General features: G+C 45.2%; 5 protein-coding genes, 1 non-coding gene and 1 pseudogene across 18 annotated transcripts in view; 2 read left to right on the top strand and 5 right to left on the bottom strand.

Moving 5' to 3' along the window:
* The first annotated feature begins 1330 nt into the window (after positions 1-1330).
* On the top strand, positions 1331-1435 carry LOC137757579 (U6 spliceosomal RNA). Its single transcript, XR_011072418.1, has one exon. It is a non-coding gene; the product is annotated as a U6 spliceosomal RNA (small nuclear RNA).
* Positions 1436-1568: 133 nt separating this feature from the next.
* Positions 1569-34514, bottom strand: ITGB1BP2 (integrin subunit beta 1 binding protein 2). 5 transcript variants are annotated; one of them, XM_068534016.1, is made up of 11 exons: positions 33856-34514; positions 33551-33600; positions 33405-33461; positions 33182-33327; positions 32202-32296; positions 32037-32095; positions 31824-31894; positions 31605-31704; positions 31221-31334; positions 30910-30972; positions 1569-1818 (listed from the first exon to the last, which is right to left on the bottom strand). In XM_068534016.1, exons 1-11 carry the CDS (start codon positions 33917-33919, stop codon positions 1717-1719), a joined length of 921 nt encoding a protein of 306 aa, XP_068390117.1. In that variant the 5' UTR covers positions 33920-34514; the 3' UTR covers positions 1569-1716. The 5 variants fall into 5 exon arrangements, with proteins under 5 accessions (XP_068390117.1, XP_068390118.1, XP_068390115.1 ...); XM_068534014.1 differs by lacking the exon at positions 1569-1818 and adding an exon at positions 30044-30549; XM_068534017.1 differs by lacking the exon at positions 30910-30972.
* Positions 34515-34558: 44 nt separating this feature from the next.
* On the bottom strand, positions 34559-48199 carry NONO (non-POU domain containing octamer binding). Of its 2 annotated transcripts, XM_068532740.1 has the most exons (12): positions 48075-48172; positions 47334-47390; positions 42484-42643; positions 41155-41348; positions 39608-39909; positions 38624-38719; positions 38233-38429; positions 37803-37887; positions 37271-37373; positions 36649-36688; positions 36313-36422; positions 34559-35580 (listed from the first exon to the last, which is right to left on the bottom strand). In XM_068532740.1, exons 3-12 carry the CDS (start codon positions 42632-42634, stop codon positions 35446-35448), a joined length of 1413 nt encoding a protein of 470 aa, XP_068388841.1. In that variant the 5' UTR covers positions 42635-42643; positions 47334-47390; positions 48075-48172; the 3' UTR covers positions 34559-35445. The 2 variants fall into 2 exon arrangements, with proteins under 2 accessions (XP_068388841.1, XP_068388840.1); XM_068532739.1 differs by lacking the exon at positions 47334-47390 and having other exon boundaries at positions 48075-48199.
* A 6739-nt stretch (positions 48200-54938) lies between these two features.
* Positions 54939-70386, top strand: ZMYM3 (zinc finger MYM-type containing 3). 6 transcript variants are annotated; one of them, XM_068533384.1, is made up of 25 exons: positions 54939-54999; positions 56805-57490; positions 58475-58518; positions 58844-58916; positions 59351-59645; positions 59879-60056; positions 60410-60628; positions 60921-61071; positions 61327-61442; positions 61610-61696; positions 61824-61974; positions 62227-62399; positions 62606-62771; positions 63450-63547; positions 63630-63792; positions 64071-64183; positions 64324-64498; positions 64683-64829; positions 65275-65378; positions 65708-65876; positions 66176-66327; positions 66922-67036; positions 67624-67878; positions 68663-68780; positions 68904-70386. In XM_068533384.1, exons 2-25 carry the CDS (start codon positions 56824-56826, stop codon positions 69094-69096), a joined length of 4122 nt encoding a protein of 1373 aa, XP_068389485.1. In that variant the 5' UTR covers positions 54939-54999; positions 56805-56823; the 3' UTR covers positions 69097-70386. The 6 variants fall into 6 exon arrangements, with proteins under 6 accessions (XP_068389485.1, XP_068389486.1, XP_068389488.1 ...); XM_068533385.1 differs by lacking the exon at positions 54939-54999 and adding an exon at positions 55363-55418; XM_068533387.1 differs by lacking the exon at positions 54939-54999 and adding an exon at positions 55556-55598.
* An 875-nt stretch (positions 70387-71261) lies between these two features.
* LOC137757179 (large ribosomal subunit protein eL33 pseudogene) lies at positions 71262-71595 on the bottom strand (annotated as a pseudogene).
* A 6869-nt stretch (positions 71596-78464) lies between these two features.
* GJB1 (gap junction protein beta 1) lies at positions 78465-85045 on the bottom strand. The gene is made up of 2 exons (XM_068533897.1): positions 84968-85045; positions 78465-79965 (listed from the first exon to the last, which is right to left on the bottom strand). Exon 2 carries the CDS (start codon positions 79947-79949, stop codon positions 79095-79097), a length of 855 nt encoding a protein of 284 aa, XP_068389998.1. The 5' UTR covers positions 79950-79965; positions 84968-85045; the 3' UTR covers positions 78465-79094.
* Positions 85046-121864: 36819 nt separating this feature from the next.
* NLGN3 (neuroligin 3) overlaps positions 121865-121896 on the bottom strand; it is an 18072-nt gene continuing 18040 nt past the window's right edge. For all 3 annotated transcript variants that reach the window (XM_068533116.1, XM_068533117.1, XM_068533118.1), the window contains one exon: positions 121865-121896. This exon is cut by the window's right edge and continues 812 nt beyond it. In XM_068533116.1, coding sequence (XP_068389217.1) covers positions 121865-121896 — 32 coding nt within the window.

Raw genomic sequence — 121896 nt, 5'->3', positions numbered from 1 at the left:
AATGGATAAATAAAATTTGGTATATACATGCAATGGAATATTATTCAGCCATAAAAAGGAATAACATTCTGATATATGCTACAATAAATATGAATCTTGAAAACATTATGCTAAATGAAATGAGACAGAAAAGTTCAAATACTGTACAATTACACTCATATAAGGTAGGTACAATAGGCAAATTCATAAAGACAAAAAGGGGGCTTCCCTGGTGGCGCAGTGGTTAGGAATCCGCCTGCCAATGCAGGGGACATGGGTTCAAGCCCTGGTCCGGGAAGATCCCACATGCCGTGGAACAACTAAGCCCATGCACCACAACTACTGAGCCTGCACTCTAGAGCCTGCAAGCCACAACTACTGAACCCACATGCCACAACTACTGAAGCCTGCGTGCCTAGAGCCTGTGCTCCACAACAAGAGAAGCCACCGCAACGAGAAGCCCGCGCACTGCAACCCAGAGTAGCCCCCGCTCGCCGCAACTAGAGAAAGCCCGCGTGCAGCAACGAAGACCCAATGCAGCCAAAAATAAAGATAAATAAATTTATATTTAAAAAAAGACAAAAAGTAGAATAGAGTTTACCAGGGCTGTTGGGAAGGGACAATGGAGAATTACTGTTTAATAGGTACAGAATTTCTCTTTGGGATGATGAAAAATTTCTAGAAATAAATAGTGGTGAAGATTATACAACATTGTGAATGTACTTAATGCCAATGAATTGTACACTTTAAAACGGTAAATTTTGTGTTATATATATTTTGCCATAAAAAATGCAAAAAGAAAATCAAAGGCCAAAGGAGAAATTCAGAAAATATATTTCAACCCACATAACAAAGGCCTGATTTACCTAGGACACAAACAGCTTTTACAAAGCAATAAAAAAGAGAAATAGAAATAGAAAACTAGGCAAAGGACATGAACAATACACACACACACACACACACACACACACACACACACACACACACGGAAAGAAATATATGTGACTTCTAAGTATATTAGAAAGCTTAGGGAATTCCCTGGTGGTCCAGCGGTTAGGACTCTGCACTTCCACTGCAGGGGGCACGTGTTTGATCCCTGGTTGGGGAAGTAAGATCCGCATGCCACACGGCGCAGCCAAAACAAAAATAAACAAACCAAAAAAAGCTTAACCCTACTCATGATAAAAAGATTGTGTTAAGATACCACTCTTTTCCTATAAAGATGGCAATATCAGAAAGTTTGATAATATATTGTTTTGGCGAGGCTGCAGAGAAATACTCTCATATTTTGTTGTTGGATTGTAAATTGGTATATTTTTTGTAAGGCAACTTATCAAAAAAATTTTAAAGTGTGCTCACTTTGGCAGCACACATACTAAAATTGGAACGATACAAAAGATTAGCATGGCCCCTGCGCAAGGATGATACGCAAATTCGTGAAGCGTTCCATATTTTTGAATGTATGTATAACTGAATCACTTTGCTGTACACCTGAAACTAACACAACATTGTAAATCAATTATACTCCAATAAAAATTTTTTAAAAAAGAAAAGAAATTTTAAGTACATATGTCTTTTTATTGGTAAGTAACAGAAAACCCAACTCCAATAGGCTTAAACAATAAAGAGGATTTATCAGTTCAAATAACTGCAAATTCCAGGGGATAAGTGAGCTTTGAAATTGGTTTGATTTTGTGGATCAACAATATCACCAAGGACCTAATTTCCTTCCATCTGTCAGTTCAGTCGTCCAAAGTGTGAGCTCCACTGTAAATCTGACTCCCTTCTTGGTAGCAAAAGGGCTGCAGCACTTGAAGTCTTCATATCAGCTACACCATACTGTCCAAAAGAAGAGACAAAGCTGGCTTTTGTTCTCTCTCAGAAGAGCAAAGAAAAACAAAAACAAAAAAAACCCTTCTTCCCCCAAATACTTCAAAAAATATCCTCTAACATTTCACTGACTTGCATCATTGGCCCATTCCTGAAATTTCCCCTTGACAGGACAATAGTATACATTGATTGGCTAAGGCCTGGGTTGCTTGAACCAATAACTGAGGCATGGGGGATGGACTTACCCTGATTGAGTTACATGTGTGGTGTACCCCCTCCAGAAGCTGGGAGTGAGATCAATTCTACCCCCTTCAAACTTTATGACTGCTAAACAATGGGGAAGATATGGAATGGATGTTGGGCAGAGAATAACATCAACCACTATATACTTTGATACAGCAACCATACTTCTAGGAATTTATCCTAAAAATATGCTGACCCATGTGTACAAATAAGTATGTTCAGGGAGATCGTTTATAATAACAGGATATTGGAAACAACCAAAATGCCTGGCACTGGTTAAATGAATTATAATGTAGCCATACAAAAGAATAAGGCAGATGTAAATGTATTGATATGACACAATCTCAAAAATACATTAAGCGAAAAAAGCAGAGTGAATAGCCTGCTACCATTTGTGACAAAAAGAGAGACGAAATGGATATATGGATATGATATATTTTAAGTGAAAAAAGTATGATAAACTCCCATTTTCATCAATAACCAGACAGATAGATATCCAAACACATGTGCACACACACATATATACCCATTTATACTTGTATATCCATGGTTTGCATAGAATATATCTGGAGGATAAACAAGAAACTGACAGTGGGGTTCTCTGGAAAGGGAACCAAGGGAACTAAGGAATAGGGGTAATATATAACTTTAATTGTATATCCTTTTATATTGCTTGAGTTGTTTTTTACCATGTGCATGTATTTTTAGTTAAAAAACAAAAATATTTATTAGTTATAGGTTTCTATTTTTTACCTGTCAGATTATCAAAGATAAAAATATTTTTTAGGGCTTCCCTGGTGGCGCAGTGGTTGAGAATCTGCCTGCCAATGCAGGGGACACGGGTTCGAGCCCTGGTCTGGGAGGATCCCACATGCCGCGGAGCAGCTGGGCCCGTGAGCCACAATTACTGAGCCTGCGCGTCTGGAGCCTGTGCTCCGCAACAAGAGAGGCCGCGACAGTGAGAGGCCCGTGCACCGCGATGAAGAGTGGCCCCCACTTGCCACAACTAGAGAAAGCCCTCGCACAGAAATGAAGACCCAACACAGCCATAAAAATAAATAAATATATATATATATACATTTTTTAAAATAGTTTTATTGGTCAAGATGGCATAGTAGGAAGACTCTGAGCTCACTTCCTCTCACAGCCACACCAAAATTACAACTATTTACAGAGCAGCTATTGATGAGAAAGACCAGAATCTAGCAGAAAAGATCTTCTACAACTAAAGACATAAAAAAGGAACCACAGTGAGATGAGTAGGAGGGGCAGACTCACAGTATAGTCAAGACCCACACCCCAGGGTGGGCAACCCACAGATGGGAGAATAATTACAATTGCAGAGGTTCTCCCCATGGAGAAAGCGGTCTGAGCCCCACATCAGGCTCCCCAGCCCAAATGTCCAGCATCAGGAAGATGATCCCCCAGAAAGTTTGGCTTTGAAGGCCAGTGGGGCTTACTTTCAGGGGAGCCAGAAGGCTGTGGGAGACAGAGATTCCATTCTTAAAGGGTGCACACAAAATCTCACACACTCCAGGACCCAGGGCTGCAGCAGTAATTTGAAAGGAGCCTGGGTCAGACCCACCTGCTGATCTTGGAGAGTCTCCCAGAGAGGCAGGAGGCAACTGGAGGTCACCCTGGGGACACAGACACTGGTGCTGGCAAGCGCCATTTTGGAATACTCCCTCTAGTTTATTAGCCTGGGGACCCAGCCCCGCCCCTGCCCATCAGCCTATAGGCACCCATACTGGGATGCTTCAGGCCAAGCAACTAGCCAGGCAGTGACAGCCCCACCCACCATCAGGCAAGCTGCCTTAAGACCCCCTGAGCCCACAGCTTCCCCTGGACACAGCCCTATCAACAGAGGGCCCAGGACCCAGCCCCATACACCAGAGCACAGGCACTAGACCCAGGACCCCCAGGGGCCTGCAGCTAGAGACCCCAGGACCCAGCTCTGCCTACCAGTGGGCAGGCACCAGCCTTAGGACACCCTGGGACCTGCACCCACCCACCAGTGGGCAGACACCTGCCCAAGGACAACTGCAGCCCCACAGCCTGCACTGGCAGGACTCAGACCACCCACCAGCAGGCTGGCACTAGCCCTGGGACCCACTGGGCCACGCCCTCACCCACCAGCAGGCCAACACCAGCTCTGAGACATCTTGAGGCCCTCAGCCAGCTGCTCTAGGATCCATCCTCAATCACCAGTGGGCTGACACAAGCTTCAGGACACCCCAGACCCTGCAGCCATGTCAAGAACTGGCCTCACCTACTAGTGGTCAGACTCCAGCTCTGGGACCCCTGGGCCCTTCAGCCAGAGACCCCAGGACCTGGTTCTACCCACCAGTGGGCTGGCACTAGCCCCAGGACCCAGCTTCACCCACTGGTGAGTGGGCACCAGTGGCGAGATCTCCTGGACTCAAACCCCACCAACCAATGGGTGGACACCAGCCCCAGGATCACAAAAGCCTGCCTTGTCAGTACCCAGCTGAAACACCAGCAGGCAGAGAGCAGCCCTGGGAACCCCACAGACCATGACCCTTCCCACCAGCAGACCAACTCCAGCTCTGGGACACCTTGGGCTCCTCAGCCAGTGGCCCTGAAATCCATGCCAGTGGGCTGACACCAGCTTCAGGACACACAGGACCCTGAAGCCGGAGACACCAAGACCTGGCTCCACATACCAGTGAGCTGGCACTAGCCCTGGGACCCCCTGGGCCCTAGCCACACCTACTAGCAGGCCAACACCAGCTCTAAGATGCCTTGGACTCCTCAGCCAGCCACCCCAGGATCTAGCCCTATTCACCAATGGGCCAGTACCAGCATTGGGACACCTGGGAACCTGCAGCCAGCAATGTCAGGAACCAGCCCCACTCACCAGGAGGCCAACATTAGATCCAGGAACTCCAGCCCCACAACCACCCACCCTAGAACAAGGTTCTGCCCACCAGTGAGAAAGCACTAGCCTGGGACCCCCCCAGGGTCCCTCAGCCAGGATCTCATGACCCGGCCCTGCCAACCAGCAGCTGGTAGCCTCCATGCAACGCAGGGCCTGACAACCAACCAAACCAGGGGTGAGCCATGCCTATGAGACCACCCACAGTAGTCAGCCCACCATAACAGAAGGACCCACCCAGCCAACATAGGGGGCACCCCTAGAGCATATAGCTCTGGTGATAACAGGGAGGTGTGCTGCTGGGACACATAGGATGTCTCCTACAAAAGGCCACTTCTCCAAGGTTAGGAAACATAACCAACCTACCAGATACATAGACGTAAAAACAGCAAGTTAGGCAGAATGAGGTGACAGAGGAACATGTTCCAGATGAAGGAACAATATAAAACCCCAGAAGAAAAACTAAGTGAAATGGAGATAGATAGGCAATCTATCCAATAAAGAGTTCAAGGTATTGATCGTAAAGATGATCAAATAACTCAGGATAAGAATAGATGAAGAGAGTGAGAAGTTAGAGGTTTTTAACAAAGAGTTAGAAAATATAAAGAAGAACCAAACAGATGAAGAATACAAGTGAGATGAAAAATACACTAAAAGGAATTAACAGTAGACGAAATGATACAGATGAATGGATCAGCAAGCTGGAAGATAGAGTAGGGGAAATCACTGAAGTGGAACAGAAAAAAGAATAAAAAGAAATGAGGACAGTTTAAGAGATCTCTGAAACAACATCAAGCATACTAACATTCACATTACAGGGGTCCCAGGAGGAGAAGAGAGAGAGAAAGGAACAGAGAACATATCTAGAAGACGTAATAGCTGAAAACTTCCCTATCCAGGGAAAGGAAACAGATATCCAGGTCCAGGAAGCACAGGGTCCTAAACAGGATCAACCCAAAGAGGACCACACCAAGACACATTGTAATTAAGATGGCAAAAATTAAAGATAAAGATAGAATATTAAAGACAGCAAGGGAAAAGTAACAAACACCATACAAAGGAATTTCCATAAATCTATCAGCTAACTTTTCAGCAGAGACCTTTCAGGCGAGAAGGGAGTGGCACAATACATTTAAAGTGAAGAAAAGGAAAAACCTACAACCAAGAATACTCTACCCAGCAAGGCTTTCATTCAGATTTGATGGAGAGAGCAAAAGTTTTACAGATAGGCAAAAGCTAACTGAATTCAGCACTACCAAGCCAGCTTTACAAGAAATGTTAAAGGGACTTCTCTAAGTGAAAAAGAAAAGGCCACAGCTAGAAACATGAAAATTACTAAAGGGAAAAACTCACTGATAAAGACAAATATAGTAAAGGTAGTAAATCATCCATGTACAAAGCTGTAGGAAAGATTTAAAATAAAAGTACTAAAATAATCTATATCCACAGTAAGTCATTAAAGACTACACAAGACAAAAAGATGTAAAATACGGCATCAAAAAAGTAATAATAGGGAGAAGGGAGTAAAAATGCAGGGCTGTTAAAATGCATTTGAAATTAAGAGATAAGCAGCTTAAAGTAATCACATATATGTGTATGTACATTGAGATATATATATATATATATATATATATAAATATATATATCTGATGGTAACCACAAACTAAAAATCTGTAATAGAGACACACACAAAAAGAGAAAGGAATCATCCAAACTAACACTAAAGATAGTCACCAAATTACAAGGGAAGAGAACCAAAGAAGAAGAAAGGATTAAAAAAAATTACAAAAACAACGCCCAAATAATTAGCAAAATGGAAATAGGTACATACCTATCAATAATTACTTTAAATGGAAATGGACTAAATGTTCCAATCAAAAGACATAGAGAGGGACTTCCCTGGTGGCGCAGTGGTTAAGAATCCGCCTGCCAATGCAGGGGACACAGGTTCGAGCCCTAGTCCGGGAAGATCCCACATGCCACGGAGCAACTAAGCCCGTGCGCCACAACTACTGAGCTTGCGCTCTAGAGCCCTCGAGCCACAACTACTGAAGCCCGCGCGCCTAGAGCCCGTACTCCGCAACAAGAGAAGCCACCGCAACGAAAAGCCCACGTGCCACAACGAAGACCCAACGCAGCCAAAAATAAATAAATAAAATAAATAAATTTATATAAAAAAAAAAGACATAGAGTGGGGACTTCCCTGGTGGTCCAGTGGTTAAGACTCCGCACACTCCCAATGCAAGGGGCTGGGTTTGATCCCTGGTCAGGGAACTAGATCCCGCGTGCCACAACTAAGACCCAGCACAGCCAAATAAATAAATAAATAAATATTTTTTAAAAATGACATAGTGTGGCTGAATGGATACAAAGACAAGACCCATATATACACTGCCTATAAGAGACACACTTCAGATCTAAAGACACACACAGACTGAAAGTGAGGGGATGGAAAAAGCTATTCATGCAAATGGAAATCAAAAGAAAGCTGGGGTAGCAATACTTATATCAGACAAAATTGACTTTAAAACAAAGACTGTACAAGAGACAAAGAAGGATGTTACATCATGATTAAGGGATCATTCTAAGAAGATACAACAATTGTAAATATATATGCACCGAACATAGGAGAACCTAAATACATAAAGCAAATATTAACAGACATAAAGGGAGAGATTGACAGCAACACAGTACTAGGTGATTTTAACACCCCACTTACATCAATGGACAGATCATCTAGACAGAAAATCTGTAAGGAAATTCTGGCCTTAAATGAAACATTAGTCTAAATGGACTTAATAGATGTATATAGTACATTCCATCCAAAAACAGCAGAATATACATTCTTTTCTAGTGCACATGGAACGTTCCCCAGAAGAGATCATATGCTAGGCTGCAAAACAAGTTTCAATACATTTAAGAAAACTGAAATCATATCAAGTGTCTTTTCCAACCACAACACTATGAGTCTAGAAATAACTACAAGAAAAAAAATTGCAAAAAAACACAAACACATGGAAACTAAACAATATGCTACTAAGCAAACCAATGGATCACTGAAAAAAATCAAGGAAGAAATTTTAGAAATATCAATACCTGGAGACAAATGAAAATGAAAACACAATGATCCAAAATCTATGGGACACAGCAAAAGTAGTTCTAAGAGGGAAGTTTATAGCGATACAAGCTTACCTCAGGAAATGAGAAAAATCTCAAATAAGCAACCAAATCTTACACCTAAATGAACTAGAAAAATAAGAACAAACAAAACCCAAATTTAGTAGAAGGAAAGAAATCATAAAGATCAGAGAGAAAGAAATGAAATAGTGACTTAAAAAAACAATGGAAAAGATCAATGAAACTAAGAGTTAGTTCTTTGAATAAAAACAAAAATAAACAAATGGGACCTAATGAAACTTAAAAGCTTTTGCACAGCAAAGGAAACTATAAACAAGACAAAAAGACAACCCTCAGAATGGGAGAAAATATTTGCAAATGAATCAACGGACAAAGGATTAATCTCCAAAATATATAAACAGCTCATGCAGCTCAATATTAAAAAAACAAAAAACCCAATCAAAAAATGGGCAGAAGACCTAAATAGACATCTCTTCAAAGAAGACACACAGATGGCCAAGAGGCACATGAAAAGATGCTCAACATCGCTAATTATTAGAGAAATGCAAATCAAAAATACAATGAGGGACTTCCCTGGTGGCGCAGTGGTTAAGACTCCATGCTCACAATGCAGGGGGCCTGGCTTCGATCCCTGGTCAGGGAACTAGATCCCACATGCATGCTGCAACTAAGAGTTTGCATGCCACAACTAAAGGAGCACACGTGCCGCAACTAAGGAGCTGGTGCACCAAATAATAAATAAATAAATAAAAAACGACAATGAGGTATCACCTCACACCAGTTAGAATGGGCATCATCAGAAAATCTACAAACAACAGATGCTGGAGAGGGTGTGGAGAAAAGGGAACCCTCTTGCACTGTTGGTGGGAATGTAAATTGATACAGCCACTATGGAAAACAGTATGGAGGTTCCTTAAAAAACTAAAAATAGAATTACCATATGACCCAGCAATCCCACTCCTGGGCATATACCCAGAGAAAACCATAATTCAAAAAGACACATGCACCCCAATGTTCATTGCAGCACTATTTACAATAGCCAGGTCATGGAAGCAACCTAAATGCCCGTCAACGGACAAATGGATAAAGAAGATGTGGTACATATATACAATGGAATATTACTCAGCCATAAAAAGGAACGGAATTGGGTAATTTGTAGAGATGTGGATGGACCTAGAGACTGTCATACAGAGTGAAGTAAGTCAGAAAGAGAAAAACAAATATCATATATTAATGCATATACATGGAACCTAGAAAAATGGTACAGATGAACCGGTTTGCAAGGCAGAAATAGAGACACAGATGTAGAGAACAAACGTATGGACACAAAGAGAGGAAAGTGGGGGTGGGGTGGGATGAATTGGGAGATTGGGACTGACATATATACACTAATATGTATAAAATAGATAACTAATAAGAACCTGCTGTATAAAAAAATAAATAAAATTAAATTTTAAAAAAAATTTTAATTAAAAAAATAAAATTGTACCCTACAAACTTGCCATAAAAGAAAGAGTTAGTTCTTTGAAAAGATAAATGAAATTGATAAACCTTTAGCCAGACTCATCAGGAAAAAAAAGGGTCCTGGGCTTCCCTGGTGGTGCAGTGGTTAAGAATCTGCCTGCCAATGCAAGGGACACCGGTTCGAGCCCTGGCCCGGGAAGATCCCATATGCCGCGGAGCAGCTAAGCCTGTGCACCACAACTACTGAGCCTGTGCTCAAGAGCCCACAAGCCACAATGACTGAGCCCACGTGCCACAACTACTGAAGCCTACGTGCCTAGAGCCCGTTCTCCGCAACAAGAGAAGCCACTGCAATGGGAAGCCCGCGCACCACGACAAAGAGTAGCCCCTGCTCACTGCAAGTAGAGAAAGCCTGCGCACAGCAACGACGACCCAACATAGCCAAAAAAAAAAAACCAAATAAATAAATTTTAAAAAAAGGGGGTCCTAATCAATAAAATCAGAAATGAAAAAGGAGAAGGTACAACCAGCACCACAGGAACAAAAAGGATCATAAGAGATTACTACAAACAACTATATGCCAATAAAATGGACAACCTAGAAGAAATGGACACATTCCTAGAAATGTACACTCTCCCAAGACTGAACCAGGAAGAAATGGAAAATATGAACAGACCAATTGCCAGTAATGAAACTGAATCAGTAATAATAATAAAAAATCTCCCCAAAAACAAAAGTCCAGGACCAGATGGCTTCACAGGTGAATTCTACCAAATATCTAAAGAAGAGTTAATACCTATCCTTCTCAAACTATTCCAAGAAATTACAGTGGAAGGAACACTTCTGAATTCATTCTATGAGGCCAGCATCACGCTGATACAAAAACTAGACAAGGATATCACAAAAAAGAATTATAGGCCACTATCATTGATGAACTTGGATGTAAATATCCTCAACAAAATAGTAGCCAACCAAATCCAACAATACATTAGAGGATCATACATCATGATCAAGTGGGATTTATCCCAGGTGTGTGAGGATGGTTCAATATCCACAAATCAATCGGTGTGATACACCACATTAACAAACTGAAGAATAAAAATCTTATGATCATCTCAAAAGACGCAGAAAAAGCTTTTGATAAAATTCCACATCCACTTATGATAAAAATAAACTCTCCACAAAAAGTGGGTATATAAAAAAAAAGGGGAATTCCATGGCGATCCAGTGGTCAGGACTCTGCACTTTCACTGCCGAGGGCCCAGGTTCAATCCCTGGTTGGGGAACTAAGATCCCACAAGCCATGCAGCACAGCCAAAAAAAAAAAAAAAGTAGGTATAGAGGGAACATACCTCAACATAATAAAGGCCATAAGCCCACAGCTAACATCATACTGAATGGTGAAATGCAGAAAGCATTTCCTCTAAAGTCAGGAACAAGACAAGGATTCCCACTCTTGCCACTTTTATCAGCACAGTATTGGAAGTCCTATCCACAGCAATCAGACAAGAAAAAGAAATAAAAGGCATCCAAATCGGAAAGGAAGGAAAATTGTCATCTTTTACAGATCGCATGATACTATACATAGTAAGTCCTAAAGACACCACCAGAAAACTACTAGAGCTCATAAATGAATTTGGTAAAGTTGTAGGATACCAAATTAATACACAGAAATCTGTTGCATTTCTATACACTAACAACAAATTATCAGAAAGAGAAATTAAGGAAACAATACCATTTACAATTGCATCAAAAAGAAGAAAATACCTAGGAATAAATCTAACTAAGGAGGTAAAAGACCTGCACTCAGAAAACTATAAGACACTGATGAAATAAATTGAAGATGACATAAACAGATGGAAAGACATACTGTGTCAATGGATTGGAAGAATTAATAGTTAAAATGACCATACTACCCAAGATTGTGTACAGATTCAGTGCAACCCCTAACAAAATACCCATGGCATTTATCACAGAACTAGAACACATAATTTTAAAATTTGTATGGAAAAACAAAACATCCCAAATAGCCAAAACAACTTTGAGAAAGAAGAACAGAACTGGAAGAATCATGCTCCCTGACTTCAGACTATACTACAAAGCTATAATAAACAAAACAGCATGGTAATGGCATGAAAACAGACAAATAAATCAATGGAACAGAATAGAGAGCCCATAAGTAAACCCACGCACCTATGGTCAATTAATCTATGACAAAGGAGGCAAGAATATACAATGGAGAAAACACAGTCTCTTCAATAAGTGGTGCTGGGAAAATTGGACAGCTACACATAAAAGAATGAAAGTAGAACATTCTCTAATACCATATACAAAAATAAACTCAAAATGGATTAAAGACTTAAATGTAAGACCAGAAACCATAAAACTCCTGGAAGAGAGCATAGGCAGAACTCTCTCTGACATAAATTGTAGCAATATTTCTTTGGATCTGTCAACTAAGGCAAAGGAAACAAAAGCAAAAATAAACAAATGGGACCTCATTAGACTTAAAAGCTTTTGCACAACAAAGAAACCATCGAGAAAACAAAAAGGTAGCCAACTGAATGGGAAAAAATATTTGCAAATGATATGACTGATTAGGCGTTAATATCCCAAATATATAAATACCTCATACAGCTCAATACCAAAAAACAAACAACGTGATTAAAAAGTGGGCAGAAGACCTGAACAGATATTTTTCCAAAGAAGACATACAGAGGGTCAACAGATACTCAACACTGCTCATCATCAAAGAAATGCAAAATCAAAACCACAATGAGATATCACCTGTCAGAATGGCTATCATCACAGAGACAACAAATAACAAGTGTCGGTGAGGATATGGAGAAAAGAGATCCCTAGTACGCTGTTGGTGGGAATGTAAATTGGTGCAGCCACTGTGGAAAACAGTATGGAGATTCCTCAAAAAACTGAAAATAGAACTACCATACAATCCAGCAATTCCACCCCTGGGCATATATCCAAAGAATACGAAAACACTAATTTGAAAAGATACATGCACCCCAATGTTCATAGCAACATTATTTACAATAGCCATAACATAGAAGCAAGCTACATGTCCATCAACAAATGAATGGATAAGGAAGATGTGTTAAACAATGAAATTTTGCCACTTGCAACAACATGGATGGACCTGGCGGGTATTATGCCCAGTGAAATAAGTCAGACAGAGAAAGGTAAATACTGTATGTTATCACTTATATGTGGAATCTAAAACATCAAATAAATGAATGAATATGAGAAAACAGAAACAGACTCACAGATACAGAGACCAAACTAGTGGTTACCAGTGGGAAGAGGGAGGAGAAAGGGCAAAATAGGGGTAGGGGATTAAGAGGCACAAATTAATAAGTATAAAATAAATAAGCTACAGGGATATACTGTACAGCACAGGGAATATATCCAATATTTTATAATTTAAATGTGACAATCTATAAAAATTTTGAATCACTATTATATACCTGAAACTAATATAATATTATAAATCGACTATACCTCAATAAAAAAAAATTGTTACTAGTTGGCAAGGATGTTGGGAAACAGACCCTTAAATATACTGTTGGTGGATTTGTAAATTAGTACATCCTCTTTGGAAGGCAATTTGGCAAAATCTATTAAAATTAATAACGCACATAATATTTCACTTAGCACTTACACATCTAGGATTTTATCCTACTGATATGCATAATGGCAAAGATGCATGAATAAACACATGCAGTGTAGTAGTATTTATAGTAACAAAAGACTGAAAACCATTTATATATCCATCAATAGAGGATTTGTTAACTACATTATGATATATCCATAAAATGGAAGTTAATTTTAAGAAAGCAGACTTCTACACAGCAATGAAAAAGAACAAACTATATATATATATATATATATATATATATATTTTTTTTTTTTTTTTTTTTTTTGGCCACGCTGCGTGGCTTGCAGGGATCTGAGTTCCCTGACCAGGAATTGAACCCAGGCCCCCAGCAGTGAAAGCCTGGAATCCTAACCACTGGGCCGCCAGGGAATTCCTAAGAACAAACTACTGATATATTCAAAATAGATGAAGCTCACAGACGATGCTGAATGAAAGAAGTCAGATGCAAAAGAGTACACACTCTGTATGACTCCACTTATATGAAATTCAAATATAAGCAAAACTAATCTATGACTATAGAAGCCAGAAAGTGGTTAATCTTGGGACTGAATAATGACTGAGAGAGGTCACAAGGAGCTAGCCTCTGTAGTGCTGGAAATGTTCTGTATTTTGACTTGGGGGAGGTTTCATAGATGTATACATACACAAAAACATATACTTCAGATTTGTACATTTTTCTATATGCAAGTTATACTTCAATCAATAAAAAGAAAGAAATGAGGGGACTTCCCTGGCAGTCTAGTGGTTAAGACTTCACCTTCCAATACAGGGGGTGTGGGTTCAGCCCCTGATCGGGGAGCTAAGATCCCACATGCCTCGTGGCCGAAAAACTAAAACAGAAGCAATATTGTAACAAATTCAATAAAGACTTTAAAAATGGTCCACATCAAAAAAAAATCTTTAAAAAAAATAAAAATAGAAAGAAAGAAATGAGGTAAATTATATACTGATATGGAATGAATTTCAAGACATATTTTAAGTGTGTATGGAGATATATATCTCTGTCCATATACACATAATATGGTGCACGGGCAGTAAAGCAGAGGAAACAATGAATAACTACAACTCTACTGGGTAATTGCTAGAGCAGACTTTTGCTCTGAAGTCATCTGATCCCTCGTGGCCTACGGCCTTAGTTTTAAAAGCCCCATACTGGGCACTTCCCTGGTGGCGCAGTGGTTAAGAATCTGCCTGCCAATGCAGGGGACATGGGTTTGAGCCCTGGTCCGGGAAGATCCCACATGCCGCAGAGCAATTAAGCCCGTGCGCCACAACTACTGAGTGTATGCTCTACAGCCTGCGTGCCACAACTACCGAAGCCCGCGTGCCTAGAGCCTGTGCTCTGCAACAAGAGAAGCCACCGCAATGAGAAGCCTGCACACCGCAACAGAGTAGCCCCCACTCGCCGCAACTAGAGAAAGCCCGTGCGCAGCAACAAAGACACAAAGCAGCCAAAAATAAATAAATAAGTAAAAATGTAAATAAATAAATAAATAAATAAATAAATAAAAGCCCCATACTTACAGGTGATGTCTAATTGGAGTTCAGGCAAAGAATAGAGAAAACAGTGGAGCAGCAGTATTTGAAAAGAAATAACTGAGAATTGATGAAAAATGCCAATCTTAAAACTCAGGAATCCCAAACAGGAAAAAGAAACAAAGAAAGAAATCCCCACCCAGACACATTTTAATGAGACTTAAGAACATCAAAGAAATCTTAAAAGCAACAAGAGACTTTTAGAAGTATACTACTTATAGAAGTATACAATACTACCTATGACATATTCTTGCCCCTCAATAGAGGAAAAAATAGAACCTAAATCTAAATCTAATCAAGCCTCTAGTTCTAATCAATATTCAGGAAATATAAGGAACAGGGAAACATTACCACAGGGATGCAATTACTAAAATCCATTTTATGCAAAATGCTATAGGACAAACCACCCAGTTTCTTGAACTAATAAATCCCATGGGAGAAAAAAAAAACGGGGGGAGAAGGAAGGGGCACCTATAGATTAAGAGATTTGAGAAACATATCAACCAATTGCAGTGTATAGCCTGTATTTGGATCCTGATTCAAACAAACTAAAACTAAACACACAAACATTTATGAGACAATCAGGAAAATTTGAACAATGACTGTACATTTGATGTCATTAAAGAATTGTTCATTTTTTAGAGGTGGTGGTTTTGTTATAATGTTTAAGAAAAGTCCTTATATTTTAGAGATACATATCAAAATATTTATGGATGAGATGAAATAATATGATGTGTGATATTTGCTTCAGAATAATCTTGTGTGGGTGGAGGAGCAGGGGTTAGTGAAATATAGATGAAACGAGATTGGCCATGAGTTAATAATTACTGAAGCTAGGTGACAGGTACATGGGAATTCAGTATACTATTTTCTTTACTTTTGTATGTTTGAAATTTTCTATAATGAAAGTAGGGAAAAAGAGCCAAAAAGAAAAGACAGATTGATTACCTGCAAAGAAATGACTGACAGCTGATTTATCAACAAAAAAAACTGGGGTTTAGAATAGTGTCTATAGTATGCCACTATTTGTGTAAAAAATAACATATTCACATATATGCTTATATTTGCATCAATTTATCTCTGGTAGTTCACCTAAAAATTGTTAATAGGAATTGCTTCTCTGTAAGGGAACTGGAAAACTAGGGAATACAAATGGGCAACTCTTCACATACCATTTTGTACCATTTGAATTTTTTACCTTATGCTTGTAGTACCTTAAAAATATTTTCTGGGAGGGAGACGCAAGAGGGAAGAGATATGGGAACATATGTATATGTATAACTGATTCACTTTGTTATAAAGCAGAAACTAACACACCATTGTAAAGCAATTATACTCCAATAAAGATGTTAAAAAAATATTTTCTCAGTAGGCTAGGGACAGGAGAATTTTATAACTTGATAAAGAATATAGAAAACAACTGCAATCATCATACTTAATAGTGAAATACTAGTGGCATTCACCTTAAAGTCAGAACAAAACCAAGAATATTCACCTGTTTTCACAACTATTACTGAACGTTGCTCTGCAGGTTCTAGTCAAAGCATTAAGACAAGAGAAGATAAAAGTTATAAATGTTGTAAAGGGGACTTCCCTGGTGGCGCAGTGGTTAAGAATCCGCCTGCCTACTGAATAATATTCCACTGTCTAGATATATCACAGTTTATCCATTCACCTACTGATGGACATCATAGTTGCTTCCAAGCTTTGTCAATTATGAATAAAGTTGCTATAAACATTCGTATGGAGGTTTTTGTGTCACTGTAAGTTTTCAATTCATTTGGGTAAATACCAAAGGGTATGACTGCTGGATTGTACGGTAAGAATACGTTTAATGTTGTAAGAAAACCACCAAACTGTCTTTCAAACTGGCTGTATTATTTTGTATTCCCACCAGCAATAAATGAGAGTTCCTGTTTCTCTTTAAAAAAAAAGAAAAGAAAAGAATCCGCCTGCCAGTGCAGGGGACATGGGTTTGATCCCTGGTCTGGGAAGATCCCACATGCTGTGGAGCAACTAAGCCTGTGTGCCACAACTACTGAGCCTGCACTCTAGAGCCCACAAGCCATAACTACTGAGCTCACGTGCCACAACTACTGAAGCCCACGCGCCTAGAGCCTGTGCTCTGCAACAAGAGAAGCCACCGCAGTGAGAAGCCCACGCACCGCAGCAAAGAGTAGTCCCTGCTCGCCACAACTAAAGAAAGCCTGCGCACAGCAACAAAGACCCAAACGCAGCCAAAAATAAATAAATAAATAAATAAACAAATAAATAAATTTAAAAAATGTTGTAAAGGAAGCATCATAAAATGTCCTTGTTTATATATGATATATCGATAATCTAAGAGAATGAACTGATATACCATTAAAATTAAACAGAAATAGAGTTTAAGTTTTAAATCAATAACTTTTCTCTATAAAAACAATATCCAATTAGAAAATATAATGGGGGGAAAAAGATCCCATTCACAGCAGTAAAAAAAAAAAATGATAGGAATCAACCTAACAAGAAACGTACAAAATAATGACATGAATAAAATTATAAGATATTACCGAAGGCTATAAGTATGAATATTTGACAAATGGATAGATGTACAATATTCCTGAATGAGAAGTTTCATAATTTAAAATTGTTTTCAAAGAAGTATAAATTCCTATAACAATCTCTTTGGGATTTGAGAGGATAGGGTGGGAGTACTGAACAAGTTGGTTCTGAAGTTCATCTGGAAGAACACATAAAAAGAGCCAAGAAACTTTTAAAAGATAGAAATGAGGGAAGACTTACCTACTAGATATCAAATTATTATATAAAGCTGTGATATGCTTCAAGAATAGACAAATATATCAATGGAACTGAATAGAGAGGCGGTTACGTGTGAGAATTTAGTATATAACAAATATAGCATTTCAAATCCCTTCTGAGGCACCACTAAAAGTGTACCAAAATAATATATAAAGTATGTACAAACCCAAAAGGACAAAAAGTTCTTGGGGTTTTCTAGATGCAAGAGAAATGGTAGCTGAAATAGGAGCTGGGAAGAAATTTTGGTCTAGTACAGAGGATACAGATAAGAAGGGGCTATTTTACCAGTAAAACTATGGAAAGATACAAGACACCAGGTACAGCAGAGGATGGACATGACATATGGGGCTGAAAACAGAGTTTAATTGAAATTCTGTACATTAATACAGTAAACCCCCCCTTATTTGCAGGGATACTTTCCAAGACCCCCAGTTGATGCCTGAAACCACGGATTGTACCAAAACCTATATATACTATGTTTTTCCCCCTATACATACCTATGATAAAGTTTAATTTATAAATTAGGTACAGTAAGAGAATATCCGAATTGCCAGCATTTACTCTTGCACTTTGGGGCCATTATTAAGTAAAATAAGGGTTTCTTGAATACAAGCACTGCGATACTGAGACCTCTGATAACCTCCAGGAGGTTACTAAGTGACTGATAAGAGGGTAGTGTATATAGCATGGATATGCTGGACAAAGGGATGATTTACATCCTGGAGTGGGATGTCACAAGATTTCATCTTGCTATTCAGAACTGTGTTCAATTTAAAACTTATAACCCAATCAAAAAATGGGCAGAAGACCTAAACAGACATTTCTCCAAAGAAGACATACAGATGGCCAATAGGCACATGAAAAGATGCTCATCATCGCTAATTATTAGAGAAATGCAAATCAAAACTACAATGAGGTATCATCTCACACCAGTCAGAATGGCCATCATTAAAAGTTCTACAAACAATGAATGCTGGAGGGTGTGGAGAAAAGGGAACCCTCCTACACTGTTGGTGGGAATGTAAATTGGTACAGCCACTATGGAGAACAGTATGGAGGTTCCTTAAAAAACTAAAAATAGACCTACCATGTGGCCCTGCAATCCCACTCCTGGGCATATACCCAGACAAAACTATAATTTGAAAAGATACATGCACCCTTATGTTCATAGCAGCACTATTTATAATAGCCAAGGCATGGAAACGACCTAAATGTCCATCGACAGATGAATGGATAAAGAAGTAACATAGATGGACCTAGAGATTATCATACTAAGTGAAGTAAGTCAGAAAGAGAAAGACAAATACCATATGATATCACTTATATGTGGAATCTACAATACGACACAAATGAACCTATCTACAAAATAAAAACAGACTTACAGATATTGAGAACAGACTTGTGGTTGCCAAGGGGGAGGGGGTGGGGGAGGGAAGAACTGGGAGTTTGGGATTAGCAGATGCACACTATTATATAGAGGATGGATAAACAACAAGGTCCTACTGTATAGCACAGAGAGCTGTATTCAATATCCTGTGATGAACCATAATGGAAAAGAATATATATATATATGTATAACTGAGTCACTTTGCTATACAGCAGAAGTTAAACACAACATTGTAAATCAACTATACTTCAATAAATTTTTTTTAAAACTTATGAATTGCTTATTTCTGGAATTGTCCATTTAATATTTTCAGACAACATCTGACTGAGGGTAACTGAAATCGTGGAAAGTGAAACCATGGATAAGGGGGACTACTGTATTCAGTAAAAAATGCTTACCCTTTCCTGTAACCAGAGGAAGTGCAAAATGAAAATGAGATACCATTATTTGCATATCTGGTTGGTAAAAATATTTTTTAATGATAACATAAAGTATTGATGAGGGTATTGGGGAAAATGGTACCTCATACACTGTTGGGTGACCATATAAATTGAAACAGCCTTTGTGGAGGGAAATTGAGCAGTATCTATTAACACTTTAGATGTGTAAAGATGTATATACCTTCCTTCCAGCAATCCCACTTCTAGGAATCTATCCTCAAAAAATAGTAGCACAAATATTCAAAGATACATGTATAACGATTTTCATTGCTGCATAATTTGTAACAATAAAAAATTATAAACAACTTGTGTTCACCAATAGGGGAATAGTTAAATAAATCATGGCATATCCATACAATAAAGTACTATGCAACACAAAAAAGCATGTCAGATATCTATATATATTGACATGGAAATATCTTAAAGGACAATAAAGTGATATGCTTAATGATTAAGTAAGTTACAGAAAAATATTATAGAATGATTCCAAATTGGCCAAAAAGAAAAAAACAAATTTCTCCATATAAATGCAGGTATCTGCTCAGATTTTTACTATGTCTCTACATGTTGTATGCCAATATCTGTTTGTAAATGTATAGAAACTATTTGTAATGATACACACCAAACTGCTAACAGTGACTTCCCCTGAGAACAGTTTAAGGGTTCAAATATTGTATTTTCCATTTTTTTCACATCTGCGAGTTTTTTGTTTTTTTAAAGATGAAGGGAGCTCATACAAAGTAAGTTGAATGTTTAAGTGTCACATTGAGGCAGATGATACTCAAATCTATCTTCAGCGCTGACTTGTCTCATGAACTCTAATTTTGCATTTACAATTAACTGCCTGCTAGCATTTCCACTCTTATGCTTTGCCATCATTTCAAACTCATACCTAAAATAAAATTCATTATCGGATTATTCAAATAATATTAGTTCTAGTTCCCGGTTTTCCTGTTTCTGTTAAAAGTACTAGCCTTCTACCGTTACTTAAGTTTGAAGACTTGGAGTAATTATCTTATACCCTTCCCTCCCCTATCAGAAAAAAAAAATCAAGTCCAAGTTTTTTTTCTTCTTTTTAAATAATAACTTTTGTGGAAAAACAAAAGACCCCGAATAGCCAAAGCAATCCTGAGAAAGAAAAACGGAGTTGGAGGAATCAGGATCCCTGACTTCAAACTATACCACAAAGCTACAGTAATCAAGACAGTATGGTACTGGCACAAAAACAGAAATATAGACCAATGGTACAGGATAGAATGCCCAGAGATAAACCCATACACATATGGTCACCTAATTTACGACAAAGGAGGCAAAAACATACAATGGAGAAAAGACAGCTTCTTCAATAAGTGGTGCTGGGAAAACTGGACAGCTGCATGTAAAAGAATGAAATTAGAACACTGCCTAACACCATATACAAAAATAAACTCCAAATGGATTAAAGACCTAAATGTAAGACCAAACACTATAAAACTCTTAGAGGAAAACATAGGAAAAACACTCTTTGACATAAACCACAGCAAGACCTTTTTTGACCCACCTTCTAGAGTAATGGAAATAAAAACAAAAATAAACAAATGGGGGGACTTCCCTGGTGGCACAGTGGTTAAGAATCCACCGGCCAGTGCAGGGGACATGGGTTCGAGCACCGGTCTGGGAAGATCCCACATGCCACAGAGCAACTAAGCCCATGCACCACAACTACTGAGCCTGTGCTCTAGAGCCTGTGAGCCACAACTATGGAGCCTGCATGCCTAGAGTCCGTGCTCCGCAACAAGAGAAGCCACTGCAATAAGAAGCCTGCGCACCACAACAAAGAGTAGCCCCCGCTCGCCACAACTAGAGAAAGCCCGTGCGCAGCAACGAAGACCCAATGCAGCCAAAAATAAATACATAAAATAAATAAATTTATTTTAAAAACCCAAAAAACAAATGGGACTTAATTAAACTTAAAAGCTTATGCACAGCAAAGGAAACCATAAACAAGACAAAAAGACAACCCTCAGAATGGGAGAAAATATTCGCAAATGAAACAACAGACAAAGGATTAATCTCCAAAATATACAAACAGCTCATGGAGCTCAATATCAAAAAAACAAACAATCCAATTAAAAAATGGGCAGAAGACCTAAATAAACATTTCACCAAGGAAGACATACAGATGGCTAAGAGGCACATGAAAAGATGCTCAACATCACAAATTATTAGAGAAATGCAAATCAAAACGACAATGAGGTATCACCTCACGCCGGTCAGAATGGCCATTATCAAAAAATCTAGAAACAATAAATGCTGGAAAGGGTGTGGTGAAAAGGGAACCCTCCTGCACTGTTGGTGGGAATGCAAACTGATACAGCCACCCTGGAAAACAGTATGGAAGTTCCTTAAAAAAACTAAAAATAGAATAGAACTACCGTATGACCCAGCAATCCCACTCCTGGGCATATACCCTGAGAAAACCATAATTCCAAAAGAGACATGCACCACAATGTTCATTGCAGCACTATTTACAATAGCCAGGACATGGAACCAATCTAAATGTCCATCGACAGATGAATGGATAAAGAAGATGTGGCACATATATACAATGGAATATTACTCAGCCATAAAAAGAAATGAAACTGAGTTATTTGTAGTGAGGTGGATGGACCTAGAGTCTGTCATACAGAGTGAAGTTACTCAGAAAAACAAACACCAAGTGCTAATGCATATATATGGAATCTAAAAAAATGGCACTGATGAACCTAGGGGCAGGGCAGGACTAAAGATGTAGACATAGAGAATGGACTTGAGGACACGGGGTGGGAGGGGGAAGCTGGGGCGAAGTGAGAGTAGCATCGACATACATACACTACTGAATGTAAAATAGTTAGCTAGTGGGAAGCAGCAGCATAGCACAGGGAGATCAGCTCGGTGCTTTGCGATGACCCAGAAGGGTGGGATAGGGAGGATGGGAGGGAGGCTCAAGAGGGAGGGGATATGGGGAAATTTGTACGCATATGGCTGATTCACTTTAGTGGACAACAGAAACTAACACAGTATTGTGAAGCAATTATACTCCAATAAAGATCTATTAAAAAAATAATACCTTACGTGTCTTCTTCATGACTTTCTTTGCCACCCTAATTCAGGCCATTCATTAAACAAACATTTATTAAGCACATATTATATATGTGCTAGGCAGTTTTAGGTGCTGGGTATAGTGAAGAAAGACTTATATGCTAGTGAAAGAGAGAAATAATGTATAAGCAAAAAAATAATTATGCAATAATATTGTTAGCATTTATAATGCTTATCCTGTAGTAGGCACTGTGATAAGCTCTGAGATAGATACGTTATCTCATTTAATATTCCTAATGACCCTATGATATAGGCACTGTTATTAATCCCATTTTATAGTTGGGGAAACTGAGGTCCATAGCTCTTAAGTAGTTTAAGGTCACATAGCCAGTAAGTAGTCAAGACTTGAACCCAGGCAGCCTGATGTTATAGTTTGTCCTCTTAACTGTTATGCTATATTGCTTCTCATGTAAGGAAACCTCAGGTGATGATAAGGGATATGGGGAAAATAAAATAGGGTAATGTGATAGTAACTTGGAGAGTGGGTGCTAATTTAGAGAAGATGGTCAAGAAAGGCTTGACCTTTTTTTTTGGAAGAACTCAAGTTTCACCTGTGAAACTTCTCACTCAGCAGTTTGCCAATTGCATAGGCATCATGCAGTTACTATGTCTGTATTTCCTGCAAATTGGCAGCTGGATCCAAAGACTAGATCAAACTGAGGTCCCATCCCTTTCGTATGACTACAGGATAGACAATGTCTGATGTCTTTTTATAATCTTAGAAGCTGCTGATGCTCACTATCTCTATTTATCAAGGATTGCAAAATGGTGATATTCTAATTTCATTTCTTTTTATTAATTGGAATCGTTTTGGAAAACATGTCCTTTCATCTACTATTTTGTTACCCAGTTCATCTAGGAAAGGAAGGATAAATGCTTGATTCTCTCCCTTTATTGATTAAATTTTGAGATAATGAATTGTTCCTCTATCATGAGTGGTGATATTTGAGCTGAGACGTGAGTGACAAGAAAGAGCCAGCTATTCAAAGACCTGGAGGAAGACTATTCCAGGTAGGGGGAACAGATAGTACAGGGGCACTGAGGAAGGAGTGAGTTGAATAGGTTCGAGGAACACAGAAGACCAGCAATGGCCACATTACTTTCACTCCTACCTGTGTTATGGACTGAATGTTTGTGTCCCTCTAAAATTCATACATTGAAATCCTATCCCCCATTGTGATGGTATTAGGAGATGCGGCTTTGGGGAGGTAATTAGGATTAGATGAGGTCATGAATGGGATTAGTGCCTTTTTAAGAGTCATGAGAGAGCTTGCTTCGTGTCTTCGCTCTCCACCTGGTAGATGTCCCTCACCAGAACTTGACCATACTGGCACCCTAATCTCAGACTTCCAGCCTCCAGAACTGTGATGAATAAATTTATGTTGTTTATAAGCCACCAAGTCTATGGTACTTTGTTATAGCAGCCTGAACTAAGACATATCTCTTAAATCCATTATTCTCTCCTCCATTCTTACTACCACACCCACTTAGTCTGAGGTCTCATCTTTCTCCCCTGCACCACTGTGATTATCTTCAACTGGTTTCACTGCCTCCAAGTATCTATCTCTTCCACCCTAGTCAATTAACTTCTTACCTACCAAAAGCTTTCAATTCAGTGTATAATTCTTTTTGGTGAGGAACGCATCTATAATTTTATTAACGGATGTCACTGGCAAAATAACAGTGATTTAATGGAAGGAGGTGTTTGCTGGAAAGTATGCTGGACACCAAAGAGCACAGGCTCTGTACTCAAAGCTGGATTTGTGTCCCAGCTCTGACACTTGATAGCTATGTGACCTAGAGAAAATTATGTAACCTCCCTGAAGCTCAGTTTCCTCATCTATTAAAAAAATAATAATGCTTTTAATACATTGTTGTGAGAATTAAATGAGAATATAAAATCTCATTTGATATATATAGTATAGAGAGATAACAGAAAAAATGTGTATATATATATACATATTTTATTACAGTGCTTAGATCATAGTAAAGAGTAGTTTTTTTTTGTAATACTCCTCTCACCATGTGTCTTGCAGAACTTCCAGTTTTAGTGATGAATTCCACCTGTTTAAACTTCAGTCATTGCTAAGAGCTGTCTGACAAACATCTGAGAATATCCAAAACCTAAGGACCCAACGGGGATCTTAGAAGAGAAGCTTGATATCGCATCCCTGTAGCCTAGCAGAGTCCCTTCGACAAGCCTATCTGGGAACCAGCGAGGCCCTTAGTTGATCAGTGGTATCTCACACTGATATAACGCTTTCCCAACCACTTTTTGTCTCTGATCACCTCATCCCTAACCTAAGTGGGACCCCTGGGTACTTTACCTCTCACTTCATCCAGATCGGTAATTATCTCCCAGTTACACCAGATTTAGTGTTACTGACTCTGGGACCCCTGCCTCCACTGTCCTCTTTCTCCCTTTCTGCTCCCAAAGTCCCAGAACACTGCTAGAGGGAGAACCAAGCAGACCAATATGAATTCATGCTGTCCAATTTCAACTTGGCCCTTGCAGCTGCTCAGCAACCCTTTTATTTGTCTCATACATTCCCTGGCACTCTCCCCACAGAGGCTGTTCCAGACCTTCCTCTTCTCATATTCCAGCTCCTCCTGTTCCACTCCTTCAGACTAGTACACAAACTTTCATCAGATGTTTGACAATTCAGTAACATTTTTAAAAGCTTTTTAATGGAGAATTTAAAACATGTACAAAAGTAGACTGGCTAGTATAATGAATCCCCATTTACCAAACACTCAGCTTCAACTAGTATCAACTCTTGGGCACTCTTGTTTCACCTATTTCCTCCGTCCTGTAATATTTTGGAGCAGATCCCAGACATGACATCATTCCATACCTAAATATTTCAGTATGTATCTTTAAAAGTTAAGGATCCTTTTTAAAAAATCATAATGGTAGTATCATTAGCACACATAAAATAAACAAGCAATGTTTCCTTAATATCATCAAATGCCAAGTCAGCATTTACATTTCCAATAGTTTCATAAATGTCAAAAGAATTTTTTACAGCTTTTTTGGTTTCAATCAGTATCCATATAAAGTGCACACATTGTGATTGGTGGATATGTATTATATGTCACTTTTAAACTGAAGGTTCCCCTTCATCTCTTTTTTTCCTTGCAATTTTTTTGTTGAGGAAGTTGGACTGTTTTTCAGTAGTTTCACAGTCTGGGTTTTGCCAATTCCATCTCTGTTGTATAGATTAACATGTTTCCTTGACCTCCGTTTGTTGTATATATTGGTAAGATCAATAATGTCTGTACAATGCATATTCTATATTCACTGTCCTGCTTTCAATGGTGTGAGGAAATTGTCCACGTGACCAAAGAAATGGAAGGTGTCTGGCCTGGAGAGTTACTCAGGAAGGAGCTAGGACCTCTTTAGCAGGACTGAAACAGATGGCTCGATAAATAGTAACGGAGGTCCAGGCAAGATAGGATGGGTGAGGGGCCATGTAGTGTCAGATTTCTACTCTGCTGGTATGTAGAGCAGGACAGTCAGGGAAGCAGATCACGCTGAAGTCAGAACTAGAAAAGGAGAGGTAGCACTTGAGGCAGCAGGTGGGATTATTTCTCAGGGGATTACTCTACTTGCTATACCCTGTTTTCTAAATATATCTTACTCATTTCCACCTCTGTGCCTTTGCCCCGGATGTTTCCTCTGCTTGGAATATCATCTCCTGTCTCTCCACCTATCCAAATCCTACTTATCTTTAACGACCAGTGCAAGTTCCCTCCTTTCCGTATTTTTGCTTGTAGAGTCATAAAGTATCTCTGAAAGGATAAGTAAGAGATCAAGAACATTGATTGCTTTCCCGGGAAGGAAACTGGATGGCTAGAGGACAGGGCTGGAAGGGAGAACGATATTACTGATTTGCTGCAGGAGGGACAGTTAATCAGATGAAAGTGTCTAATATGAAATCTGTGTAAGTAGAAGCAGGGAGATTGGAATTTGTAGTTTGAGGAGAAAGAAGAAGTTCTGGAACAGCCTCTGTGGGGAGAGTGCCAGGGAATGTATGAGACAAATAAAAGGGTTGCTGAGCAGCTGCAAGGGCCAAGTTGAAATTGGACAGCATGAATTCACATTGGTCTGCTTGGTTCTCCCTCTAGCAGTGTTCTGGGACTTTGGGAGCAGAAAGGGAGAAAGAGGACAGTGGAGGCAGGGGTCCCAGAGTCAGTAACACTAAATCTGGTGTAACTGGGAGATAATTACCGATCTGGATGAAGTGAGAGGTAAAGTACCCAGGGGTCCCACTTAGGTTAGGGATGAGGTGATCAGAGACAAAAAGTGGTTGGGAAAGCGTTATATCAGTGTGAGATACCACTGATCAACTAAGGGCCTCGCTGGTTCCCAGATAGGCTTGTCGAAGGGACTCTGCTAGGCTACAGGGATGCGATATCAAGCTTCTCTTCTAAGATCCCCGTTGGGTCCTGAGGTTTTGGATATTCTCAGATGGCTCTAGAACAATGACTGAGGTTTTAATCAGTAGCCATGTGACCTCAGGCTAGCTCTGTCCTTCTCTGAGCTTTGGTTTCCTCATCTATAAAAATTGGGGATAATAATACCTACCTCACAGAGCAGATGTGAGGATTAAATAAAATAATGTGGGTAGAAGTGCCCCACACAGTGGCATTCTATACATGATACTTTACTCCCTCAGCAGGTGAATACAATCTTCCTTAATCCTAAAGCTGATGCAATGGTATGGTAAATATGTTATCACTTTATAGACTAGCAAAACCTGACTGTCAAGAAAAATTCTATTTTCAGGGAATTCCCTGGCAGTCCAATGGTTAGGACTCGGTGCTCTCTGCTGGGACCCGGCTTCGATCCCTAATCGGGGAATTAAGATCCCACAAGCCACGAGGCAGCTGAGGGAGTAAATCTGACTCAGGAGAGACTCAAAAAAGAGATATCACTCCTCTAATTAAGAATCTACGTGTAAGGGAATTCCCTGGTGGTCCAGTGATTAGAACTCGGCGCTTTCACTACCACGGGCCTGGGTTCAATCCCTGGTTGGGGATCTAAGATCCTGCAAGCCACGTGGCGCAGCCAAAAAGAAAAAATCTACGTTTAAAAAGAAAAGGCCAGGCTTCCCTGGTCGCACAGTGGTTAAGAATCCGCCTGCCAACGCAGGAGACACGGGTTCGAGCCCTGATCCGGGAAGATCCCACATGCCATGGAGCAACTAAGCCCGTGCGCCACAACTACTGAGCCTGTGCTCTAGAGCCTGCGAGCCACAACTACTGAGCCCGCACGCCTAGAGCCCGTGCTCCGCAACAAGAGAAGCCACCGCAGTGAGAAGCCTGCACCGCAACGAAGAGTAGCCGCCACTCGCCGCAACTAGAGAAAGCCCGTGCACAGCAATAAAGACCCAACGCAGCCAAAAATCAATTAAAAGAAAAAAAAAAGGTCTATAATGCCTTTTTAACTCTCTTTTAAATCATGTTCAAAATCCTTGATCTAGCATTTTAGGCTCTTGCCAATCTAGCGACACTTCACTTGACTTTTTTGTTCCCTCGCTTAAACATACCCTTCTGAGGGAATTCCCTGGTGGGCCAGTGGTTAGGGCTCCGTGCTTCCACTGCAGGGGGTATGGGTTCAATCCCTGGTCGGGGAACCAATACCCTCTGATATGTTAGCAGTGGTTACAAACAGCAAAAAGACTAAACTTGGAGAGAATCTGAAGAGGAGCATTTACTTCTTACTCCATATACTTCTGCATTGAGTCTTTTACAGTGACAATATGTATTGCTTTTGGAATTTATAATAAAACACAAAAAGTAAAATAGAACAACTTCCTACCCAAGCCTGGCTCTCCCTACTCTTCCATATCTATCCAAATTTCTCATTCTTCAAATTTCCATTCAAAATGTATTTCTTAACCCTCACATTTATGGTTAATTGGTTTTCAACTAGGGTGCTAGGACAATTCAGTGGGGACAGAATAGTCTCTTCCACAAATGGTGCTGGGACAACTGGATATCCATATGCAAAAATGTAAAGTTGGACCCCTACCTCGTACCACATACAAAAACTAACTCGATGGATCAAAGACCTAAATGTAAGAGCTAAAACTATAAAACTCTCAGAAAACATAGGAGTAAATTTTCATGACCTTGGATTAGGCAATGGTTTCTAGGATATGACATCAAAAGCATAAGCAACCAAAGGAAAAATGGATAAATTAGACTTCATAAAAATTAAAAACTTTTGTGTATCAAAGGACACCATCAAGGAAGTGTAAAGACAACACAGAGAATGGGAGAAAATATTTATAAATCATATATCTGACAAGAGACTTGTCTCCAGAATATATTTTTAAAATACAACTCAATAAAAAGACAAACAACCCTATTAACAAATGGGCAAAGGATTTGTATAGACATTTCTCCAAATAAGATACAGAAATGGCCAATAAGTACATGTAAAGATGCTCAGCATCATTAGCCATCAGGGAAAGTCAAAGTAAAACCACAATGAGATTCCACTTCACACCCACTAGGATGGCCATAATAAAAAAAGACAAGTAACAAGTGTTACTGAGGATGTGGAGAAATTGGAACCCTCATACACTGCTGGTGGGAATGTAAAATGGTGCAGCCTCTTTGGAAAACAGTCTGGCAGCTCCTCAAAAGGTTAAAAGTTACCATTTGACCCAGAAATTACATTCCAATTACACTTGGTATATATCCAAGAGAAATGAAAACACATGTCCACATAAAACTTGAACATGAATGCATGGGAGCATTATTATAGGAGCGTTATTCATAATAGCCAAAAAGTGGGAACAACCCAAATATACCTCAACTGATGAAGAGATAAACACAAGTGGTACATCTACACAGTGAAATATTATTTGGCCATTAAAAGGAATGAAGTACTGATACATGTTATAACATGGATGAACCTTGAAAACATTATCCTAAGTGAAAGAAGCCTGTCACAAACAACCACATATTGTATGATTCCATTCATATGAAATATCCAGCATAGGTAAATCCACAGAGGCAGAAAGTAGATAAGTGGTTGCCTAGGGCTATGAGTTTGGGGGGACACTGGGAGTGACTGCTAATGGGTACAGAGTTTATTTTTGGAGTGATGAAAACATTGTAAAATTGATTGTGGTTGTACAACTCTGAGTACACTAAAAAGAAAACCTGAATTTTACACTTTGAACAGGCAAATCGTATGGGATGTGTATTGTATCTAATTAAAGCTGTAAAAAATGTACTTCTTCCGTGGAGCTTTCCCTTTCTACTACAGTCCACATTAATCACTCCATTCTCTCAACTCCTACAGCTTTTCAAAACTGTACTGCACAATTTAGCACTCAGTTAAACTACCTGAAAATGTTTATTATTATCTCATGTAGAGCCTTGACTTGTCAGCCTGACTACAATTTTCCTGAGAGGAATGAATGAGTCTTCTGTTTCTCAGATACCTCTAAACCACCTAACATATAACTGGGCACATAGTAGGTACTCAGTAAATACTTGGTGGTTGTGAAGAATTGATTACATGTGCTTTTTTCACACATGTGTGTTGCACACACACGGAAGTTGGAGGGAATGAATACAATCTTAGATAGTGAGGTGAGAGAACGACACTATGTGAAACTGCAGAATACAAGATTTATTTAAGGGAAAAAAACAGAATGGTTGGGACACTTTTGTTCTCCACTCCTTCTGCCTCCTGCTGCTCAAGGACACCACATGGCCAACCATATCCTGGTCTCTGAGATCCTAAGGGAGTCACTGAGGTCCTATCTAGGCACTTGACTGCCTGGTGTCACTATTCCCCCATCACTTCCTCCTCTTCCTCCTCCTCTGTCCAGCTCAGGTCATCATCTGAATCCTCAGATTCTTCCTCATCCATCTCTAACCCAACCCCTGCCTTAGCCTTCTCAGCCAGTGCATCGGGGTGCTCCAGCTGGGCCCAGGATCCTGGGTCAGCCTTGACCAGGGAGATTTCAACCCGAGATGGCATCAAGGAGACAGAGCTCTGCTCCACGTTTATGACCTGAGGAGGAGGGAAAGACAGAGGAACACAGAAGAGAAAATGAGGAAATCAAAGGGATTGGGGTCAGGGTAGGATGGTGATGAATGACAGGGAGAAAAATAAAAAATGCAAGGTGGGGAAAAATATAGGGAAGGAATAAGTAAGGGAGAGAGAGAAAGAGGAAAGAAAGGGGAGTTGGGGGGGAGAGGGAGAAAAAGAGGGAGGAAGAGGGAGAGAGAGAGAATATCAAAGCAAATGAAGAGAAAACCTCCACTTTCCCACTACAACTCCTTCCCTCAAGACACCCTCTATTCATTCCAGTCTGGCCCTTCATTTTACCCCATCTGCCTCCCCCTCCTGTGCCCCCTTATCTTCACTTACCCCCCAGAGCTTCATCTGTGCTTGGAACACACGGTTACCATCAAAGACAATGTGGACATGAAGCTGAGAGAAAAGAATTACAGGGGTAGTAACAATCCCAGAAGCTCAGAACAAGTCATTAAGACAGAGAAGCAGGCCAGTGGTGTAATCCCTACATCCACGGGTCAGCCAGATAACCCTGACCTAACAGCTCTACCTTCCTCTCAGAGGACTATGGAGCCTACATGTTTACTGCCTACGACGACTCTGCCTGTAAGATTATAATATCACCCAATTCACTGGCTTCCCATCCAGCATCAGACGTTCCTCACCTCAGTTTGACTGGCCTTCACCCAGTTGAATGCAGGAAGTGGAATCTGACCGTATACAGTCACCACTACTAAGGAATCTGTCTGGTGCCAATCATGACGGCAAGACGCTGGCAGCTAAAAAGAAGATGTGAAAAGTGGGTGGTAAGAATGAACTCTTAACCCAAGGGGCGTTCTCATGGTATATGTGGAGGAGAGACAGAGAGTCTCAGAAAGATTACCACCACCTCATATTGCAAAACCACTGGGCTAGTAAAGGATAAGGAGCAGAATCTTATTTGGTCCATGCAAAAGGGAGAAGATACAGAGCTTGGCCATGAGGTACAGGGAGAAGAAATTATTTTGGAATTGGGTTCTAATCAAGAGTTCAGAAAAGTCGGGGCTTACCTGCTTCCCCCAGTCATGTCTACCAACTCTGCACCCTGGCTGTGCCAGGAATGCCCCAAAATCCAGGGTCTGGATACCACAACAACTCCAAGATTTCATCCTGAGGTAGGAATAGAATTCAACTGGCTCTCCTCTCCCCTCCCCACAAGCCCCCACTTCCATCTTAAGGTCAACATTGGGAGAAACCTGTCTCACAGCCCACCCAGTCCCCTCCATCACCCCTCATGGAATCGAGGTGCTCCTGGGTGGTAGGTACATGGAGTAGCATCACTCTCCGGGCCTTGGTAAACCTAAGGCAGATAAAGGAGAATCAGGAAAAGAATTGGGTCATTTTAAAATGTACCCTATGCAGCCTCATATCTATACCCAGTCATCCCTCAGGCGTGGCACCTCTCAACCACATGCTTGAGTCCTCCACAGACTCTCACTCACAGCATCACATCCTGGGTTCTGGCAGCTGGCACCAGTCTGGATCAGACTACTGTCAAGTCCTGGGCAAAGGAAACAGAGTCAGGAACCCTATTCATTTCCTCCACCCAACTGCCACTTTCACTAAATTCCTGCCTGTGAAGCCTGTCCTACTAAAGACCCACTTACCTGCTCCAGGTTCTTGGTCTAATTCCTTCTTTTCCAGTGCCATTCCCAGGGCTTGGGATATAATTAGCGGAAGCAGCTTTGGAGGCAACTCTGACCTAGGGAGTATGGGTGGGGTGATTTAGTCCTGACCCACTAACCGTGATCAACAGCGCCAACCTTCCCACCAGTGGTAACGGAATCGAAGAAGTCTGGTGAAAGTGGAGCAGGGTTAGAGAAGATGGGTAGCAACCCCATTGCCAATTTTCTTCTCTGTGGACATGCCAAATCCTTGAACCCTGGGGAATTCCCCAGGGCTCCTCTTGCCCATCTACTCAGTTGCTCTAAATCCAACCATATTTCTCTGCAGAACTGCATCATTCCCTCTTCTTCTTCATCATCTAATTAGTTGTAGACCTAATATGACTTTCTTCTGTTGCTCATACTATTTCCACAAAATTAACTTATTCTTCTCTGCAGTCTCCTGGCTGCTGCCAATACTACTACATCCTTTTCTTGATGCAAAACTTATTTTAAAGCTCTTTTCCAAAAAGAAAAAAAAAAGTCATTCTCAACAATCCCCCTTGTATTATAACTAAGTATGTATTCATGAGAGGCTATCTACCTCTATTGATTCAAAATACCTATCCCGGGACTTCCCCGGCGGTCCAGTGGTTGACTGTGCTTCCACTGCAGGGGCACGGGTTCAATCCCTGGTCAGGGAACTAAAATCCCACATGCCAGACGGAGCGGCCAAAAAAACCCCCCAAAAAACAAAACAAAAAAACCTCACAGAATACCTATCCCATCACCCCGTACCACTTTAGCACAAAGGACATTATTTCCGGACACAAATTTCCCCTAAGGCACCGAAGATACACCAAGCCCTGACCCTTGGGTCTCCTCACATCTCTAGTCACTAGTCCCAAACCTCAATGACCCATTAATCACTCCTAGTAAGCTCCATGAATGTAGGAAAAACCCAGGGACCTCCTCCTCTTTACTTGGGCCTCTCCCGGCGCAAAGTCTCTGCTGACTTTGGAATCGTATTCGGAGGTTTTTGCTCCTGAAGTGAACTGCTTGTGGCAGGGCCCTCAGGTTGAGGGGTCTCAGGGAGCTTCTCAGCACAGTGTGGTCCCACAGTACAGCCCTAGTACAGATAAGGAGAGAGGATTAGGGATAGAATCCTTCTATTAGGGGCAGAATCCCAGGAAGTAAAGAATTTACCTTGATGTTTAAGAACTCAGAGAAATCTACAGTTCGCTTCCGGCAGCAGGACCAACCCTGATAACAAGAGATCCAGCTCAGCTTAGATTCCTGGCTACATTTCTTTTGTGAAATGCTCTTGCTATCCCCCCTTGCCTATTCCTCACCTTAAGTGCATCATGGAAGATGGGGACCCCAGGGTGATGGCAACAGGAATCTGTGGATACCGGTAGAAGGATCAAGGAAGGAAAGATACTATACCAAACGTCACTGCCTACCTTTTTTTCCCAGGTTTATATGCTTACAGTCTTTCTGTATGATGTAAAAAAAATCAGTAAAGACTGAAAATCACTCAGACCAATTAAACTATGGCAGTACACTAAATTTTTTTCTTTCTTCCTTTAACAGACTGCCCACAGCTGACCACTCCCCCAGCACTCACAGAGCTCCTGGCAAGGTCAGGATTACTCACCAGGAAGGTTGGTTTGGGGGTCAAAGTGCTGCCCACAGCCTTTGTTATGGCAGAGTAGAGACATGGAGGCGTTGGTAGAATTACTGAAAGGGTGTTTCAAGGAGTCTGGCTGCCGAGTGGGGAACACCTCTTAGTCAGGAGGCTTTTAGCTGCCTGGAAGGGCCAGCTGTTTCTATCTTTAGTTCAGGAGGCGTACACCTCCTAACATGGGCAAGGGAACTTCAATTGGTCTTCCCAGCCAATAGGAAAGAGCTCAGGAACATTTTAGCTCTGAGGCTCAAGAAGAAAGGATCAAGCAGAGTAGGGCTTGGAACTTGGGTGAGGTCAGCTAACCACTGCTGAGACGGTTTTAGATTTACCATGCCAATTCCAAGCCTCTGACATACCAGCAGCTGCTCAGAAATGAATACCAATTTTGAGCCCCCTCCCAGCTTGGTGAACGTACCCCAATTCCTCCAGCCTGTTGTCTCCCTCTTTCAGAGCAGCAGCTTTCCTCCCATCCTCATTACTTCTGTGTACCACCAAGAGCCCCGGATCTTTGTCTACCACTTCAGTCATAGCATGCATCCAACCTCCCCATGTTTGCCTAGATGGATGATTAATACTTTAAGCAAAAGGTCATAAAGGATTATTCTTATAGCCTTGTGCTCATCTGAGACAGAACTCCCCTCCCTCCCTGCCCCTTCAAAAACAGCACAGAAAATTAAAAGGCTTAAAATGTATTTTAATAAGTTGATGTTGCATTACTTCATTTCTCAGAAAAACTCCAAAGGTATCAGGGACAAATCAATCATGGTACACCAATAAAAAATGCACAGCATAACTACCTAAGATAGGCAAAGCTAAGAGCTACTGTCTGACCTTCAGCATACAGCAACCCTGTTCTCAAGATTGTACTAGGCCTATCAAGAAAAGCTGTGAACAGCAATATCATAGACACAAAAGGGCCATTTCTGGGTTGTCCTTACCCAAGAAAAAGATGGAGGCAAGTTTAACACAAGAGTTTTTTTAAAGATATACTAAATGAAAATCTCTAAGAGAAAATGTCTTCCTTAGGACACGAAGGGGTAATATATGGGATATAACAGAACCGCATGTATGTTGTCTGTGACCTCTGTGGACATCTGCCTGAATTCCCACCTGGGAGTGAATGGAGCAATGGGGCCAAGGTCATTGGGGGATGTTTAGTTTTTGTGGTAATATGTGGCAGTGTCTCTGGGATGGGGGGGGGGTGTAAGGACAAGAAAGCAAATAGAACAGGGTGGACAAAGAGTGGAATGATTAAGATTAATGGCCCTAACTGGATCCATTTTGTCATGGCTCCCTGCCCCTCAGGCTCTCAACAATCACATGAGACTTTAGGAATGCACCACACAGAACTGGTTAGTTAAAGGATATACCACACAGAACTGATTTGTTAAGTATCGCCCCTCCCTTACCCTCTGCCTCCAGCATACTCCCTAGAGTACTACAGGCAGGGAAGACCTAACTATTGGGAGGAATCCCTAACACTTTTCCAGGGTAGAATTCGGCTAGTCCAAAAAGGGTCCTTCTTTTAAGGGTTTTGGGAAACTAGACACTGCAATTTTATTAGTATCGGCGACGTTTGTTTGGAGCAAATTCAGCTCCAGGAGCTGCACGGTTGAATGCAGGAGGGGTTCCACCAATTGCCCCAATTCCTTCCATTGTAGCAGCTTGGCCAAAGCGTTCAGTTGTTGGTGGGGTCTTAAAGAGAAAGAGCAATGTTATAACAGAACCTATGCCCTAGCTTCCCACCCATCTGTAGTCCCTCCCCCGGAGGCCATTTCCACCCAACTATTCAAGGCTCCTGATGGTAGGGTTGACTAAGCCTGTTTAGAACTCTAGTGGTTATCCCTAAAAGGAAAGTAGCCTGAAATACAGTCCTACCCGATCATCCTACCTTTAACTTTTTATCCGTATTTCTACATGCTAAGCAATATTACATACTAAATTCCTAGGCTGGATAAGTGCTAGCCAAGTCCTTTTTCCTGAACCAGGTATATGGACGAGGGCAGGCCATCACTCTTCAGCAACCTTAAGCCTAACTAATTTAAACATTTTGACAGTAGAACTAAAACCACCTCAGGATTGTATGAGCCATAAAGCTTTTGGACTCACATCTATTTTATGTGATAATGCCTAGCCTTTGTTGCCTTCCCTCCAAAGAGGAACCTGTTCACCCGGGTAGCAACTAAACAGTCAATCAAGACTACCCAGTCAGACAATTATTTGCTTAACTCCTGGGTAAAATATAGTTTGAGACTGGGTTTGCACAAGACTCCAAACAAAGATCTTGAGGTAATATTTTATGGATAACAGTGATCCTAAAAACTGTTATCTGTAGCAAAATTGTGGCAGGCCCAGGGACCAAGAAGGCAAAGTTCTTCCTCCTCCTATTACCATTTAGAGTTACTATAAGGCCCTGCAGTTCATTACCAATCCCAAGGTTCCATCTGGCATCATAGTGGCAGGTCCTGGAGGAGCTGGGGTACCAGCTGGCACAGGAGCAGGGGGCATAGCGCCTCTGTTGTTTATGCCCATAGCACCTAAAGCAGAGCAGTGTGATCAGTATAGGAGACAGAGATTGTCAGTCTTTCTATGCCAAAGGAAATAATTCAAGATCTCTGGGCTAAGACATGTTACCCTCCCACCAAAATGATGCTCCCAGAAATGTCAAGCCTCTTAAATTTGGACTAGGTAGGAGAAGCTACCTAGTTTACCAGAGACGAGACAAAAAAGGAAATCAGAGCCATTAACCCCTTAAGTCCTTACCTCCCATAGCCATCTGGCCCATCCGTATCTCCTGCTCTCTCTGAAAAACAGAAAACACTCAAGACAGTCCACGACAGCACTGCATTCATTCTACCACAATCCACTGAGGCCCACATACTAAGGGAAGTAGACAGTGATAACACATCCTAAGTGCCCTGAAACCAAGCTGAGGAAGAACATCAACAACACCTCCTTGAACTCATTACAGTTGTACAACGAATTCAAGATTAGAGCTACTAGGACACAAGTCAGAGTTTCCTATTAGGAACAGAAGGAAAGATGAAAGAAAAGGAGAGACATAGCTGATTTCTTCTAGGGCTCCAACCTGTACAACTGCCAAGGACATCAGAAGACCAGTCAAGGCTGCTACAGGACTGGGTCTATCTGATCCTCCAGTCACTGAGTTTAAACAGCATACACTGGCCCCCCAGCTTTTCATCCTAAATTGCCTGTGAGGCAAGAAGAGCTCCTCTTCAAACCTTACCTTTCCTTCCTATGAATGCTTCTTTCTATAAGGAGTGTCATAGAATGGAAAAATTGGTCATAGCCTAGTGTGTTTTAATAGTCCTAGTGGACAATTCATGATGAGTTTTTCATATCAGGGGCACATGGGAGATAATACCGCATCAGGGAATGTTCCCTTGAATCCTTCCTGCTGTCGTCGCATCATTTCTTCTTGTTGCCGCCGCATCTCTTCCTCACGGCGCCTGCGCTCCTCTTCCTGCCTACAGAGATGTCACCAAGATATTTAAGCAGAGGCATTCCAAAACTCGAACAGATTATCTTAATAGGGGACTCAGCCAAGGAGATCAAGAGCCTACTGAAAACTATCATAGCTCTCCAGGAAACTCACTGTTAAATGTGCCCAGCCCTAAAACAACCCAGATGTGTCCTTCAGGGAAAAAAGTTCTTTCCCAAAGAAGCCAATCTCATAAGACCAGCACTCAGCTGCTTTCCTCTTTAGCGCAGTCCCAGGAATTCCTAGAACCATGGGTACCTGAAACATCTCCCATCTAAAGGGAGAACTTGAGAAGCAGCCAGGAAATATTTGCCAACATATTTACAAATGCATGAGGTAGCATGGTGGTAGGAAACAGGAGAGAGACATTACGTTTTAAAGTTGTCAGAGAAAAAGGGTTGGAGAAAAGAGTTACCTGAGCTCCAGCTGCTTTCGTTTTTGCACTTCTTGGTTGTGCAGCTCTTCCATCCTCCTAAGTTCTTCTTGACGCCTCATCAAATCTATGAAAACAACAGACTGATTGAGAGTATTCTTCATGCTCCTCATATAGGCCCAGTAATTTTCCATAAAGATAGATCCAGAAAGCAAAGGGGATATTTAATCCCCAAGTGGCCATCCGAGGTATCCAGATTCCAAAAATGAAGTCAAACCTATTATTTCCTTCTCCACAGAATCCAGTATCCTCTGCCACATCTCCAAGCTCATCTGCCTACCAAGATCAACAAAATATTTCAGAGAATAAAAGTTGAAGTTTAGGCCTTTCTCTACTGATTGATACAAAGAAACTCCTGAAAATAGTTACTTTGTCCTTCTTCTAGTTTTAAGACTTACAGGCCCATACTCACCCTGCCTCATTAGCATGACCTGGTGCTCATGGCGAGCAGCCTCCATCTCCATCTCCAGCTTCTCACGAGCTTCCTTAATGTTTCGGTCCACTTGGTCCTGCTGCTGCTTCTCCATCTCAATAAGTGCCTTCCAGCGCATGGCATACTCATACTCAAAGGAGCCAGGCTGTGCAAATCTGGGTGGCTGCTCTCGCTCCCTATACACAAGGTTCCTGGGTTACTAAAACTTTTGCCCAAGATTTTCCCAACAAACACTACATTCCTCCCGAGGGCCAAGACAATGGCTGCCAGTGAACACACAGAGCGAAGATGTGCCTCTTTTACACATCTCTTTACAAGCTTCCTTAAGAACAGGCAAACATCTAACAGGGAATCTGTCAGGACCACATACTTGTGAAATTGCTGGTTCTTTATAACCAGCTTCTCTGGGAGTCCCTCTTCATCATCTAACTGGTCCATGGGCTCCACAGTCACAGGTCGAGGAAATCTGGGAGAGAGATGCTCAGTGTTAATCAAATTATACCAGCACAGTGAACTAGTTAGGGGTCAGGACTGGACAGTTAAACATACTTCTGAAGGGGCTTTTATACCCAGTCCTAAGTAACCACGCCCTTTTAATGGCATTATGTGGAATCTGGGGTTGACAGGATAGTCAGGTTTCAGATCTCTGAATACAGTCTTTAAGTGGGTAGAGGACTTAAGTGCAGCCTTTATTTTTTTTTTAATTTTATTTATTTTTTTGGCTGCATTGGGTCTTTGTTGCTGCACATAGGCTTTCTCTAGTTGCGGTGAGCAGGGACTACTCTTCGTTGCGGTGCGGGGGCTTCTCATCACGGTGGCTTCTCTTGTTGCAGAGCACCGGCTCTAGGCACGCGGGCTTCAGTCGTTGTGGTGTGTGGGCTCAGTATTGTGGCGCATGCGCTTAGTTGCTCCGCGGCACGTGGGATCTTCCCGGACCAGGGATTAAACCCATGTCCCCTGCATTGCCAGGCAGATTCTTAACCACTGGGCCACCAGGGATGCTCCAAGTGCAGCCTTTATATATGGTATCTACAGAACTCAAGGTAACGGCTTGGGGTAAATATTAAGAGAGATGCTGCATGCACAAAACAACTTTTTAGAGTTCTAAAACTTCACCATAAGGGGAGATTTAACACTGATTAAATGACAACCTACTGAAAGACTGCAAACGTTTATTTTTTTAATCCTCATACCATTTCCATTAATTTAAGAGTACACTGAAAACTCTACTAGAGCTGAATTATATCAAAAGTCTTTAAATGAACACAGGAACATGGTTCTTAGAGGCTAACTCCCCAGACCACAGAAGAAAGTAGCATTTAAGGTATGTTTCTGAAAATGACCCCTCACTCACGTGGTTAGCAGGAAGGAGCCTTCACTGCATCTGTCCAGAGCTTTCCGAGCAGCTGGCTTCCCTGAGAATTCAACAATGCCTTTTCCTGAGGGCCTTCCTCGATCATCCACAATGACTACAGCCCTCTCCACCTGGCCGAACACAGAAAAGGCTTCCTCCAGCAGTTCATTGGACACATACTGAGGAAGGTTTCGGACTGTAAGGGATGCACTATGGCAGGCAAAGCGCACACGCAGCTGCTTTCCACGGAGCGGCATGTTGTCCAGTTCCACTTTGGCAATCTCTGCTAGGGTTCGTGTTTCCTAGGAAGCAGAGGAAAGTCAGAATAACTCAGTTGGACAAAGACCACCTACACAGCCATCAAGAGCCTCAAGTAGAATAGCTCAATGTCTCCAAAAAAACCCAAACAACCCTTGGCAACAAGCATACAAAGAAACGTGGATAGAACTGGAAGAATGGAGTCAGGCGTTTCAGATAACTCTTTGGTTAGCCTAATTGCTCTGATGGCCTTGCAATATATCAACTGGAAATTCTAGAGTTAATACCACTTACATGGTCACTGGTATCATAGGCTATTCTCTGAAGTGTTAACAGATCATCTGGACAAGAATGACCATCATAAAGCCTACCCTCACAATACAGCAGCCAGAATTATTTTAATTTTTGCTAGCTACATACAAGTTTAACCAGAATCACTACGACCTACAAGAGGCCTCTTTAGAACCACAGACCTTGATGAGACCCTCCACATTACTGAAGAGGAAGCTGAGCCCTAGAAAAAATGACTTGCCTAGATAGTTAGTGGTAGATCTGGAATGAAGACTAGTTCTGACCGTAACATCCAGTGATCTTGCTAGCACATTATGTTCCTCATTTATGGAGATAGATTATGCCCAGAAACGTTTTCCCCATGCACTTAAAACACATTTCCTAAATCAAATCAGATTTTTTAAAAAAGATCTACACTTAAATTTTTTAAAAAAATAGATACAAATAAAACTGCTCCCTCAAGGTTTTGACAAATCTTAAGTGAGATAACATATGTGTAAGGGCTTTGGAAATAAATTATATAAACCTTGATCATTACTAAAATAAAAAGCTTTTTTCATTTTTTTGGAAAAAAAATCTAATTTATTAAAACATTTGTGGGGGGCAGTAAATAGGAGAAGGGTAGAGATAAAACAAAATTAACTATGAGTTGATAGTTACTGAAGCTGGGTAACGAGTACGTGCAGGTTTATTATACTATTCTCTCCACTTCTGTATGTTCGAAATTTACAAATTAAAACAAAAAAAGTTCCAAAGGGCATACTTTAGCCCCAGAGTCCTAGGCAAATAAACCTATGTTGTCCTTGAAACAAACAAAAAAAAACCTATGAGGAAAAATTAAAATAAAATATGCATTTTTGTCCTGTTCTACCAACTATAACTATAAGCTTTTAATATCATCTGAGAATTATTTCTACCGCCTAACTTTCCATATCCATCATTCCCCAGCTTCCCCACCTTTTAGAGCACATGCTCTAAAAGCCCACACAGTTGCTCACCAAGCGGATAAAGCCAAAGCCCTTGTCCTTATGAATGAAGACTTCGCCTGCCTTCCCATATTTCTCAAATAGTTTCCTCATTTCCTCCTCAGTGATGTCAGGAGGAAGATTGCCCACAAAGAGCCGGCTACGCTGGGTGAAGGTCTTCTCTCCTGGTTTCCTAAAATTCTTCAGGTCAATAGTCAAGCCTTCATCTGAGAGAAGACACACAGTCACATTCTCAAAGAGTTACAACTGCTGCTAGATGGGCAATATAATTGCTGTAGAGAAGTCAAACACCATTTCCCAATGGAATCTATCCACTAACCACTTATCAGTAAATTGCACCTTAGAATGTGAAAGCAGTAGGCAGAGATCTGGGGAGACTTCTCAACAACTCTACTATGGGCCAGGAGCCACCCTGGACTAACTCAGAGACAGAAAGAGAAAATTAAGCAAGTCAAGGAGCCCTAGGTCAGAAGGGATCAGATTTTTACATTTAAAACATAACTGCTCCATTTCCAAATCCCTCACTGATCTTCATAACCTTAACAGTTCCCATTCTTTCAGGCTTGGGGTAATGGGATGAAAAGAATGAGTTAGGGAAGAGTATTCTTTGTAGGAATCTCTGGAAATAAAGAGGGTTGAGGTTGGTTGTAGTCTTAAGAGGCACACAACAGGTGCTCAAAATTTGCTGAATGGATGGGAACATACCTTTAAAGACCTTTTACTCTGATTAAAAATGGGGTGGCACAGGGACTTCCCTGGTGGCGCAGTGTATAGGACTCTGGGCTCCCAATGCAGTGGGCTCGGGTTCGATCCCTGGTCAGGGAACTAGATCCCACATGCATGCCGAGGCTGGGAGTTCGCATGCCACAACTGGGAAGCTTGCCTGCCGCAACTAAGACCCAGTGCAACCAAATAAATAAATAAATATTTTTAAAAAAATGGGGTGGCACAGGCCCCAAGATAAAAGTATAATACTTAATACCAGACTTCTTCTCCATTAAGTCTTAAAGACCTTTTCTATATTTTCTCTATGTACAAGTCATCTGATGATGACCTCTAAGAACCAAGCTCTGAGGTAAAATATGCAGCCATCTGTTTAGCAACAGAATGTGCCAATGCAGCAAAGCAACCTGTACTCAACTGCTATCCCACATGTCTGCTCCTTATTTCAGAGAATCAGCCTTTTTCTATCCTAAGCATTAAGAGGTAAATAGGGAAAAGAACAACAAAGGTGTGCTGCAAAGGCCCATTACTTTATAATCCCAAGAGTCTAATCTAAAAATCAAGAAACTGTTCCCAAGGAGGGACCTATTTCTACCCCATTACCTAGCATGTACTCACTTTGGCTGCTGGCTTGCTGCCCATTTGCAGGTATTGGTGGAGGTGGTGGCTGCTGCTGTTGCTGCTGGTGGTGCTGCTGATGGTGATGCTGATGATGTTTCCTTGGAGTGTGGTTTTGTTTCTCCAAGTTAAAAGTTTTATTGCTCTGCATTTTTGCACCCTAAAAAGAAACGGTAGAAGGTCAAATACATTCAGTGCTAAGAACACAATCAGCCACCTTCCTGATGACTTGTATGTCATTAATCACCTTTGGTATTATTTTTAACAAGTATGGCAAAGGAGTACAATTCAAAAATCTAAAAACCACCAGCACTAGCAGTTATGTTGTACATAGAAACTAGACAAGTACTAGATAAGAACAGCTTGCACTAGAATGACTTGAGGAAACTTCCAGTTCAGTAACTATATGCATTAATAGGAAACTACTTTCCCAAGAGAATCTACTCCCTAAAAATTGGCCTTATCATAATATTAAAGCACACTTTAAAACACAATGACTGAAACAGATTCTAGTTATGAAAAGGACTAATAATAAGTCCTGTTCTTCTCTGGTACCTTGCAGTCCTAGCCTACAGTAGATACTGTGGAATGAACAGCAGGAAAAGTATGGGCTGTGGAGTTAGATACACTTAGATTTGAAGCATGGTCCTAATACTTACTTACTATCCATGTACTACTTAGTAAATTACTTCTGCACCAGTTTCTTAAGCTGTTATAAAGGGAATAATAAAAATACCTACCTCTCAAAGTAGCTATAAAGATTAATGAGTATGTGAAAACACTAGTTCTGTACTGGCATATAGGAAACACTTGGTAAATACTGCTATTAATCACAATGGAAAGATAAATGACTACCAAAGCAATAAAAGCAGCAAATACAAAAATATACAATCATAAAATCTTAAATTCTGTCATTTAAAAATCAACATAAGGGAGTTCCCTGGTGGCCTAGTGGTTAGGATTCTGGGCTTTCACTACTGTGGCCTGAGTTAAATCCCTGGTTGGAGAACTGAGATCCCATAAGCCACACGGTGTGGCCAAGAAAAAAAAAAAAATCAGCATAAGATTAAATGAAAACTCCTGGTATAATCCAGACTGAATACAAAAGTTGATGGTTTAAAAATGGAAATTTCCTAATGGATCAGGTTAACAAAGTGAGGACCATCTTCCTCATCCAAAGGCAGTTCTCCAGTAAATTAAAGGGCAAAATCAATCCTGAATCTTTTCCCCTCAACACAGGACCCTCCAGTCAGATTTAACTGAAGGAAAGATGCAGAAAAGGACCTCTTCCCTGAATACTCTATGATTAACATCATGATTCCTTTAAAATAAATTATATTCCTCAGACGAAAAAAATGTGACAAAGGCTTAATAACTGTTGATTCTGGATTATGGGTATATAAGAATACTTCTAGGTGTATAAAAACTTTCTAATACATTTTATATCATATCCCACCAAAACTGAAAACATCAATGCAATTAAGTTCTGTATCCAAAAGTTGTTTCATAAGACAATAGGTAACAAGAGCTATCAAGATGTCCCTATTCTTTTAACTCAGGAATTCTACTTCCAGTAATTTATCCTAAGAATATCATTTTAAAATTTAAAACTACATCCACGAAATACTCACTGTAATGGGCTTTCTGGTAGCAAAAATGATAAAAATGACTTAGGTACCCAAAATTAGGGGCAGTGTTTTTAATAAATTGTGGTACATCTATACAATGGAATGTTACACGGCATTAAAAATTATAAAGACCATGTAAACATGAAAAATGTTTGATGCTTTAAGAGGGGAAGTGTTTTTTTTAAATGCATGAATGTAGATAAGAAACAGAAGGTGGGCAAAAATGAAATCTGTCCTGCTTGTAGGTTGATAGTTTTTTTACTAATTTTTTAAACTAATTCATTCAACAAACATTCACTGAATGCTTACTATTTGCTAGGCACTATTCTAGGTGCTTGGGATGCCTCAATGAACAAAGAAGATTCTTGCCTTCAGCAGTGATAACCTTCCAGTGAGAGAAAACAATATACATAATAATTAAATTACACAGTACTTAAGAAGAGGTTAAGTGTAGGGGAAAATAAAGAAAAGGGGGCAGAGGGGGGAAAAATGGACAGGGAGTGGAAGGGGGAAGATTGTAATTTTAAGTAGACCTGTGAGGTTAGCCTCACTAGAAACCTGACATTCAAGCCAAGACTTGAATTCTCTCATTTATATCATTTCATCAATCTTTTGTTTCTCACTAATAAGGTACAAAATACATCTTTAACATAGAAAACGTAGAAATAAAAACAAAAATAAAGAAAACCCCAAAGACCCACCACTAAAAAAGTCACTGTTAACATTTTGGTATACCCTTTCAGTCACTGATTTATACATTTGTATGTATTCTAAATGGTATATTCCATGTCACTAAATCTTCTACATTTACTGTTAGCGGACAAAGTATTCAGCTGTCAACCAAGCCCCTACTGTGTTGGGACACTTGGGCTGTTTCTAACTTTTCACCATTATAAACAATGCTCACAGCTAAATCTTGGGGCACCTCCATGACTAAACATTCCTCCCACAATTTCCACTTTTGCTTATTTACCTTCAAAACATATATTGTCATTTCAAAACTGCAATCATAAATGCATTGTTGTATATTCACCCTTTCCCCATTTCTATAGTGTCAACTTATACTTTTTAATGGCTACATAAAGTCCAATTGGATGTACACTAATTTACTAAACTACTCCCTATGAGACATTTAGGCTGTTTTCAGCTTTTTCCTATTACAATGCTGAAATAAATACCTTCTTGCTTATAGCTTTCTGTTTATTTCCTTAGGATAAATTCTTAAAAACAGAATAATTAAATGCCTTTGTGACTCTTGCCACACAGTGTAACAACTTTAAACACCATGAATAAGTGTACCAGTTTCACAGCAAATGGGATACCTTAAAAAATGTTTTTAAAAACAAGATATAAAAGTAGGAAATTAAAACACACAAAATTTAAAGTCTACCCCAGCTACAGGTGAGGACAGGTAAGTGGGCATTAGAATCAGATCTTTTCCTATTTGAGTCCCATGAATCAAACACCTCCCTTCCCCTGACCCCAAAGTGGCCTACAGCAGAAACTTGAATTATCCACAGCCATTTCTCCAACTAGTTCTTCTTACTTCTGGCTAGAATCCAAGGAGCCTCTTTTTTTTCCCTCTAGCCTTTAATTTAAGAGTCCGTGGCCCCAGCCTCAATACCCTGCATCCCATTCAGGAACCCACAATGTGTATGTTAACAGAAATCCTTATAGAGATCCACTCAAAACTGAAATATTAAAAACTCTATATTTACATCCTAACCACACCTCACCACTCCATTTCAAAAAAGGCCATTGTACAACTTAGTAGAAATGATCTCCTTGAGCACTGGGATGTCCTAAACCATTTAGAATTACTTCAAGGGAGGTTATTTTTGGTTCTAGAAAGTGTAGCCTGGTAGTTAAGATGATAATACCAGATATTTATTGACCACTATATGTCAGGCGCTGTGCTAAGTCTGTATTATCTCACTTAATGTGCATAACTATCATTCTTCTGAATAAGAAAACTGATGCACATCCAAGGTCACACAAAAATGTGATGGAGCATGGAGTAGAACTCAGGTCTGTTGAACTCTAAAGCTCATACTAATCCCTATGCTACAAACTGTGTAATCAAGCTCACCTTGATTTTAGAGTTCAGAATCCAAAAAACTTACTAAAATGTCACTTAGCCTCTGAGCCTCAGTTTCCTCACCTGTAACATCTATCTCACAGGGCTGGTTATTTTGACTAAATGAGGTCACGTAACACAGCAGTCACTTGTTCCTGCTGGCAACCACTACCCCTATTTCTACATATGGTGGGTGCTCCAGTTAGACAAATGTCATCAATTACATTCTTCCCCTGCTCTTCTGCATTCTAGCAAAAATTATTTTTACAACCAAACTGCCTACCTTTGTGTTGAATAAATGTCTCCATAATGCCAATCTTTATAATCTTTCCCTTCCGTTTTTTATTTCCCAAGCAGGCATTCAACGGTGAACACTAAATATTGTATCAATCACCTAAAACAGTGCCCACAAAGTAGCAAGTACTCAGTAAGTATTATCCCTATAGTGTACTTCTGATGATGACCACCAATATAATTCGGAAGTATGTGCAGGTATCTTGGTAATAAATTCACTGCCCCCTAACCACTGGGTCTCTGAGAAAAGAACAAAGCATAAAGATCAGCAGTAAGGATTTCTGTCTACTTATCTGCCCTTAAGTCTAACCCTGATGGACTTTCTTGAGAGAAAACACATATTTATGTTAGAAAAACTGGTGCTATTTGCAACACAACTGCACAAATGTTCAGGTACAGGACCAAACACTACATCATATATATCTGAAATCTAAATAAATGTCCCCTTAATTTTCAGGAAAAGGATCAACTTTTTAAGTGGAAACTGTGGGCGTAAACCTAGTAAAAATCTACCAGATGGAGATGGCTGCCTGGATGTGGACCAGCCTGAAAGCTGTAGGAGGCACTGGCATGGTAAGGTCCTTTCCTAAGAGTCTCTTAGGACCTTTAGTAATAAGGAAGTCTGACAAAGAAGCAATGTAAATGCAACCAGTACCCTCCCATTAGAGTTGCCAGATGTATCAAATAAAAACACACTACAGTTAAATTTGAATTTCAGATGTTAAAAAATGAATGATTTTTAGTATAAGTCCCATGCAACGTATACTAAAAAATAATCTGTTGCCTACGTGAAATTCAAATCTAACGGGGTGTCCTGTATTTCATCTGGCAACTCTACCCCCTACACCTACCTCAACTTCCACTGAAGATAGCAAAGTGCCTCCCAGTCCTCTCTAACCTCGACTTCTCTGTTAAGAACACAAAGAAAAGCATCAACTTACGACAATAATTTTTCCAAATGTAAAATACCCGATACAAAATCCATAACATTCATTTTCATTTTAAAAAGTGATGTCATAGATGGGTCGAGTAGCTAGGCAACAAGACCAAAAAAAAAAAAAAAAAGCCTCCAGGAACCTGCCTAGGAAAGCGGCGAGGTCTGGACTAGCAGATGAACTTCCCAGCTAAGAGTTTCGCCAAAAAAACATCGCTGGGAGGGGGGGCGCTTTCTCCTCCGGAATTAACGGCCTCAAGAGGTCGAGAGGAGGAGCACCCGACAAAGCGCCTCCTCCTGCAGCCCGCGACTTCAGGGCTCTCGGATAATAGACCCCACACCCTCAGGCCCAGGGCGGCTCAAGGGCCGGGTAACTTACTGACAGGGCTCAGATTCCAAGATGTGTCGCACAAAGAAAAGAGGCGGGAAGGGAAACGGGAACCAGGTTAAAGCCGAAGGCGAGGCGAGGGGAGAGCGATGGGCCCCCGCGGGTGGGCTGAGGAGGCCGTGTGGCGGCGCGGGCAAGGCCTCAAGAGGCCTCGGAACGAACGGCCCAACTCCCTCCAAACCCAGCCTCGCTCTCGCCTCTATCTTCACCGATTGTCGCGAAAAATCCTACCCCCCTCTCGAACAAGAACTAAGTCGTCCCCAAACTCACCCTCTACCGACTGTTCTCTCCTCAGAGTAAAGGCGACGCTACACGGCCTCTACCGTCCCGAGAAAAGAGCGCGCGACCGCCGGAAACCAGACGACGGAGCTCGGTGGCTCCCAAGAGCTACAAAGTGGCGTTCTCTATTGGTTATCTGACTTGCCAATCAACGTTTATCTCCAGAGGCGGAATCGGTTTTCCACGATTTCTTCGATCTTATTGGCTACCGAATGCGAAAGACTTGAGTTCGTGTGAACGACAGATGGGGACAAAGAGCGAGGCTTTGTACCGAGTGCGCATGCCCAAGTTGCGTCCGCTAGAGGCGGAAGAGGAAGGGGGGAGGGGGATAAAGGGTTGGAAGGAGAGACATCAACGGACTGACTGAAAGACCGAAAGACCAAGTGATGGGAGGGGGAAAGGAGAGGAGAAAAAAGGGAGAGAGAGGAAAGTGGAAAGAGTGAAACAGAAGGGGAGAAAATGTGCGCGTAGGCGTGCTCTGAGAATTCCTGCACTGCGCCTGTACAAGCAGCCAGAGTAACAATGTCATTGTATTCAGTGTAGTAGATCTAGACTTTTCCTACTGAAAAAATGCCCCGCCATGTTTCTTTTTTCACACTTCCTCATTAGGGCTTGCACTCTGACACTCCTTACTTAATCTGATTTTCTAGTTGCTTCTCCTGCTGCCAGGTTTACTCCTAAAGCCCAGCTGAAATAGTCATCACTATGGCTATGGTTATAGAAGGGGATGGGGGATGGGGGATCGATACTTTAGTCTCTGTGTGATTACAAAGAATTGTAACCAGTACCCTCATTTCCATGGTAACCAGGGAACCCAGCAGTCCAAACATCACTATTCCCATGATTTACAGAGAGACTCAACAGGTGTCATCATTGCCATGGATACATTGTAGGCCTCCAGATCAGACTGATTCTATATTCCAAAGGATGCCAATTAGGTAATCACCTTCATTTTTCAGTAACGCCTAACTAGCCCTGTGGTTAATCAAGGGCTACAACACTCAAGTGATAGGTGTTTGTAGTTAATTCCCACTAATTAACTAATTCACACTCAAGGTTTCAGGGTGTTCCGACTGGCGCCACCTTATGTGGGGACACAGTGATCTAGAGCCTGTCTAGAACCTTCTGCAATGACAGAAATGTTCTATATCTGCTCTGTTCAATACAGTAGCTACCGGCCATACGTGGCCATTGAGGTCGTGAAATATGACGAGTGCAAGTGAGGAACTGAATTGTTAATTCCATTTCATTTTAATTAGCTAAAATTTAAGTAGTCACATATGGCTAGTGGCTACCATACTGGACATATCTAGACCAATGGAATTGTTATTTTTGAGAATAAATAACACCTCTATTATGAAAAAGGAATTCCTCTATTCTGAAAAAGGCATTTTTTCTTGCTTACAGAAAAAAAAAGTCAAACAATACCCAAGAGTAAAAAAAGTCTCTCCCTCTATTCATCCCAGTGATTACAATTATGACATTATTGCATTTCTATTTTCTATGTTTGTACTGTCCTGGTCAAAGGGAAAACTTCATACCTTTTTATACATGTAGGATTAAGCTATACATGCTTTTCTGAGCCATGACTTTCTCACTTAAAGTACTTTAGCTATCTTTCCATATAGATGCATAAAGATCTATGAGGACTTTTCATATCAAATATTTTATAGACTCCAGCATGATGGTATCTAGTATCTGTTAAGTGAAAAAATACATAGTTACAAAAAAGCTACTATGGGACTTCCCTGGTGGCGCAGTGGTTAAGAATCTGCCTGCCAATGCAGGGGACACGGGTTTGTGCCCTGGTCCGGGAAGATCCCACATGCCATGGAGCAACTAAGCCAGTGTGCCACAACTACTGAGCCTTCGCTCTAGAGCCCGCAAGCCACAACTAATGAGCCCGCATGCCACAACTACTGAGCCCGCATGCCACAACTACTGAAGCCCACATGCCACAACTACTGAAGCCTGCGTGCATAGAGCCCATGCTCGGCAACAAGAGAAGCCACTGCAATGAGAAGCCTGCGCACCGCAACGAAGAGTAGACCCCGCTCGCCGCAACTGGAGAAAGCCCACGTGCAGCAACGGAGACCCAACGCAGCCATAAATAAATAAACAAACAAACAAATAAATAAATAAAGCTACTATGGATTCAATAGCATTTTAATGAACTTTTTTTTAAAAATAAATTTATTTATTTTTGGCTGTGTTGGGTCTGTTGCTGCGCGTGGGCTTTCTCTAGTCGCGGCAAACAGGGGCTACTCTTCGTTGCAGTGAGCAGGCTTCTCATTGTGGTGGCTTCTCTTGTTGCGGAGCACAGGCTCTAGGCACACAGGATTCAGTAGTTGCAGCACACAGGCTCAGTAGTTGTGGCTCGTGGGCTCTAGAGTGCAGGCTCAGTAATTGTGGCGCAAGGGCTTAGTTGCTCCGTGGCATGTGGGACCTTCCCGGACCAGGGCTCGAACCCGTGTCCCCTGCATTGGCAGGCAGATTCTTAACCACTGCACCACCAGGGAAGTCCCACCTCCCAGGTACCTACCCAAGAGAACTGAAAACGTGTTCACATAAAAGCTGGTAAAAGTGAATGTTTATAGCAGCGTTATTCATAATAGCCAAAAGGTACATCAACTGATGAATGGTTAAGCAAATACGGTATATCCGTACAATGGGATATTATTCAGTCATAAAAAACTAATGAAGTTCTGATACATGCTACAACATGGATGAATCTCGAAAACATGCTAAGTGGAAAAAGCCAGTCACAAAAGACCACATATTATATGATTCTATTTATATGAAATGTTCAGAATAGGGGAATCTATGGAGAAAAGAAGTAGAACAGTGCTTGCATAAGGCTTTGGGAGATGGAGAGATGGGGGAAGATAGCTAAAGGGTACAAGGTTTCTTTTTAAAATGATGAAAATGTAAAATCGACTGTGGTCATTAATGGTTGCACATATCCGTGAATATACTAAAATCCATTAAGTTGTATACTTTAAATGGGCAAATTGTATAGTATATGAATTCTATCTCAATAAAGCTCTTATAAAAAAAAAGAAAGTATAAGTGGGACCTAAAGAAGTAATAATAACCTAAGTTGATTTCCCAAGGGACAGCACCATAGCAGAAAGTCCTGTAGAGATCCTGGAACCCATATGGACCCTAGGGTGTGTGTCTCATAAAGTCAGTTGACCTCCTGTGGAGTAAATTAGGATATGTTGCCTCCCAAGTTGGGAGAGATGTTTGGACAGGAGAGAGTGAATGTTAAAGAGTGGCGTGTAGTCAGAATCACACTAAATCAGACTGCCACCATTGGACTTGCTGATAAGGAGGAATAGGCATGCTTTTACTACATTTCACTCATTCTTCTTCGTTTTTTAAAATTTTCAAATAATATTGTGTTTTAAAAATTTCTTAGCAATACAAAAAGAATTTTGCTCTCAATAGAATATTCGTTTGATAATTTTCACTGAAGCAGTGTTGTTGACTCTCTGCTTAATTTTTTTATTGAAGTATAGTTGATTTACAATGTTGTGTTGATTTCTGCTGTGCAGCAAAGTGATGCAGTTATACATATATACACACTCTTTTTTATATTCTTTTTAAAATTATTTTTATTTATTTTTGGCTGCGTTGGGTCTTGGTTGCTGTGCGCGGGCTTTCTCTAGTTGCGGTGAGCGGGGGCTACTCTTCGTTGCGGTGCGCGGGCTTCTCATTGCGGTGGCTTTTCTTGTTGTGGAGCATGGGCTCTAGGCACGCGGGCTTCAGTAATTGCAGCACACGGGCTCAGTTGTTGTGGCACGCAGGCCCTAGAGCACGTGGGCTTCAGTAGTTGTGGCTTGCTTAGTTGCTCCGAGGCATGTGGGATCTTCCCAGACCAGGGATGGAACCCATGTCCCCAGCACTGGCAGGTGGATTCTTAACGACTGCACCACCAGGGAAGTCCCTATATTCTTTTCCATGATGGTTTATCACAAGATATTGAATACAGTTCCCTGTGCTATACAGTAAGTAGGGCCTTCTTGTTTATCTATTCTATATGTAATAGTTTGCATCCACTAACCCCAAACTCCCACTCCTTCCTTCCCCCAACCCCCTCCCCCTTGGCAACCACAAGTCTGTTCTTTATGTCTGTGAGTCTGTTTCTGTTTCATAGATAGATAGGTTCGTTTGCATCATATTTTAGATTCCACATATAAGTGATATAATGTGGTATTTGTCTCTTTTTGACTTACTTCACTTAGTATTATCATCTCTAGGTCCACCCATGTTGCTGCAAATGGCATTATTTCATTCTTTTTTATGGCTGAGTAGTATTCTTCTTTTTAAAGATAAAGATGAAGGTTCCTTATCTTTGCCTGCCTGCCTTTGCTCCCCTCTTGCTTCACTCTTACCTCTCTCCTTATATTATAGAAATATTACTACAATTTGAGTTCATTGAGGCTTTTATTCCCCTCTCTCTCCCTTATTCATTCGTCCACCAATTCATCCAACAAACATATCAGGGACTATGCTAGATGCTGGAGATAGAGATGAGTAAGAACTGGTCCCTATTGTTGAGGAGCTCACAGTCTAGCATTTCCCCAAAGTCTCTCTAAATGCATATTTCCTTTTCTTCATTCCATGGTACTTTAGAATGGTATAAGACATTAAATAAGAATCCATATGTTTCCAGAGTTGGTTCTAAAGAGTGAACTTCACTCTAATCAAATGGCTGCCAAATAGTATCTCCAATTGTTTGATCAAGTTACATGTAGCCTTGCCTGTCATAAAAAAATAAAAGTTTGACACCCAGCAGTAGTTAGTTAAGTAAAGCATGGCACATGCAAATGATGGAATAATATACAGCCATTACAATTATGTTGTAGAACATACTGTACAAGATAATTCCAATTTTGTAAAAAAAAAATATGCAAAAAGAAAACAAAGGACTGGAAGGATATACATCAAAAAGAGTAGAGGTTATCTCCAGGTATGATGGATAGGATAAAAGTGATCATTGCTTTCTTCTTCAGACCTTCTATGCTTTCCAAAAATTTTACAGTGAACATTTATATTTTTGTAATCAGAAAAGGATATATATAATTAAAATGAAAGAACTCTCATGAAGACAGGGACTGAGTTTTTACCTGTCTTATAGTATTTACAGAGCTTTAGGAGTGCTTTATAAATGGTGAATAACAAGTAACAGAATTGAGTACTATGCCATAAATGTAACAAGGCTGAAAATGAGTGTTGAATTGCAGGCCACACTCTTACTCAACACCTTCCCTGTCGTCCCCCATCAGCCCATTTATGTTAGAGCTTTTCATCTGTGGCTGATACATACTCAAACCTATCAACTATGGGCACTCTTGGCTTACTAAAAGAGAAAAAGTAGATATTTATTTTAAGGACATGAAGCTTCCAGGGTGTGAAGTCCCAAACCTTTCATAAGTCAGCTCTATTTCTCTTATAATAATAACAAGTATCTATTAAACACCTGCTATATGTCAGGCAAGGGCACACCTCACTTAATCTTAGTAGCATTGCTATGCGGTATCATTATCCCCAGTATTTCTTTCTAGTCTTTTTCTAAGTATACATGTATATAGAATTTCTCTACAAAGTTGGTATCATATTTTAACTCCTATAAAAAAAAACGTAACATTATATCTGGAGTGTTTTCATGTCTCATTTGCTTTTTTAATAGACTTTATTATTTAGAGTAGTTTTAGGTTTGCAGCAAAATAGTAATTTGTAGTAATGGTTGTTAATTACTACATCCAGTGTATGAATATAACCAAAATTGATTTGACCAATTTTCTATTGTACATTTAGATGGTTTTCTTATCTCTGTTTTAAAGATGAGAAAAATAAGACCTGGTGACTTGACAAGAGACAAATCCAAAGTCAACTGGTTAAAAAGCAGGCAGAGTTGAGATTAGAATTCTGGTCTATCTGTCTCCAGAACTCATACACATTGCCTCTGAATACACCATCAGCCCCCTTTAGATTGTCTCCCCTCAATTTGAAACCAGGCATTCTCCACAACGAGAGCAGTCAAGGATCCAAGCATGTGTTGAGAAGGGCAGGCAATACAAAAGAACGACGTGACCCAACTGAGATGGAACAAATTGAAAATGCAAAAGGAGGTACAGGGACACAGAAATAAGCAGAAGGTGTGAGATGGATACACAGTATACTGGTTAAGATAAAGAGAAAGCTGCGTTTGGGAAACCTAAAGGGGAAAACTCTTGCTTTTATCTCTGTATATAGGAGAGAGCAAAGATAACCTCAAGGCCATGGGGGGAGCCAGGAAGGATAAGGTTTCTGAGAAGGTGAATGAGACAAGGGAGGATAAAACTCCGGAGGACTACAAGGCTAGGAGAGACTTAGTGTGGGAAGGAAGAAAGGCCCAGGGCAAAGAGGCAGGCCAGAGCAGGCACTGGACACCAAACCTAAAAATGTGATGGGACTCCCTTCCAGCCTGAGCCTCTTCTAGTATCTCAGATACTAAATACTCTCCAGCACTTAGGGGTCGGAGGGGTAAAGTGGAGAGAGCGGGGATTGTAAAGTGCTCTAACTCTAATGGGGACTGAGAATGGATCCTGGCACACATTTTTTAAAGCCAGTAGGCCTAATGCTAATGCCCCCTCCCCCTACCCCACTTCCCTAGCTTCAACCCCAGCCACACCCACACGCTAAGGACCATCCAGGAGGGGGAGTGTGTGTGTGCGCGCGCGCGTGCGTGCTCGTGCCTAAGAGAGCCTGAGAGACAGAGACGAGACAAAAAGAGACCGGGAGAGAGAGAGTGCGCGCCAGAGTGGGGGGGGGGGGGGAGAGAGAGAGAGAGGGACAAGGACAGAAAGAGGGAGGGAGGGAGACAGAGACAGAGAGACAGAGAAAGGAGGAAGGAGAGCTGTCGGCCTCGGTGAGGAAAACTACTGAAGAGATAACGCTGGGGGCTCCTGCGCGAAGACTCAGGGAGAAGATCTCAGAACTTACCCTAAGACCGTGGAAGGAGTGGGGGAGTGTCTTTGCAGGACCTGGTTTTGGGGTCATCAGGCAGTAACGGCTACTGCATAGGCGTTGTCACTGAGCCAGAGCCATTTAACTCGCCCTGGGTGGCTGGAGACCAGGCTTAAGACACCCCACAACTCTGAGTCTCAGAATGGTTAGGGGGGCCCGAGGCTGCAGACAAGGGGAGGAGGGGCACGTGAGGGTTGGGTCACTGCCTTCCCCCACCCTTCGCTGTCACTCATTACCCCAACAGTCGCCCAGGGGGCGGGCCCCGGAGAGGTGGGGTTGGGGGGGAGGGTAATCTTGGCAGGCGCCTGCGGCATGGCGTAGGTAGGGACTGTTGAGGGGGGCGGACGCCGGGGGGTTGAACACGAGTGGGAAGCGGAGAGAGACACGGGGAGGGGGAGGGGACCGGGAACCATTTGAATGAGAGGAGGGGATCACGGGTAGAGTGGGCTCCAGGAGGTAGGGCGGGCACGGGTGTTGACGGGGGCCAGACTCTCAAGCCAGGTAAGGGAAGCAGGTGCGTAGATCTGTTTTTTGTGGGTTAGTGTACTCGGCCCTTTGGTGGAGAGGGGGTGCCGCCTTCCCCGGGGGCGGGCTTCCAAGCTCCGGAGGCTAGCTTTTCCTTCTCAACTAACGGGGCCCCGGGCGGGGGCTCAAGCTCCATCTCCGGTGCCGACGTTCCACTCCACAATTTCCAGGCGTCCACTGGGCTGGGAGTCTCGCGCCGGGGGCCGGCGCTGTCTCGCGAGCCCCCTCCTCGAGCCAGCCAATGGGGTTGGTTGCTGGCGCCGCCCGCCCGCCTGGTGCAGAGCGCTGGGCGCTGTGAGCGGCGCTGCCATTTAAAGGGGCCGCGACCCCTGTCCCGGCTGCTAGGGAGGGAGGTGGAGAAGGAGCGCGGGGCCGTCGCTGTCTGCAGTTCTAGGCTTGTAGCCGTTACACTAACCCTGCCGCAGGTAGGGGTCGAGCCTGATCAAGCCGAACCGAACCTGCAGGCGGGTTCTCGCAGTAGCCGGGAGGGGGGGTCTAAGGAGAGATCGTAGCTCCAAAATGTCTTCCTGTAAATGCCTGAGGTGGGGGGTGGGCAACAGGAGAAGGAGGACTGGGGGAGCAATAGGAAAGGGGGACTGGGCTGAGGAAGTGGGCGACCCTGAAAGGTAACTGCGGGGGGAGGGGTTAGGAAGGGCAGTTTGTGGGGGCGAGGGAAGGGCTGAGGGAGGACCATGCAACGCGGGGAGAGGGGGTGGGGCCAGACAGGGTGGGTAAAGACTGGGGAACTGGGGGGCTCTAGGAGAGAGAGGAGGGGATAGAAACTGAGATCGCGGGGGCGGGAAAGGCTCCTGTTGGCAGCGGCCCTGGGAGACTCTAAGGGGGCGTTCAGCCCGAGTTGTGGGGGGGAGTGAAAGGTGAGGGGGGAGGGGAGCTGGGAGTTGCAGTGGGGTGGCGGGGGCTAGGCGGGCGGGTGGAACGACGGACTGCCTGGCGAGTGGGGCACAGGGCCAGGGCGGGGGACGCCTCTCCCCACAGGGGGCGCTGTATGTTGGTGGGGGGAGTGGTCATTTGCACTAAAGCCTGTGGAAATGCTTGTCGGTTGTGGTGGGGGCGATTCAAGAGAAATCCAAGTGGATGATGGGGTGTGTCCCAGAACCTATATAAGAAGGAATTCTGGCGAAGACCACCTCTTCTGTCCTCTTTTCTACCCCTAACCTACAGCCCATATCCAGTCATCCTCATGGACCCCAGTGATTTCCCCAGTCCGTTTGACCCATTGACCCTGCCAGAGAAGCCCCTGGCTGGAGACCTTCCAGTAGACATGGAATTTGGAGAGGATCTACTGGAATCCCAGACTGCCCCAACTCGAGGATGGGCCCCCCCTGGCCCTTCTCCATCCTCAGGAGCCCTGGACCTGCTTGATACCCCTGCTGGCCTGGAAAAAGACCCTGGAGTCCTGGATGGAGCCACTGAGCTGCTGGGGCTGGGGGGGCTGCTCTATAAAGCCCCCTCCCCCCCAGAGGTGGACCATGGTCCTGAGGGGACCCTTGCATGGGATGCAGGAGATCAGACCCTAGAGCCTGGACCAGGGGGCCAGACCCCTGAGGTGGTGCCACCTGACCCAGGGGCTGGGGCAAATCCCTCTTCACCTGAGGGGCTACTAGAGCCTTTGGCTCCAGATTCTCCAATAACCTTGCAGTCCCCACATATTGAAGAGGAGGAGACCACCTCCATAGCTACAGGGCGAAGGGGCTCCCCTGGGCAGGAGGAAGAGCTTCCCCAAGGGCAGCCACAGAGCCCAAATGGCCCCCCCAGCCCTTCAGTGGGAGAGACTCTGGGGGATGGAATCAACAGTTCTCAGACTAAACCTGGGGGCCCTAGCCCCCCTGCACACCCTTCCTTGCCAGGTAGGTTGCCTGATCAGCTGGAAAATCAAGGATGGGAAGAGGGTGGGGGTAAGGAGGGTGGCTGTGTGTTTGGGGAAGAAGTTGTGGGAGGAGGGTGGAGAGATAAGAGTAGGGATGTGTATGGAAGAGTGGGGGGTTTGGAAGGAGGAGTGGGGGTGTGGTGAAGAAGGTTAAGGAAAGTAGGGCTAGGGGGAGCTCAGTGGCTGTGGAGGAGAAATAGGGGTGAGGTTTCAGGGGGGTGGGTTGAGAAGACTGGGTTTGGTGGCAGAGGTTCCCTTTTTCTTCCCCCAGTGGGCTTTTGGTACCAGGGTCCTCCTTCCTTTGGGATTTGGGGAGGACACCAGGCTTCTTGGTTCTAAGATCTTTCTAGCTGTTTTGTTCTAGATGAGACTGGGGTTTCTGGGTTTGATGAATGATAACTAGGCTCTGGAGCCGCCAAGTGCATAGTGATTTCAGAGGAATGGTAGACATGCAGGGCCTAGGATTGTGTCTCTGATAGGGGAGGGCCAGCCTAGACTTGAGAGGCTCGCATTTCTCCCCAATTCTGCCTAGTGTTGTGCCTCTCCCAGGCTGTGACCAGGGTCTTAGGGCTTATATAACCACCTGAGTCCAGGGGAACCTCCCCATACATTAATGCTTCCTTCTTCCCTTGCTACCTTTGGGTGGTTGCATTTGTTTTTGTTGATAAACTATAAATGCTTGATGAAAGGTATGTTACTTGTGTTTCCTTAACTCCCAATGATTGGGACAGAAAGCTGGTGGGAAGGTAGGATTTTTTTCATGGAGAATAGCTGTGCGCTGCTCCCCCACCTTAGTGCAGAGCTCAAGGTAACCCTGAGAGGGGCCCCAAGAAGCCACAGGCACTCGAGTTTTCCCTTTCAGTTTTGAGTAAGTTCTTCCCCAGGAATGGAGGCGGGGGTTGGGCCAGGGAGGGGGTGGTGAAGGCAGGCTCAAGATTTAGGTTGCTTTCTGCTTCCTTTGCAGGAGATGGCCTGACTGGGAAGGCGAGTGAGAAGCCGCCTGAGAGGGTGAGGGGGGGAGGGGATTGGAAGGAGTCTGGTTCCCCCTGTAGCTCTGGGAAGGACAGACCCTTCATTTTCCCTCCCAGATGTTGCTCTGTGGAGGGTGTGTGTGAGGAGAGTTAGGAGGAGGGAGGGAGCGCTTGTGTCTATTGCTTCTTAAGGAGAAAGTCCAGCCTCCTTTTTTCCCCTCCTCCTAAGGGCAGGGCCAAGGGTCCCTACTCTCCCTTCCCCCTCCTATTTCTGTACCCCCCCCCCCAAACCCTGTACTAGCGCAGCTGGCCCTTTAGCCTGCCCCTGGTGTCAGCTTTCCTCCCCTCCCCATGTTTCCAAGGTGCAGAAGAGAAGCGAGCGCGTTAGAAGAGTAGAGCCTCCAAAACCTGAGGTTGTGGATTCCACTGAGAGCAGTGAGTAGGCCTTGAGGAAGTGTGACCCAGTGGGATGTGGCGGGCCATGGATCTCCTGGCTCCTGTAGTGCCGCACTCTGCAGAGTGCGAAGCGCCTGTCTCTGCTCTGGGTTGGCATGGGAACCAGGGGCAGTGGGGGAAATTGAAAACAAGAGCAGTGAGAATGGAGTTTCCTGTTTCAGCTCTGCCATCCCTGTCCCTGAATCTTCTCCCTTGGATCCCTCCCTTCCCCTCCCTGGGAGGTTACAGAGTAACTAAGGGAGAGTGACACCGGGTGGCTTGAGATTCCAATGTAATAGGGGCGGGGTATAAAGCCAAGGACTACAGGGATTGGGGATCCCAGGATCAGCTGAGCTACCTGTTGGTCAGGTGATAGCTGGAGGCCTGGTCCCTCAGCCTTTTCTCCCCGCCCCTCCCCCCCCCCACTTCCTCAGTTCCAGTGTCAGATGAGGATTCTGATGCCATGGTAGATGACCCCAACGATGAGGACTTTGTGCCATTCCGGCCCCGGCGCTCTCCTCGCATGTCCCTACGCTCGAGCGTGGCACAGAGGGCTGGGCGCTCAGCGGTAGGCACCAAGATGACTTGTGCCCACTGCCGGACACCACTGCAGAAGGGCCAGACGGCCTACCAGCGCAAGGGGCTGCCACAGCTCTTCTGCTCTTCATCCTGTCTCACCACCTTCTCCAAGAAGCCCTCCGGCAAAAAGACCTGTACCTTCTGCAAGAAGTACGTGAGGGTCCCGGGCTGTGGGGAGGCCAGGGATCCGGCTGGGAGTAAAGGGTGAGACAGAGACTATGTTGGCAAGAACGTAGCAAAGTGGAACTGGGAGAGAGGTGACTTAGGGAGGGGGTCCGAGAGTATTTTGGTTCTGTGGTCATTGATCCCAGAGGAGGGGGATGGAGGCTGATGAAATGAGAGGGTGGTACTGAGTGAATGTGCAAACCTGTCCCCACCTCCAGGGAGATCTGGAACACCAAGGACTCAGTCGTGGCGCAGACTGGTTCAGGAGGCTCCTTCCATGAGTTCTGCACGTCTGTCTGTCTCTCTCTGTATGAGGCCCAGCAGCAGCGCCCAATCCCCCAGTCTGGGGATCCCGCCGATGCCACTCGCTGCAGTATATGCCAGAAGACTGGAGAGGTGAGGAAGCTCGATGGGGGCTGATTTACAGAGCCTGGCCAGCCCTGAGCTGCCCCTGCAATCCTGGGGCTGCAGGGGCCAGGCCCTGTGGAAGAGGGGAGTGGGGAGGGGAAGCAGCCATCGTGAGGGAGCGTATTCAAGGATAGAGCTTCTCCAGGATGTGTGCAGCTGGCCTTCCTTGCCTCCCAGGACCTCACCATCAAGTCGGCAGCCCGATGTGCAGGTTGGGGGGTCCCTGGGCCCACTGTCTGCTGTGAAGGTCTAGGGTGAGGCGGGGCGGGCCGTCCTTGCACTAGGGTGGGTGGTGGTGGCCAGGCCCCAGCTCAGGGTGTGTGTGTGTGTGTATGTGGCAGGTCCTGCACGAGGTCAGCAATGGCAGCGTGGTGCACCGGCTCTGCAGCGACTCTTGCTTCTCCAAATTCCGGGCCAACAAGGGACTGAAAACCAACTGTTGTGACCAGTGTGGGGCTTACATCTACACCAAGACCGGGAGCCCTGGCCCCGAGCTCCTCTTCCACGAGGGCCAACAAAAGCGGTTCTGCAACACAACCTGCTTGGGGGCGTACAAGAAGGTGGGGCCGAGGGAGTAGTGCATTAGAGGGCTGTGGAAGGGGGTGCGGTCCTTGGGTGAGAAATAAAGGTGCCTGACGGGTCGAGGGCTGGGAGAAATAAAACAAATAAAGGGGGTTTCAATTGTATCTGTTATGTTTTATTTTTGAAGCTGGCTGGTGGATACACAGGTCTTTGTTATCTCATCATCTATACTTTTTTTGTATGCCTGAAATACTTCATGTTTTAAAAATTTAAAAAAATAAAAGTGAAGGGACAAATCCAGCCTCAGCCTCTCCTTCCCCCTCCTCACAGAAAAACACACGGGTGTACCCATGTGTCTGGTGCAAGACCCTGTGTAAGAACTTTGAGATGCTATCCCATGTGGACCGTAATGGCAAGACCAGCTTGTTCTGTTCCCTGTGCTGTACCACCTCTTACAAAGTGAAGCAGGCAGGGCTCACTGGTAGGTGCAAAGCCCTCTTCTCTGAGACCCCTGCTGGCCTTCCTTCCACCTCCCATACTCCCTTCTTCTAAAGTAACCCCTGCTGCCCGACTTCAGCCCCAATCACATCTTCCCGTGGATTTCCTGTTCCATCTCTGCACTGCCTTACACCTTCTGTGTGCTCTCTCTCTCTCTCTCTCTCTCTCTCTCTCTCTTTCTCTCTCTCTCTCTTTCTCTCTCTCTCTTTCTCTCTCTCCTTTTCTCTCTATGCCCCAGGCCCTCCCCGACCCTGCAGCTTCTGCCGCCGCAGCCTCTCTGACCCCTGTTACTACAACAAGGTTGATCGCACAGTCTACCAGTTCTGCAGCCCCAGCTGCTGGACCAAGTTCCAGGTACTCCAAACCCTGGACCAGGGATAAAGGGTGTGGCGACGTAGAGAGGGTATGAGATTTGGGGTAGGTAGGCCTGGGCAGAGCAAAGAACAAGCCTGACTTCCCCTACCCCTACCCGCCCACCACACACATCTTGCCCCTCCCTTACTTGTCTTCCTTCCCTCCAGCGCACAAGCCCCGAGGGGGGCATTCACCTGAGCTGTCACTACTGCCACAGCCTCTTCAGTGGCAAGCCTGAGGTCTTGGACTGGCAGGTAAGATCCCCACCCCCACCCACATCTTGCTACACAGAGACATCTGTCTGAAGGGGTCCTTCCACTTGGCTCTCGCCAGGTCCAGATGTCACAGCCCTGCCCTCCCCACCCTGTGCCCCCGTCCCAGGACCAGGTGTTCCAGTTCTGCTGCCGTGATTGCTGTGAGGACTTCAAGCGCCTTCGGGGTGTGGTGTCCCAGTGTGAGCACTGCCGGCAGGAGAAACTCCTGCATGAGAAGCTCCGATTCAGTGGGGTGGAGAAGAGCTTCTGCAGCGAAGGTAAGGAGATGGGGAAGGGGCAGAGGGCTCTGTACCTCACAGCTGGGGAGAATGGCAGATTAAGTAAGGAGGGCTTGCAGAGTGGTCCACAGGGCCAGGGCCTTCTGCTCAGGACGCTCTACGCCGTCTGTCCCCAGGCTTTGGGCACGGGAGGTTGTTAGAGGGTTCAGGTGCACTGCCTTGAAAAGGTTGGGTCTCACGGCCATGGAGATTTCTGCGTCTCTGGACTCTTCCCTCTCGCCCCCTTTCCAGGCTGTGTGCTGCTGTACAAACAGGACTTCACTAAGAAGCTGGGATTGTGTTGTATCACTTGTACTTACTGCTCCCAGACCTGCCAGCGCGGAGTCACCGAGCAACTGGACGGCAGCACCTGGGACTTCTGCAGCGAGGACTGTAAGAGCAAGTACCTGCTGTGGTACTGCAAGGTAAGGGGGGCAGCACGTTACAAAGGAGGGAAAAGGCGGCAGGGAGAACGGGCTGTTGTGCTGCCATCAGGGTGTGGGCCGATCTCCAGGGAGGGGGCTCCGGCTTACCCAGCCTCCAAGGGGAGCAGCACGACTTATCCCAGGGCAAAGGGCCCACCCAGCACATTTTAGGGAGGCAGGTCTGACCATCCTGCTGACACCCTCAGGCTGCCCGGTGCCATGCCTGTAAGCGCCAGGGGAAGCTGCTGGAGACCATCCACTGGCGTGGGCAGATTCGTCATTTCTGCAACCAACAATGTCTGCTGCGTTTCTACAGCCAGCAGAACCAACCCAACCTGGATACCCAGAGTGGGCCCGAGAGCCTCCTGAACAGTGAGTCCTGGGCAGGGGGCACAGTCTGTTAGAACTGGCCTGGACTCTTCTGATCCTGGGCCTGGCCCCTTTCTGCTTCCTCTCCCGCTTTCACCTCATCCCTGGCCAGAGGTCCTGGTACTGCGTTCTCTTTCAGCTTCCGGACTGTAGAGGTACTAGAGGAGTCTCGTTTAAAGGTTCTGAGAGTTGAAAAAAAAAAAAAAAGGTTCTGAGAGTTAGATCCTACTGATTTTCTATAAGGGATTTATTGTAGGGAATGGGTACCTGCCCAGGTAGGGTGGGGCATATGGGGGCTGTGGTTAGTTTTAAGAGAGAAGGAAGTGTTGGCATAAGCTCTGCCTTTAGTGAGAGTGAAGACTGTTGTTTCTAGAATGTTACCCCGGCCTCTCCGCACTCCAGGGGTACTGAACTCCTGAGGGCCATCTAAATGGAAGGCCTTAAATTATGGGTCATTGCTGGGACACTATTTTTCATCCTTGGCAGCCAGGAGCAAAGAATCTTTTGGGCCGCTATTGCTGGGACCTAGACAAGACTAGACCTGGGGGCGGGGGTGAAGGGAAAATTTGAGACTTCCCATTCATATTTGGTGTTCTCTTAATGAAGCTCTCCTGGAGCAGGGGTGAGGAAAACGGAGAGCTAGTGCCTCAGATGAGAGCTTTCGTTTGCTTTGATCTACAGGTCAGTCTTCTGAGGCGAAGCCCCAGACACCCTCTCAAACCAAAGTGGAGAACAGCAACACTGTAAAGACCTCAGAGGAAAATGGGAATCTGGGCAAGGTCAGGGCAAAAGCCAGGGGGGAGGATGGTCTCAGAGGAGGGTACCGTAGTCAGCGGCACTAAAATTCCTTTGTCTCTGCAGATCCCTGTGAAGATCCAAACAGCCCCTGCTGCTCCCACCCCTCCTCCACCCCCACCGCCCCCAGCAACACCCCGCAAAAACAAAGCTGCCATGTGTAAACCACTGATGCAGAATCGGGGGGTCTCCTGCAAGGTGGAAATGAAGTCCAAAGGGAGTCAGACAGGTGAGTGAGGGTGCCGAGACGCCACAGGCTGTGTTCCTTGGTCTTGGGCCTCCAGACCTGTGCCTGGGAGCTGGACGAGGGGGTTTCTTAGGTGGCCGAAGCATCCTGCATATTGTCATCCTAGAATCCCAGAGTTGTCTCTCAACATTTGGTTCAAGGGCAGTTTTGTGACACTGAGCACGTGTTAGAGCTTTGGGGGGGGGTGACAAGCACCAGGTCCTGGGTCAGATGTGACCCATCTGGCAGGCGCTCTGAGAAGACCCCTTTTTTGTCAGCAGAAGAGTGGAAGCCACAGGTGATTGTGCTGCCCATCCCAGTGCCCATCTTTGTGCCAGTGCCTATGCATCTGTACTGCCAGAAAGTCCCGGTGCCTTTCTCAATGCCTATCCCGGTAAGTTTTCCTGCCCTTCCTGGTGGGGGCCTCCTTTACCCTCCCAGGCTTGAGACCCACCCTGCCCCCTCCCTCTCACCAGCCGTTCCTCTCATCTGCTGGTGTGGTTCTTGGCGTTTAGTTGGGATTCGTGCCTCCAGGTGCCTGTGCCCATGTTCCTGCCCACTACCTTGGAGAGCACAGACAAGATTGTGGAGACCATCGAGGAGCTGAAGGTGAAGATCCCTTCTAACCCCTTGGAGGCCGACATCCTGGCTATGGCAGAAATGATTGCAGAGGCCGAGGAGTTAGACAAGGCCTCATCTGACCTTTGTGGTATGCCATGGACAGCGGCGGTGAGGGAGACAGGGTGCTGCCAGTCTGTCTCTGCCTAAGGGGGCGGAGAGTGGTGATCTCGGTGCCTGGCGGGATGGGGGAATAGTTGGGATCAGCCCCTGAAAGCCAGTTGAGGGCGCCAAGTAGGAGCTGCAGGGACTAAGCCAACCTCTCTGCCTCCCAGATCTCGTGAGCAACCAGAGTGCAGAGGGACTTCTGGAAGACTGCGACCTGTTTGGGCCAGCTCGGGATGATGTCCTGGCCATGGCCGTCAAGATGGCCAATGTGTTGGATGAGCCTGGGCAAGACTTGGAGGCGGACTTCCCCAAGAGTGAGTAGGATTCAGGGCGTGCCCGCTGTGTACAGTAGCATTTGCGCCGTCAGGAAAGGAGTGTTGCTTGTTACCCGGAGCATGACCCTAAACCGAAGACTCTCACAGGGAGCGGTGCCGGAGATACCAGGACAGGCAGACCATTCTATGCTTGAATCTTGTTGGTTTTTTTTTAATTGTGGTAAAACACATAACATAAAATTTACCATCTTAACCATGTTTAAAAGTTTACAGTTCAGTAGTGCTAGGAACGTTCCCATTGTTGTGAGTTTTTGTGTGTATGTCCCTCTGAGCACGTTCTCAGTATATAGCTTTGTCCTGGTGACTACGATGAAGCTGTCTCGGAGGCTCATCTCGAGTCAGGTGAACAAGTAGCAGGGGTGGGGTGGGAGGACTACGGGGCTGAGGTCTTAGAAAATTGATTTCTTCTTCCTTTCCCCTCTAGATCCTTTGGATATTAACCCCAGCGTAGATTTCCTGTTTGATTGTGGCCTGGTAGGGCCTGAGGATGTGTCTACTGAACAAGACCTTCCCCGAACCATGAGGAAGGTGAGGGCTGGGGCTGCTGTATCCACAGAAGAGGGATGGAGGCTCAAAGGGCGGGGTGGGGGGTGGCTTTCATAGCCAAGTCAGCAGCCTTAGTTTCGCCTTCCCTAGCCTCCTTTCTCCACCACTGTGAATGCTAAGGTACAGCCAAAGTCTGCTCTCTCCCCAGTTCATCAGAGGTTATAAGAGCTCTTCCTGGGGTTCTGCGCTGTGGAAGCTTGCTGTGTTCTTTCATCAGTCCCCACCTCCCCTGGTGGTGAACGCGGTCCTGACTAGCTTCCATGGTGCCCCGGCCTTACCTCCACCACTCCCTCCTTTCTCTTCCCCTCCAGGGTCAAAAGCGGCTGGTGCTTTCAGAGAGCTGTTCCCGGGACTCCATGAGCAGCCAGCCTAGCTGTACTGGACTCAACTATTCATATGGTGTCAATGCTTGGAAGTGCTGGGTGCAGTCGAAGTACGCCAATGGAGAAACCAGCAAGGGTGATGAGCTGCGCTTTGGCCGTAAGTACCCAGGGGAGGAGGAGGGGAAGGGGAGCAGGGGCAGGGCTGTGATTCAGCTGTAGATGTCTACAAGTGATAAGGCTGTGATCACTTAAGGGTATCCTGTGAAGATGGGGAGGAGTTGCAGAATAAGGGGAGCTGCCGTCTAGGTTTCAAGGCTGAGGGCTCTTTGTGTAATTGGTGGGTTTGTTCTGGAGCTGGACGTGACTAAGGGGTGAAGGGGTTAATGGTGGAGCTAAAGGAAATTCTTAATGTGCAGTTGTCTTAATGCCAGCCACCTCCACTGTGTATCACTGCAGCCAAACCTATGCGTATCAAAGAGGATATTCTGGCCTGCTCAGCTGCTGAGCTCAACTACGGTCTGGCCCAGTTTGTGAGAGAAATCACTCGACCCAACGGTGAACGATATGAACCTGACAGTATCTACTATCTGTGTCTTGGCATCCAACAGGTACCCCTTGCGCCCTGCCTCACTTGCCGTCACTTAACACAGCAGGCAGAGTCCCACCAGAAATGATCCTGTCCCACTCCCTGTTCCTCACCTTGTTTCCTGCCTTGAGCAGGCAGCTTGCCTTTCATCTCCTACTCTAGACACGACAAGAAATGAGAATACTCTTGTAAAATCAAAGCTGTGTTCCAGGACTTTTGACCAAGGAGCAGTCTTCATTGCTCTGCGGGTCCCTTTGTCATCCTGAAACCCACTTTAGGAGGGGAGGGATGGGCAGAGCTGGGTTCCCTGAGTGGTGGGGTAATGTTTGGTTCCCAGTGGGAGACGTCAGCCATGCCTCAGCTGACAAGGGGGTCTGGGCTTGTGAAGAAGCAGCTGTGACACATCTCTTCCAGACTTCCTCCTCTTCCAGCAAGGCCTCAGCTCCTCAGAGCTGTAGGTATACCTGGGGAGAACCACTCTGGATCACTAAATCCAGCAGCTGTTTCCCATGGGCTCCTAACTGTCAAGGTCGCCATGCCTGGGGCCTTCAGCCTCATCGTCTTTCCTCTAGGGCCTAGAGTCTAGCTCTATGTGTGTCTGTTTTTCTTTTTCCAGTACTTGTTGGAAAATAACCGAATGGTGAACATTTTCACGGACCTTTACTACCTGACTTTTGTTCAAGAACTCAACAAGTCTCTGAGTACCTGGCAGCCCACACTCCTCCCCAACAGTAAGGGACAGGGACTTAGCAACCCCTCCGCCCTTTCCTCCGTTCTTCCAGTGCACCATTCTGAGTCCAGGGCTCTTGGGTCTGCCACTCTTCACGAAAGGGTCTGAGCGTAGACGTGTGTAGTTGGGTGCCTCAGGGTTAAGAGCTAGAGGAGCCAGAGGCCCTGTCCTTGAACATAAGGAGGGGATCAAGACTTAGGTCTGAAGAGCTATCTCTGGGACCCAAAATGGTGACCAGGGTTTGAGTGGTAAGTGAAGGAAAAAAAGGAAGAAGTTGTGGGACTCCTCAAGGTTTACGTCGACCTGCCTGTAACCTGAGGATGGTGAGCGAAGCTCTGAATGCAGGTGGAAACTGTTAAAAAAACTATCCCCCCCCAAAAAAACCCCACTCCAAGCCGAACCAAAACAAACCCAAAAATCCAGCCCTCCTGTGCAGTATAGCGAGGCGTCAGGGTTTTACGTGCAATGGTCCCTTACCTAATGAGTCTGGCGTGCCCAGTGCTTGTGAGCGGGACATGTGGGAGCAGAAGCGGTTGGGTTTGTGTAGTCAATCCCTCCTGACCAGCCTCTCCCCCTTGCCCGTTGCAGATACGGTGTTCTCCCGAGTGGAGGAAGAGCACCTCTGGGAGTGTAAGCAGCTGGGGGTCTACTCGCCCTTTGTCCTTCTCAACACCCTCATGTTCTTCAACACTAAGTTTTTTGGGCTGCAGACGGCTGAGGAACACATGCAGCTCTCCTTCACCAACGTGGTGCGGCAGTCCCGCAAGTGTACCACCCCTCGGGGCACCACCAAGGTGGTGAGCATCCGCTACTACGCCCCCGTCCGCCAGAGGAAAGGGCGAGGTACGAAGCTGCCCCCTCCTTTGCTTTTCCCCCTCTCTGCCCTCCCCTTCCGTGCCCCACCGTGCCACCAGGTTGGCCCTCTCCATTGCCCCCAGCTTCTCTATCCTTCCATTCCTGGGTTTGCAGAAAAGATGAAAACAGCCAGTCCTTCAGTCCGATGGGCAGTGGCTATTGCATAAATAGGAGGTCACCCAGCTGCCTGCTTCCCACTTTTCCTCATTTCAGGGCAGTTTACTTTTGGGGCTTGAGGGGGTTGGACAGGTGGGAAGCTGTTGGGTGGGTTTGGCTGAGGGGAAGAGTTGACAAGAGTGAATGACAGCCTTTCTGTCACTCTTAGCTAGTGGGCATAACTGCCACAGCACCTTGGTTTCCATTCTGGCCCTGGAATCAGTTCCCAAGGTCCCTTCTGAACCTGAGCCTCTACCAGGACTAATGTGCCAGGGGCTGGGGCCATCGCTGTTTATCCCGGAAGGCAACCCCAATCTTGCGGTAGGGTCTGTTTTGTCAGTTTGTCCGTGTGACTTCTGAGATCACCCCTTCAGGAAATCAACTTGGGGAAGATGATGGAGACCTTAGCAATGAGAACCAGGGTTCACTGCAGAGCAACACCCTACAGAGCGTTGGGTTGGTACAGAGAGACTGACAGACTCTTCTTCTGCCTTTATTTCTCCATGAGACTGTTTTGTGTCCTGAGGCCTTCCCCCCGTGCCCTGGACTGTGCTCTTGGAGGTGCCTCGTTGAGACTGCACTTTTAAGGAGTCTGGTTCATTCGTCTCCTCCACAGACACCGGTCCTGGGAAACGGAAGAGAGAAGACGAAGCCCCCATCTTAGAGCAGCGTGAGAACCGCATGAATCCCCTCCGCTGCCCTGTCAAGTTCTATGAATTCTATCTCTCAAAATGGTGAGTTGGCAGGTTCGCAGGAATGGCATAAGCGGGGGGGACCCACAGGCTCTACTTCGCCCAGGAACTGATCTCTGTCCTCCCGCCCCACCCCCACCCCCACCCCCACCCCCACCATTGCAGTCCCGAAAGCCTCCGGACTCGCAACGATGTGTTCTACCTGCAACCCGAGCGGTCCTGCATCGCCGAGTCACCTCTCTGGTATTCTGTGATCCCCATGGACCGCAGCATGTTGGAGAGCATGCTCAATCGCATTCTGGCTGTGCGTGAGATTTATGAGGAGCTGGGTCGTCCCGGGGAGGAAGACCTGGACTAAGCCCATGTGCTGCCCGGATCCATCTTTCACACCAATGTCTGTCCCGTGGCCACGTCCCACAGGGCGACTGGCCCAGGAACCAATGCTACTCATTCTGAAGGGCGCTGACTGCCCTTTTCTACTCATCCATTCCCTGCCTTCCCTAGGAATCCCTGGCTTTTGTCTTCTCCCAAACCACTTGACAACCACAGGGCCCCAGTCCTCTGTACTGAGGGACTGGTCTCCCAGTGATGGGCAAAAACCAGCTAGGCCATTTTCTTTATGTTTCAGAGTAAACCCCTTCTCCTGGGGCCAGACTCTGGGTGGAGTGTTAATGGCTCTGGTGATCCTGTCGGCTTTGGGTTTCCTGACCCATCCCACATAGGTAAAGGCCCTTGTTCCTAGGTTTGGCCAAGGGAAGAACCCAGCTGCCTTCTCTGCCCTGTGCCCACTGCCTTCTCTACTCTTCCCCGGTACCAAGCTAAAGGGTCTTGTATGAAAGATACGAGAGAAACCATGAAAGTAACGAGGGGACCATTTACCTAAAACACAGAGCTTAGGCAGTCTTCCCGTCCCACGAGATAACTGGTGGTTGGAACCTCCTCGCCACCTTGTTCCCCCTCTCCACCCCTGTAAGCATCAACCCTTGGTGCTGCGATTAAATAAAATCTTCCAAATGCTTTCTTTCCCTCAAAGGCAGAGAATGACTCTTAAGTATGGGGAGCAGACTCCTGTCCCCTTGGTTTATGTGTTTGTCTCTCTCTGCCATCTTAGGTTGGCATGAGCCATGGTGTCAACATGCTTAGCCCCCTTCTGTAACTGCTTCCCTTTAGTTCAGTGGACAGAGTTCCCAAGGCAAAAACTACCTTGTGACTTGGGTTGGGGCTGGGTTCCCCACTCTTGTTCTTCCCCCATCGTGAGAGCCAGGCCTAGCCTGTGTGGGCCCTGGGTCATGCAGGATGGGATCTGTAGTCAAAGGATAGGTGAGGAGCTGTGGGCGTGGGTCCTGCCCCCACTGCCTCCATCTCCTCTCTTCCCCATCTTGCCTCTGTAGTTCCAGAAAACTCTTAGCATCTGGCAAAGGGGGTACCCAGTTCTTTCCCTGTTGGCTTTGCTGTTCCCCCGCCTCCTTTTTGTGTTTTTATAACTGTCACCAGTTTAGCCACTGTTTAAATTGTATATATTGTTCTGAGGCGCCTGGCCTGTCCCTTCAGTGAGCCATGCCCGCCCTTGTGTTGTAGTGAGAAGCTGTTGTCACGACTAACCTTCTGTCTCTGGAATTGTTTGTTTCAAATAAAGAGTTAAAATTGTCTTTTGCCTTCACTGGGGGAGGGAGAGCAGTGTATGGAGGGGTGAGGGATATAGAGGAGCAATGCTGGACCACTTCAGATCTCTCAAGGTATAAGGAAGTGAGGTGTCCCACCACAGGTTGAGAATCATTTTTACCCAGCTCACTGAACGGACCCACTAGGAGTATGGTCCTTGTTATAACAAGTTTCCAAACACTTAAGGGAAAAATTTATTCAGCAGCTGTCTGTTAAGAACCTACTGTGTTTAAGGACCTAGATTCCATTTTTCGGAGAAGACAGAGATTAACTAGACCGGGATCCTATCCCCAGCAGGCTCCCGGGCTAGAGGGGAGACAGAACGGTGCACAGTTAGTTGCAAGACAGGCAGAATGAAATAAATACCTAGTGCTATGGGAGAGCAGAGGAATAAGGAACTCATTTCAAGTTTACAGGGGGGTTGTGTCCAAGTTCACGAAGGGAGGTGGCATTTGACCCGGGGCCTCCAAGAGTAGGTAGGAGGGGTTGGGGGACCAGCACAATCAAAGGCTGCGATTTTCTAACCCGGGAGGGACAGGATCAGATCTGTTGCTCTAGGGAGGAGATCCCTGGGACGATATGAAGGATCGGGGGTGGGGCAGATCTGAAGGCCAGGACAGCAGTGAAAGGAGTGTGGCTAAAGAGATTCTGTGAGCCTCGATGGGGATAGAGAAGCAAAAGAGAGGATGAATTCAAAATGAGTTTCAGACATTGTGAAGGTCAAGTCTGCAGGCTATGGAGGAGAGGGGAGAATCGAGCGTGAAACCAAGGTTTCTAGCCTTGATGATTGGGAAAGTGAGACACTTTTTTTTTTTTTTTAACAAGAGAACAAATCCACACTTTATTTACTTTTCAATAAGTTTAAATCCTTGAAGGGTACGGCGTCACACTGATTCTGTGTCCAATGGCCTTAGCACGAAGGTTCCTTCGGAATTTGGCACAAACCATGCCACTGTTTCCATGAGCGTGAGTTACCTTTCCCCAGATTACTCTGGTTTTGTTAGGTTTTCCACCAGGAGTTAACTGTGTTGTTCTTTGCTTTGTACACCTAAGCACATCTCTTGCCTAGATAGAATTCAGTTTCATCCCGAGCATAAACACCTTCAATTTTAAGAAGAGCTGTAGGCTCCCTCTGGTTCTGGAGACACCGCTTATAGCCAGCAAAAGTGGCCTTGGGCCACAACCTTCGAGACATATTTGTCGTTTTAGAAGTCCTGTTCCCAGCAGACCTCCACAGGCTCCAAGATGCCTGAAACAGCAAACGTGAGACACCTTTAACCAAGTTGGGAAACATTAGAGGCAGGGTTTTGTTGTTTTGTTTTTTGGGTTTGTTTGTTTTTTCAGGGGAGTAGGGGTAGGAGGAGGTTGGTAGCAAGTTGAGGTTTTGATCACGTTGGGTTTGAGACTCCATTGAAACATCCATGTGGTGGGCTGTGCAACATGGCATAACAGAAAGAACACCCAAACTTGAGTTCTTAATCGTAGCTCTGCCACTAAAACTTGGGCAAGCCTACCTTTTCGAGTCTCCCCTAAAAAATACATTCATATTCTGCCCTGACTTTCTCACAGAATTGTTGCAAAGGTCAGATGAGAAAATGGATATGAAAGAGCAATATTGATGCTAGATATTACCATATAAACTAGGCAGTTGGAAATGTGGGTCTGAGGCTTAAAAGAGAGATGAGTTGTCTGTTTTTTTCCAGCTTTATTGGGATGTAATTGATATATAGCATTGTATAAGTTTGAGGTGTACAGTGTGTTGATTTGATGCACTTATATGTTGCAAAATGAGTACCACCATAGCGTTAGCCAACACCTCCATCCTGTCATATATTTACCGTTTCTTTTTTGCGGTAAGAACTTTTAAGATCTCTCATAGCAACTTTCAAGTACATGATACAGTGTTGTTAACTATAGTCACCATGCTGTACCTTAGATCCCCAGAACTTATTCATATTAGAACTGGAAGTGTATACCCTTTGACCAACATCTCCCCATTTTCCCCACCCCCTGGCCCCTGCAAACCACCGTTTTACTCTCTGTCTCTATGAGTTCGGCTTTTTTGGATTCACTTATACATATGAGTGATATCACACAGTATTTGTCTCTCTCTATCTCGACTTGTTTCACTCAGCATAATGCATGAGGTGTCAATTTAGAAGTCATCTACAGAGGGCTCCTAGCTGAAGCTCTGGGAGTGGACAGGATCATTCAGGGGAAAATAAGGAGAGAAAAGGACAAAAAAAAAATGGTACCTTGGAGACTATCTCCGGTTAACCAGAGAAAGGAACTGAGAGGGAGAGACCAGAGAAGTAGGAAGAGCCCCAGATCTGCCAGGTGCCAAGGGTAAAACCACCTGATGAAAAGCTATCCTCATACCCCAGGCCAGGATGAAGTCTGTTAATTTGCTTTCACCTTCTCCCATCCTCAGCAGGGCCCAAAGCCATCTGGCTCTCCTACCTCCTTCCCCTACGGGAACGGAGAAGGGTTTGATGTCATTTGTGCAACTAGATTTCCGCTCTGTGCCCACCCTTGTGCTAATCACTAGGGATACGAAGATGAGTAAGAACTTGGGGTCTGTTCTTGAGAACTCCCCAGTCTGATAGGACCAAGGCTGGGACTAAGGTGAGGCAATTAAGGTACTTAGGGTGCAAAGTTTAAGGAGGCACTCACTGCTGGGGTCAGGCGAGTATAGGGTTGGCATTTGAGCAACCCCGAGAGCGAATGCCTCCTTAAATTTTGCACCCCAGGTGCCTTGATTGCCTTACCCTAGTCTGACCCTGGGGAAGACTCACATGTCAATAAAATGGTCAGGGTAGAAGGTAATTGTTATTCATTCCGTCCCAGGGAATCAAGAAAGACCACAGAGGTGCTATGGGAGCTGGGTTCTCATGAAGAGTGGATAGTTTATCAGGCAGCATAGAGGTGCAGGGATCAGTGTGCACAAAGGCATGGAGGTAAAAGAGATCTCGGAGTGTCTTCAGGGAAGGGTGGTTGGGCTGCAGAGGACGTGGAGAGGGCACAGTAAAAGGGGTGAGGAATGGTGGGAGCTGTTGCTGGGTGAGAAGGGATCGGGTTGTGAAAGGCATCCAATGCCACGCCCTGCTAGGGTGACCAACCATCTCAGTTTGCCCAGGACCTCCCCAGTTTTAGCCATGAAAGCCCAGCAACCCGGGAAACCCCTCGGTCCTGGCAAACTGAAACAGTCATACCTTATCCTCAAAACAGTGGAAAGCCATTAAAGGATTTTCACAAAGAACTGGCAGGATAGGCTTCATGTTTTAAGGTGACTCCAGCATGTCTGGGTGGGTGGAGGAGAACTGGGTGCTGAAGAAACCTGGGAGGCCAGTTACAGGGAGCCAGTGGCACGGAAATGGGTATGTGCTTTGCCTGTGGCCTCTGGCAGACATGAGTTCCAGATCCCCGGCTCAGCCCTTTCTTTCCTGGCTGTTTGGTCTGACCAAGTTACTACGTGGCCTGTTTCCTCATCTGTAAATTGGGGCAATAATGGTGCTTACCTCCATGGATAGTGAGGATTAAGGGAGATACGGTTTAGCGCAGTGCCCAGCACACAGCAAGCACTTAATAAATATTAGCTTTTTTAAAAAAATTAATTAATTTATTTATTGATTGATTTTGGCTGCGTTGGGTCTTCGTTGCTGCCCGCGGGCTTTCTCTAGTTGCGGCGAGCAGGAGCTACTCTTCATTGTGGAGTGCGGGCTTCTCATTGCGGTGGCTTCTCTTGTTGTGGAGCACAGGCTCTAGGCGCGCGGGCTTCAGTAGTTGTGGCACGCGGGCTCAGTAGTTGTGGCTCGCAGGCTCTAGAGCACAGGCTCAGTAGTTGTGGTGCACGGGCTTAGTTGCTCCGCGGCATGTGGGATCTTCCCGGCCCAGGGCTCGAACCCGTGTCCCCTGCATTGGCAGGCGGATTCTTAACCACTGCGCCACTAGGGAAGCCCCCTAAACATTAGTTTTTATTGTCCACATTATCAGTTAGGAGATAATTTCAAGGCCTGAAGGAAGGCAGCAGCACGATGGGACTGCTGAGGAGGAAAGGGACTTGAGAAAGGTTTGGGAAGCTGACTTACCAGACTTTCTTTGCTGGTGAATTGATTATATTTTAGCATGAATGATTTTTTGTTGGCATTAATCCCCCAAAGTATCTGCTTTTCAAGACTTTTTTATCTCTAATTGTGGAATGAAAGGCTTTGTCCCCTTGAAGGAAAGGCGGAGGGGAAAGAGAAAGGGGCAAGGGAACTGCTGGAAAACCAAGCATGTGTTTGAGATCCCTAAGGTTAAGGGAAAGAAATGGTGGAGTTTTCAAATGCTTATCTTGATCTAGGGGGTTGAAAGGTACGGGTTCTGAATAACTCTCTCGCCCCATCTTGCCTGCACTCCCCACATTGCCTTGCTTCCCAGGGATGGACAGTTTCTGGATCCTGGGTATAGTAATAGCTACGTTGCCATTACTGAGCTGATGTATGTAAGTGCTTAATTTAGCACCAAAACTGGTCCATAGTGGGTGCTCCATAAGCAGTCTCCTTTCCTTTCATCCGCCTAAGTTGTTTGCAAGACTGGGAATAAAGTTTCAGACTTTATTCTGATTGAGACACATGCTTTTCATTAAAACTACATTAAGAATTAAGACCGCCACCCCCCGACAGCCATCCTTCCACTTATATCTGAATGTGGCCATATGTACCGCTACGTGTGTGCAAACATGCAGACTTGCGTACTTCAGCACACACACGGCAATTGACAACTAGACAGTCAAGAAAGCACCGTTAGGTGAGACAAAGAGTTTAGTTCAGTGTTTCAAAGAGCTGGTGAATCGTTGGAGGGTGGCAAAGATGGTGAGAGGAAATAGAAATACACACCTGTATAGAGCTTACTATCAACTAGGCAATATTCTAAGTGCTTTTTATGTAATGAATGCATTTGATCCTCACTACAGCCCTGTGACATATGTACTATTATTATCTCTATTTTACAGAAGAGGAAACTGAGGCATAGAGTGGCCAAGTGACTTGGCGAAGGTCACTATGCCGTACCGACTTTTCACAGGGGCTTCAGTTGACATGGAAGACATCCGGTCACCATCCATACACTTTCAGACATCTGTGTGGTTTCTGCCTGCTTTATTCCCCCTCCCTAGAGTGCCCCAATCCTTTCCCCACCTGACAGGTTCAGACTGGCCTAGTCCAGGGATCAAAGAGAGCCCAGCTTGGTGGGCTTTTATAGCCCCTTCTCTCCCACAGGTCAGGTCTGGCATTTAAGTACTGTGGAATCAGTAAATGGAGCAAGCAGTCCCTTCTAGCCACCACTGTGTGCACCCAGGCTGTCTGATTGGGCATCTGAATCAGTTCATGGTTGCCATGCCAATTCTCTATGGAGACTGCAGCCTGCTTTGAAATCCCAACTCAGTTGGCTGGGGCCTTGACTACTCTCCTAGTTCGGCCAGTCCCTTCATCCAGGAGCTGACTCTGTTCCTTTGTCCCCAGCTCCTGGTATCTCTGCACACAGATGCCTTTAGAAGACCATAAATGTCCCTAGAAGCACCAGTGCCATGAGAGAGAGTGCAAGAAGCTCCTATTACCAGGCCTTTTCTACCTCCAGATCAGACCCCTTGAATATCGACCCTTAAATGGATCATGCTCAAGAGAAGTTTGCGACATCTCCTGGACTTTGCTGTTTGGACTGCTGTCCATTCCCTCGGGGAGCCAACCCTACTGTTGCCTAGTTCCTTCCACTATCTCCAGCCTAGCTGAACTGGCCTCACTCCTTTCTGGCTCGTTGTGAGTTCTAGCATGCCCTAAGGCTGTGGCCTCAGTGCTCGTGATACTATCATTCCTTACTTTACATTGTGTATGTAACCAGCTTTTGAACACATCTTGTTTGATTCTCACAAAAGCTCTGTGAAAGAGGTAGAGAGGTTATCATCAATCCTATATCGCAGATGAGGAAGCTGAGACTCGGAAAGGGTAAGTATGATGTGTCCCAGGGGCTAGAGCTAATAAATGGAGAACCAGGTTTCCGAATTCCATCACCGTCTTCACTACCCCGGTCACTCTTCCAAGTGTCTACTGTGTGGCAAGTACTAAGCCCCGCTTGCCTCCTGTTTCTCCCTTACATGATTGTGACAGAGCCTCAAATACAAAAGTCAGTCCTGGGGTTAGCCTGCCACACCCTCCTTGCTATCTTGTGTACACCAGCTCCCCTCAAGCTTCCTTTGGCCTGCTCCCACCTGCTTCACAGCAAACAAGAGTGAGAGTCCTCCTTTTGGCTGGAACACCCAGTCCGGTAGCTTTATTGTCCCACCACTGCCCCCTGGAGAGGAAAGTCTGGATCTGGAGATGGAACCTCTTTCCAAGGGGGATTCGTAGACTCTTCTGAAGAGAAACTAGATGTCTGAGGTGAGGGATTTAACATTTCTCAATGTGAGAAGGGCATGAAGTTCCTTTGTTGAACCAGGACGGATTTTTAAAAAGAAAAGCTTTCTCTCGATGGCCTCTTGGACAGAGAGGAGATGCTGTTGTTTGTGTTGTGTTGTGTTGTGTTGTGTTGTGTTGTGTTGTGTGTGGGTGGATTTCAATAAGAAAAGAAATCTCCCTACCATGAGGGGGTGGGGACCTCTCCTCTGACAGAGTATGCTGTCTGTTTCTAAGGAGGAAGGAAATTTCTTGCAGGAAAGGAATGTCTCTCTTTTAAGAGAGGGGGAAGCTCTCTCTCAGGATTGCTGAGTGTGTGGGAAAGGAATACTTACTCTCTCCTTTCTTTTCTAAAGGAGAAACCTCCTTGAATGAGGAGCCCTTCCAGGCTTTCTGTCTGAAGGGAAAAGACTGTTTCTGGAGAACAATTCTGATAAGATTATGCCTGATTTTCTCTTCCTTTCTGATATACTTCCCACAGGGAGTCAGCATTCTCTGAGAGGGAGTGGCAAATAATTTTTTCTATTAAGAGGTAGGGAAGCTGAGGGGAGAAACTTACTGTGGGGAAAACTCTTACTCCGAGGGGCCATTGGTGAGGGCAGTGACTCTGTGATGGGGAACCCTCATGGAACCGGGGGAGTCCTTTGGGAATCCGAGGAGCCCAGAGTATTAAAGGGAGCTTAGAGAGGTGCTAGGCCAGCCCTTGTTTGCTCACAAGGAAGCTGAAGCTTGGGGAAGGGAATGCCTTGCTACTAAGTGACAGAACCAGGAGTTGAACCCAGCTTTATCAAGTGCCAGCCTGGAGCTCTTCCTACCACAGCTGACCGAGGGAGAGGGGGCTACCTGCTTCTTGGGCGACTGATGCTGGCCAGGAAACTGCTGCTGCTGCTGCTGTGAAATGTTTGACCTGTGTTAGAGGCATCTCTGGGGTGGGAGGCATTGATTCCTGAGGGAAGGAAACTGGGGAGGAGGGTAGAATCTGGGGCTATGTCGGAGGAAAGGGGTCAAAGTCACTGTGCAATCCAATGGGTGGCTTGGGGGCATCAATCAGCAGTGAACGCTGAGTTTCGAGGAAGAACAGGGCATATTTCTCCCAGGAGTGCAGGGGACGTGTGGGTGGAGCCAAGGGGATGCCGGCTACCCTCTCCGACTTGCGAACTTTCTCTGTCATTTCCTGTCTCTCCAGGAGGAGTTGTCGTTTTAATCTTTTTAAAACAGAGGAAGGGGCCCAAGGAAACTTTTTGAGGGAATGTAGATGTTTTATAATAGATCGTGGTCATGTTTACGAAACTGCCCACAATTACCAAAACTCAATAAACCGTATACTTAAAATGGATGAAAAAATCACATCAGAGGAAGGGGTAAGTGAATTAGAGCCCAATAAAGCTGTTATTAAAAAATGGGGGGTGGAGCCCCAAACCAAAACAACAAAAAACAGGAGAGAATGGCCCCGGGCCTGGTTTTGCCCGGCCTGGGGGGTGGCGATCCCTCCTTGGCAGTTTCAGCTACTCAAGTCACTATCTCTTTTGCCCATTCCTTTCTTGATCAGCAAAAAGCCAAGGCCAGCTCATCCAGGGGTGGTCAGAGGTTGCAGGAGAAAGAACTTCACAAACACACAAGCCACCTCTTCGTTTACTGTAAAATCCTGTTTAATGTGTAACATTTCAGGCAGAGAGAGGCCTTAGGGACCAGAGGCAAAGGCAGCCCTGACCAACCCCCACTCCAGCTTATCTGCCTGCTTCTCCCTCCCTACCTCCTCCACCCCAGACATGTCCTCCTTTTCCTTGGGCCGGCAAGCACTGTTCCTCCTTTTCTTGCGTTTGCTACCCTCCCTTCTCCACCCACACGTCCACAGCACCCTCCCTCCACTCCACTTGCCCACATCCCTCCCTACTGATGTGACTCCAGAAATAGGGTATCTGACAGCACGGGGTTAAGATTAGTTTCATAATTGGAGATGTTGTCAGAGCATCCTACCTCTGGTCCCCAGTGGTCCCAGGGAGAGGAAGAGGGAAGTGGAAGGGATGCAGGCAACGAGCACGGCCCACACCCCCAGTAGCCTTGAGTGCTGGCGTGGGTGGCCTCCAGCTCCCCACCCCTTCAGCCCCTGAGGCAGAAGGCCCTGGAAGGAAGGGAAGTTGGGAGGGAAGGAAGGTTTTGATGGAGCAATCCCTAGCAGTCCGAGGCCTGTGCACCGGCAGGGGAGAAGGAGGGGCAGGCCCGTGCAGGGTCGGGGACGGGAAGGGAGGTTGCCTGGTCTGTGGTATCAGCAGGCCGAGCAGCGGTCACTCTTCTCGGCCAGCCCGGCCCCGGTGCCGGGGCTGCGGCGCAGTATGTCTTTCAGGGAGCCGTCCTGCTCGCTGAGCAGCTTGTTGATCTCGTTCTGCTTGTACTCAGGTGAGAGGCGGTGGCCGAAGCCCCCGGAGCCCTTGCGGGAGGGCGGATTGGAGCGGCGCTGGGCTCGGCGGGCACAGGCCCGGAAGATGAGGTACACCACCTCGGCCACGTTGAGGATGATGCAGATGCCGGAGGCGGCCAGCATGAAGACGGTGAAGACGGTTTTCTCCGTGGGGCGGGACACGAAGCAGTCCACTGTGTTGGGGCAGGGGTAGGCCTCACATTTGACCAGCCGCACCATGGCGTAGCCAGGGTAGAGCAGATAAAAGACGTACATGAAGGCGGCCTCGAACAGCAGCCGGAAGACCACGCTGATGACATAGGTCCACCACAGTGTCCCTGAGATGTGGACCTTGTGCCTCTTCACCTCCTCCAGGTGTAGGGGGTCCCCGTGGCCCTCAAGTCGCAGCATTTTCTTTTCTATGTGCTGCTGGTGAGCCACGTGCATGGCCACGAGGAGAGCTGGGGTGGAAACCAAGATGAGCTGCAGAGACCACAGACGCACATGGGAAATGGGGAAAAAGTGGTCATAGCAGACGCTGTTGCAGCCAGGCTGGAGGGTGTTGCAGATGAAGGAAGACTTCTCGTCACCCCACACACTCTCAGCAGCCACCACCAGCACCATGATTCTGAAGATAAAGATGACCGAGAGCCACACTCGGCCAATGGCAGTAGAATGCCGGTTCACACCACTGAGCAAGGTGTACAAACCTGTCCAATTCATCCTGCCTCATTCACACCTGCAAAACATGAGCCACAGAGCAAGCTGTCAGGAAGCTGGGGCCGAAAGCCAGACACCGTAACACTGCCTGACACCCCCTTACCCCTTCCAAGAGCCAGTGACAAGAAAGGAAGAAGGAGAGTCATAGCTTTCCTCACCACCCCCTCTCCCGTGCTAGCCTCTCCTTCTCTTTCTCCTCCTCCTCCTTCTCCTCCTCCCTCATTCACTTGATGACTTGACCTCCCTGAGCCCCATCTCCCTTCTTCGCCTTCATCCAACATTCTTTCCTCTCCTGCCCTTTGCTGCCAGGCCCATCTTGTTCTGCCATCGGCCATCCTCTTTAGCTCCCCCTCCCCCAGCTCCTTAAGTCTGGACCTGGGGCAAACCCAACAAAGCCTCATTACCTTGGGGAGCGCCTATCCCTGAGGCCACCCAGACAGGTCCCCTATGGTCTCATGTCTGTGCAGGGGGAGTGGTCCCTGGGTCCGCGCCTGCGTCCCAATTCATCGCCGCCCGGTGCTGGGGAGTCATATGCTGCTTTATACCCAGTGTCTGCACAATGGGACCTTTGTGGGGCTCTGAACAACGCCCTTTAGAATTCAGATCAAACGCCCTGACTTCCGCCCACCCTACACACAGAGCACTTGTGTCCCAGCGCCGGACACCCAGCCTGCACCCACCTGTTCTGTGCCCGCCCGGTCCATCGCCGCACCCGCCCCATAGCCCCACCAGAAGAATGGCCACAGCGGGGCGGGCGGGGGGAAGATGGAACAAAGACAGGTGCATGTAAGAGGGGACCCGGGGGAACCAGGAGGCTCTGGGCTGAGGCCCTCTCCGGTGACTCTACTAGAAACTTAGATTCAGCAGGATTTTTCCTAGGCTTAGATCCCCTCCAGGGAATGGGTGAGCTTGAGGTTAGGAAAGGGAGCTCACATTTATCAAGCCAGGAACTGTGCTAAGCGTTTTCCCATACATTCTTTCTTTTGACCCATTTAGCAAGCGTCTAAGGACTGTTACCCCAGTCTTTCCAGCTGAGGAAGCTGAAGCTCAGATAAGTTAAGTAGCTCACTCAAGATCACACAGCTGAAGTGTTTGAGTAAGATGAAACACAAAGGTATCCGCAGCAGAAGTCTAGGCTCTTTCCACGGTATAATCCTTGTGCTTTTGCAGATGGTGTCCACAAAAGCGAAGCCTGGCAGTTAATGACAACAACAGCAGCAGCAGCAGCAACAAAAGCAAAGGCTAATGCTACCCATAAAAGCACAAGAAACAAGGAAGCTGCTGACCAGTGAGTACAGTCCAACTCCAGTGTCATGGAGCAAACCCTGACCATCCCTCCTTGAGCGCGTATCGAGGGTGGCCAGGTGGGGACAAGCCAGGAGGAGAAAGCAAACGTTAAGCAAGCAAACAGAAAGTTAGAAGATGGAATAGGTAAGAGTCACCCTAGCTTTGGGTCTGAATCCTGGTTCTTCACTGGCTACAACTTTGGGCTGAGTTACCGAACCTCTGAGTCTGCCGTGTTCATCTATAAACGGGGTTAATACCCGGGGTTACGGTAAGGTTCGAAGAAGCAACCTGCAAAAGTTCTTAGCGCAGCTGCAATTTCATAGTTGGTGATCAAGGGAAGTAAAAACCTTACCAGGAAGAGAAAACAATGTGGCTTCGGAGGAACTAAGTGATCTGCCAAACCCAATATCCCTCTTTTTTCCTTCCCAATGCTGTTGTTGACCTATAGTGTCTCTCTCAGACAGAACAGACTGTTCCATTGCTGCCCTGCCCCCAAGTCAAGCATACATTGTACTCCTGGTTTCCTGAGCTTGTTGGTTGCTCTAGGGAAGAAATTCCCCTCTGTCCCTTAGGCAGGCAAAGAAGGCCTCCTTCTCCCTCCCACCACTTCTGCCATTAAGTTGCAAGGAGATCATGCTGGAAGCCGGGAACTGGCTGTGAGAGCACACAGGCCTGGACGCAGGGGCAGTGGTTGTTGTAGGGGAAAGGGTAGGGTATTAGCGCTGGAAAAGCTGGGGGGAACGGAACGCAATGACAGGAACTAGGGGACGAAGGGACGGTCCATGGGAGATAGATTACTTCTCTGAACAAGGTTTCTTCATTTAGCTTAACAAAAAAGCCTCAGCCAGTTTATGCTGTGGGCCTAAACCAGTGTGGGAAAAGCAGGGACGCAGGTGCCCTTTCTCCCAAGCCTGGGATTCTGAAGGCACAGCGGCTACAGGAGGTACCCCGGGAAGAAATGCTTCATCCAGTGAGACATGTTTGTTAGAGTCAAAAACAGGTGGTCGAGGAGCATTATTAAGAATAACCATTTCCTGAGCCCCCGTTTCGTGCCAGGCCCTTGCACGCACATGATCTCACGTGAACCTCAGAACAACCCCGTGATGGAGGTGTTATTTGTAATCCTCATGTCACAGACGAGGAAACTGAGGCAAAGGAAGGTGAAGGGACTTACCCCAGTGTCACAAGGGTCGTGCAGTGAGTACGTGCCAGAGCTGGGATTTGAGCCAGGTCAAGCTGACTCCAGAGCCCATACTCTTTCCCATAAGGCTTTACTGCCTCAGCTACAATGATCATTTTTCTTTCTATGAGTGCGTTTTTAGAAACAGAGAGATCGAAGACTGGTCTGGCTTTTATTCTCCTCTAGCCCTTCTCCCCTTTCCTATAACTCACAGCTGTTTTCCTCTCCTCCCTTCCCAGGGCTTTCGGCGGCCTCCTGATTTGTTCTGTTTCCCCTTCCTTACCTTTCTCCAGCTGCTTCCTCAAACCCCAAAGCAAACTTCATGTGTTCTCTTCTCTCTGTCCCTCAGCGGTGCCCCACAGACAGCCTGGCCACCCCTGAGTTTCTAGGTTCTTGTAGCTCTCCGCCTCCCATCTTCTTGAGCCCTCTGGGACATAGCCAGGAGCTCCCTTTGGGGCCCCTAAGGACCCTTGTGCAGGCACTGGGATCTCAATTTTTGCTCTCCCTTTGGAAGGAGAGCTGATCCCTATGTCAACATCAATACCTCAAGGGTTTCACTTCAAAACATCCAGGGGACTTACCTGATTTTGAAATCCAAACTGTTTTTGTGACTTTGGGTTAAAGTCCAGGTATTGATATGCTCGGTGTTGCTCCAGGAGTGTTTTGCTCTCATGTTTAATTGGACAAGACTTCTCTGACCATGTCAGGCTCTGGCCTTGTCCTCATATTCAGATTTGCCCAAGCACTCAAGCACAGTTCCAAATCAGGAGATTGTCCTTAGTGCCTCCAGCTAATATTATACCCACTTCTCAGACAAGGCAGTCGAGGCTCGGAGAGGTTAAATAATTTACCTTAGTGACAGCTGCACTGCTGCTAAATGGAGTCAAATTTCAAATTTGTTTTCCTCTGACGCCAAAGCCTTTGTACACGGACAACCTCTCTTCCTTAAAGGCCACTGCATTCTGAGACCAGGCCCATAACTCAAAAACGTATACTCCTTTCCACATGTGCCAGCATGCGTGGGTATGCGTGCACACACACACACTTTCATCAAGTCTGTCTCTCTCTTTCTGCTCCCACCTCTTCCCTGTACCTCCTTCCAACTCCTTGTGTCTTTCTGGTTTGGGGAAGAGGGGCCTGGCTGGGCTGGCTGAGGTTGCACTCAGCCTCAGACTCCACACTCCGTCCCTCTGGCCAGGAAAGGACAGGGACCTTTCTCTGAGATCTTCTTCTGAATTTTGGGCTGCCTTCATCAGTTTGGCGTGGCTAAGACCAAACTCCTCCAGCCCTCTGCCTCTTCACCTGCTTCTCTTCCCTGCCTACCCCCTGTGGTTCCACAGCACCTCAGTCGCTGCACTGTTCCCTCCACGCTGCCATACGTATTCTGTGACCAGGCTTGGGTCAGGGCCAGTCTAGCTCATTCCAGTTTTCTTCTTCTCTCACTCTGCCATGGTCTTTCCATAGAACTGCTAATATCAGCTCCCTTCATCACTGTTTGAACTATACCCTCTTACGCCTCCATCAGCTCTCTGACTTCCGGTTGCTCTCTACTTGGGCTTATTATAGCAGCCACCATTTATGAAATACCTACTGTGTGCTAGAAGTGGTCTGTTCCTTAACTCTTATCCTCACTACAACCCTGTGAGCTGTGGGTTATTGTCTGCAATTCACAGAGGAGGAAATGGAGGCTCAAAGAAGCTGAGTAACTTATCACACAGCTGGTAAGCCAGTGCTGGAGCTCAGATTAGGATTCATGTTGGCCCCTCACCAAAGCCTGGGTCCCTTCCCCATTGCTCTGCTGCATCCTCATATATACTTCTCTCCATTCAAACCCCTCTTGTCTCTATTCTCCTCTCCCCATCTCATTTTCTGAAAGTCCATGCATTCTGCAGTGCCATTCCCAACAGCTGGAACAACTTTTAAACAGCTGGGGGGCGGGGAGCCACCCGTCTTTTAGATCTCCCAATCATCAGTTACTCCAAGCTCAGCTTGAGTCTCCCTGTCTCCCTCAAGAAGATGGAAACGCATGCTCCCAAATCTTGGCCCCGTTGGCTGGGCCTGCTGAGTGCACTGTATTCATCCGCTGACAGCCCCCATGTTGGTTGCACGCCTGGTTTACCTTCTAATCAGGGAAGGAAAACAGCACCTGGCAGTGCCCAGAGGCCCCACTGAACCCTAACCCTAACCCTGTGTGGCAGGAAATGTCTTAAAGAGATAAACTTGGCCACCCTGAGCTTGGTGGGGGCCCCTCAAGTCTTTCTGGGGATTTGACCCTGTGGAGATGAGGGGGATTCTTGTCTGGGAAAAAAAGAGTGAGAGCAGGAGCAACACGGAGCCTGGAAAGAGGATGAGTTGGGGGTTACAGAGAGAAACTAAGCAAGCCTGGCGGGAGGGGCCTCAGCCCAGCTCAGAGGGAAGCAGAGAAGGGATCTTAGTGGCTGAATGCTGAGCCCAAGAGAAGGCAAAACCCCGGCCTCTCCCCAGCCCCCGCTTCTGCCCTCCTGGGCCACACCAGCCCACGGGGCCCACCTCCCTCAGCCCCCAGCTTCCTCACCTGGCTGCTGCTGCCCTTTCCCAGGGAATGTCTGCAGGCGTGTCTGCACTATGTCACTAGGTACTGTCAGCCCAGTCCAGGGGAGGGACAAAGAGCCCAGGGCTGGAGCCAGATATGGCCCACAGCCCAAGAGGAACCAGACAAACATTAACCAGCCCTACCTCCTCCCACACACAATCATTAAATAAGATTGATCCCCTGAGCTCCCAGTGGCTTTGGAGAGACAAATCACATAGCCTGAAGTTACTGCCCTGTCCCAGAGGAAGAGAGGCATCGTCGTCACCCATGTACGCATGTTTAGCCCAGTCTGGGGGACTGAACTGGACCCGGGCTCATCAACAGTCCTCAGCCTTCCCCCACCCCCTGGCCATAGGTAGATCCAGTGTGTGGGTGAGCTGCAGAGAGGGCTCCTGCACTGGGTGCCATCCCTTCCATCCCTTCCAGCTCCCAGTCTCTAAAATGATATGACTATGGGGAGAAAAAAAAAAAGTCATGGGCAATGCTTACTGGCCCCTTGAGGCTGAGGTGAGAGACAACAGTGCTTCCCCCACATGGCAGTACCAGGGTGCTCTTTGGCCGTCTGTTTATTGCCCATGCCCTGAGTGGCTAGGGATGGACCAAAGTATTTCCAATCCCATCCCAGAACCCCAAAACCTCTTCAAAATTGCCTTCTACCCTCGGGGCCAAGGCAGTTGAACCACAAAATGTATCGTGTGCAGCAACAGATCTTGGCAATCATTAAGGTAAACAGAGAATGTCAACCATTAACTGAGGGATCAGTCCAGTTTGAAGGAAGGTTTACCTGAAGATCCTGCTAATTCTGTGACCTGAGTGACAGTGAAGAAATAAGTGAAGTCAGCAGAAACTGGTCCCCTGCCTTCTCTTCACCCCAGCCCAAGCTCACTGCCAGAGAGAGAGCCAGAGCTCCGGCTTCCCTTGGCCATACCCGGGCGTATGGGTACATCAATTGATAAGTCTTTACTGGACACCTGTTGGGTACCCAGTACTGCTTACACGCCAGGGGCAGATGGCAGGAGAGGGGAAAACATCCTAACTGTTCTCAAGGAATTTATCAACTTCCGGAGGAGACAAGACCAAGACTCAAAAGTTGCCATGAAAAATATTAGTGTATGTTCAGTTACGTGGTTCTGACTTGGACTGCTGAGGGAGTTCGAAGAAGGGGAAGATGGGGGTAAATTGAGGTAATCAGGGAAGGCTTCCTAGAGGAGGTGAGGCTTGAGTGGAAAAGTAAAGGATGGGGGGCTTCCCTGGGGGTGCAGTGGTTAAGACTCCGCCTGCCAAGGCAGGGGACATGGGTTCGAGCCCTGGTCCAGGAAGATCCCACATGCCGCGGAGCAACTAAGCCCGTGCACCACAACTACTGAGCCTGCGTGCCACAACTACTGAAGCCCACGTGCCTAGAGCCTGTGCTCTGCAACAAGAGAAGCCACCGCAATGAGAAGCCCTCGCACCCCAACGAAGAGGAGCCCCCGCTCGCCGCAACTAAAGAAAGCCCGCGGGCAGCAACAAAGACCCAAAGCAGCCAAAAACAAATAAATAAATAAATAATATGTGTATGTATGTGTGTGTGTGTGTGTGTGTGTGTGTGTGTGTGTGTGTGTATATATATATATATATATATATATAGTAAAGTATGGGTGGGAGTTGGAAAGGTGAAGCGTAGGGCTAGCATTCCGGGGAGGAAGAACACTGTGAGTAAAGGCACAAAGGTAGGAATGAGTGGGGCATGTCTGGGAGACAGAAAGGAGGCAAGACTGTGTTGGGTGGCTGTGGACGATACCATCAGTCAGCTAAGGGGCTCAGAGCAGGAAGGATATTTAAAGTCAGGTAGAGAATTCCTTCAGTGAGTGTCTGGTAAACTTGGTATAAGGCAAAACTGAGCTAGACACCATGGGGGACAGACTGAATGCCATTCTTTGGCGCTTGGCAGTTCCTGCTGAGAGTACAGGTTGGAGTGGATAAAGAAGATTAGCTTTTCTTGAGTACTTAATGGGTGAAAGGCAATGTTCAAAGTGCTTTGCAAGTATCACTTCGATCCTCAGAATAGCCCTCTGTGGTCTTCCCTGGTGGCGCAGTGGTTAAGAATCCGCCTGCCAATGCCGGAGACACGGGTCCGAGCCCTGGTCTGGGAAGATCCCACATGCCGCGGAGCAACTAGGCCCGTGTGCCACAACTACTGAAGCACGCGCGCCTAGAGCCCGTGCTCTGCAACAAGAGAAGCCACCACTATGAGAAGCCCGCGCACCGCAACGAAGAGCCCCCCCCTTGCTGCAACTAGAGAAAGCCCGCACACAGTAGCAAAGACCTAACCCAGCTAAAAATAAATAAAATAAAAAATAAGTAAATTTATTAAAAAAATATAGCCCTCTGCGGTATATGTTATTAATATTCCCATGTTACAGGGGAATTAAGGCACACAGAGGTTAAGTGACATAACTGAGGTCACCCAGCTAGCAAGTGACAAAGCAAGATTTGAACCCAGGGAGTCTGGCACCAGAGCTTGTTAGTTTAACCACGACATCACAGCTGATAAGCTCTATAGGTCCCATGGAGTATCTGAGTGAGAACTGGTCTTTGACTCTAGAAGGGTCTAAGCTAGCAGGAGAGATGAGAGGTATACCCGAGTATCTACAACAAGGGAGTATGTCCTAAATGACATACGTAGATATGAGGGGCCAGAAGGCATTCAGATGTAGGAGTATTAAGGTAGGTTTTATTGGAAGAGGCAGAGTGGGACATGGGTCATAAAAAAGATAGAGAGGGGGGCTTCCCTGGTGACGCAGTGGTTGAGAATCTGCCTGCCAATGCAGGGGACACGGGTTCGAGCCCTGGTCTGGGAAGATCCCACATGCCGCAGAGCAACTGGGCCCGTGAGCCACAATTACTGAGCCTGCGCGTCTAGAGCCTGTGCTCTGCAACAAGAGAGGCCGCGATAGTGAGAGGCCCGCGCACCGCGATGAAGAGTGGCCCCCGCTTGCCACAACTAGAGAAAGCCCTCGCACAGAAACGAAGACCCAACACAGACATAAATAAATAAATAAATTAATTAAAAAAAAAAAAAAAAAAAAAGATAGAGAGGCCAGGCATTCCAGGTGACAGGAAGCTGTGAGATGTTTAGGGAATGGTGGGCAGACCTGTTTGACCAGAAGAGAAAGCTCCTATAACAGAGCTCCCAGGAAGGGAAAATACAGGTCAATATCAGTGTGTACTCATTGTTTCTTAGAGTTCTGGCATGATTTCTCTAGGGTGCTTGCAGTTCTAAGCTACAGGAAGTCTTTTAGTTTGTAGCTGTATAAAAAATACTGTTGTTAGAAGCCACTTGTCCTCTGCCTGCTTATTGCTGCTTGAACACATCTTCTGGATGGGGTGCTGCTGCAAGAGAGAGGAAAGGCGAGGGGAGAGAAGGGAGAGCAAGGGAGAGGGAAAGAGGGGAGGAAAACGGAGAGGAGAGGAGGAAAACTGTACTGCAGGGAGCAGTGCAAATCCATTTGCTTCTGGTAAGCAGCTAAAATCAGCGTCTGCCTTGAATCCTAAGCAGACTTTCCTCTTACAGTGGACGTTTTGGGGGAATATTACAATTTTTTTACATCAGACTGTTTATTTCCTCAGATTCACTCAGGGAGATCTTCATTAGATCTGGAAACATACAAGATAAGAGACCCTAAACATAAGCCTGCTGTCTCCGGCGCAGCTCAGACATTAGCCCAAACGAGGGCTTTCCCCGTTCTGTTCCACCCAGGACCAGGACAGTTGCTGGAAAAAACTGATCACTTTATTTCAGAGCACATTTCACCAGCAACATGGTCATAGTTCAGAGGTTCTGAACTCATCAACAGAATCAGCAGGCCAGTGGGAGCTCTGCTCATTACACCCCGGAGCAGTGCTGGCTGCCTCAGCACAGCGATCTTGAGGCTTCCCGGGATGGCCTGCAGCAGTGCTGCCTTGCATGTGGAGTCCATCATCCAGCCCGTCCCTGGGCCTCATTACCGAACAAAATGTGGCATTTTGTATGGCTTTGATCAATGAGACAGCATTGCTGTATGGCTCAGCAATCAAAGGGGACAGCTTCCCATATAAATGTTGCTTAAGACACACAGGCCAAAAAGATCTTCCCAAATGGGTCCATAAGGTTAAGGAAATGGCTAACCCTGAAAATCTGCAGAACATTTCAAAAGTCCCCACCCCAGCTCAGGCTGTGGAAGGTTATGCAAACTGTTTCCATAAGGGCTGCTAGGGAAAAATGGAAGTTGTCCTGTATTCATAATTGGTTTTGGTTGTCACAAATCCTTTTTAAAGGACACATAATTATAGGAATGAGTTTGTGCCTCAGGAATTCATATTCTTAGAAGAGGTCAAGAAGGGGGAGTTATCAATATTTTTTCAAGAGAGTTTCTGAAGAACTGGACACAGATAGTGCACCAATTCACTTGACATTAAGCATATGCCTTTTGCTCTCAGGACAGTTTGGAGCAGGGAACAAAGCCAAGGTGCTTCAGCCCTCCCCCTCAAAAAAACTAAGAGTGTAAAATATCCTGAAACCAGCCCCACATGGTCAGGATAGTGCACTCATTCTACCAACAGTAAAGCTTATTGATTTCTTGGGAGTAAGAGCATTAAGCAGCACCATATCCGCTCCCTGCAGTTTGAAATTCACTTTGCCTCCATTTTTGTATTTTATCAAGACCCGAATTCCTGGGGTTTGAGGAATGGTACTGTATTTCACTGGCGTCTGATCACTGCACCAACAGAGGGTATGCTTGCAAAAGACTCCAGAAAATTCCACATCATTTCAGGTAGCCAAGTGAAACAAGGGTAATGGGAAATTGGAACTTTTGGGCTTCCATCTTAATGCTACAGCTTGATGTCCATTTCCTGATCTTTCTGCTTCGGGGTACAGTGCACTGTAGGACCCAGGGAGCGGTGCAGGGGAAGAAAATTCCTAGGTTGCATCCAATCCCAAGGGGTCTAGACGTAGCATGATAGCAGTGAGGAATCAGAGAGGAGTCCAGCTTATAGCCAGAAAAATGGGGCCAAGAGCCAAGTCTGAAGGGTGAAGCAAAAAGGACACAGAAGAATTTAGCTTGTTCTGCTAATTGTCCAAGTTTGCTAATTGTCCAACCTGATGAGCTGACACCCTGCCCATTAAGCTGTTAATAGTTTAGTACTTTCTTTCCAGTTTCCTTTCTTTTTCTTTTTTCTTTTTTTTGTTTTTGGCCACGCCCCACAGCTTGTGGGATCCTAGTTCCCCGACCAGGGATCGAACTCAGGCCCTCAGCAGTGAAAACTGCGTAGTCCTAAGCACTGGACCACCAGGGAATTCCCACCAGTTTCCTTTCTTTACATATACAACGATCACTGAAATCATACTGTATATAAAGGGGATTTCTTTCTCATAGGATCCTTTTCCAGGACTTCCAAGTAGAAATGTATTGGTCCATCACCCACCCCCTCAAACTGATAATCCAATAAAACATGTAAATCAGGCCCTAAATAGAAGCCCCGAGGCTCATCACTTCTGTCCAATCTTTGGACTTCTCTGCTCTTCCCTCTGTCACCCAAGTTTGTCAACAATAACACCATGAATGCCTCATCCAGAATCCCTCTGCCTCAGCAATCAGAGCCACTGCCCCTCTTATTTCTCTGAACTACCCAGTGCTCCTAGGTCGATACCTAGGGGAGTGCCAGGCTGCTGATGACACCCTGAAGGTCAAGGCTTCTGTTGACAAGCATTGCTCATAGGAGGGATGGTAGGCTGTCTAGGTAGGAAACCCAGGCACTTTTTCCCCAACTCCACCTGCCCCAGTCAACTCTGCTGCCAATTAAAAGACTGATTCCTAGGCCCATTCAGATCCCTGAAATCATGAACCCCATTGCCTCCTGCCTAAAGCTGCCCCCGTTCCTGTTCACGTATATCCGTCTACCCTACCAAGGATAGGGAGCCAGCATGTGTGTTACAGGGATTCCTGGATAGCCCCACCAACTTGGATTCCAGGGAGAGAACTGTGGGTCAGAGGGGTACCCCTAAGAGCTTGAGTCCAACCTTAACTCTCATCCATAATGCTTTGAGCCAACTCACCTCCAACCCCAGCCAATACAGTGGTGTGTGTGTGCGCGCGCGTGTGTGTGCGTGTGTGTGCACGCGCGTCACAAGGAGAAAATAGGATCTACTCCTATATACCTTCTTTAAACTGCCAAATCAGTCTCTGCAACAGGCTCTGAGCACTGTATAAAAGAGGGAGCTCTCATACCTCTTCATCCTTTACAGCCTTCATTCTAACTTGCCTACTTTCCTTAATTTGTTCCTTGCACCTGAATAGGACAATCCTGCTCCCAAGCCTCTCAGACAAAGATTTTGTCTCCCTTCTATTTCCACCCTCATCTTGCCTTTTGTTTAAAGATTACGGTTCTCCTCTATGGCTTTGCTGCTCTGGGCCTCCTCATGTGAAAACCTCTCTATTTGGATGCCCCTAGGATCCTTTTCCCTCTGCTCGCCCCAGAAGCAGACACATCCTGAATCAGGATTCCATAATCTATGGGGCCTCTGCTTCAGATAAAAAAGTAAGAGCTTCAGATTCTCTGAAGAGGCCTCCATTTTGGTTGTTTTTTCCTCCTACAAAAGACAAGGGTGATTGAGCTACTTCATTGTCTCCTAGGCAATGGGTGTTCAGTGGCATTGGATTTGCCAGCATGAGGGCGCTTTTCAGAATGTCAAGCGGTTATTGATTGCTGAATCTGTGTTGGTGCTTTAATAAACATAAACTGCTCTTTCTCACTGTTGACATTTCACCTCACAGTGTTGGGGATGGGTTGAGCTGTAGCATGCACTGAGGTTTGGCATTATTCCTAGAGAACAACATTGTCTACAAAACTGAGTTACACACCTTGATAAAGAAGCCCTGACTGTTATCACATGAGTCACAAGAACTTCCACAATGATTTCATACTTATCACAAGCTTTTGGGGAGGGCTCTTTTCCAAGTATTAACCCACACTTTAAATTAGGTAGCCACATACGTAGCATTGGAGTGTTTCACTCAGTTCCAATGATGGTAAGTTTGTCTCTGAGCCCAGAAGAGCAATTTCTGATGTTGATTCCTTGAGCTGGCTGTTGCTTCCAATTCCACACTATGCTGTACCCCTTACACTGAAAATCTGAGTGTCAGAAGACCTTCATAACTTACCCCTCTTCAGGGTGCTTGAAGCCACCACACATAGTGTGGGAGTCTTAAACTGGATGATATCTGAAAGTGGGCTTCTGCCCTATGTCTTTTCCTTCTTAAACACATTTTTTGAATGACATGTCTATACTTGCCGTCTACACTTCTTCATCTCCCGTTCACTTTTCCATTCCTCTCCAGTCCGGCTTCTGCCCCTGCTCCCTACTCCATTGAAATAGTTTTCACCAGGGTCACGTTGTCGCTAAATCCAGTGACATCCCTCAGAACTAGTCTTACTGACTCTGAGGTGTTGGATCCAGCTGACCACTCCCACCTTCTCTAAAGTTTCTTCTTTGAATTTTTTCCCTTTTATATTAATTTTTTTATGTTTGCTGTTACACAAGTAATGCACGTTCCTTATGGAAAACTGGAAAATACCAAAACAAATCATAAGGATAAAAATAAAAATAGTCTGTAACAGGAGCCTGCGAGCCACAACTACTGAGCCCACGTGCTGCAACTACTGAAGCCCACGCGCCTAGAGCCCGTACTCCGCAACAAGAGAAGCCACTGCAATGAGAAGCCCGTGCACCACAACGAAGAGTAGCCCCCACTCACCGCAACTAGGGAGAAGCCCGCGTGCAGCAACGAAGACCCAACGCATCCAAAAATAAATAAATAAAATAAATAAATTTATATATTTTTAAAAAGTGTTGTTATAGGGACTTCCCTGGTGGCGCAGTGGTTAAGAATCTGCCTGCCAATGCAGGGGACACGGGTTCGAGCCCTGGTCCGGGAAGATCCCACATGCCACGGAGCAACTAAGCCCGTGCGCCACAGCTACTGAACCCGCGTCCCTAGAGCCCGTGCCCTGCAACAAGAGAAGCCACTGCAATGAGAAGCCCGCGCACCGCAACGAAGAGTAGCCCCTGCTCGCCACAACTAGAGAAAGCCCACACGCAGCAACGAAGACCCAGCGCAACCAATAAATAAATAAAAGAGAAAAAAAAAATAGTCTGTAACATCACCACCCAGAGATAACCATTACTGCAAAGTGTGAAACCTTAGTCATTTTTCAATGAAAATATATACATATACTTTTATAATAAAATTGTCATTATACAATGCATATTATTTTTATTGAGGTATAATTGACATGTAACATTATATTGATTTTAGGTGTACAACATAATGATTCAATATTTGTACGCACTGTGAAATGATCACCACAGTAACTCTAGTTACCACACATAGGTACAGAATTTTTTGTGTGACGAGAACTTTTAGCATCTACTCTCTTAACAACTTTCAAATATGCAATACAGTATTATTTACTACAGTCACCATGCTGTTCGTTACATCCCCATGACTTATTTTGTAAGTGCAAGTTTGTACCTTTTGACTCCCTTCATGCTTTTGCCCACTTTCCACCCCCCACCTCTGGCAATCACCAGTCTGTTCTCTGCAATATGTATTATTTTATATCCTCTTTCACTTGCCATTATATCATGACCATTTAAAAAATGTCATTAAATATTTTTCTAAAACATATTTTTTAACGGCTACAAAGTCTCCCTTGAACTTTTTTTTTTTTTTTTTTTTTTTTAACGGCAGCGTCGGGTCTTTGTTGCTGCGCGCAGGCTTTCTCTAGTCAAGGTGAGCGGGGGCTACTCTGTTGTGGTGCGCCGGCTTCTCATTGTGGTGGCTTCTCTTGTTGCGGAGCATGGACTCTAGGTGTGCGGGCTTCCGTAGTTGTGGCACGAGGGCTCAGTAGTTGTGGTGCACGGGCTTAGCTGCTCCGCAGCATGTGGGATCTTCCTGGACCAGGGCTTGAACCCGTGTCCCCTGCATTGTCAGGTGGATTCTTAACCACTGCGCCACGAGGGAAGCCCCTCGCTTGAATTTTGTTACACTTTTCTCTACTGGTCTCTCTCTTGTCTCTCTGATTACTCCATGCTTTCCTTTTACTCTGCCACTTAAAATGTTGATGTTCCTCAGAGTTCCACTCTCTCTGTTCCTGTCACTTTTCAGACTCTCCCTGAGTAGGCTCATCTAACCCATAGCTTCAAACACAGATAGATCCAAATCTGTATCTTCAGACCAGACCTCACTCCTGGTCTCCAAATATATATATCATGCGCATCTCACCTCTTCTTCTGCCAAACCTGCTGCCCCTCTAGTGTTCCCTTATCCCATTGAATGGTCTCATATCCACCCACTGCCCAAGCCAGGAATCTGGGGAGTCAGCACTAGCTTCCTCCCCTTGTTCACCCGCCTATCACTCCATATTCGATACATAACTAAACCCTGTAGGTTTTGCTTCCTTGTATCTTTCAGCTCTTTCTCTTTCTTTCTATTCTGCTTCCACTGCCCTAGTATAGACTCTGATAATTTTACGATTGGATTAGTAAACCAGTTTCCTTACTGTCTCCCTACCTCCATTCATAGCCTCTTCCAATCCATTCTCCAAACTTTTTATTCAGAGTGGTCTTTCTAAAATATATATCTGATCATATCCTTCCCCTGCTTCAAATGCCCCATTGGCTCCTCACTGCCTTTAGGATAAAATCTGCCTATAACACCTCTTCCCCACTTCTTTGCCAACTCTTCATTCTTTGAAACTCAGCTCAGATAGTCTGCCCTTCACGTACAAAGGCTGAGGAGAGGTGAGAGGTAGCCAGTGGCCTTTTATGCTAAATTCAGGGGTTTAGGTTTGGTTCCGTCCACTTTCTCTATCCCTCAGTTTCTCCTCTGTGCTGTATATCTCTGTGATAGCACTTATCATAGCCCACCATATTGTCTGTTTACTTGTGTGTCTCCTCTATTAGAATAATACTTTTCTTTTAATTAATTAATTAATTTTATTATTTATTTTTGGCTGCATTGGGTCTTCGATGCTGCACGTGGGCTTTCTCTAGTTGTGGCGAGCAGGGGCTACTCTTCGTTGCGGTGCGCGGGCTTCTCATTGCAGTGGCTTCTCTTGTTGCAGGGCACGGGCTCTAGGGACGCGGGTTCAGTAGCTGTGGCGCACGGGCTTAGTTGCTCCGTGGCATGTGGGATCTTCCCGGACCAGGGCTCGAACCCGTGTCCCCTGCATTGGCAGGCAGATTCTCAACCACTGCTCCACCAGGGAAGTCCCTAGAATAACACTTTTTTTAAAAATATAAACTTATTTATTTTATTTATTTATTTTTGGATGCGTTGGGTCTTCGTTGCTGCGCATGGGCTTCTCCCTAGCTGCGGCGAGCGGGAGCTACTCTTCGATGCCGTGCGGTGCGCGGGCTTCTCATTGCAGTGGCTTCTCTTGTTGCAGAGCACGGGCTCTAGGGACGCGGGTTCAGTAGCTGTGGCGCACGTGCTTAGGGCTCTAGGCGCGTGGGCTTCAGTAGTTGCAGCACGTGGGCTCAGTAGTTGTGTCACACTGGTTTAGCTGCTCCGTGGCATGTGGGATCTTCCCGGACCAGGGCTCGAACCCGTGTCCCCTGCATTGGCAGGTGGATTCTTAACCACTGTGCCACCAGGGAAGCCCCTAGAATAATACTTTTTAAGGGCAGAGACCATTCATCTCTGCATCAGTACTAGGTACCTGGCACGTAGTAGGTGTCTAGAAAAATTTTAATGAATGACAATTGAATTAATGATGGAGGTGGCCAACAAAGAAATGAACTTGAGGTGTTCAACCTGTCCTTAAACTGTCAACATGAGAATGCAGGGAATTCCCTGGCGGTCCAGTGGTTAGGACTCTGCGCTCTCACTGCCTAGGGCCCGGGTTCAGTCCCTGGTCTGGGAACTAAGATCCCACAAGCCGCATGGTGCGGCCAAAAACATGAGAATGCAAATCGTCTTTTATCTTGGCATTACTCCAGGCATCACTTCCAGAATTGGGATGATCTGCAGAGTGGCCTTAGCTAAAAGCTGTGTCCAGTATGTCCTGGAACAGATCCTGCTACTGAGAGACCGTAAAGGAGTGTCACACATGCCAACCTACTCGGCCTGCATCACCCATCACAGTTACCCACTCTTCCGAGGGAAGTGATCCAGGGAGCTCAGTCAAGAATCCTTTTCCATACTACTCAGCCATAAAAAAGTACGAAATAATGCCATTTGCAGCAACAAGGCTGCAAGTAGAGATTATCATACTAAGTGAAGTTAGTCAGAAACAGAAAGATAAATACCATATGATATTACTTATATGTGGAATCTAAAGTATGACACAAATGAACCTATCTATGAAACAGAAACAGAATCATGGACGTAGAGAACAGACTGATAGTTGCCAAGGGGCTGGAGGTTAGGGGAGGCATGGAGTGGGAGGCTGGGGTTAGCAGATGTGAGCTTTTATATTTAGAATGGATACACAACAAGGTCCTACTCTATGGCACAGGGAACTATATTCAATATCCTATGATAAACCATAATGGAAAAGAATATAAAAAAAGAAAATGTATATATATATAATGTATATATATGTATGTATGTATAACTGAATCACTTTGCTGTATAGCAGTAATTAACACAACACTGTAAATCAACTACACTTCAATTTTTAAAAAAAGAATCCTTTTTCAGGGAAAGATTAATTTCTGGATCATGATAGCCTCCCTTTGCTAAAGGCTCCAAAGAGGTTCTGCTTCCACCTCCTCCCCTCTTCAGCACCAGTCACTGCTCTCTCCAGCTATTTGTAAACCCGCTGGCAGGGGACAATGGACCTGCATTGACCTCAGCTTATTTTAAAGAATGTGCGGGTAAGAACTTTATCTGAGTTGTGTCACGTCTCCTACCTTATCACCCTCAAGCAAACTGTCAGGTTGAACCAAGGCTTCTCTGAAGCACACTGTTGAAGATTTTCCAACGAGGTCTCCCAGATTTTTCTTCTCTCAACATGTCACTCCATGTTCGGCAACAGGAGTTGGTCTTGCTGAATTACTAATGAGGTGATGTCTCAAGACTTGGCTCCACAGTTTTCCTCTCCTTTTCATTCCTTTCAATAAATATTCGTTAAGTACCTATTGTGTGCCAGGAACTCTGTTAGGGGCCGTGGAGGATGCAAAGATGAAATGAGACAAGTCTCATTAGTTGTTTAAATAACCAGTTTGAATAAGTGAAATGTGTTAAGCAGAAGTATAAGCAATATGCTTTGGGAACACAGGTGAAAAAAAGGGGGACAGGAACTCTCTAAACACTTATCTATGTTGTCAACTACTATCACGTATGTTATCATAGAGATTAATTCTGACTGGGGAAATCTGAAAAGTATTCATGCACTAGGACATTTAGTTGGGCCTTGAAAAATGAATAAGAATTTGACAAGAGGAAATCAAAGTAAGACACGCAAAGTTGAAAGAACATTATGTAAAAAGGCAACTGGGCATGAAAGTGCATGAGCTATTCAAAGAACACAGAGTTTTGGGCATGGCTGGGTCATGAAGTATAAAAGGGTAGTGTGGGTAATGAAGCATGGAAAGGTGGGCTGGCAGCAGACTTTGGAGGAGTTTTGATGCCTAGCTTGGCCATTTGAATTTTATTTAGGAGGCAATGAGGAACCACTAAAAGCTTTTCGATGAGGGGAATGACAAGATGGAAATGAAGCTTTAGGGAGATTAATGTGGCAGAATGAACTGGGGATGGGTAAAAGAGAGGTTACAAGAGTAGGTAGAAGGCTGTGTCAATAATCCAGGCACAAAGTTACAAATATTCAGTCTTGGGAGGTGGCAGTGGTGACAGATCCAATAAGATTGCAAGAGGCAATATGGCTCAGGACAAAGCCCATGGATTGGGGGCTCCAATAGCCCTGGGTTCCAGTCCTGACTCCTATTTACAGGCCATGGGGATTTACCTTTCACGGATTCAGGTTTCTTTTCTGGAAAAGGTGAAGCTTAGAGAAATAATTATCTTCAAGTTCTCTTCCAGCTCTAATGGCCTCCGGTTCAGACTAAGTCACTTGTCCAATCTCACAGAGCCAGGATTTGCTCCCAGGAAGTCTTGTCTCTAGGGGCAGCGTGCTTAACTCCTATACGACTAATCGACCAGATTTGGTAAGGGATTAGCTGTCTCGGAGAATGAAGGTGCCATTGATATGACGATGGAGTCAAAGAAGGAAGCTAGCCTTGTGGGGAAAGATGATGTTTCAGGCATGCTGAGTATGAGGTGTTGGTGGAACATCTGACTAACTGTTGAAAGTGTGGGAGAGCAGCTCTGGAGAGAGGCAAGGGTGGGAGATTTCAAGCTGGTGATCAACAAACCTAAAGGCAATCCTAGAAGCTGTGCAAACCAATGAGTTTATAGAAAGAGGAAGTGAGCATAGGAGAGCAAAGAGCAAAGAACTATGGGAAGTGAGAAAAGGGGAGAAAAAAAGACAAGGAAGGAACAACTGACTGTGAACCTTGAACCAGCTACCTCCATTTTCTGGCTCTTCTGTCTCCTCATTTGTAAAATGAGGGGGTTGGCGCAATTAAGTGATAAGGCTGAGACATCCTATGCTTAATCAGAGAAGATAGAAGAGAAGAGAATGTCATGGAAACTGAAGAAGAGAGTTTCTAAAAGAAGGTTTGAAGAGGTCACTTGCATCCAGTGGTGCAGAGGTGTCAGGAATTGAGGGCTTAGATGAAGCCACTGCATTTAGCAGTTTAAGAAGATCCTCTCCATGGACTTCCCTAGCTGTCCAGGGGTTAAGACTCCACGTTCCTAACACAGGGGGCGCAGTTTCGATCCCTGGTTGGGGAACTAAGATCCCACATGCCACGTGGTGCGGCCAATAGGTTTAAAAATGAATAAATAAATAAAAAGATCCTCGCCAAGGTAAGGACTTCTCCCTCTCTCTCACACCACTAATTTCCTGTACAATATTCCACAAAATTCCGTTCTCTGCTCTTCACAGTGGCTCAGCCAGTCTCCGAGATTATAAGGTGACTCAAAAATCTCTGGTGTGTGGGACTTCCCTGGCGGTCCAGTGGTTAAGAGTCCGCCTTCCAATGCAGGAGATGCTGGTTCGATTGCTGATCGGGGAACTAAGATCCCACATGCCGCAACTACAGAACCCACGCTCTCTGGAGTCCATGCGCCACAACTAGAGAGGAGCCCCCGCACGACACAACGAAGAGCCCATGCACCACAAAGAAAGATCCCACGTGCCGCAACTAAGACCCGATGTGGCCAAAAATAAATACATAAATTAAAAAAAAAATCTCTGGTGTGAATGAAAAATCTTTGGTCCAGGGACTTCCCTGGTGGCGCAGTGGTTAAGAATCCGCCTGCCAGTGCAGGGGACACGGTTCGAGCCCTGGTCTGGGAAGATCCCACATGCCGCGGAGCAACTAAACCCGTGTGCCACAACTACTGAGCCTGTGCTCTAGAGCCCGCAAGCCACAACTACTGAGCCCACGTGCCACAACTACTGAAGCCTGCGTGCCTAGAGCCTGTGCTCCGCAACAAGAGAAGTCACTGCCATGAGAAGCCCGCGCACCGCAATGAAGAGCAGCCCCCCACTCTCCACAACTAGAGAGAGCCTGCGCGCTGCAACAAAGACCCAACACAGCCAAAAATAAATAAATAAATAAATAAATAAATTTATTTTTAAAAAAATCTCTGGTCCATACCTTCCTTTTGCACTTCAATTCACATTTCTAACTGCCTATTGGGCATTTCCATCAGTCACTGAAATTTAGCTGGCAGTAAAAATAATAATATTAAACATAATAACTAACATTTATTGAGTACTTACTCTATTTTGTCCTATGTGGTAGGCATTTTATTATCCCCACTATGCAATGAGGAAACAAACTCAGAGATGTTAAATAACGTGTCTAAGATCACACAAATGGAATGTTGCAGAACCAGGATTCTTCCTGATTCCAGAGCTCGAGAGCTTAATAATTCACTATGATCAATCACCACGTCATCATCTTTATTTTCTAAATCAGCTCAACTGCGTTACTTTGCTATTTGTTTCATTCTCCTTCAACATCTTGCCACTCTCTTAGAACAGGTTCTCAGCCCCTCGTGATCAGACAGTTATGAAAGTCTCTCAAGTCCACTTGCAGTTTGACCCTTCCAATTCTGGACATGTGACTAATCTAGCTTCAAAAAACTCTGGAAGCTTCTCATTACCTCCATTAAAGTCCAAACTCACTAACATGCCCTTCATCTGTACTGAGCCGCTAGTCATCCCCAAACACGGCAGAGACATTGCTGTCTATAAGCCTTTGCCTATGTGTCCCTCTACCTAGAATGCCCTCCCTACCCGTCACCAGGAGAACTTCCACTCATCTTTCAAATCCCAGCTCTAATGTCATTTCCTCCGTCAAGACTTCTCAGATTCCCAACCCCTTCTTCCAGCAGAAATTATGTTCCCTCCTCTGTGCTCCCAGACCTCTATGTCTGTCTTCTACTACACTATGAGCACCTTGGGGACAGTGACCTCACCTTGATCTTCTTCGTATCCCCAACGACCAAGGCACCCAATAAATGTTTGCTGGAGTTGAAAGAAATTGTAATACTCACCTACTGTATATTTGTTATTTAACATATGGTAACTGGTATTGCTACTGCGAAAAGAAATGCCCAGATTCCGGTTTTCAGAAAAAGTAGTTCACACTCACTATCTTCACTTCCTTACTTCCCCCCATAATTCAATCCCTGCATTCTGGTCTCTGCCCCAACCACCAGCTTTCATTATGCTCGTAAGTGGCTTCCATATTGGAAAAGCCACAGACATACTTCAGAGGGAACTTCTCAGTAGTATTTGATACTAAGAACAAATCTCGTTTCTAGAAAACTACTCTTCCTTTGACTTCCATAATATCATGCTCACGATTTTACTCTGCATTGTCCTCCTCTGGCTTCTCCATCTCTGTAGATGTTGCCCAGAATTCTAGCCTCAGTGTCTTCTTACTCCAAGACTCTTGCTGAGTGATGTACTTGACTTTCTTGCTTTCAAGTACCATCTGTTTGTTGATGACTCCTAGAGCTCTATTTCAGGTTTTGATGGTTCCTTTCCACCTCCACCCCTCCAGCTCATTCCAGCTATTCCCAGTGTGAACATCCCTTTCTCTACAAACTCGCATATTCCTCTTCTGGAATCTATGCAAGGTCAATAGATGAATATATCTTCATATATAGTCTTCACCTCACATCCGGGAAGGTTTTTTTTTTTTTTTTCCTTTCTTTCTTTCTTTCTTTCTTTTGGCTGCGCTGGGTCTTTCTTGCTGCACAGGGGCTTTCTCTAGTTGTGGAGAGCGGGGGCTACTCTTTGTTGTGGTGTGCGGGCTTCTCACTGCAGTGGCTTCTCTTGTTGCGGAGCATGGGCTCCAGGCGTGTGGGCTTCAGTAGTTGTGGCACGTGGCCTCAGTAGTTGTGGCTCGCGGGCTTAGTTGCTCAGCGGCATGTGGGATCTTCCCAGACCAGGGATCGAACCCGTGTCCCCTGCATTGGCAGGTGGATTCTTAACCACTGTGCCACCAGGGAAGTCCCTGGGAAGGTTTTTAATCCATTTGTATGCTATGGTGAAGGGCAAAGTTGCTGGGCACTCCTGTGAGTGTATCAGACAGTGATTATTTGTGGATATAGTGGTGTCCATCATAAGCACATTAAACTGAAATGAATGAATTCACCTAACGATTTATAGAGAGAGAAAAAAATATTTAAATAGTCCAGATCCCACCTTTGCCACCCCCCGCCCGCCACTATTCCCAATCAACCCTGTAGTGAGGTACTATAGGAAATGTGGATGTAACGTTTTCTCCAAATTGCTCTCCAGCCCCATAGGAATCTCATGACACCAAGTGGGGTTTGAATTTACAGATTTCCCAACAACATGGCTCCTAACTGCGTGTGTACAACTTCATCAGTGGCTCAACTCAAGAAACAGCAATCTGTCGCAAGCTCTGTCGAATTTCTTGAGATAAAGTATGTTGGTCTCCAGCGTGATATCTTCCTCATGGGATTTTAAAGGGTGGGTTTAACTACTGTTGCTTGGGAAGAAGAAAAAGGGAGGAGGAGTTGATTTAAAGGCAACTGAAAGAAACATGTTAAGTAAATAATAGTACAAGTGGTCACATGGGTCTGTCAAAAATTGTGAAGGTTATTCTTGAATGACTAAAGCTTGGGAAATACTGTCAGAGTACTCAGGTGAGAACTGGGCTAAACTGTCCTGGGAGAGTCTAGCAAGACACTCTTGCATCGAGTTGCAAAAAAGATTAAATTACAATCCAAAGGGTTTGTGGAGGACGGATTCCTGATCCTGACTTGCTGGTATCTAGGAGAGGGCTAAGGGAGCTTATTCCAAGAATGCAAGTGTATGGGCAGGCCCTTCAGGAAGAGCTGGGCCAGGGCAAGGACCGAGGCAAGGGTAGAGAAGCCCTGACCTTGCTAGCTCTAGACCTGTGTTTCCAACGGCCTTCTAAATATTTCCTAGATGTTCCTCAGGCACCTCTATTGGTATGCTGGAGTCAGCCTGTACTGGCAGTCGGTTGTTAATTTTTTAAAAAGACAATTTTTTTTAGAGCAGTGTTAGTTTCATAGCAAAACTGAGAAGAAGGTACAGCGACTTCCCATATACTCCCTGCCCTGACACATGACAGCCTACTTCATTATCAACATCTCCCACTAGAGTGGTACATTCAAAGTCCATAGTGTACCTTAGGATTCACTCTTGTTGTTGTACATTGTATGCGTTTGGGCAAATGTATAATGACATATATCCACCATTATAGTATCATACAGAGTAGTTTCACTGCTGTAAAAATCCTCTGTTCCCTGCCTATTCATTCCTCCCCCAACTCCAGCCCCTGGCAAGCACTAATTTTTTCACTGTCTCCTAAGTTTTGTCTTTCCCAGGATGTTATATATTGAAATCATAATTATGTAGCCCTTGCCAGTTGGCTTCTTTCACTTAGTAAGGTGCATCTGAGGTTCTTCCTTGTCTTTTTATGGCTTGATCACTCATCCCTTTTTATGAAAAATACTCCTTATGTGGATGTACCACATTTTATTTATTCATTCACCTAATGAAGGACATCTTGGTTGCTTCCAAGTTGTGGCAATTATGAATAAAGCTGTAATAAACATCTCAGTGCAGGTTTTTGAGTGGACATAAGTTTTCAACTCCTTTGGGTAAATACCAAGGAGTCTGATTGCTGGGTTGTATGGTAAGAGTATGTTTAGTTTTGTAAGAAACCACCAAACTGTCTTCCATTTTGCACGCCCACCAGCAATGAATGAGAGTGCCTGCTGCTCCATATCCTCACCAGCATTTGGTGTTGTCAGTGTTCTGGATTTGGAGGATTCTAATAAGTGTGCAGTGGTATCTCACTGTTGTTTTAATTTGCATTTCCCTGATGGCATACAATGTAGAGCATATTTTTGTATGCTTATTTGCCACTTGGTTATCTTCTTTGATGAGGTGTCTGTTAAGGTCTTTGGCCCATTTTTAAATTGGGTTGTTTTCTCATCATTGAGTTTTAAGAGTTCTTTGTATATTTTGAAAAACAGTCTTTTATCAGATGTGTCATTGGCAAATATTTTCTCTTAGTCTGTAGCTTGTATTCTCATTCTCTTGACGTTCTTCACAGAGCAGAAGTTTTTCATTTTAATTTTAAGCTTATTAATTCTTTCTTTCATGGACTGTGCCTTTGGTGTTGTATCTAAAAAGTCATTGCCATACCCAAAGTCATCTAGGTTTTTGCCTATGTTATCTCCTAGGAGTTTTATTTTTATTTACTTTTATTTTTTTATCTTTTGGCCACACCACGTAGCATGCGGGATCTTAGTTCTCTGGCCAGGGATCAAACCAGTGCCCTCTGCAATGGAAGTGCAGAGTCTTAACCACTGGACCACGAGGGAAGTCCCTAGATCCATTTTTTGGATGTAGATGTCCCGTTGTTCCAGCCCTTGTTGAAAAGGCTGTCTTTGCTCCATTGTATTGCCTTTGCTCCTTTGTCAAAGATCAGTTGGCTATATTTATGTGGATCTATTTCTGGGCTTTTTATTCTTTTCCGTTGATCTTTTTGTCGATTCTGGCACCAATACCACAATGTCTTGATTACTGTAGCTTTATAGTAAGTCTTGACGTTGGGTAGTGACAGTCCTCCAATTTTGTTCTTCTCCTTCAGTATTGTGTTGGCTATTCTGGGTCTAGTGCCCAGAATAAATTTGCTGATATCCACAAAACAACTTGCTGGGATTTTGATTGTGGTTTCTTTGAATCTATACATCAAGTTGGGAAGAACTGACAGCTTGACAATATTGAGTCTTCCGGTCCATGAGCATGGAGGATCTCTCCATTTATATAGTTCTTTTTCACTTTTGTTCATAAGAGTTTTGTAGTTTTCCTCATATATTGTACATATTTTGTTAGATTTATATCTAAGTAGTTGATTTTGGAGGGTGCTAATGTAAATGGTATTGTGTCTTCAGTTTCAAATTTCACGTGTTCATTACTGGTATTTAGGAAAGTGACTGACTTTTGTATATTAACCTTGCTATAATTGCTTATTAGTTCCAGGAGTTTTTTGTCATTGTTGATTCTTTTGTATTTTCTACATATCATCCCATTTGCAGACAAAGATAGTTTTATTTCTTTCTTCCCAATCTGTATAACTTTTCTTCTCTTTTCTTGTCTTATTTCATTAGCTAGAACTGCCAGTACAATGTTGAAAAGGAGGGGTGAGAGGGGACACCCCCTAATCTTGGTGGGAAAGCTTCAAGTTTCTTACCATTAAGTATGATGTTAGCTGTAGGGTTTTTGGTAGATATTATTTATAAAGTGGAGGAAGTTTGCCTCTATTCCTAGTTTACTGAGATTTTTTTTTTACCATGAATCAGTGTTGGATTTTATCAAATGCTTTTTCTGCATCTACTGATATGGTCATGTAATTTTTCTTCTTTAACTTATTGATGTGATAGGCTACCTTAATTGATTTTTGAATGTTGTACCAGTCTTGCATACCTGGGATAAATCCTAATTGATCATGGTGTATAATTCTTTTTATACACTGTTGAAGTTGGTTTGCTAATATTTCATTGAGGATTTTTGCATCTGTGTTCATGAGAGCTATTTGTCTGTAGTTTTCTTTTCTTGTAAAATCTTTTTCTGTTTTTTTTAAAAATAATTTATTTATTTATTTATTTATTTATGGCTGCGTTGGATCTTCATTGCTGCGCATGGGCCTTCTCTAGTTGCAGCGAGCGGGGGCTTCTCTTGTTGCGGAGCACAGGCTCTAAGTGCGCGGGCTTCAGTAGTTGTGGCACACAGGCTCAGCAGTTGTGGCTCGCGGGCTCTAGAGCGCAGGCTCAGTAGTTGTGGCGCATGGGCTTAGTTGCTCCATGGCATGCGGGATCCTCCTGGACCAGGGCTCGAACCTATGTCCCCTGCATTGGCAGGTGGACTCCCAACCACTGCGCCACCAGGGAAGCCCTTTTTTTCTGGTTTTAATATTAGGGTAATGCTGGCTTCATAGAATGAGTTAGGGAGTGTTCCTTTTCATTCTATCCTCCAAAAGAGATTGTAAAGAATTGGTATAATTTCTTCCTTAAATGTTTGGGTGAATTCACCAGTGAACTCATCTGGCTCTGGTGCTTTCTGTTTTTGGAGGGTTATTGATTCAATTTCATTAATAATTAGGCCTATGCAGATTGTCTGTTTCTCCTTGTGTGAGTTTTGGCTGCTTGTTATGAGTTATGCTCATAACTCATAACTTGAGTTAGGCTTCTATTTCAAGGAATTGGTCCATTTCATCTAGGTAGCCAAATTTGTGGGCATAGAGTTGCTTGCGGTATTCCTTTATTATCCTTTTATTGTTCATGGATCTGTAATAATGACCCCTCTGTCATTTCTGATGTTAGTAATTTGTGTTCTCCCTCTCTTTTCTTAGTTAGCCTGGCCAGAGGCTTATCAATTTTATTGATTTTTTTCAAAGACTCAGCTTGTTTTTGTTGATTTTTCTCTATTGATTTCCTATTTTCAATTCCATTGATTTCTGCTCTACTTCTTTTTTCTTCTGCTTATTTTGGATTTAATTTGCTCTTGTTTTTTTTTTTTTTTTCCTGTTTCCTATGGTGGAAACTTAGATTATTGATTTTAGATCTTTATTCTTTTTGAATACAAGAATTCAATGCTATAAATTTCCCTCTAAGCACTGCTTTTGCTGCATTCCACACATTTTGATAAGTTGTGTATTCATTTTCGTTTAGCTCCAAATATTTTAAAATTTGTCTTGAGATTTCTTCTTTGACTTTTGTGTTATTTAGAAGTGTGTTGTTTAATCTCCACGTATTTTGGGATTTTCCAGTTAACTTCCTATTATTGATTTCTATTTTAATTCCACTGTGGCCTGAGAGCAGACATTTCTCTCTACAGCCACCCCACCTTTTTGATTCTTGTTTACAAAATACATCTCATCTCATTAGATTTGGCTTGCTTATTTACATAAATGCAGCAAAAATATGGTAATTGACCACATAGGCCTTTTAAAGTTTGCTTTGCTGGAACTGTTCATGAAGAATCTCATGTTAGACTTTCAAAAGCCTTCTGGAAGCCAAGCTGAGAACTTGCCATCAGATTTCACTTGCAATACCTATAGATGCGGGTGAATTCCTCTTTTTTTGAGGTCTCCAAAATAGCCCAAGATTCCTGGGCCTTCCTTGCAAGAAGTGACCTTCTTTACTCACCTGTAAGTCTGGGAACCTTGTAAGCCAGGTACCAGGCCAGTTTTCTCAAGAGGACTTTGTAAGTATTGGCTCCATAAAGTCAACCTTAGTTCCTTAAAGCTGTCTGGTCATATCTGATTCTGTGCATCATTTTCAAATATGACATTCCAATCAACATCTTGGTTATATATGCAATGTTTCTAATTATGTCCTGTTACAAGGAGGACAGATTCCTATTGAACTTATGCAAATAATTATATTGCCATGGAAATAAGAATACTCAATAAGAGTTTTCAAATTCTGGAGAGAGGACTTCCCTGATGGCAGAGTGGTTAAGAATCTGCCTGCCAATGCCGGGGACAGGGTTCGAGCCCTGGTCTGGGAAGATCCCACATGCCATGGAGCAACGAAGCCCATGCGCCACAACCACTGAGCCTGTGCTCTAGAGCCTGTGAGCCACAACTACTGAAGCCCATGCACCTAGAGCCCGTGCTCTGCAACAAGAGAAGCCACCGCAATGAGAAGCCCACGCACCGCAATGAAGAGTAGCCCCCGCTCACCGCAACCAGAGAAAGCCCGCGCGCAGCAACGAAGACCCAATGCAGCCAAAAATAAATAATATAAATAAAAAAAAATTCTGGGGGGCTTCCCTGGTGGCGCAGTGGTTGGGAATCTGCCTGCCAATGCAGGGGACATGGGTTCGAGCCCTGGTCTGGGAGGATCCCACATGCCGCGGAGCGGCTGGGCCCGTGAGCCACAACTACTGAGCCTGAGCGTCTGGAGCCTGTGCTCCGCAACAAGAGAGGCCGCGATAGTGAGAGGCCCGCGCACAGCGATGAAGAGTGGCCCCCGCTTGCCACAACTAGAGGAAGCCCTCGCACAGAAATGAAGACCCAACGCAACCAAAAATAAATAATAAATAAATAAATAAATAAGTATATATATTAAAAAAATACAATTAAAAAAAAATTCTGAAGAGATCAGTTAGGGAGAAAATATAAGTTTCATTTCTGTTTACAAAAGTACAATATACTAGTTGTCATGAGTATAGCTAACTAAAGAGAAAAGAGAAAGGGGTTCCTTGAACCCAGCAGCAATATTCCAAACAAAAGCTATAATCATCCTTCATCAGTTCATTCAGTGCCATATAATTCATTCTTGTTCTTCTTGATCTTGGGTTGGCAGTTTAATGAACCCATTAGTTTCTCCACTGGAGTTCTGAAAATCCTAAGTCCAGTGGTATGGTCTCAAAATTATTTAAGTAATGCCATCAGAAGCCTGTGCCCCAGATTACCTGGCACAGCCCTTTCTGGGGCTTTGAGACTAATTGTTAAATTTTCAGGAATTTTGTGAGCGGGTTGATGTCACATTGGTAGCTTGAAATTGGCTACGGTGGGTGTATTTACACCACAGAAATCAGTAAATTAAGGATCCCCCCCACCTTCCAGAGCTGGTAGTTAAACATTTACCAGCACAACACCGGGCACCTCCAACTCAGCATATCCCAAACTGAACTCCTTATCGCCTCCCATAAAACCCACTCCTTACCCTATATTCCCAATCTTTATGTGAATGATGTCACCACAGATCCAGTTGTCAAGCAAGAAATCTTTGGCATTGTCCATGACTCCTTTTTCCCCATTACTCACCACATTAGTCACTGAGACTCGTCAGCTCTCCCTCAGAAATATTTTCCTGAACTAATCCTCTCTGTCACTATCTTAATTCAAGCGCCTATCATTTTTTGCCTGCACAATTGCAATAACCTCCTGAGTGATCTGCCTGCCTTCAGTACATCTGGGCACTATTTCCCATGCAGTCTTCCCGAAATACCTCAGTGCAATCCCATCACTTGTCAACATAAAGACCGCAGCTGGGTCTCCTTTACCTGTGGGAGAATGTCCAAGATTGTCAGCAGCACCCACAAAAGCCTTCATAATCTGGCCTCAGGTCTTCTTCAGCTTCATATTCCCCACCCCTCCCTACTGTACACCCCATGATCCGGTATGAATTGCTTATTGTCCCCCAAATGTGGCCTATTCTTTCAAAACTTTAAGCCTTGGCCCATGGTATTCCCTCTGCCTGAAATCCTCTCTACCACTCAGAGCCTGGGAAATTTCCCCTCTTCTTTGAAGACCCAGCTCAGAGTTAATATTCTCTGTGAACTCCCCAAGGAAAGTTAGTCTCCTCCCTCCTCCACACACAGAGTCTGTTTGTTCCTCTAATATAGAACTAATCACCGTTTTGTAGCTATCCGTTTTATAGGTCTGGCTCCCCCCAGTAGACTGTGTCTTACCCCAGAGCCTAGCACAGCGCTTACAACCTAGTGAGAGCTCAAAAAAATGTTGTTGAAAGAAGAGATGGGAGGATGAATGAATGGAGTTGATTCCTAGCTCTAATAACTGGGCTGTTTCCTGGTTTGTTGTATAGAAGCCCGTACTTAAAGCCCCATTCAGGTGCTCCCAGCTCCTTAGTCCTACCTTGGTGCCCTGTCTGGCACCTTAGTCTTTGCTAGAATAGTGCTTCATCTGGCTCTTGCCAGACCTTTTGACATCTGGCATCCTGCTCTGGAAGCCCAGGCCCCATGGCAGAGCCTCTGTCACTGGCTGCCAGAAACTCTGGCTGCCAACCACCTGCCTATCTGGGCTTCCTCCTAGTGTCTGCTGTATCCTGGTTACCCTGATGCTTGCTCTACCTGCCTGTCTAAATAGCTGACTGGGGACTCTGCTGCTGCTTCTGGGATCTTCTGCTTTACCTGGTCTACTTTCAGAGTCCTGGCCCTCCCTGTTTTGCTTCCCCTGCCATCAAAGGAGTTCCATTTCTATCATTGTCCAACTAGAAGATTAGGTAAAGCATACTGATTAAATTCATGGGCTCTAGACTCTAACTGCCTAGATTCAAATCTCACCTCTTCCACTTACAGCCAGCTGTGTGATCCTGGGGCAAGTCACTTCATCTCTTTGAACCACAGTTCTCTCATCTACAACGTGGACATAATAATGATACCTACGTCATAAGGCCAATGTGAGATGTAAATAAGATAATGTGCTTAACACAGTACCTGGCACATAGTACGTACTCAATAACTATTTGCAATCGTTCTTATTTTTATGTTTCCAATATCTAGGACAGAGTTGGCATTCAACAAGTGTGTGTTGAGAAGGGAGGAGGAAAAGGAATAACAATCAGTGGTTACTCAAACTTTCCTGATCAAAGTCTACTCCATCTGCAAGTTCCACTCCCACCTCAGGATGTAAATACCTTGTGGCCATTTGGTTCTGTCACTCAGCTATTTCTGAAATCGCACCTCCTCTAGGAATCCCTTACAATTAAGAGCCAATAGCTTTGCTTGTCCCAATCTACCTAGATCTAAAACTCTCACAACTGCCCACCCCCACTTTCATCACCATTACATGCATTTATCCTGATTCCTTAGCCACAAACGGCACTGATCCCCAGATGTGTCACTGGCATGAACATCTCTGGACTCCACATTTTACCACATTAGCCCATTTCTCCCCTCCCATCTCCATGTGTTAGTGTTTTCTGCATCTTCGGTGTCACTCACTCCTTGTTGCCTTCGACGGTCAGGGCAAGGACTGTGTGCAAAGTAATGAGGACAGACACAGCTTTGGACAGAGAAACGCTTCCAAATTGTTTTTTGATGAAGATGAAGGAGAGAAGGTGGAAGCAGAAGCTGAGGAGGGGACAGGATTTGTGTTCCCGCTTACTCTTCACCCCAGCAGGGGCAGAAAGCATGCTGCCTCTTTCTTGTTCATTGGCTACATTCCTCTCAGAGGCCAGAGGGGCAAGCCTGGACAATGCAAATGAGCTGTGTGGATGGGACTTAGCCAAGGGGCCTCCAAAGGGAGAGCAGCGGGGCTGCCGAGGAGGGAACAGAAAAGGAAGGTGCCTTACATATTTCTCAGCACCTTCTTTTCCCCAAGCAACAAACTACTCTTTTCTCCCAGAGACACAATACCAAAGTGCATAAGCTCCCTCTGAATAGATGCCCGAGTCTGAGAGCACTTTGCAGACTGGGTGGTCCCTGAGTCTCTAGCCTTTGGTATGATACTCAGACTCCAGGGAATTTGTTGTGCACCCACTCTGCACAAAGCCCTATACAGGCAGTGTTAAACCTAGGCAAACTGAAGCTTTCAATAACAGGCTTTAGCTGTGGCATAAGAGACAGAGAGACGTGGTGATGAGTGTGTGAGCATGAAAGAGCAACTGAGCCTACAAGTGCCCAAAGGGGACAAATTCAGCCAGTTCCTTGCCAACTTCCTACTATATATCTTTTGCTGGTGTCACTTGACCCTATCTGGGAAAGCATGCTGTGAGGACACTTGCCCAGGTGAAAGTCCATTCATTCACTTATTTAAATGCACTGGGTCGAGGACAGCTTCTAAGTTCAGTCTCAGCCCCCTACTTGTTTTGCGCACCGCCCCCCACCCCCAATCGCCCACTTCCCTCTCCACGCCATCAACGACTCCAAGTCTGTTTCCCCTTTAGGGCCGTAGTTCCCAGCACAGCTGTCATACGTGCCTGATGCAGATGCCCAAGAGACCCACAGAAATGTTTGAAAACTTCCAACCCTAATCGCGCCTCCCCTTGAGTCCTCCCTTTGCGAGGCCAGCCGCTGAAGCGGGGCTGCTTGACCTTTGCTAGGAACTCAGAGCTGCCTGGGGTTTGCAATTGAACTGGAAACAGAGGCAGAAGCCAGCCCCCATCACGAGAAAGAGAAAGCTCAAAGAACAGTGACGGGTTAAGCTCCTTATAAGGAAACGAACCTTCCCGTTCCTGCGCGGAAATTGTGGTTCTTTTGGCTTCTGTATGTTTCAAGTACACTGTAAAAACTACACTCGATAGGATTCACAAAAACCATTCCCCCAAGGGTGGCGGACAGCTAGGAGCCAAGAGAGATAGGATGGGCGGGGCGGGTATAAGGAAGGAGCGTCAGCGAAGAATTTAAGGGATGAGTCATCAAAAAGAAGCTGGGAAAGAGAGCGGAACAAGTAATCTGAGCTGGGAAGGAGGCGAGCATTCATTAGGCACGGACCGTGTCAATCACGTCTGCTCCACAAATGACCTGAGAGCCTCCCAGGCTTCTCAGACCGGAAAAAGGGTCTCAGTGGGCGGTCGTAAGGCTTTGAAATCGGAAAAGACAGAGCGCGAGCCGTAGTTAGAGGAGTGTGCTGCGGCGCAGGCAGGCTGCTTGGAAAGATGGCGTTTGCCATCAAGGTCGCATGGCCACTTTAGGGGACTAAGTGAAATACTAGTGAGAATGATAGGAACAGCCAACTAAGGATTCAGATTTTCAGAAGCAGCCTCGAATCCAAATTTTTTTTTGCCAATTAAACTCATAAGCACACTTAGGTTTGTCAGAGCATAGGTCCTAAAAAGCATAAAAACGATATGGGAAGGGGTGGAGTTGCACCGGGGCTCTTCTCTCTCAGGGAGCAGGAAAGTGTGGGAGATACCAGGGGTCAGGGTGACTGCGCAACCAGAAGGCAGCTGGGTGCCTGCCAGAAGGCAAGGTGGGAGGCCGATTCTGCCCGGGACTGCCAATCTCACCAGATCTATGTCAGGCTAAAGTCTAGGCAGCTTGGTCGAACTTCTGGCCTCTCACCTGTTTTGCAAGGTTGCCTTGACACAAAAGGACTTGGTTGGGTCCCCTGTACATTGCACCAGGTAAGTTCACCTACAGTTAGACTTTAGCTGATCCAGGATAGGATAAGGAATGTTAGTTAACCCCTAAACCCATTTGTTTGTATGTTCTTTTGTTAGTCTTCTTATCTGTTTCCTAGCAGATGTTACTTAAAAAAAAATTGGCAACCCAGTTGTAGCTAAACTACAGGATAAAAAGGGATTTGTTAACTTCTTGGCCAGTCCCGGTAGGGGGCCTCCACTCATGCCTCCCTGTTTTGTAGGGACCAGGGAAGAGCTGGGACATATAAAAGTAGTGATCTGAGAATGGAAGCATTCTAATCTAGCTGATTCCTTCCATTTGCACTTCAGCCATTTTCAGTCTCCCACCCACAATCCATAATCCAAACTGAGAGCTACCCAGGATTCCCAGCACTCAGAGAAGCCCGCAAAAGCCGTGCCTGAGAAGATGGGGGCACAACAGAAAAGCAGACTTCAAGGGTACCTGAGAATGCAGGCAGTGGCAGAGGGATTCACCTCTTCACTAGCTCAGTCTTGTCCTTACTCAGCTCCGGCCATCCCAATTCAAGCGACCCCCTCAGTCTACCCTCTACGATTACCCTATTGTGAGGCATCATCAGACCAATTCGGTTTTAGTTTTATCGATCGCTTTGAATCTATTCAGGAATGGGGTTTGAGGGCAAAAGGGGCTACCTACCATCTGTTCTACTCTCTGAGGCCCCCCCCCCCCAGTCTCCGTCCCCTAACCTTTTAGAAGGGCTGTAGGAGACCTAAGCATAGCCTCCGGGAACAGATTTCTCATGGAAGAGTTCGGGCTCAGTCATTCTAGAACAGTATAACTCACACGGGAAGAAACAGAGGTGAGCTCATGGGGGAACCAGACCTTTTTACTGTTCCTCCCTTGGCCACCCTAGAGGCTGACAACAATGTCTCTTGGTCAGATCTGAAAGAGAGGTCTTGTAGCATCTGTTAACGGATATTCAAGCCATCGTAAGAAAGTGTGTGTGAGTGGGGGGGTGGGTGGAGGAAGGGGGACACGGCAAACATAATCCTGTAGTACTTGGGTAAGCACACATCTCCAGGGGTACTCTGGGGGAAACTGGAGCTTTAACGACAGAGGAAAGGATGGCCATGAGGCCTGCCTGGAGCAGCATTTTCCCTTTCTCCCTCTTCTTTTCTGTTACCCAGACCCCAGAGTGACTCTACCCTACTGGAAGGAAGCTTGCCTCATCCTAGATGCTGGGCGGCGGTCCAGTGCTCTCAACTTAGGAAGGAGGCTGCTATATTCCATCTCGGACACCAGGTGGCACCAAAGTATAACCATAACTCCAAAGAAACCGGCAGGAAATGGACCTTGAGAGTCCTTGAACTCTTTTTCTCTCCCTCCCCGCTCCCCACGTGGAATTGAAAAATAAGAAGCCTTTCAGATATGGTTGATAACTCTCATTCAATAAAAACGCTTGAATCTTTAATCTTCCAGCTGAAGATTCCAAGGATTTAAATGCAGCCTCAGTCCTCACCCTTCCCGGAGACCTATTTCTCAGCGGCAGATAAGGAAAATGGGACTTCCCTGGAATCATTTCAGATGCCTCCACCCTCCAGAAGAGTTGTTTTTCTTCAAGGTGGTCAGCTGAGGAGTAGCAGACATCAAGCCTCGGCGGCTCTGCTCAAATCCTGGGCCCCCTTCTGAAGGGCTCAGTGCTCTGTCATGGGCATGCTAGGAATGACCATGTCTAAACAAGTTGTGATGTGGCCAACCAGCCTCATGGCCTCTTAAGTCAAACAGGACTGCTTCCAGCCCCTCGGACACGCTCCATAAATCCCCATTCCCAGGCTCCTCCACCTGGAATTCTGTCCACTCTCAGCTGTTTCTGTCAGATCCAAGCCACTTGTTGAGGTGCAGATAGAGCTCCATGAAGCCTTCCTTCATTTCCCCCAGTCTGAAGGGACCTCCACTTTTCTAAATTACCATAACAACTTGTGCCATTTGCCCTATTCTTCTACTTTACGTTATAGTTGTTTGTGAACATGTCTCCCCTACAAAATTATGAGCTCCCCAAGGGCAAGGACCATATCTTATGTATCTTTTTTATACCCTGTACTGATGAACACAGTAGGCACTCAATAAATAGTGATAATAATATCTTACATTTGTATGGTGCTTACAGTTTACAAAGCACATTCACATCCATTTTCCCATGTAATCCTCACAACAACCCTGTGAGGTAGGTGTTATCACCCCTGTTTTACAGATGAGCAAACAGACTCAGAGAAGTTAAAGAACTTGCCCATGGTCATACAGCTGGGAAGAGGTGGAGATGGGTCTGAATGCAGTTTTTCTGACCCTAAATTCAGCTCTTTCAACTTTCTCTACCTGAGCTGGTGGCTGGAAATTCCTTCGTGGAGACTGAGGTCATGGAACTCATCATGGGACTGGGGAAAAGGGAGGGGAAGATCTAAAGGTCAAACTCCTTTCATCTCTGCTCCCTTCGCTCCCCCCTCCCTTGTTTCCAAAGAGGATTTCAGAATGCAATGTTACTTTGTTTAAGAATGTCCTGGTGTGAGATGTCCTTGTGGATAAGAAGAAAAAATGTGGGGTGAAGATAGGACGGTAAAGGTGTATTCACAGCCGGTGACTAATGGATCTTTGGAGGCCTGAAGGGAGGTCCCTGGCCTGTCCAATAATTTAATTAACGACTTGGATCAGGACATTGATGGCATGCTGGTCAAATTTGTAAATGATGCTGGTTTCAGGAAGATCCCAAGAGGCCATAATGAACCAGGAAAATGGAATGTAAAGTTTCATAGTCTAGTTCATCAAAACCAAATGCTTCAGTGCAAGGGAGGAGAGATGTGACTCTGTGTGAAAAGGTTTCAGGTGTTTGAGGTGCCTGTAGGCTCATTATTTTTGACATTAGCTGCCTGCAATGCTAACGAATTCAGGGCTAGGATGTGGGAGATTACAGCTGTGCTTTCTTCTCTGCTCATTAGACCACAGTGGAGGACTGTCTTTAGCCTTGGACACCACACAAGAACAGGGGCATTAGCAACCTGGAGCACGCACAAAAGACGGAGACCAGGAGTGTGAGGGGATTTTAGAATCATCGTCTATGAACCTGGAGAAGGGATCAAAAAGGGGATGGTGGTGGATCCGGATCAAGTTTTCAAATATTGGAAGCTTCATCATATAGAAGAAGGAGTCATCTTGTTTTGCTCGATAAGAGGGACAAAGGGCATGTGCTCTGGGAAAACATATTTTGACTCAACCTAAGGAAGAACTTTATGATGGTTCAAGATGACCAAATATTATGCAATGGTCGGCTTTGAAAGGACAAGATATTCCCATCACTGGAGGTATTTAAACAGAGGGAGGCAAGATAACTATTGGCAAAGAGGTTGCAGAGGGGATCAAGCATCAGATCATAAGGGTGAGGAATTAGGCAAACATTAAGTCAGCTTCTGACACTGTAATTTGGGGATTCAAGTCAGGGGTAGGGGTGGGGGCCAGAGGTGAAAATCGTTGTGGCCCTCAAAGTAGGTACCTCCCAACCAGTTACTATCTCTGCTTCCAGCCTGCCCTGCACAGAGACTCCAGTAATATTTTTCTGAATACTTTATCATGAAACTTTCCAGCTCACGTATCATAGAATCCCAGTAACTCTAGAGGTCATCCGGCACAGTCCTTTATCAGATGATTTCTTTGCCTTTGAATCACCCACATGGAGTGATTGTCCAGTCACTGTTCGAATATCTCTGGTGATGGCGAGCTGCCTACCGTTTGGGGTAGTCCATTCTAATTTCAGAGACTATTACTAATCATTAGAAAGTTCTTCCTAAACACAGCGAAATGCTTATATCAGGCTGTTGAGATTAGGAATTTTTTTCTTTTCTGTTTTTGAAACTGTCGGTAATAAATTTTAAAAGGACTTCAAGAGGCTGGAATCATGAGCCAAAACTTTTATTATCATTTTTTTCATTATAAAAAAGAAAGAAAAAAAGCCTCTTCCTTCTGTTGAACCAAAATCTGCTTTCCTGTAACTTCCACCCATTAGATCTCAGAGCCCTTGGAGTCATACACAGAATAAATCTACAGCTTCCTCTTCACCATGAGCCCAGTAATGATTTGCTGACAGTAGACAAATTTCTCTGGGGATTTGTTAGTCCCCTCACTATTCTCACCACTCTTTCTCTGGCTGTACTTTTGTTGACATGTCCTTTGAAGTGTGATGCCTGCATTGAACGGAGGACCTCAGGTGTGGTCTGACCAGTGCAGAGTAGCACAAGATGATCACCTCCTTTATTCTGGACGTTATACTCTTCTTTTTTTTTTTTTTTTTTTTTAAATTTATTTATTTATTTATTTATTTATTTTTGGCTGTGTTGGGTCTTCGTTTCTGTGCGTGGGCTTTCTCAAGTTGTGGCAAGTGGGGGCCACTCTTCATCGCGGTGCGCGGGCCTCTCACTGTCGCGGCCTCTCTTGTCGCGGCCTCTCTTGTTGCGGAGCACAGGCTCCAGACGCGCAGGCTCAGTAGTTGTGGCTCACGGGCCCAGCTGCTCCGCGGCATGTGGGATCTTCCCAGACCAGGGCTCGAACCCGTGTCCCCTGCATTGGCAGGCAGATTCTCAACCACTGCGCCACCAGGGAAGCCCTATACTCTTCTTAATACAACCCAAGGTCACAATACTTTTTGCAACAACCAAACCGTGCTTTTGACTCAGGGATCATGATGAGTTTTCATTTATTCTAAAACCCTCTAAGCCACATCTCTCACTTCCTACGGTTGTACTGTTACATTTTGGAATTCAAATCGGTGACCTCATATTTGTCCCTGTAAACTTTGATTTTGCTATAGCGAGTCCAGCCTCATGACTGGTATATATCATACCAGCCTCTTGACATCGCTACGAATTCTTATTCTGTCATCTCACATTTTGGCTCTCTCTCCCAGCTATGCGCAATTTTCAAATTTGATCTAGTGACATTAAAACAGAAAGAACCCTTTTGTGTGTGGTCGTTCAACTGGTTAAGAGTCGCTTAGAATCCCCACATTTCTTTATATTGTCCCAAGAGCATTCTCCTCATCTACCCATCGAGTCACCCTATCAAAGGAAATGAGCTTGAGTGGGGAATGATTTGTTTTTCCTGAATCCATGCAGGGGCTGAGTGATCTTCTCTTCCTTTTGTAAGTGCTCACCAATCCTCCTTTTAATCACTTGTTCTCGAATCCTGCCTTCAATCAATATTTAACTCGTTGATCTCAGTGACACGGCAGTGTGCATCCCTTTCACCCTCCATGGGGTTTTCAAAGACATCACCAGTTGTCCTGCAACTTGAGCTGCAGGTCATCATAATGCCCTGGGCTGTTATTGACCTAAGCTCTGAGATGGAGTTGCTCAGAGCAGCTAAAGGCTCTCTGGGACTAGACTGCCTTGAGGAGCCTCTCTCTGGGGCTCACTTTGCCCCTTTGACTCTGAAAATCCTTCTCTTTGCAGAAGAGAAGGAACACAAGGGTTGCCGAGGAGGTTTTGATTCCTCTCTGTAAAACCATTAGCAAATGAAAAAGGGTGCCCCATCACTCACCTGGTAACACCCAAACTCCTCAGCTGTTATGAAGGCCTTCCACAGCCTGCCTTTCCAATCTGATTTCCCACCATTTAACTTGAACCCTCTACTTCGGTCAAGTCGGTTCCCTCACTGCTCCTCAAGCACATCTAGACCTTATCTCCATGCTCTGGCTCAGGACTTTCTCCCAAGTTGGAATGCCCACTATTCCACCCACCCACCCAGATCTCATCATAGCCTCTCTTGCAATTTCTGTAGCTCCTTTAACCTTTATCATACAATTAGAGTCACAGAGATTATGCATGTCACTCATTTGATCATAGTTCAGTTTTGTCTTCCTGACAGTATGCACACCAAAGGGGGTATGTTTTATCCCTCATGGTATATAAACCAGCACAGGGCCTGGCCTACAGTCCTGATAACCATCCTCACTTCCCACAGAGATTTTCCGCAGTGACCAACCTCTGGCCCTTCACACACACCACAAGTTCAGATCCCAAGATAGCTGTGTCCAGCTCCTCAAAGGGCTAATATAGAAACTAGATAAATCTAGGGATGCAGGCCGGACCTGGTCTAGGCACTAATGATTTTTGCAGTGTGAAATCAAATCTAACTATACCCTCGGCCCTTTAAACAAGAACCTGGGCTTTTTTAGCTGGGCTCAGGGCTGGCAGTCAACAAGGGGGCCAAGAACACTCAAGGCACCCTGGGACAGCACTGACTGTCAATTAGACTGAAACCCTGCCTGCCTTGGAGGCCACTCAGACCTTCTGAAGGTGTGAAGACCAACTATAATCTCTCACTGATGGGTCCCAAATAGGATTGGAGCTGGGTTTGCTATGGCACCTTGAGTTCTTAGAGGAGAAGCAATGTCTAAATCTTCCCAACTAGAAAGCCTCCTAATTTGGAGGTACACACACACACCCCAGAAGAGGAGGCCCAATTTGGTAATATCTGACATGGAGCAATGAAAGGATCATGACAACAAAGACTCTGAATTGATCTAAAATGGTCACGTAACCCAGCCCTCTCTGCCTTCAGGAAGGTGAGCACCATTGCTTTCCTTAGTCATTCACTCAATTTGGCAACTATTATTAAGGACGTACTACGTGCCATGATCAGCTCCTATCTACAGCAAAGTTTTGCCTCGTGTCTTACAATCTTTTCCCCTCTGTCAGTCTCAGAAGGAACGGAGAACAGATCACCAGCTCTGTCCTGATTTAGGAGTTACATTTTTGAAGATGGTATAGCACACTTGTCATATAGTAGGTGCTCTACAATGATTGAATGTTACTTCATCAGCTTCTTCCTTTCTAAATTAAAAAAAAAAAAAACAAACCCTAGTCCTTTGGCACATTGTTTTTGCTCTTCTCCAGACCCTCTGCAGCTTTTCCACATGTGCTGAAAATGTGTTGACCAAGGGCAGACCCACGACTGTTTTCAAAGGCCTAACCAATACTGGGTAGAGTGGAGAAAGTTGGGGACCATGAGAAAGGTCATATGTTACTGGACTGCATTCTAGATCTGTTTCTAACACTGTGACATTGTGCTTTTCTGAGCCCATTTACCCAATTATAAAATAAGTGGGTTGGACTACATGACTCTGAGGTTACTTCCAATTCTAAAAATTCGGACTCTGATTACTTCCCAGTGACTCCATACTAAATTTTTGTTATTATATGCTAGTATTTGAGTTAGGTTTGGAAAGAAGGAAGGAAGGGAGGGAGGGAGGGAGGAAGAGAAAGAAGAGGGTGGGAGGGAGCATGGGGGGAAGAGAAAACCAGTTCTACACCACGGACTCAGACTCATTCAACTCGTGACCCACCCTGCCAGCCTCCCCCCCAGTTCTTTTTTTCTTTCTTAACAAACCTGGGTCAAGTCAATCACTGCCCATCTCTCTCGTCCCCACGTACCATATTAGTATATTAGTCCTCGATTTTGGTCTTTGTACTACCTTGTGTTCGTCCCCTCTGAACATCATCCTGTTGTGTTGGTTCATCTCCCTCATTTTGTCAGGGTCACTTTGAAGAATTCTATTCCTGGTTTCTGAGGTGTCAGCAACCCCGCCCAACTGTCACACTTGATGAGCAGACTCCTGGTTCAGTCCTTCAAGGCACTGAGAATAATACGATACCATAAGGCTAACTCTGCGGAGCCCATTGAATCTGTCCCCCAGGGTTGACAGGGAGCCACTGATCACGATCCTGGAGAGGAATGCTCCCAGAGCCCCAATGACTCCTCCAATTCTAATTCACAGACCAGGAAACCAGTATCTCTGGGGGAGAGGGCCCCCTGCTCTGTCAGTCACCCAAGGCCAGGGAGTCCACATATCTGATGCTGCACTGGATTCAGACACGAAAAAGAATTTCAGCACGTTAGAGGGCAGACCTCCTCCCAGCCCCCAGTCCAGGACGAGGGCGGGGTGGTGGCAATGGTGGCAGTGGCAGAGGCAGCGGCGGCAGCAGAGTGGTGCAGTGAAGAAGGAAGTGTCTTTTTTGACGTTTCATCAGGAGGCCCGAGGTGCCGAGAGAAGGCTTCAGCTGCAGGAACCCAGAGCGTTGGGGGGGGTAGGGGGGTGGGGACTGCAACTTGATTAAGATTGGAGAGGCCTTCGTGCAGGGGGCCGGTAGTGTGCTGCCCAGACTTGTATCAGCTTAAAGGCACAGGATGCAGAGGGAGGCGCCCTGCCGGGAGGTCTGTTGGGCAAGGCCTGTGCAAGGGAGGCAGGTTGGGAGTGCTAACTGGATTTTTTATTTTTATATCAAGACACTGTGTTTAAAATTTTTACAAAGGACAAACTCCGTGGGTTTCCGTTAGTGTTTTAAGAACTTTTCTTTAAAAAAAAAAAAAGCCAACAACAACAAAAAACACCACCTTTTTGAAAGAGAAATGACAGACACAAAAGAGACTCTGTAAAGAAAATGGGGGGAATTTCTGATAGCATTACCCCAAGGGCAGAGGCAGAACCCAGATTGTACCCGGGGCACCGATAATCACATGGCCTCCACAAAACCTCCTTCACCAAATCTGCAGTCCCCTGCCTGGTCTAGCTAGGCCGATGTTCCTGGCCTCTGGGGGACGCAGGTCACCCTGTGGTCTCTGCAGCCCTCCGCAGAGATACAGAGGTGGCTGGCAAGTTGCCCCCTAAGGCCCTCCAACCCCATCCAGTGAGAGCCCCTTCCTCCTTCTCCCCATGGTTTTGCTCGAACCTGTTTCTTTCGTGGGGGCCATGTTCCTTGGTCAGATTGTGTGAGCACTGGGAGTTCCAGAGCCAGAGAGACCTGGGCCTGGAGCCCTCCCTTCCGGAGCTTCTTTGCACCCACCGGTTGGAGAAGCATTTGTTCCAAAATTTTTTTAAAAAAAATCAACAAAAACAAGACCCAGAAAAAAGACCAAGTCTGGGGGAGAAAGAGCTACTCTGCTCTTTAAAGCTCCCAAGTCTGGAGTTGGTCGGTGGTGCAGTTCCAAGAGAGGTGGAAGGCGAGCACCAAGGGGGTGTCCAGCTGGTGCTTCAGGCTCCCCAGTAGTGTCTGTGGTCAGGCTCGGGGAGCCGGCTTCAGCTGCTGTTCCACGGGTCCTCAGTTTCCCAAGGACTCGTTTGCGTCCCCATTTGAAGGGTTTGTTCAGGTTTACTTCCTTATTTGTGTTGTTGCACATGCGGGTGCATGCCCACATCTGTCTATGTTTGTGCAGGTGGGTCTGCTGTCGGATGTGGGTGCGTGCGTATACATATATGTCTGTGTGTGTGTGTGTGTGTGTGTGTGTGTGTGTGTGTGTGTGTGTGTGTGTGTGTTCGTGGATCCGGGAGGGACAGAGCCGGGATATATGCTGTGCTCTGGGCTGCAGCTATACCCGGGTGGTGGAGTGTGAGTGGGGCA

The sequence above is a fragment of the Eschrichtius robustus genome, chromosome X (assembly GCF_028021215.1).
Source record: "Eschrichtius robustus isolate mEscRob2 chromosome X, mEscRob2.pri, whole genome shotgun sequence".
NCBI lineage: Eukaryota > Metazoa > Chordata > Mammalia > Artiodactyla > Eschrichtiidae > Eschrichtius > Eschrichtius robustus.
The sequence above is the reverse complement of the archived record's forward strand: the minus strand, read 5'-3'. Positions and strand labels throughout refer to the sequence as shown.

Coding starts and splice junctions, on each gene's coding strand:
- ZMYM3 (XM_068533384.1), top strand. CDS start 56,824: ATGGACCCCAGTGATTTCCCCAGTCCGTTTGACCCATTGACCCTGCCA. Junction 61,072..61,326: donor GAAGCAGGCAGGGCTCACTG/GTAGGTGCAAAG, acceptor TCTATGCCCCAG/GCCCTCCCCGACCCTGCAGC. Junction 65,877..66,175: donor TGATGAGCTGCGCTTTGGCC/GTAAGTACCCAG, acceptor GTATCACTGCAG/CCAAACCTATGCGTATCAAA.
- ITGB1BP2 (XM_068534014.1), bottom strand. CDS start 33,919: ATGTCTCTACTCTGCCATAACAAAGGCTGTGGGCAGCACTTTGACCCC. Junction 33,462..33,550: donor TCTTCCATGATGCACTTAAG/GTGAGGAATAGG, acceptor TCTTGTTATCAG/GGTTGGTCCTGCTGCCGGAA. Junction 32,297..33,181: donor TTGCGCCGGGAGAGGCCCAA/GTAAAGAGGAGG, acceptor CATACTCCCTAG/GTCAGAGTTGCCTCCAAAGC.
- GJB1 (XM_068533897.1), bottom strand. CDS start 79,949: ATGAATTGGACAGGTTTGTACACCTTGCTCAGTGGTGTGAACCGGCAT.
- NONO (XM_068532739.1), bottom strand. CDS start 42,634: ATGCAGAGCAATAAAACTTTTAACTTGGAGAAACAAAACCACACTCCA. Junction 37,374..37,802: donor CGAAAGCAGCTGGAGCTCAG/GTAACTCTTTTC, acceptor ACATCTCTGTAG/GCAGGAAGAGGAGCGCAGGC. Junction 35,581..36,312: donor CAGATGGAACCTTGGGATTG/GTAATGAACTGC, acceptor TTTCTCTTTAAG/ACCCCACCAACAACTGAACG.